This window comes from Mobula birostris, chromosome 2, assembly GCF_030028105.1.
Source record: "Mobula birostris isolate sMobBir1 chromosome 2, sMobBir1.hap1, whole genome shotgun sequence".
In the NCBI taxonomy this organism is placed as follows: Eukaryota; Metazoa; Chordata; class Chondrichthyes; order Myliobatiformes; family Myliobatidae; genus Mobula; species Mobula birostris.
Window position 1 is genome coordinate 5,339,389 of NC_092371.1, and position 108,224 is coordinate 5,447,612.

The window sequence follows — 108,224 nt, forward strand, 5'->3', positions numbered from 1 at the left end:
TGGGAGTGAATGGGGAGAGGCCAAGGGGGAGTGGATTAAATGGAGAAATGAGAGAAAGGTATTGGAAGGTGTTGGATGTAGGGAGAGGGATTAGAGGAAGGAAGGGAGGGAGCATTTCTGATCAGAAATTGGTGTGGACACATTGCTGACTGTAGTTCCCTCCCGGCGAGGAGTCTCCACCTGCACCCTCCAGCCCAGGACACAGGAGCCCACCTCTCCCCTGCCCAACCTGCCTCTCCTGAGGAGGTCTATTACCTGCCTGGTGTGGTGGGGCTGCGAGGTCTGATTCCTGGTCAGAGTACAAACCGAGGTCCTCCAACTGAGGGTAGGAAGAAACCCATCGCCCTGAGGGGTGAGGTGGGTTCGGATGAGGAGGGAGTGAATTCTCACCCACCTCCACCACTCCCCTTTCTTCCCCCCCCCCCCACTGGGTTGAAAAGTGGCCAGTCTGTGGTCGGGGGTGGGGGGGGGGGGGTGCTGTCATTGAAAATGGGATCTTGCTGTGCCCCTGCTGCCCTATGACCCCTGTGGAGCCAGCATTTCCCCATCTCTCCCAAAGGATTTGGAGTCGCAGGTTGAAAAGAACTGGGCAACGTTTAATGAGTTTTTAAGAAGGAGGGAGCGTGTAACAGTTGGACCCAGCTCCCCTCCTCCCCACTCCCCCTCACCCACCCTCCCAGCACCGCAGAGCGCCAGGCTGTGGACCTCTCCTGCTCTAGGCCGAGCACAAGCTCGGCAACGAGGCACCGGAGATGGGGGACGGAGAAGCCACAGGCGCCCTGGAGTCAGTGTGGGGTTCGGGGGGGGGGGATGTCCCCTGCAGGCCGCCTCTCCACTGTTCACTCCCTGGAAGACAGGTTGGATCGCCTTCGTCTGCGGCTGGCCCAGCGCCAGATGAGGAACTACTGTGATTTTGTTCTTGCAGAAACGTGGCTCCAGGAGACCTTCAGTCTTCAGGCCATGACACCCAGGGGCTTGTGTGATATCTTCTGACTGTATGTGAGTGACTCTGTACTGTGGCCCCAGGGGATCGCTGTTTCGCTCGGTTGTATACCTGTACACGTGTATGGCTGAATGACGATGAAACTTAAACTTGCGGCCTAGTTCGTAAAACACAAGCCTGACACACTTAACAGAAGCCTGGTCAAAATAACACCATCTGGAACGTGTAATACAGGACTGGTTCGTGCACCACAGGCGTAATGTACACCATAGGCTGGGAGCGCGTGCGGGTCTCGGGGCCACGTGTTCGAGGAACGGCCCAGTCCTCCTCGGTCTACACAGGATCCTCCCTCTCGGCCGCCTTCACCTTTGTGGGGGACAGGGTCTTCATGTGGTGAAGCTCGATCAGCAGCTCATAGATCAGTGTCCCCAGCAGCCCCCCCAACATGGGGGCCACCAGAGGGATCCACCACCAGCTATTCCCAGCCCTGGGGGGAGAGAAAGGTGCGGGACAGGGAGGCGGGCAGGGAGCAAGGAGGGGGAGACAGGGAGGGGAGAGTGAGAGGGTGAGGGAGAGAGAGAGGAGACAGGTGAAGAGAGGGAGATGGGGGGATGGGGAAAGAGAAGGCAAGACAAGGAAGAGAATGGACGGGAGAGCGATGGAAAAAGAGTGGGGGAGAGGAGAAAGTAGAGTGTGCAGCAGAGATGGGGAGGGAGAGGGAAGGAGAGAGGAGGAGAGGGATGAAAGCAGCAGAAGAGGGGAGAGGGGAGAGGATAGATGGACAGGGAGAGAGGGAAGAGATGAATGAGTGAGGGGAGAAGAGTGGGAGAGAGGAGGGGTGCAGAGGGAAGAGAGGGAGCAATGAGTATAGGGTGGCGAGAGAAGGGAAGTGAGCGAGGAGAGAGGGAGAAGAGGGCGGAAAGATGGAGAAACGAGGGAAAGGGGAGAGGCAGAGGGAGGGGGGCAAGGGAGAAGAAGGAACAGGTAGAGAGGAGGAATGGGGAGGAGAGGACAGGTTAGGGTTGGAGGTTCAGGGAGGAAGGTGGATGGGGTAGAGAGGGGTGGGGTGAAGGTTAGAGGGGAGGAGACGAGGGTTAGGAGTGGTGAGGAGGGATAGAGAGAAGAGAATGGAGATGAGGATGGGGAATGAGAGAGGGAAGAGTAGGGGAAGTAGAGGGGAGGAAAGGGGCAGAGGAGAGGGGGAGGGGAGAGGAGGGGAGGGGAGAGGAGGAGGGGTGGGGAGAGACAGTAGAGGGAGAGGAGAGGTAAGTGGAGGATAGGGGGAAGGGTAGGAGAGGAAGAGAGGGAAGGAGGTGAGGGGCAGGAGGGATGGGAGGGGAGGGAAGAGGTGATAAGGTGGAGAAGGGTAGGAGAGGAAGGGAGATGTATGGAGAGGAGGGGTAGGAGAGGAAGGAAGGGGTGATAAGGTGGAGAAGGGTAGGAGAGGAAGGGAGGGGTAATAAGGAGGAGAAATGGGGTGGGGTGAAGGGAAGTTTGGAGAGGTGGGGAGGCTTGAGAGGGCAGGAGTGCAATGGGTCGAGACAGGATGGAGGGAGTGGTATGGAGGATGATGAGGGTTTGAGGGAGTTGGGGAGGGAGGGTGGGGACCAGAGGAGAAGGAGGGGTGGGTAGGGAAATGGAGTAGGAAGGAGGGAGAGGTTTTGAAGAGTGGGGAGGAATGGTGGGAGTGAAGAGTGGAGGTTGGGACGAGGGGCAGGGAATGAAAGGATGGGAGGAGGATTTGGAGAGACAGTGGAGGATGGAGAAGAGGGAGCAGAGGAGAAGAGAGAAACATCAGTGAAGACACATCTGACATCCGGATCCAACTGTTGAGAAGGGTCCAGGAATCGGGTTCATGCCCTGAACGCAGACCTCCCTTCACCTTCCGGATTCGGAACATCGGCTCACCAGACAGAGTCCTGAGGGGGGGGTCAGGTGGGCACGGCCCAGCTCGACGGGGTTGTGGGAGGAGGGGCAGGCCAGAGATGGGGAGGATGTTCCTCATAGCTGGGGCGGCGGGGGGGGGGGGGGTGTCAGAATCCAGTGGTCACTGCCTTAGGGTACAGATGACCCAAGTTGGAAGCCATCTCTTCTAAGTGGAGGTCAACAAGTCCCTGATTAGTTAGGGTATAAAAGGTTTCGGGGAGAAGGCAGGAGGATGGGGTTGAGAGAGTAATTAATCAGCCACGGTGGAACGGCAGAGTAGACTGATGGGCTGAATGGCCTAATTCTGCTCCTATGCCTTGTGGTTTTATCTATTTTCTCATAAAATTCTATTGTGTTCATTTTTTTCTGTATATTCCTGCAAGAAAGGGTGGAACTTCCAACCGGTCGCTCCACCCTTTCACGAAGGAGGTGAATAAAAATTTCCCTGAGAGGGAGGTGGCGAGGATGGCAGTCAAAATTCAAAGTAAATTCATAATTCAAGTAGATATGTTACCATATACTATATTGAGATTTGTTTTCTTGCAGGCATTTACAGGGTAAAAGAAACTCAATAGGACTTTATGAGAACATATACTCAGTGTTCTTTGGACTGGTCAAAGAACACTGAGGCTGTCTACAAGAAGGGTCAGAGCCGTCTCTATTTCCTGAGGAGACTGAGGTCCTTTAACATCTGCCGGACGATGCTGAGGATGTTCTATGAGTCTGTGGTGGCCAGTGCTATTATGTTTGCTGCTGTGTGCTGGGGCAGCAGGCTGAGGGTAGCAGATACCAAAAGAATCAACAAACTCATTCGTAAGGCCAGTGATGTTGTGGGGATGGAACTGGACTCTCTCACGGTGGTGTCTGAAAAGAGGATGCTGTCCAAGTTGCATGCCATCTTGGACAATGTCTCCCATCCACTACATAATGTACTGGGTGGGCACAGGAGTACATTCAGCCAGAGACTCATTCCACCGAGATGCAACACTGAGCGTCACAGGAAGTCATTCCTGCCTGTGGCCATCAAACTTTACAACTCCTCCCTTGGAGGGTCAGACACCCTGAGCCGATAGGCTGGTCCTGGACTGATTTCCTGGCATAATTTACCAAGACTAAGACATAGAAACAGAATCAGGCCATTCGGCCTATCGAGTCTGCTCTGCCATTCCATCATGGCTGATTTATTTTTCCTCTCAACCCCATTCTCCTGCCTTCTCTTAGTAATGACCTTACTAATTTGATGCTTTTCCTCATAACCTTTAATGCCTTTACCTATCAACGTCCATTTTAAATTTACCCAATGACTTGGCCCCCTCTCCGTCTGTGACAATGAGTTCCACAGATGCACCACCCTCTGGCTAAACAAATTCCTCCTCATCTCTGTTCTAAAGGACAACCTGTACTTTCCCACAATAGGGAACATCCTCTACGCGCCCACTCTATCCTGGCTTTTCCATATTTGGTGGGTTTCAATGAGATTTCACCCCTTCCATTCCTCTAAACTCCAGTGTGTCCAGGCTCCGGGCCACCAAACGCTGTTAGACATTAACGCTTTCATTCCAGGATAATTCTTGTGAACCTCCTCAGGATCACAAGAATTGGCAAACAGCCACTGTGCAAAAGAATACAAACTGTGCTAATAAAAGTAACACTGATAGCCTGAGCTTAAAGAGCCCATGATAGCAAACCTGTAGGTCATAGAATCAGTACGGAGTGGGAGTAATTCACAGCAAGATCACTGAAACGTTCCCGCAACCCATAGACTCACTTTCAATGACTCTTCACCTCATGTTCTCAATGTTTATCTATTATTATTCTCTTTATTTTTGCATTCGCACAGTTTGTTGTGCTTTGACTTGTGGGCAGTTTTTCCATTGATTATGTTGTGTTTCATTGTGAATGTCCACTAGAAAATTAATCTTCGGGTTGATAATAATTTCACTTTGAACCTTGGTGGTTGAAGTTATCCACCTGGTTCAAGAGCCTGAGAAGGAGTGGGACTGGCAAAGGTTAACAAACAAGGTTATGCAAAGCAGAGACTGTATAGGTAGTCAAAAACACATCCCATTTACCAAAGTTTGGTCCGTATCCCTCTAAACCTTTCCTATCCGTGTACCCGTCCGTATCTCTCTAAACCTTTCCTATCCGTGTACCCGTCCGTATCTCTCTAAACCTTTCCTATCCGTGTACCCGTCCGTATCTCTCTAAACCTTTCCTATCCGTGTACCTGTCCGTATCCCTCTAAACCTTTCCTATCCATGTACCTGTCCGTATCCCTCTAAACCTTTCCTATCCGTGTACCTGTCCGTATCCCTCTAAACCTTTCCTATCCGTGTACCTGTCCGTATCCCTCTAAACCTTTCCTATCCGTGTACCTGTCCGTATCCCTCTAAACCTTTCCTATCCGTGTACCTGTCCGTATCCCTCTAAACCTTTCCTATCCGTGTACCTGTCCGTATCCCTCTAAACCTTTCCCATCCGTGTACCTGTCCGTATCCCTCTAAACCTTTCCCATCCGTGTACCTGTCCGTATCCCTCTAAACCTTTCCCATCCGTGTACCTGTCCGTATCCCTCTAAACCTTTCCTATCCGTGTACCCGTCTGTATCTCTCTAAACCTTTCCTATTCGTGTACCCGTCCGTATCTCTCTAAACCTTTCCTATCCGTGTACCTGTCCATATCCCTCTAAACCTTTCCTATCCGTGTACCTGCCCAAGGGTCTTTTAAACATTATTAATGTTCCTGCCTCAAACACTTCCTGTGGCACTTGTTCCATAGACTGACCACCCCCTGGTTGAAGAACCTGCCCCTCAGGGTCTGGTCAGGTCAGCCTGCATCTAGAGTATTGTGTTCAGTTTTGGTCTCCCCATCACTGGGGGGGGGGGTGTGCTGTTGGGGTGTGGACGTGTGTTGGCTTTGGAGAGGTTCACCAGGATGCTGCCTGGATTAGAGAGCGTGAGCTATAAGGAGAGGTTGGACAACATGGGCTGTTCTCTCTGGAGTGGCCGAGACTTCGGGGAGACCTGATCGAGGTTTATAAGATATTGAGAGGCAGAGATAGAGCAGACGTGCAGCATCTTCTCCCTGGGGTTGAAATGTCTAATACAGAGGCACGTATTTACGGTGAGACAGGGTAGGTTTAAAGGAGACTTGCGGGGAAAGTGTTTCACAGAGAGAGAGGTAGAGTCTGGAGTGTGTTGCCAGGGGTTGTGGTGGAGGCAGATACAGAGAGGTTTAAGAGGCTCTCAGAAATGCCCACGAATGTGCCAGGAATGGGGGGACATGGACATTGTGCAGGCAGAAGGGATGAATTTAGTTAGGCATAAAGTGACACGTTTAATTAGTCCGGCACAACATTTTGGGCCGAGGGGCCTGTCCTGTGCTGTAATGTTCCTTACGATGTGCGGGGCAAGTTATTTTACAGAGAGAGAGGTGGGTGTCTGGAGCGTGCTCCCGGGGGTGGTGGAGAGGTGGATACGATACAGGTGTGTCGAGGCTCTTAGACAGACGCATTCCGGAATGGAGGGATGCTGATTATTTTAGACAGAAGGGATATTGGTGTGAGACAGAAACACAGTGTGTTCTAGGTTCCGGAGGTCGTCAAGGGTGTGGAAATGACTCACGTGAACACCTCGGATCCCCAGCCAGCCGCGAGAGTGAACATGCGTGGCCCGAAGTCCCTCGCCGGGTTGATGGCGTAGCCGGTGTTGGCTCCCATCGCAATCCCGATCAGGAGCACGCAGACAGAGGTCATGAGCGGCTGGAGGAAGACGGGTATCATCGCGTTCTGCGAGTCGCCGATCGCCAGGATGCAGATCAATAACACGGCGGTGGCGATTACCTGCGGGGGTGAGGAGGGAGGGGAAATGTCGTCAAGGTTACAGGAACGTCAGAGGCCTGCGGTCCCTTTGAATCAGCCCCTCCGTTCGCTCAATATTCAGTCATTCTCAGCTCTCAGGTCACTTCCAGTTCTCCTGGAGAGAGAGTTCCAAGAATTTCACCGCCCTCCAGCTAAAGCACCCAAAGGACAGCTTCCACCTCGCGGTTATCAGGCTATTGAACAGTCCCCTAGTACGATGAGATGGACTCTCGACCTCACAATCTACCTTGTTATAATCCTGTATCTTATTGTTTACGGAACTGCAGTTTCTCTGGAGCTGTTACACTTTACTCTGCCTTCTGTTATTGTTCTACCTTGTTCTACATCTCATCTGATCTGTGTGAACAGCACACAAGACCAGCTTTTCACTGTGCCTCAGTACACGTGACAATAACAAACCAATTCGCCAATTTACCCGTTTCCGCCCTGATTTATTTTGAGACTGGGACCCAAACTCAGACCCCAGCACGGAGGAGATCTCAGGACCCTCCCAGGAAGTAGGAAGCCAAAGAGTTTATTGGCGGATTTGAGTACAGGGCTAGAAGCCACTGTCCCTAATTCTTGGATAAATTCTGATAATCCAGGCTCCTGTGGTGTCACACTGGCTGATTTTCCCATCAATGCCACAACCAACATGTAATCCTGTTCAGGAATATATACAGATTCCAGTGAACGGGGTGGGTTTAGGGAGCAGGAAATGGGGACGCGGGGGTTAAATGCAGCGGGAAAGGGGTTGCCTGATGTGTTTAAAAGGAGAGCAAAACGGGGTCCCAGTGGGATTAAAGGGAGCAGGACACGAGCTCGCAGTGGGTTTAAAGGGAGTGAGAAACGGGGTTCCAGTGGGTTTAAAGTGAGTGGGAAACAGGGTTCCGGTGGGTTTGGAAGGAACGGGAAATTGGTCCTAGTGGGTTTAAAGGGAGCAGGACACGAGTTCGCAGTGGGTTTAAAGGGAGTGGGAAACGGGGTCCCAGTGGGTTTAAAGGGAGTGGGAAACGGGGTTCAGGTGAATTTAAAGGGAGTGGGAAACGGGGGTCCCGGTGGGTTTAAAGTGAGTGGGAAACAGGGTTCAGGTGAATTTAAAGGGAGTGGGAAACGGGGTTCCAGTGGGTTTAAAGGGAGTGGGAAACGGGGTTCAGGTGAATTTAAAGGGAGTGGGAAACGGGGTCCCGGTGGGTTTAAAGTGAGTGGGAAACAGGGTTCAGGTGAATTTAAAGGGAGTGGGAAACGGGGTTCCAGTGGGTTTAAAGGGAGTGGGAAACGGGGTCCCGGTGGGTTTAAAGGGAGCGGGGAATGGGATCCCCAATGGGTTTAAAGGGAGCGGGAAACGGGATCCCCAATGGGTTTAAGGAGAGCGGGAAACGAGATCCCAGTGGGTTTAAAGGGAGTGGGAAATAGGGTGTGGTGGTTTTAACGTGGATGGGAAACGGGTTCCCAATGAGTTTGAAGGGAATGGGAAATGGGGGTCCTGGTGAGTCAAACACTGAACATCTGGGATTTTCACCTACCCGCCCCCCCCCCCCAGACTTGGCCCAATACAATCAAAGATCCCCACCGTCCGGGCCAGGCCGTCTTCTCACAGCTCCCATGGGGCAGGAGGTACAGAAGCCTGAAGTCTCACCCCACCAGGTTCAGGAACAGATACTTCCCTTCAACCATTCGGTTCCTGAACCGACTAGCTCAACCCCAATCACCATCTCAGTACAGAAACTCTGTGACCACTTTGCACTCCAATGGAACTTCTTAAAATTCTAGTTGTGCTTACTTATAAAAGCAACCCCTCATCCCAACACCGCGATCCCGCGTTTCGAGGCCTTCCCTGCCCTTCACTGCCATTCCTCAGGGAAGTGGGGGTCCCGGAGGAAGGATTGAGGATGGAGTTACCTCGGTGATGAAGCCATTGCTGTTGCTGATGCCCTCGGCGGGGTAGGTGGCGAAGATTCCGGCCGTCCCTCGGGGTCCCAGCACGGACAGGCTCCCGTTGGAAAACTGATGGATGGAATCTGTGTCGGGGAGAAGAGACCGAAGGGACAGAGGGGTTGAGGGTCCACACGTACCTTGGCCCGCTCCCTCCGAGTCCCAGACCCCGACGGGGAGGGGTGGTGAGGGATCTCTGTACTGTCAGAGAGATAGTGAAGGATCTCTGCACTCAGTGAAGTGGCGAAGGATCTCTGTAGAAGTGAAGGGGGGGGGGGCGCGGTATTAAAGGATCTCCATATTGTAGGATGGGTGGTGAAGGATGCCCACATTGTGGAAGTGGTGGTGAGAGATCTCCCCAATTTGGGGAGGGATCTCTGTGCCGTGGGAAGGGAATGAAGGATCTGCTCTGTGGGAGGGGCAGTGAAGGATCTCCACACAGGGGTGAGGAATCTCCATGGGACGGTAAGTGAGCGATCTCCCCACCGAGGGGCATCATTGGTGACATTGCCCGGTGTCACAAGCACCCCAGCAGCAGCTGAGTTGGTGGGGGTCGTACTGGAGTCTCGTGGGGGGGGGCGGTGGGATTGTAACTGGATCAGTGTGTGCCTCACAATGGGTCCACCTCTCAGCCCGAGGTGGGACACAAATCCCAGGTGGGTCTCTGGACCCTGTGGTGGGAGTGGGTAAGGGGACAGGGGCCCATTCAGTGCTCGGTAAATGTTCCCTGAAACAGGTAGACGGTGTGGTGAAGAAGGTGTTTGGAGTTGGGACGTTATGTTGCAGTAGTACAAGATGTTGGTGAGGCCACAATTGGAATATTGTGTTCAGTATTGGTCAGCATGTTGTGCGAAAGCTGCTGCTAAGCTGGAAACAGTGCAGTGCAGATTGATGAGGATGTTGTCAGAACTCGAGGGCCTGAGGTATGGATGACGTTGGGACCATTTTCTTTGGAGTGTAGGGGACTGAGGGGTGAACTAGGGAGGTGTATAAAATCAAGAGGGACATATTGTAGACAGGGTGAAGGCACACAGTCTTTTTCCCCAGGGGTGGGGGAATCATGAACTAGAGGGCACAGATTTAAGGTGAGAGGGGAAAGATTCAATAGGAACCTGAGGGGCAACTTCTTCACCCAGAGGGTGGTCGGTCCGTGGAACGAGCTGCAGAGGAAGTGGTTGAGGCAGTATACCCAATAACATTTAAAAGGTACATGGATAGGAAAGGTTTAGAGGGATACGGACAGGTACATGGATAGGAAAGGTTTAGAGGGATACGGACAGGTACACGGATAGGAAAGGTTTAGAGGGATACGGACAGGTACACGGATAGGAAAGGTTTAGAGGGATACAGACGGGTACACGGATAGGAAAGGTTTGGAGGGATACGGACGGGTACACGTATAGGAAAGGTTTAGAGGGATACGGACGGGTACACGGATAGGAAAGGTTTAGAGGGATACGGACGGGTACACGGATAGGAAAGGTTTAGAGGGATACGGACGGGTACACGGATAGGAAAAGTTTAGAGGGATACGGACGGGTACACGGATAGGAAAGGTTTAGAGGGATACGGACGGGTACACGGATAGGAAAGGTTTAGAGGGATACGGACGGGTACACGGATAGGAAAGGTTTAGAGGGATACGGACGGGTACACGGATAGGAAAAGTTTAGAGGGATACGGACGGGTAAACGGATAGGAAAGGTTTAGAGGGATACGGACGGGTACACGGATAGGAAAGGTTTAGAGGGATACGGACAGGGACACGGATAGGAAAGGTTTAGAGGGATACGGACGGGTACACGGATAGGAAAGGTTTAGAGGGATACGGACGGGTACACGGATAGGAAAGGTTTAGAGGGATACGGACGAGTACACGTATAGGAAAGGTTTAGAGGGATACGGACAGGTACACGGATAGGAAAGGTTTAGAGGGATACGGACAGGTACACGTATAGGAAAGGTTTAGAGGGATAGGGACAAGTACATAGATAGGAAAGGTTTAGAGGGATACGGATGGGTACACGGATAGGAAAGGTTTAGAGGGATAGGGACAGGTACATGGATGGGAAAGGTTTAGAGGGAGATGGACAGGTACACGGATGGGAAAGGTTTAGAGGGATATGGACAGGTACATGGATAGGAAAGGTTTAGAGGGATACGGACAAGTACACGGATAGGAAAATTTTAGAGGGACATGGACAGGTACACGGATAGGAAAGGTTTAGAGGGATATGGACGGGTAAACGGATAGGAAAGGTTTAGAGGGATACGGACAGGTACACAGATAGGAAAGGTTTAGAGGGATACGGACGGGTACACGGATGGGAAAGGTTTATGGGACAAACATGGGCAAATGGGACTGGCTTAGGAAGGCAACTGGGTCAGCATGGATGAGTTGGGCCGAAGGGCCAGTTTTGCTGCTGAGTAATCCTATGTAAATGTATAATGCTGCAGTGTCACCATCCCCACTGGCGACAGTGCTGTGGCCAATGGGTTTAACTCCTCCCCCTCGTCCCTTGATCTCCCTTCCCCAGGGCTCTTCAACCAACCCAGCGGCATGTCCGCTCACAACTCCCTCAACTCCGACCACCCCCACATCCCCACCGTCCCCTACCGACCACCTGCGCAGACCACATACCGTAGTACATCGTGTAGGTGGTGGCTGCCGCCGTGAAGGAACCGAGGCACTCCGCCAGCGTGTAGAACGGCATCTTCCACCACGGAAACCGGCCCAAGGTGCACAGGCTCAAGGTCACTGCCGGGTTCAAATGTGCCCCTGAAAACCACACGGGGTGGGGGGGGGGTGGGGGGTCAGTCATAGAGTGCTGCAGCACAGACGCCCTTTGGCCCATCTAGTCCATACCAAACCATTAACCTCCCTAGTCCTATTGACCTGCAGTCATCCGTAGCTCTCCCGTCCATGCACCTATCCAAATTTCTCTTTGATATTGAAATCGGACCTGCATCCATCACTGCTGAGTGAGGCTCCCCCTCATGTTCCCCTTAAACATTTCAGCTTTCAGTATTTGAACCTCAGTGGAAAAAGCCTGCTTGCATTTACCCTAGCTATGCCCTCTTAATGCTATATACAGTACCTCTAACAAATCTCCCTCATCCTCCTGCGCTCCAGGGCTGACGTCTAAATCTGTTCAACCTTTCCCTATGACTCAGGTCCTGAAGTCCCGACAACATTTTCTGTAATTTTTTTTCTGTACTCTTTCAATCTTATTGCTATTTCTTTTGTAGTCAGAAAGCATCTTGCATCAAGAAATTCAGAGGCAGGGTAATTGCTGAAACCCTCCACTGATTCCTTCTTCAAAATGAGAGAAAAGACACAAAATCATGAAGTGGGCAATCCCAGCGGCTCTACTTCCAGGGGTTAGAGGAGACGCGATGTGTCACCAAAAACTCTTGGAGATTTCTCCCGGTGAAGTCCGGTGTAGCAGATGCCTCCCGCACTATCTGGTCTGGCTTGGACCTGGAGTTTGCCAGCATTTCGGCTAACAGTCAGTAGAGGGCGCTGTCTAGCAGCTCTCTCCAGCTGTGCAGTGGTGAGCATTCTAACCGGTTGCATTACTGCCTGGTGTTAAGCTCCAGTGCAGAGGGTCGCAAGAGGCTGCACAAGGTTGTCGACTCAGCCAGTTCCATCGCAGGCGCGGCCCTCCCCTCCATCGAGGACATCTTCAAACGGCGGTGCCTCGAGAAGGCAGCATCCATCACTAAAGAACCTCACCATCTGCTACATACCCTCTTCTCACTACCACCAGGGAGGAGGTAGGGGAGTCTGACGACCCACTCTCAGCGACTCGGGAACAGGTTCTTCCGCTCCACCCATGAACACTGCCTCACTCTTTGCCCTGGTCTTGCACTAATTATTTATTCATTTATAGCAGTACAGTAGTGTAGTGGTTAATGCCTTATAGCAGCAAAATCAGAATCAGATTTAGGGTTAATATCACCAGCATGTGTTGTGAAATTTGTTAACTTTGCGGCAGCAGTACAATGCCATACATGAGAAATATAGAACAAAACTGAACTACAGTAAGTAGTTCATATTATGTTATTCATGTATATTAAATAGTTGAATTAAAAATGGTGATAAAACAGAAATAAATGAAATAACAGAAACCCTCTGGTGAAAGATGATGTTGTATCCGTTAAATAGGGGCCGTGGACAATTCTGATTTGATGGAGAATGGACGTGAAAGCACAGTGGAACATCTGGAGAAATTTCTGAAACGCCAGTTCACTGCTGTCGTTACTGCGCGGTTTGGAATCTTCCAGAGGGAAGGCCTCAAAATCCCCGGCTTTGCCTGCTGTTGGCGGCCAAGATTGAGGTCGAATCGTTCCGACAGAGATGGCGCTCAGTACCTGGTGTCGGAGAGCTGATCGGAGGCTCGAAGTTTTCGGATGACTCAGAGACGGATTGTGGTCGGGCATGGCAGGGAGAGTTTTTCTTCCTTCTCCCGTCTGCGTGAGATGTGGGACATTTGAGAAACTTTGAACTTTTACTGTGCTCATGGACTTCATCAAGTTATGGTATTGTTACACTGTTGTAACTATATGTTATAATTATATGGTTTTGTCAGTTTTTTCAGTCTTGGTCTGTCCTGTGTTTTGTGATATCACACCGGAGGAAATATTGTATCATTTCTTAATGCATTCATTACTAAATGACAATAAAAGAGGACTGCGTGTCTTCATTTAAAAAACAGAAAAAAGCGAGGTAGTGTCCAAAGATTCAATGTCCAATTAGGAATTGGATAGCAGAGGGGAAGAAGCTGTTCCTGAATCGCTGAGTGTGTGCCTTCAGGCTTCTGTACCTCCGACCTGATGGTAACAGTGAGAAAAGGGCATGCCCTCGGTGCTGTGGGTCCTTAGTAATGGACGTCGCCTTTCTGAGGCACCGCTCCCTGAAGATGTCTTGGATACTATGAGGCTAGTGCCGAAAATGGAGCTGACTAACTTTACAACTTTCTGTAGCTTCTTTTGGTCCTGTGTAGTAGCCCCCCACCTCCTGCCCCCTGTCACACAACCCCCTCCATACATCTGTAGGTATTTTTGAGTGTTTTAGTTGACAAACCAAATCTCCTCAAGTTCCTATGAAATATAGCCGTTGCCTTGCCTTTATAGCTGCATGATATGTTGGGACCAGGTTAGATCCTGAGAGATATTGACACCAGGGACTTGAAATTGCTCCCTGTCCCCGCTTCTGATCCCGCTGTGAGGATTGGATCAGCAGCCTGGGTTCAATTCCGCCACTGTCTGTAAGGAGTTTGTACGTTCTCCCTGTGACCCAGTTGGGTTTCCTCTGGGTGCTCTGGTTTCCTCCCAGAGTCCAAATACGGACGGGTTTGCAGGTTCATCGGTCACATGGGTGTAATTGGCAGCGTTGACTCATTGGTTTGCAACTCCTGTAATAAGTTGTATCTCTAAATAAAAGTAACAAATAAAACTTATTATTGTAGCTTATCATATATTTTTGTGTTTCACTGTACTGCTGCAGCAAAATAACAAATTTCACAACAGATGTCAATAAAAATAGCCCTGATTCTAATTCTGACCAACTCCACCGTCACAGGTCCACGTCAAGGCTGTGTGCTAAGCACCCACTCTACCCCCTATAGACAGGCGAGTGTGTGGCTACACACCATTCATAATTAGTTGTTGACTCCTCTGTTGATGAATCACAGACAGTAAATGAACCAGGGTCCAGGGGTGAGGTAGGACACCTGGAACAGGAGTGAGGTAGGACACCTGGAACAGGGGTGAGGTAGGTCACCTGGTAGAGGAGTGAGGTAGGTCACCTGGTAGAGGGGTGAGGTAGGTCACCTGGAATAGGTGAGGTAGGACACCTGATTGAGCGGTGCTACAACAACAGCCTCTGGCTCAATGGCAGTAAAACTAACGAGCCGATCGCTGACTTCAAGGAGGGGCAGGAGAATCTACGCTGGCGGATTGGTGGTGGAGAGAGTCGGCAACTTTAAATTCCTGGACGTTCACACCTGCCCTGGGCCCAGCTCACAGCTGCATCACAAGGCAGGCTCACTGATCTGATGCTGTGAGCCTGTAATGCAAGTTTTTCATCGCACCTGTGCACACACGGACTTGTGCAGCTGACAATCAACTTGACTTTCACATTGGTTAGATATAAATTAACATAAATGGTAGCTAATTTACACAATAAAATAATATTATTCTATATATAAACCATAGAACCTCTGGATCCCAGCCTGTAACCCACTCCCGGGGATCTGTTATTCTATATATAAACCCCCTGAATCCCTGGATTAGATCCCAGCCTGTAACCCACTCCTGGGGATCTGTTATTCTATATATAAACCCCCTAAACCCTTGGATTAGATCCCAGTCTGTAACCCACTCCCGGGATCTGTTATTATATATATAAACTCCCTAAACCCTTGGATTAGATCCCAGCCTGTAACCCACACTCGGGGATCTGTTATTCTATATATAAACCCCCTGAATCCCTGGATTAGATCCCAGCCTGTAACCCACTCCCGGGGATCTGTTATTCTATATATTATCCCCCTGAATCCCTGGATTAGATCCCAGCCTGTAACCCACTCCCGGGGATCTGTTATTCTATATATAAACCCCCTGAATCCCTGGATTAGATCCCAGCCTGTAAGGAGATCTGTTATTCTATATATAAACCCCCTGAATCCCTGGATTAGATCCCAGCCTGTAACCCACTCCCAGGATCTGTTATTCTATATATAAACCCCCTAAACCCTTGGATTAGATCCCAGTCTGTAACCCACTCCCGGGATCTGTTATTCTCTATATAAACCCCCTAAACCCCTGGATTAGATCCCAGTCTGTAACCCACTCCCGGGATCTGTTATTCTCTATATAAACCCCCTAAACCCCTGGATTAGATCCCAGTCTGTAACCCATTCCCGGGATCTGTTATTTTCTATATAAACCCCCTGAATTCCTGGATTAGATCCCAGCCTGTAACCCACTCCCGTGATCTGTTATTCTCTATACACTCCAAGGTCACTTTATTGGCTACGTCCTGTTGCTAATTAATATTATTTAGAGAGACAGCATGGAACAGGCCCTTCTGCATCGTCCAGAACCTCACACTCGCCTGACCATTCCACGGTCAAAGTCAGCTTATTCCCCATTCTGATGTTTGGTCTGAACAACAACTGAAGCTCTTGGCCGTGCCTGCGTGCTTTTACACGCTGTGTTGCTGCCACGTGATCTGACGAGCAGGTGTACGGTTGGCCACCGATAGTCTTGGCCCTCTGACCGTGTGTAGCTGCGAGCCTGGGCAGAGTTTGTGCGCTGAGATGGTACGCCCTACCTGAGACTCCACTGGACACATAGATGCCGAAGAGGACCCCAATGGCGTAGCCCATGCTGATGGACAGGTAAGATCCTTTCTGGTTGTGGTAGGTGATGACCTGCGCTACAGATGCCGATCCCATTAACTAGGGTGAGAAAGAAGTTAACATCAAAACGTAGAACATTACAGTGCAGTGCGAGCCAATTGGCCCATCACGTTGCGACAGACTTTTAACCCGCCTGAAGGAGCTAGCAGGAAGGCCACAACCATACACGTCATGAGGGTGCCATGGTAGGTCGCGACTAACACGGTTTGGGGTGTTGCGGACTTCAGAGCTCATTTCCAGTGCTGTCTGTAAGGAGTTTTCCGAAGAAGTTGCAGGGAAGTTGATGAAGACAAAGCAGAGAACGTTGGCTACATGGACTTCGGTCAGGCATTTCACAAGGTCCCACACAACAGGTCGGTTAAGAAGGTCCATTGTCTCGACACTCAAGATGAGGTAGTAAATTGGCTTTGTGGGAGAAGCCAGAGGGAGTGGTAGGTGGTTGCCTCCCCGACCTGAGGCCTGTGACTAGTGAAGTGTTGCAGGAATCAGTGCCGGGTCCCTTGTTGTTTGTATATCAATGGTCTGGATGATAATCTGGTTCACTGGACCAGCAGATTTACAGATGACACTAAGATTGGGGATGTATGGACAGTGAGGAAGGTTCTTATGGCTTATAACATTATCGGAACCAAATGGAAAAATAGGCAGAAAGATGGCAGTCGGAATTTAATGCAGGCAAGTGTGAGGTGCTGCACGTTAGTAGGACCAACCAGAGTTTGTCTTACACGGTGAATGGCAGGTCACTGAGGAGTGTAGAAGAACAAAGGGATCTGGGAAAACAGGTCCATAATTCAATGAAAGTGGCGTCACGGGTAGATAGGGTCATAAAAAAAGCCTTCTTAAATCAAAGAATTGAGTACAGGAGATGGGATGCTATGTTGAGGCTGTATAAGATGTTGGTGAGGCCTAATTTGGAGTATTGTGTGCAGTTTTGTTCACCTACCTACAGGAAATGTAAATAAGTTTCAAAGAGTACAGAGAAAATTTACAAGGACGTTGCTGGGTCTGGAGGGCCTGAGTTATAAGGAAAGATTGAATAGGTTAGGACTGTATTTCTTAGAGTGCATAAGATTGAGGGGAGCTTTGATAGTGGTGTATAAAATTATGAGGGGTATAGATAGAGTAAACGCAGGCGAGCTTTTTCCAATGAGGTTGGATGGGACTACAACCAGAGGCAATAGGTTAAGGGTGAAAGACGAAGCATCTAAGGGGAACATGAGGGGCAACATCTTCACTCAGTGAGAGTGTAGAACGAGCTGCCAACGCAAGCGGTGAATGGAAGCTTGATTTCTGTGTTTAAGAGAAGTGTGGATAGGGGTATGGTAGGCTATGGTCGCAATGCAAGTCAATGAGAGTAGGACATTTAAATGGTTCAGTACAGACTAGATGGGTTGAAGGGCCTGTTTCTATGCTGTACCTTTCTATAACTCTACTCCAAGATCAATAAAACACACCCTTTCCACGTAGCCCTGCATTTTTCCATCTGCTTGTCTGACAATCTCTTAAATGTCCCTGATGTATCTGCCTCTCCACCACTCCTGGTAGCACGTTCCATGTGCCCACCACCTCTGACGTTCCTCCAACCATCTTAAAATTATGCCCCCTTGTATTAGACATTTCTGCCCTTGGAAGAAGTCTCTGGCTGTCCACTCTGCCTGTGCCTCTTATCATCTTATACACCTCTATCACGTTAACTTTCACTGCGCCCACCCCCCGGCTCCGAAGGGAAAAGCCCTTGTCAAATGGTGCGAGAACAACAACCTGAGTCTCAGTGTGGACAAGACAAAAGAGATGATTGTGGACTTCAGGAAGGCGCTGTTCAACCTCTCTCCATTGCAGTTCAATGGCTCTGTCGTGGAGAGAGTGAAGACAACGTTCCCCGGTGTACGAACCTGGACCCACAACACCTCCGCGCCAGTCAGGAAGACACGACAGTGTCCACACAGACTGAGGTGTGCGAGGGTCCCCACCCCCATTCTAACAACTGGCAGTGGAAGCACCGACGGTGTCCTGTCTGGCTGTGAGGGACGGAAGCTGCAAGGCAATCGGAACACGAGACCCTACAGAGGACGGTAGAAACTGCCAAGAGGATCACCAGGGTCTCCCTCTCTCTCCACTACTTGTGACATTTACTGGGAGCATTGCAGAGAAGGGCCCAAAGCATTGTTGAGGGTCCCTCCCACCCATCCCATGATCTCTTTGACCCACCACCATCAGGAAGGAGGTACAGGAGCATCAGGACCAGGACTGTCAGACTGGGGAACAGCTTCTTCCCTTGGGCTGGGAGACTAATGAATACCCTGTCTCGTCACTCGGACAATGAACTGGGCCAGTAAACTGTTCACTATTTACTGTTTACCCGTGTTGCACACTCTGGGCACTTTGATTTACAGTACTTTAACATATGGTCATACTTTGGTTTAGGTGCTGTGTGTGATACGTGTTTTGTGGGTGCACTGTGTTCCAGAGGAATGTTGTTTCATCTAATTGTATATGTTTACTGTCAGATGACAATAAACTTGATAAGAGAGTTTGATAGAGCTGCGACATTACCTCGGGCCTCTTGAATTCCATTCCCCAACTAATGAATTCTTAACCAACCTACTGACTTGTGCTGCAATGTTGAGAGATCTCTTGATGTGGACCCCAAGGTCCATCGGTTCCTCCGCACTGCTGAGAACTTTGCTGTTAACCTTGTACTCTGCCTCCGGGATCCGACCTTCGAACTGAATCACGTCACATTTCTCTGGCTTGATCGCCACCTGCCACTTCTCAGCCCAGCTCTGTAACCTGTGACAATCTCCTACACCACCCACAACTCCGCCAGCCTTTCTGGCATCTACAAACTTACGAACCCACACTCCACCTCCTCATCTAAGCTCTTTATAGAGTAGGGTTCCCTTCTGGTCACTCCAATGATGGGGACACACTTGCCTCGCGCCGGGTCTGGTGGGGGTGGGGGGCAAGCATGCCCACTGGCCAGAGGCGAAGCAAACAGTTCGGCACCTGATCCGTGACTCCCAAGACCTCCGGCTGAGAAATGGGGACCAACTAGAAAATCGAACCGTGGCGACTCTCCCTCCTGCCACAGCTGGAGCACTGTGTGCACTTCAGGTCACCTCACTACGGGAGGGAGGTGACTGCACTGGAGAGGGTGCAGAGGAGATTCCCCAGGACGTTGTGTTTCAGTCACAAGATGAGAGCTCGGATCTGTTCTTTGTGGTACGACAGGTACAGGAAGGAGATTCCCCGGGACGTTGTGTTTCAGTCACAAGGAGAGATTGGAGATTTGCTCTTTATGGTATAACAGGTACAGGAAGGAGGCCATTTATTAATTTAGCAGAACAGCACAGAATAGGCCCTCGCAGCCCTTCGAGCCACGTTGCCCCAGCAACCCCCGACAAACCCGATTGACCCCTAACCTAATCATGGGACACTTTACAATGACCTAGCTGGTTCGCCTTTGGACGTTGGGAGGAAACCGGACCACCCGGGGGAAACCACGGGGAGGACGTATAGAGACTCCTTACAGAATGGCGTCAGAATCGAACTGTGAACTGCAGAACTCCCCAAGCTTGGATCGTGTCAGGCTAACCACTACATCTACTTGGTGCCCAAGCTGGAGAGAAGACTCCCGAGGATGAGGCTTTGAGTTTGAAGGAGAGACTGGACAGGCAGGGATCTTCACTCTGCATCTGACCTCGGTGGTGTGTGATAGGACAGTGCAAAGGGAGCCTTACCCTCGACCAGCCCCGGCAAGTTTGGACCCCACACTTACGATCAATATGTACTCTCCGAGGAATTCAGCTAAGCACTGCCTCAGTAGCTCATTCTTCACTCGTAGTCTGCTCCGGAAGGTCTTCAGCCCCGTCGAGGCCTTCTCCCGCACCTGCTGGGCTGGGGGCAAAGGTTGATCCTCTGTCGCCATGTCATCCAGCGATGGAGTTAGTGATGGGGCCTGCCAATGTCAGAGTTCGGTCAGGTACAGGCAGCTCACCCTTCCTGGGGGCCGAACCCACCTCTCGTCTCCCAGCTGCCTTTCCTGATCCCTCTGCAATGCCGTGAGCTCCCCCCAGCATCCATCTCCTCTCTCCCACCTCCCCCTGTCCCATGGAAACCCCTGCCACTCCTTCGTCGGGATACCTTTGTCTGTCTCCAGTCTCTTTCCTTTCAAACTTGGGGTGTGGCCCACCCCAGAGGCAATTTCTCCCCGTCACTCCCTCTCAACGCTGTGTCTTTCATGACCCCATCCTTTGGTAATACTCTACCATGGTGAAACCACCTCTCGCCGTCAAGCGGTAAGCCCTGGGGTTGATCAACCCAGCCATCACAGAGGTGGGAGGCCATCAGTCCGACTCCAAGACCCCTTGTGACCCCATGACATCCGTCTACCAGTGGCAAAATGGTTCCCTCTGCTGTTTGAGGGCAGCCAGTGGCTGCACAGCTCTTCAGCCCACACAGCTTGTACTAGCCCATTTACACTGCTCTCGGGGGGGCACGTGGTCACTGGGAGAACGTGCAAACTCCATGCACACACACACACACACACACACACACACACACACTCTCTCTCACACACACACATACACACATACTCACACAGACACATACAAACACACATATTCATAATCACACACACACACTCTCTCTCTGACACTCTCTCACACACTCACACTCACACACACTCTCTCTTACACACACACAAACACACTCTCTCTCACACACACACTCACACACTCACACTCACACACACAAACACACCCTCTCTCACACACACACACTCACACACTCACATTCACACACTCTCTCTCACACACACACACACACACTCTTACACACACACTGACACATACACTCTCTCTCTCAGACACTCACACTCTCATACATTCACGTTCACACACACACACACTCTCTCCCTCTCTCTCTCTCTCTCTCTCTCAGACAGACACACAAACACTCACACTCACACACACTCTCTCACACACTCACAGCGCTGGAGGTCAGAATCAAACCCAGATCTCTGGAGCAGGAATACATCGACTCCTCTCTCTGCACACAGCCATCACTCACTTCCTTCCACCTTCCCCTGCCCCATCCCTGAAGTTAATTGACCAACAGCTGGATGTGCACCCTGGAGAAGTTCTCCCTATCTCACCTGAGACATTTTTGAGATGTGTCACCCTTGATCTCAGCTGTTTATTGCCAAAGCCCGTCCTACCTCTGGCAATCATTAACTCATTTGATTCCTGATAAGACAAGGGAAGCAACCTCAGCAGAGAGAAAGAGAGAGGGAGAGACACGCCCTTCCCTGATTGGCTGCTGGGATCTGACTATTGACCACCTACCTCCCAGCCAATGAGAGCTGGTGGACAGTCTCCCTGCTTTAGCCCACCCTGCACTGATTGGCTGCCACACTCCAACCCGCTCCTAAACTCCATGGGGGGGTGGGATTGTTCACCCCCTTTGACAGCTCTTTAGATCAGCGGTTTGAATCCCAACATTCTAGAGGGTCGTTTAACAGTCAATCATTCAGGAGTTGAATTTCAACCCTTCTTGCCTCCACATTATGTTCCGGGTGCATAGGACATTGGTGAAACGGACCGCCGTTTAATAAATTGTTCAGTGAATTTTACCTTCTTCCTCCACAGAAAGTCACTAACTATTGGTTTGTCGTTAGCCATTGTATTTAAAATGTTAAATCGGAGAGGGGATGTTCACTATGAACGACAAGGTCCTGGGGAGTGCTGTAGAACAGAGGGAATCGAGATAAAGGTACGTGGTTCGCTGAAAGTGGAGTCACAGGTAACAGCTGGTGAAGAAGTCATTCGACACACTCGGTCAGGGCAGAGTCTAGAAGTCAGGATGTCATTTGCAGTTGCACAGGATGTTGGTTCAGGTTCAAGTTTAATTGTCATTCAACCATACAGCTGAACAAAACAGCGCTTCTCCAAGGCCAACGTGCAAAACACTGGGTTATACAGTCACACACACACATACAGTCACACACACAGCATATAGTCACACACAGCACATACAGTTACTCACCACATACAGTCACACACACACCACATATGGTCACACACAGTACTTACCGTCAGACATAACACATACAGTCACACACACCAGTTACAGTCACCCCACATACAGTCACACAGCACATGCCACCACACATAGCACAACTGGGAAGAGTGCAGAGGAGATTTAAGAGGATGTTACCAGAGTTCAAAGGACTGAGTTACAGAGAGAGCTTGAGCAGTTTGGGATGTTATTGTTTGGAGAAGAGGAAATTGAGGGGTGAACTTAAAGAGTTGTATAAAATCATGAGGGGCATTGATAAGATGAATGCCCACAGTTTTATCCCTGGTGTTGGGGAATCATGAACTAGAGGGTTCAGGTTTAAGGTGAGAGGGGAGAGATTTAATAGGAACCTGAGGAGCAACTTCTTCACTCAGATGGTGGTCAGTCTAAGGAACGAGCTGCCAGAGGAAGTGATTGCAGCAGGTAGATTAATGACATTTAAAAGATACTTGGACAGGTACACGGATAGGAAAGGTTTAGAGGGATACGGACGGGTACACGGATAGGAAAGGTTTAGAGGGATATGGACAGGTACACGAATAGGAAAGGTTTAGAGGGATACGGACGGGTACACGGATAGGAAAGGTTTAGAGGGATGTGGACAGGTACATGGATAGGAAAGGTTTAGAGGGATATGGACAGGTTCACGGATAGGAAAGGTTTAGAGGGATGTGGACAGGTACACGGATAGGAAAGGTTTAGAGGGATATGGACAGGTACACGGATAGGAAAGGTTTTGAGGGATATGGACAGGGACACAGATAGGAAAGGTTTAGAGGGATACGGACAGGTACACGGATAGGAAAGGTTTAGAGGGATATGGACGGGTACACAGATAGGAAAGGTTTAGAGGGATATGGACAGGTACGCGGATAGGAAAGGTTTAGAGGGATACGGACGGGTACACAGATAGGAAAGGTTTAGAGGGATATGGACGGGTACATAGATAGGAAAGGTTTACAGGTCCACGGATAGGAAAGGTTTAGAGGGATACGGATCAAACGTGGACAGATGGAACTACCTTAGATTGGGTATCTTGGTCAGCATAGACCATTTGGGCTGAATGTCCAGTTTCTGTGCTGTGTGACTCTATGAGTTGATAATGTCCCAAGAAAGTTCCTTTCGCTCATCACATCCCAGGGACCCCTCCTGAACGAACTGGCCTCTCCTGACCTGGTCTTGGGGGATTTCATGTCAATCAACAGGACTGTATGCCAATGGAGGGGTGCAGAGTCAAGAGGAAGGGTAACGAGGGCGATGGGGAGGGGCAGCCTCTCTGCTGTATGCCGCCTACCAGATTCAAACATCAGGGGTGTGGGATGAGGGCCCAAAGGCCCGAGGGAGTAAACTGTCCGAGGTGGAATGGAGGTCACTTGACTACAATGGGGCATGGGGGTTTGGGGGGTTCTGTGCATAGACTGGCCACATCGTTTTCTCCCCCATCCCATGTCGCCCATATGTTCTACCTTGCTCCCAGTGTAATGAGCTCTTCAAGCTTGTGTGGGGTGCCAGAGAACATTGAGCTCCATGATATTTGGACCACCAGAACTGGATAATTGCTGTTTAACGAGAGTCATTAATCATTTGGAATTCCTTGTGATTTTTGTCGAGCGACTTGCTCTTTGTAATGCAATCCCTAGTGATTTCTGTATAAGCTTGTTCAGTTTATTTTGATAGGCTCAGGGATGCTGGGTTGCTTGTACTATATAAGCATATGCCCGATTTGCGCTAATGGCAGGGTCATAGTTTTGAGAACGTCATGTCTCGCAGTGTCACTTGGCCAAGCCGCCAGTGTTCTGTTGGAATGAATATGTTTCTGCTCTGGTCGCCATCTCCACATCAGAATCAATCCTCCCTCAGCACTTGGGAGTCTGACATTTCCAGCACACGTCGCGACTCCTGGACACCCCAAGAGTGGTGGTTGTTGCTGGAGTGCGACAGAGGGATGTGAGGGGCGCTATTTGAATGAAGTGCCAACTTGGTGTTACAGGGCAGAGGGATGGAGAAGCTATCACATCGGGGTTGTCTCGAGCATATATAGACATCCACAACACAGCAAATTGCAAATTGTCCCATTCAGGCTCAAAGGTTTCATTGCTGTCGAAGATTTCTTAATCTTGTAGGATAAGAAGGGATGGGGATTGTGGTCGCTCTGCTTGACAGGTGAGAATATGGCTGTGAAACAACCTCGGGTTTGGAAGCCTCCTCCGTGGTGGCTGCAGGAGCTGACTTTGAGACTGTAGGAAGTGGTTCTGACAGTGGTGGCCACCCTTCTCCTTCCAGTTTTTTTCTTCTAGCTTGTGCATTTTGATCTTGGGAAAGTGCATTTAGTTCACTGGAGTTTTCTCTTATTAATCCTTCGATTACTGCCTTTACTACCTGATCTCTTGTCTTGGTTTCCTCGTCCACAACCTCATCTGACGAATTCTCTGTTTTCATATCTCCATCGACTCCTTTCCTTTTGGCCTTCCATTCACCCAGCGGAGCTTTGATCTTTGTACCTACATTTACAAGCAGCTTCTTAGAACACTACAGCACAGAAAACAGGCCATTCGGCCCTTCTAGTCTGTGCCGAAACTTTATTCCGCTAGTCCCATTGACCTGCTCCCAGTCCATAACCCTCCAGACCTCTCCCATCCATGTGTCTATCCAATTTATTCTTAAAACTTAAGAGTGAGCCCGTATTTACCACATCAGATGGCAGCTCGTCCCACACTCCCACCACTCTCTGAGTGAAGAAGTTCCCCCTAATGTTCCCCCTAAACCTTTCCCCTTTCACCCTAAAGCCATGCCCTCTCGTATTTATCTCTCCTAATCTAAGTGGAAAGAGCCTACTCGCATTTACTCCACCTATACCCCTCCCGTCTATACTTTACATATTACTATTTAATTATTTATGGTTTTATTACTATTTAATTGTTTATGGTGCAACTGTAATGAAAACCAATTTCCCCCGGGATCAATAAAGTATGACTATGACTATGACTCGTCTCCCACTTGAAGTTCATGCAATAACCTTAATGCACACAGAGTAGATTCTAGCTCTCTATACTTACAAAAGCCAAATGCCTGCAGCTTTCTTGATCTCTCTCCTGGCTTAAAAACAAGCCACATTTTGAAATTATTTGCCTGATTTACATATCAGAAGCTTTTTCAGATATGTTGCTTATGAAAACCAGTGTAGTCAGACCACTGCTTTTATCACTTTCATGCTTCCTCTGAGCAGCATGGTCCTTCCTTGGTCCAATATGCTTTCCAACCAGAGGCACAGAGGTTGTCACCAACACCTGTTTGCCCTCTGTTGGGCGATGGTTCATGGTGTTTGGCATGGAGACAGTCATGGCATCATCCAGTACCTTTCTTAATTCACTGTCAGTTGACTCTATCGCCGGGGACGTGGCATGCAAATGGTGGATGGAGCTCCAGTCAAGTTGTAGTTGTCTCAGCCACTCACATCTCCACAATGCTGGCCCTTCTCTTTTTACCACATACAAGCCCAATGTGGCTGGTCAGTTATTCACTGTTACAAATGTCATTCCCACTGGAGTTATCTTTTCTCCAAAGTTCTTAGTTGGATATCTACAGGCGTCAGTTCAGTATCTTTAAAATGCCCCTCAAACTCATTTTGTGGAATATCTGAAATAACTGAACCAGTGTCCAATTCCATTTTATTAATTTGCTGCTCACCTCTGGTGTAAGTCATGTTGCTTGCCTGTTGTTAATTTTCACATTGTAAATCTCATCAATAGCATGCAGATTAGTGCTCTTTTTGAAAATGGGACTTGATTTTTTAAAAATCTTTTTCTCTACCATGTGCGGTCCATTTATTTTTGTTTGCCCAACATGCTCTTTGTCTGTGACCTACTTTCTTGCATTTTCTACAAGTTTACCTTTAAATCTGCATTTCTTTGGTGAATGTGAGCCCCTGCCACAATGGTAACACAATTTATTTGGCTAGGCTGGTTTCTGTTTAGAACTGTAGTGTTTTTCAGACTCACTTTCATTCCTGACTGCAACTCAATTGCATCTCTGTCTACGGTTTCCATTGAAACAGCAATTTCAACTACTCATTAGAATGCAAGTTGAGCTTCAGTTAGGAGCCGTTTTTGAATACTTTAAGATTTCCCCGAACTAAGCAATCTCTCAGTGCATCATTAAACCCATTACCAGAGTGACAATGCTTAGACAATCTCGTCAATTCAACCATGTGGGCTGGCATGAACTCTCTTTCCTTTTGATTCTGCTTATGAAACCTAAAGCGTTCTGCTTTGGTTCTAAATGTTCCTGCGTTACTCTTTCTCATTTCAGGTGGTTTGGTTGGAGCAGTCAAACTTCAGAGTAAACTGTATGCTCTTAAATCCAATAAATTCAGCAAAATTGGCACTCATTTCTCATTGGCTATTTTTTATTTGCTTCAGAATACTGTTGAATTAGCTCAGTATGCATGAGCCAGTTTGCTGTTGTGTCATCAAACTCGTCAATCTTTCTGATGTAGCCAGCCATTTCTGCTTTTTTTTTTTGTGAGCATTGTCACCCAGTACTCACTCTTTATAAACTCAGGAATTCTTTTGTTTTTTTTTCCAACTCAATGTCTCTGCACGCATGGGCTGCATTTTTAAGTCGCTGTGTTTTTTTCAGTTTGAACATCTCGCTGCATTTGAACGAGTCGATAGCCATCTTGGGTTCATTTTAAAAATACCTCGTTGTCAATGTTATGTTTTGCAACTTCAAAACATTAAACAATTCAAAGGAAGACACAGGAGTCTGGAAAGAGGGCCCTACCTTATGGTTTTACTTTATCGAGACACGCACATATCACATGGTAGCGCGTATGCAGTTCACAGATTTAAACATATAACCCATAAAGAATTATTTAAATGAACAGGAACAGTTAACCAACTGGTGTATATACAAGGTTACTCAATTATTACTGAAATATTAAATACACAACTATTACGGTCTAGGTCGTTGCCCTGGCGATAAGAGACACTGAGGCCAAAGTTGGGGTCAGCTGGTGACCCCTCTGCAGGGCATGACAGACATGAGGAGTTGAGTGGAATCTTGCTGTGTGTGTTTATCAATATTCTGGTTATCATTAGCAGGGTGGGGAAGAGGCCTGATGAGGATCAACAATCACTCTGATCCTAGTTAGTCAGGGAGCAAAGGCCTTTTGAAGATAACCACCCAGCCCAAATAACCAGCAATTATCACAGTAATCACAACAATTACAAGTTTAGTATCAACAAAATACACCTCCAAATTATCCTGAACTGAGGCAGGCACAGAGTCCAGTCCGTGAGAAGACTTCCTTTCCACAGTTAGACTAGAGGACCTTTGGCATCGTTTCATGAGATTCAAACAAGGCTCACGCTTGTCGGCCATCGGTCACTGCCCCTCGATGGGGTTGGTGGCAAACGCTGTAGTCCACGAGAGGAAAGGTCTCCCGAGCTGCTGTTGCAGAGGGTTCGGACACAGTGAAGAGTGGCGAGCCTGAGGGTGGGGCTGCTTCCTTTGGTGTTAGAGGTGGGGGGCTCGGGAGGGGAGGTACACTTTGTAGACAGTGCTCGCCGCAGCCACCGAGGTGAGCAGGAAGAAGGGAGGGAGAGGAGGAGAGGAGGAGGAGAAGAGGAAATTGGGAAGCAACAATAGAAAAGGGAGGATGGGTGCAGGGAGAATGTGACAAAGAGAAAGAGAGAGATGAACAAAGGGAGAGGGTGAGAGCATTTTGTGCATGCAATTTGTTTTTCTTGCGTACATTATCAAATATATGATAAAAAATTATCAAATTTTATTTTTAAATATGAACAACACGAGGTAGTGGGAGCAATATCCAACACCCATCTTCTTTATTTTATTTCGAGATACTGTGTGGAGCAGGCCCTCCCAGACCAATGAACCATGCCGCCCAGCAACCCACCTATTTAACACCAGACTAACCATAGAACAATTTCCAACGGCCATTAAACCTACTAGCCGTTCCATCTTTGAAATGTGGGAGGAAACCAGAGCACCCAGAGAAAATTCACATGTTCATTGGGAGAACGTTCTTACAGGTGGTGTCAGAATTGAACTCCGAACTCTGACACTCTGTGTGTCATAGCGTTGTGCCAACTCCTACGTCACCATGGCGCCCAATTCCATAGCGGTGCAGAGCACAGAATCAGGCCCTTTGGCCCCACAGATCCATGCTGACCAAGATTCCCATCTAAGCCAGTCCCATTGGCTAACGTCTGACCCCTTTCCTATCTGTATACCTGTCCTTTCGTTCTTTTTCAATATTTTTATTAATTTCTTACATAAAAGAATACAGAGTACAGTATTTTTTGTGGAGTGGTATTTTAACATTTGTAACACTCCCACTGTATATTAGTTTGCAAGGTGCTGTATGATAATACTGTGTATATTGTAGATTTTATACATTTGTATTTTTTTGTGTGAATAGTTGTTAAAATTTTGCTCATAACAGACTAAAATTTTCTGTTTTTGGAAGGAGGTGTTACATACCTCGTGGGTACCTTGTGACTGTCTTATGACCATGATGTAATTGAGTATCTTGTGAGCCTGATGTAATGGTCTTCTGATGGTGGGGTGATGTAATTTTCCCGCCAGTGTGAGGTCACATGATGACATGCTCCCTACAGGTATATAAAAGGGGAAACGCCTGTTGTGTTGCAGTTGATTCGTTGTTTAGTTTGTCAGTTAGTCTGTTATGCTGCATATTCGTCTCATGGTGCAGTTTCATTTTAGAGTGGAGTTTTACTTTCCATTGTAAGGTAAAAATCGTTGTGCCGGCAGTTTCGCCAATCGCTGCCAGTTTTTTGTGTATTGCACCTTTAATTTACCTTTACAGTCTAGTATTGGAGAGTGAAGACCTTACTAAAGTATGGGAACCCAAAGGATTGAGTAAAGTTGGTGTCGTTCGGCGGTTTTATAAAGGATCGACCTTACTGAATCTTCTTTTGGGAATAGTGGCCTGCATCTGAGATAACCCGTGCAAGCTCAGGAAAGGTTTGTGCAGTGTTCACCATCCAGGCAAAAGGTCAGTTCCTTTAAGTCATTTTACTTCCTACGTCGTGAATCCTTTGGATGGGATCAGCAGTACTGTCACGTCTTCAAAGAAATCCATTTCCGGACAAGTCTCTCCTTACTGACTGTGTAAATCACTTGGACTTTCAAATTTACCACTTTAAAACTGTGTTCGAACTTACCACTTTAAGAACTGTTCCAGAGTTGCCGTATAGCAGTTAACTTCCAGTTAAGTTAGTCATTTGAATACTTTTCACTATTGCTGAGCAGAGTTTAATAAATGTTTATAAAACCTGATTCATTCTATACTCATTGTTGCTGGACATGTGACAGTAGGATATGTAATATATATCAATGACAATATATTGAAATCACAGATAAAGTGTAATTACCCCATATCTATATAAAATTAAATTTAAACATAATATTAAAAAGAGATAATTTTATTATACAAAAAATCTAAACCCACTACCAGAAAAAAAAACAGCTGTTAGATTAAAAGAAAAGGAAGAAATCCTTAACATATAGTAAAACATTATTAGCCAACATCTGTGCTTAATAGCAAATCAAAGATTTTGAAAATGATTCAAAAAAGGTCCCCACAATGTTAAAAAATCTTGTTTAGGTTCAGAAATTGAACAGTGAATCTTCTCTAAATTTAAGCAAGACATAACATCATGTAACCAATGAGTACGAGTAGGCAGAGTGGCATCCTTCCACCTAAGCAACAATGCCCCCCTGGCTATGAGAGAAATAAAGGCCAAAATATGCAGATCATGTGTCTCCAAATTTAAATCATTTCCTCCAACAATACCAAATAAGGTAGTCAAAGGATTAGGTTTAAAATTTACTTTAAAAAGCACCGAAAAAGTTTGAAATACTTCCTTCCAATATTTTTCAAGACTCAGACAAGTCCAAAACATATGGATTAGTGAAGCTTCTCCATTGTTACATCTATCACAAAAGGGAGATATATCCGAATAAAAACGAGACAGCTTATCTTTAGTCATGAGGGCCCTATGAACCACTTTAAATTGTAGAAGGGAATGACTGGCACATAACGATGAGGTACTAACCAATTTAAAAATTTCATTCCAAGTGTCCTCAGAAATTGGAATCTGTAAATCTTGTTCCCAAAGATTTTTAATTTTATCAAAATAAATATTTCTCTTTCCCAACAACATACCATAAATATTAGATATAGATGCATTATGGAAGGGTTTCAAATTAAAAATTATATCAAGTAAATTTTTATCTGGACTTTTAGGAATTGTATGTACTTGAGAATGCAAGAAGTATCTAATTTGTAAATATCGAAAAAAGTGAGTTCTCGGTAGGCTATACTTAACTGACAGTTGTTCAGATGAAGAGAGACTATCTCCAACAAACAAATCATGAAAACATTTAATACCCAATCTATTCCACTCCTTAAAAACTACATCAGACATAGACGGTTTAAAAAATAGAAAAAATGGGACTGGAAAGTGAAAAATTCAATAAACCAAAATATTTTCAAAATTTTACCCAAATATTCCAAGTGTGTTTAACTACAAAATTGTCAGTTAAATTACTTAAAAATAAAGGAATTGAGGATCCAAGAAGAGAAATGATGGACAATTTATTAACAGAGTTAGCTTCTAAAGAAACCCAGACCGGACAGTCCTCTCGGTTAATATAATATGACCAAAACGTAAGATTCCGTATATTGACTGCCCAGTAATAAAACCTAAAATTGAGTAAGGCTAAACCTCCATTCCTTTTAGCTTTTTGAAGATGAACTTTATTTAATTGAGAAATTTTATTTTTCCATATGTAAGAAGATATAATAGAATCCAACGAATCAAAAAAGGATTTAGGAATAAAAACAGGTACGGCCTGAAATAAATATAAAAATTTAGGCAAAATATTCATTTTAATGGAGTTGATTCGGCCAATCAACAATAAAGAGAGGGGTGACCAATTTGAAAGGCCTTCTTAACATAATTCAGAAGTGTAAAAAAAATTTCTTTCAAAGGAATTTATAATTCCTAGTAATTGTTATGCCCAAATAAGTAAATTGATTTCTTACAATTTTAAAAGGAAGGTTAGTATTAACTAATACCAAATTATTCAAAGGAAAAAGTTCACTTTTATGAAAGTTAAGTTTATATCCAGAAAACTGACTAAAGCAGGAAAGTAAAGAAAGTAGAGAAGGTAAAGAAGACTCCACATTAGAAATGTAGAGCAAAAGGTCATCAGCATAAAGCGACACTTTGTGAGTAATACCCCTCCTTAAAATACCAGTGATATCATTCGATTCCCGGAAAGCAATAGCAAAAGGTTCTAAGAGCAAATCAAAAAGCAAAGGATTCAAAGGACAATCTTGTCTAGTTCCACGATAAAGTTTAAATGGTTTGGAGTACTGAGAGTTAGTAAGAACCTGAGTGGAGGGAGATAAGTAAAGTAATTTAATCCATTGAATAAAATTGGGCCCAAAGTTAAATTTTTCTAAAGTTATAAATAAATAATTCCATTCAACCTGATCAAAGGCTTTCTCAGCATCTAAGGATATCACACATTCCAAAATCTCTTTAGAATGAGAATAAATAACATTCAATAAATGACAAATATTAAAGTGGGAGTACTGATTTTTGATAAATCCATCAGAGATAATAGATGGCAAAATATTTTCAATCCTACGAGCCAAAAGTTTAGATAAAATTTTAGTATCAACATTAAGTAAGGAAATTGGTCTATAAGAAGAGCATTCAATTGGGTCCTTATTCTTTTTAAGAATAAGTGAAATAGAGGCTTCATAAATAGATTGTGGCAACTTGCCTAATTTAAAAGAGTTGGAAAGAACTAAATATAAACGAGGTATAAGCAAAGAGGAAAAAGCCTTATAAAACTCTCTAGAAAATCCATCAGGACCCAGAGCCTTCCCTGAGTGCAAAGAGTGTACAACCTCGGCAATTTCCTCATAGGAAATAGGTTGATCCAACAATCTTCGAATATCATCAGAAAGTGTAGGAATGTTCAATCAATCTAAAAATTATTCATTAGAGTATTATCTTTAGGAGGATCAGAACTATAAAATTTAGAGTAGAATTCTCTAAAAGCATTGTTTATTTCTAAATGATCAGATGTTTTATCACTATTAGCCTTACAAATTTCTTTAATTTGATGTTTAACTATAAAGGTCTTTAGTTGGTTAGCTAATAGTTTACCCATTTTATCTCCATGAACATAAAACTGAGTTTTATCTTTAAAAGTTGCATTTCAATTGGATAAATCAAAAGCAGATTGTATTTAGTTTTAATTTCAACATGTCTTTTATATAAAACAGGATTTGGAGCCAAAGCGTATTTTTGGTCTAATTGTTTCAACTGATTGGCTAATTCAATTCTCTCCTTGTTAGCTTTTTTCTTAACACTTGCGGTAAAAGAAATAATTTGACCTCTAACATAAGCCTTAAAAGCATCCCCTAAAATAAGACTAGAAGTCTCTTCTAGCGTATTCTCTTCAAAAAAAAGAATAATTTGTCTCTCCAAAAATTTTTAAAAATCTTTATCTGATAACAAAGTTGGATTAAAACACCAGAATCTGTTTATTTGGGAGATACCCAGAAGTTTTAAAAATAAAAAAACACAGGAGCATGATCTGAAACAGCAATTCCTTTATATTCACAGGATCGAACTAATGGAATCAATTGGCTATCAACAAAAAAAATGATGAACATGAATATGTATGATGAACATGAGAAAAAAAATGAGTACTCTTTATCTGTTGGATGCAAAAACGCCAAACATCAACAATATCACATTTCATTGGAAAAGATTGGATAAAGGAGGCAGATCTACTACAAGACAATCATTTAGAAGAAGAACAATCTAGAACAGGATCTAAACAACAGTTGAAGTCTCCTCCTAAAACCAAAGAATATAAACTTAAATCTGGTAAAAGCAAAAAAAAACATTAAAAAAGGCCTGAATCATCTATATTCGGGGCATACAAATTAGCAAAAACCATTAATTTATTATCTAATTTCCCTGAGACTATAACAAAACACCCATTGGTATCAGACACTACAGTATGATGAACGAAAGAAACTGAATTGTCTGTAAGAATTAAAACTCCTCTTGCCTTAGCCTGAAAGGAGGAATGGAAAGATAAACCCTTCCAATGGCTGAAAAGATGTAAATTACCACATTTATGAACGTGTGTTTCTTGTAAAAAAATAATTGAGACATTCTATTTCTTAATATAATTAAATATCTTATTATGTTTCACAGGATGGTTTAATCCTTTCACATTAAAACTAAATAAATTAAAAATATGGTCCATTTTAAATATTGCTTAAAGGAGATGTTTGAATAAAAACTGCTGGATTATATATTAAATCTAAACAATGAGCTTTAAGAAAAAGTAACCAAGCAACAAATGAAGCTCAGAAAACCAAACAGCTGATAGAAAAAAAGAAAACCACCCCCACCCCCTGCCCAAAGAGAGAAAATCAACCAAAGGGCAGTCAACAGCTAAACCTACCATCCCTCCCAAAACAATCTACTGGCTGAGCTCCAAAAAACAAATTTCAAGGCAAAACTGCATTCCAGCAAGACACAACAAAAAACAGAGCAAAATTAAACATATTTTAAAAACTCATAAAAAATTATAGTATAAAAATATTAGAATGAAATATGAAAGTTCAAAACATATTAACTTAGAAAGTATTAACTCAAAGAAAACTTACTAATATTAAATCCTTAATTTTCTAAACAAGAAAATAAAAGTACAAAAAAATTAGATATGAAGGTATACGAAAAGTAAAAAAAAGCAATTGTTCATAAAAGAAAGTAATGAACAGTTAGACTGCTGATTCTAAAAAAAAGGATCCATCAGGCAGATGCAACATAAATTTGTGTAATGAGTTATTGAGCAGTTAAACTTCTGAAATTGATTCGGCACTCAAGAAATCCTGCAACTCTTCGGTCGAACAAAACCATCTCTGAGAGCTATTTTTCAAAATGATTCTAAGACGAGCAGGGTAACGAAGAGAGGGTTTGAAACCTTTATTATACAGCTCAGACATGACTTTTTTAAACTTGAAGCGTTCATTCAACACCTCGGGTGAAAAATCTTCCACAATTCTGAACTTCTGGTCTTTATAATCAATCATACCTTTCCGACGAGCTTCACAAATTAAAAGTTCCTTTGTTTAAAGTCGTGAAGACAAATTATCACCGAGCGGGGTCGTCCTCCCAGAGGAGGTCTTGGTACAGGGCGATCTGTGAGCTCGGACCATTTTAGGTGGAGATTTTAAAATATTCAGAAATAAATTAGCCAAAAGTTTTGCAAAAAATTCTGAAGGCTGACTGTCTTCCAATGACTCTTTAAAACCCAGAATAAGTAGATTATTTCTTCTGTTTCTATTTTCTACGTCGATAATATTCTGTCTTAATGTTTCATTAAACTTTAACTGCTTATCACAGATCTGTTCCAGGTTGCCAATCTTCGTGTCGAACATCGTCAAAGCGTCTTCATTCTCTTTTATCCGTTTATCGTGTTCACTTAAAGTTTTTTGAATAGAATCCAATTTCCACCCATCCGTTTAAATTCAGTGCCGAGTTGCTGGAACTCCTCCGAAAGTTCATCTTTATGCTTCCGAAGTGTCACCATAATAGGAGCACCTATAAAAGCACTGCTACTCCATCAACAGCCAGTAGGATCCGTGTCCCTGTCTAAGTGCCTTTTAAATGTTGTTAATGTACCAGCCTCAACCACTTCCTCTGGCAGCTCGTTCATATACTGGCCACCCTCTGAGTGAAGAAGTCGCTCCTCGGGCCCGCTTTTAAATCGCTCCTCTCTCACCTTAAACCTGTGACCTCTTGTTCTTCATTCCCTAACCCTGGGGATAAGACTGTGCATTCATCCCATCTGTGTCTCTCGTGATTTTATGCATTGCCAGTCAGTCTTGTACACTTTCAGAAATGAAGTCCCAACCTTTCCAGCCTCTCCCTGTAACTCAGGCCCTTGAGTCGAGGCAACATCGTCGTAAATATCCCCTGCACTCTTCCCTGTTTAATAGCACCTTTCCTGTCTCAAAACTGAACACAATACTCGTAATGCTGCCTCAACAGTACTTGTAAACAACCTGCAGTTTACCTCCTTCCTGGTTCAGGTAGCTGCCCTTCACTGTCTGAATGAACCTATCACATGGAGAGTTACAGCGCCTGTGACCACCCCCCCATACATTCATATGGGTTAGTGGGTTAATTGTTCACAATGGTGTACTGTAATTGGGTGGAGTTGGCTTGTTTGGCCTGTTACCGTGCCGAATCCCTAAATTTAAAAATTATTATTAATGTGAAGGCCGCCAGCATCGAAATGAGCTGGGGACCCTGCAAGCTAAATGTGCACAGCGAGATCCCAAATACAGTAACATGGCGCCATTGGTTCAAAGATCAAGGTAAATTTATTAGCAAAGTCACCATATAGCCTTCAGATTCACTTTCTTGCAGGCATTCACAGAAAAAATACAACAGAATTTCTGAAAAAATACATATATAGAAGACTGGGTTTGCAAGTAGTTTTAGCAGAATTACACATTCTAGCTGGAAAATCTATAGTATATATAATACAAATACACATTTGCCTATACTGGTTCTACAAAGTGCTTCAGGGTATTTTCTTAAACAGATTCTTGGCGAGAGGGCAGACGGGTTTGGGAGATGCTGTCAGAGTAGATGTGACACAATATCTGATTGTACTAGCTCTCGGTACACTGCCTCTTGTCCAGCCCAGTTAAGGTTAGTCAACCCGCCACCCCTCACCGTGTCTACCGATACAACCCACAGGAAACACTGTCACTGGGTACGGCTGTGGGACGGACAGATCGAGTCAAGGTCATCGAGTTTGTTTTCAGAAAGCAGAGAGAAAAAAAACTACTACAACAATTCTCCGCATTTACACGGCTTCCTTTGAGGGAAATAAGATGCCCCAGGGAGTCCCACGGGAGGGCTTTTGGATCATCTCATGCCTTTGGACACCTTGAGAGATGTTGGCAATCTTGGCTGGAGAGGGGAGAGGTGAAGCGAGGGTTGGTGGTGGGTGAATTCCGGAGCACGGCCGACACTGGTGGGGGGGTCGGGAATCGGGGTGCAGGAGCCGGAGGGAAGGAGAGCCACAGAGATGTGGAGGGGGTTACAGAGATGGGGAGGGGTGTAGGGGCTGGAGGGGGTTACAGAGACAGGGAGGGGTGTAGGGGCTGGAGGGGGTTACAGAGACAGGGAGGGGTGTAGGGGCTGGAGGGGGTTACAGAGACAGGGAGGGGTGTAGGGGCTGGAGGGGGTTACAGAGACAGGGAGGGGTGTAGGGGCTGGAGGGGGTTACAGAGACAGGGAGGGGTGTAGGGGCTGGAGGGGGTTACAGAGACAGGGAGGGGTGTAGGGGCTGGAGGGAGTTACAGAGACGGGGAGGGGTGTAGGGACTGGAGGGGTTTACAGATACAGGGAGGGGTGTAGGGGCTGGAGGGGGTCTAGAGACAGGAGGGGTGTGGGAACTGGAGGGTGAAAGGGGCCAGGTGTTGGGTGGGGACCGGTCTGAGTAGGGAAGTAGAGGGGCCAGTGCCGCTCTCACATATACCGCCCCTCGACCTCCGCCTTCTAGACCATGGCCTCCTGCTTCCGAGTCACCTCGCTCTCCATCCTCTTCAGCTTCGCTTCCTTCAGGTCAAACTCCGCCGCCCTCCTCTGCGCCTCCAGGTGATGGAACTCCATGAGAAGCTCGTAGATCAGCGAGCCCAGGACAGCCCCTACCATGGGGGCCACAATGGGGACCCACCACCAGCCCCCTCCGGCCCTGCAGACAGACACGATGGCAGCGTTATTGCCCAACCTCCCTATCCGCCCCAACATCCTTCGTGTACCCAGCACCACTCTGTCCCGATCGGAACTACTCGCATCTACAGAGGGGTCAGTACCGGAAGAATTCGCCATGGTGCTGTCGAGGAGCGGACCTCGGGACCTTGACAAGTAGGGAAACGCGAGCGTTGTTGGCTTAGCAAAACTTTAACTTTGTCACTACACGAAACATTGTCTCCCAGATACTACTATCTTATCTTGTTAATTTTGTCTCGCGCAAAATGAAGTGAATCAGTCGGTGACGTGCATTGTGGTATTTGAAAAACCGACTAACTAGTTAACAGAAACATTTAGCTAAAAGATTATTTTCAATATGTATAATTATTAATTACTACATTATTTTAGGTAACTAACTTTTTTGTGCGCACATTAATTTCCTTTGTGCGCTGGTTGAAAAACGTGAGTGCGCGCATACGTGCGCAGCTTAGAGGGAACATAACTGGTGACCCCGATGCTCTGGGACGATTCCAGACTTATTGAACGTGTCGACCAGCGCAGGCGCTTTGAAACCGCCCGAGTCTGGCAGCAAAACGCCGTCGCTTGTTTTGTACAAGCCGAGGCCCCATTCAGGCCGCGGGAAATCACTGCCGGTAACACCAAATAATTCCACGTGGTAGCGTCACTCAGCAACTCCACGGCTGTGAGAGTGGTGGGTTTGCTAGAATCCCACCTGGGCACGATAAATACCGATGGCTGAAAACTCACCTTTTACAGAGTTCTGGGCTATCGGAGGCTGATATCGCCAAACAGTTGCTCCCCTTGCCCGGTCTCGGCGATGCTGGGCCACTAGAGCTAATGGACCACGTGTGTACCTCCTGGGAAATCACCATCTTTGTTTTATTTTTAAAGAACTCTTCATTCGGCAAATGCCTGATCAAGTCTGCGTAGCACTCACCAATACACCGGTGAAGGACTATAGGAGGATAGTCTACACTCAGCCAGGCGGCGGTGCATCATTCCTGCCCCTTTCCCTGCCTCGACAAGCCAGGGTGGCCGCGGCTGCAACACACACGGGCTCTTTCCATCCCGACCGTGCTGGCGCACACAACACCCCCATAGACCGACGCGCTGGAATGGTCGGTCGGATGCGTGCGGCAGCCGCTCGCCTTCTCCAGCCGTCAGCTCCGTCCCGGCGAAAGGAAGTTCAACACCTTTGACCCCGAGCTTCTCGCTCTCCCCCATCATTATTTTCTACTCGAGGGTCGCCAGCTCACCGCGTTCATTGACCTCTGACCCTTTATGGCAGGAAAGCCAACTGCCCTACATGGCGTGTTCTCACCTGCCATCCAACGTACCGAGGGGGGAGATAATGCCGTGGCTGATTGTCTCTCATGGCCGGCCGCTGAGGCCGGACATATAGGGGTTGACTATGCCGGACGGGCAGCCGGAAGGCCTCACAGATACCGGCTGCGCTCAGGAAGGGCGTGCGTGATCGGGCAAAAATGAACAATCATGTTCGGGCTCCACCGACGCTGAGGTCCGTGTGCGACGGTTTGACCACGTCTATGTGGATCTTGTTGGTTCCCTTCCCCCCTCCCGGGGTTTCACACACCTCCTTACCACGGTGGACAGTAGCACCAGGTGACCAGGTGACCAGAGGTCATCCCTCTAGCATCGACAACGGCCAAAGACTTGGGTTGTGCGTTCATCAGCACCTGGCTTGTTCAGTTTGACATCCAAACTGATACTTCCTCTGACTGAGGTCCCCAATTCACATCAGACTCTGGGGTGCGATGACGCAAAACCTCGGCGTTAGGCTACATCGCACCACGGCGTACCACCCGCAGTCCAATGGCCATTGTGAGCGGGTTCACCGCTCCTTAAAGGCTGCTCTGAGGACTTCCCTGACGGATGAGTGTTGGCGTGATCGTCTCCCGTGGGTCCTGCTGGGGATCAGACCAGCTCCAAAAGGGACCTGCTGATGTCCGCGGCTGAGTTGGTAAACGGGGAGCCATTACGAGTGCCAGGTGACTTTATTCCTGACACCACGACCGCCTGATCGGCTTCTCAACAGCGTTCCGCCCTCCTCAGTAAATTCAGTTCCTTTTCACTATTCCTCCCTCCCATCATGGCGTACAGCACCCTTGGGTTCCTGTTGACCTACATTCTGCCTCATTTGTTTTTGTCCGCCTTTGGCCCCCTGACGATGACCCGTTCCCTGTTTTGGAACAGAGAGAAAAGACTTTTATTATGGATAAGAGGGGTAAACCGGAATGTATTTCGGTAGATCGCCGTAAACTGGCCCGCCGAGATCTGGAGGATTCCGCTAATATGCCCCCGCCGTCACAACGTGACCGACCGTGAACGTGTCAACGCACCTCGGACGAGCCAGAAGCCCCTGCTCTTCCTCCACCCATGGAACACAGGACCCGAGCCGGGCGGAGTGTCCGAGCTGCGGACAGGCTCACAATGCGGGTTTCGGTAAATTCTGGCGGTGGGAGAGCGTTCATAATTCACAACCACCGACGTGAGTTGGAGTTCACCTGTCTGCCGCGATGTGTTCCGTGTTTCAAGCCCAATACCTGAATTGTTATGGTTTCTCTTACACATAAAACGCCTCCGCGGTTTTTATTTGCGAAAACTTGCACTATCCCCATGCATTCGGAGACCGGTGCCCTCCCGAGCATCCACGATGGGGCTTTGTCCGGCTGCTCGACCCTCGGATCTGTCCGAATGGCCTGTCATTACACGCGTTTTGCGGGCTGCTCTATCGTGAGAATGGGCGGTGAGGAGCGAGCGCCGCCATGGGGGTGATGAAGAGGGAGCGCTGTGGGAATAGCGGTGAGGAAGGAGCGCTGCGGGGGGGAGGGGTGATGAGCTAAGGTACTGGTGACCCCTGTTTCCATCCAGGGAGTCAGTGTGGACATGGTGGAGGATTACAAATACCTGGGGATACGAATTGACAATAAACTGGACTGGTCAAAGAACACTGAGGCTGTCTACAAGAAGGGTCAGAGCCGTCTCTATTTCCTGAGGTCCTTTAACATCTGCCGGACGATGCTGAGGATGTTCTACGAGTCTGTGGTGGCCAGGGCTATCATGTTTGCTGTTGTGTGCTGGGGCAGCAGGCTGAGGGTAGCAGACACCAACAGAATCAACAAACTCATTCGTAAGGCCAGTGATGTTGTGGGGGATGGAACTGGACTCTCTCACGGTGGTGTCTGAAAAGACGATGCTGTCCAAGTTGCATGCCATCTTGGTCAATGTCTCCCATCCACTACATAATGGACTGGGTGGGCACAGGAGTACATTCAGCCAGAGACTCATTCCACCGAGATGCAGCACAGAGCGTCATAGGAAGTCATTCCTGCCTGTGGCCATCAAACTTTACAACTCCTCCCTTGGGGGGGTCAGACACCCTGAGCCAATAGGCTAGTCCTGGACTTATTTCATAATTTACTGGCGTAATTTACATATTACTATTTAACTATTTATGGTTCTATTACTATTTACTACTTATGGTGCAACTGTAGCGAAAACCAATTTCCCCCGGGATCAATAAAGTATGACTATGACTATGTTAATTTCTTTAACTAATGCTGTAAGTTTTCCATTGTACCAGTGTCTGTGACAATAAACTTGACTTTAACTCCGATCCGAGTGTCTATACCGGAAGTCCTGTCCCACACTCTGAGCTTCCAGATATCAACAGTAGGTTCCACTAGGGAAACATCCCTTCTTCACTCCCCCCACCCTCTCCTTACCAAGTCCACACCTTTAGTTTGTCGGCCCAAATCGTCTCTGCGCCCTTACCGCCCTTCCCCCTTACCGTGATGCACAATACGCGATAGCAGCACCAACGAACCCCCCGAGGGTCTGGGACAACATTCAAAATGGCAGCTTCTTCCACTGGAACCTCCCTAACAAACACAGGCTGAAGGAAACGGCCGGATTTAGATGGGCGCCTGAAAGTTAAGCACAAGAAAGTTCAGAAGTGATGCCGTCAGCCTTTTCCTGTACATGGCGCAGTGGGTGGAGCCACCATCTTGCAGCCCTAGCGACAGGGGTTCGATCCCGACCTCCTGTGTGTTGTGTGAACTACATATCAAAATCGGGTTGATATCAGTGATGTGTTTTTTTAGCGGCAGCAGTACCGCGCAAGACACAGAATGCTATAAATTACTATAACACTACCGTTTGAGTTCTGGGGCGGAAATGTTGGGTCGGAGGGGCTCGCTGGACCGGTCCACCCCGTGGCCAAGACGCGCACGGAAGTGAGTGAGATAGACGGGCTGAGGGGTGTCGCAACAACCACCTCGCACTCAGCATCGACAAGAACTAGGAATTGATTGTGGACTTCAGGAAGGGGAAGTCGGGAATACACACACCGGTCCTCACTGAGGGGTTGGTCACTGGTGGAAAGGGTGAACTGCTTCCAGTTCCTGGACGCCGTCATCTCAGAGGACCGATCCCGGGCCAACGCTTGTCTGGCGTTTTCAGAATCCCTCACGTTCCCCTTCTACCCCTCGACATTCCCTGAGATCACTAGAAAAGATTCCGGCTGTCGTACGTTATCTGATCGGTCTCACTCTTGAGGAGCTGAGTTCTGGGAAAAGGTTGAAGAGGTTCGGACGTTGTTCCCTCGCGTGTGGGAGACGGAGGAGATATTTGATAGCAGGATACAAAATTATGGGGGGTATAGATAGGGTAAATATCTAACTCCAGGTTGGATGAGACTTAAACCGGAGGTCATAGGTGAAAGCTGAAAGAGTTAAGGGAAACATAAAGGAGTTGATCTTCACTCAGCGGGTGGCGAGATTGCGGAATGAGGTGCCAGCGGAAACGGTGGATGCGGTTTGATTTCAATATTTAAGAGAAATTTGGATGGATATATGGAGGGTTGCGGTCCTGGTGCAGGTCGATGGGACGAGACAGAATAATAGCTCGGCACAGACTAGTCGGGCCGAATGGCCTGTTTTGTGCTGTAGTGTTCTATGACTCTGACTGTCGTGGATGCGATCACGGTAGCGATGTTATTTCAAGTCGGGAGGACTGACGCACTAACACTGGCGTGCAGCGGAGGCTAACATCGACAACATCGCTATCACGATAAAGCAACACCAACTCCGACAGAGAGGTCACGTCATGCCGAAGCCGAAACTCGCGTCTCCCCAAACAGAACTTTTATTCCCGGTTGGAAGAATATTACCAAGCCCCTGGTGGGCAAATAAACGCTTGAAAGGTACGATCAAAATCAGCCTGGAGAAATTCAACATTACATCTCAAATCTGGGAAGACATCCGGCTCGTAAACATAAGATATTTTGCAAATGCTGGAAAGCTAGAGTAAGACATACAATGAAGATCTGGGCCGGAAACGCGGTTGTTTATCCCCTCCGTAGACGCTGCCTGACATGTTGAGTTCCTCCGGCATTTTGCGTGTGCTGTTCAAGACATTGCACACAACAGACCCACCCCGAGGAAATCTGCTCAAGAGGGGGCTAACCTACACGAGAAGGCACTCCACTGTACCGCAGACCGAAAGGAGAGACGGAACGACCAAATCACCCAACCGCTAAGCACAGGCATCGCGTACTCGTGGATATGGATCCCGGGTCGGCCTCGACATCCACCTGAGGGCCCACCAACAGACAACCCCTCAGGCGAACATCTTACCAACCCGAGAGATCGCGCCGCTACTGCAGTAGTGTTGCACAAAGAACGTTTTATATTTGGTTCCCGAGAGCAACGTCCCTTCTCCACAACGGTCACAGGCACGGCAAGCCGAATCCACGGGAATGTAAACACGATGTTGGCAGGCGCCGCGTTTCCAATGCGATTTTAGACACCCCACTGCAGAGAGACAACACGAAGTTGGAAAGAGTGCAGAGGAGATTGACTAACTACCGGGGCTCGAGATCCTGCATTACACAGCAGACTGGGAGTTTATTTATTGGAGCGTAGGAGTCTGAGTGGTGACCTTATGGAGGTGTGTAAAATCACGAGTGCTGTAGATAGGGTGAATCACACAGCCTTTTTTCCCCTGGTTGTGGAATCAAGTACGACAGGGCACGGGTTTAACGTGAGCTGCGAGTTTGGGGAGGGGCGTTTCACGCAGAGCGGGGTCAGTATATGGAATGAGCTGCCAGAGGGAGTGGTTGCAACAGGTACATTATGAGCCTTCAGAAGATATTTGGACAGATAGGTGGACAGGAAAGGTTTAGAGGGATACGGACCAGTACACGGATAGGAAAGGTTTAGAGGGATATGGATGGGTACACGGATAGGAAAGGTTTAGAGGGATATGGATGGGTACACGGATAGGAAAGATTTAGAGGGATATGGACAGGTACACTGATAGGAAAGGTTTAGAGGGATATGGACAGGTACACGGATAGGAAAGGTTTAGAGGGATACGGACAGGTACACGGATAGGAAAGGTTTAGAGGGATACGGACAGGGACACGGATGGGAAAGGTTTAGAGGGATATGGACAGGTACACGGATAGGAAAGGTTTAGAGGGATATGGACAGGTACACGGATAGGAAAGGTTTACAGGGATATGGGCAGGTACACGGATAGGAAAGGTTTAGAGGGATACGGACGGGTACACTGATAGGAAAGGTTTAGAGGGATACGGACAGGTACACGGATATGAAAGGTTTAGAGGGATACGGACAGGTACACGGATAGGAAAGGTTTAGAGGGATATGGGCGAAATACAGGACTAGCTTAGATGGACGTCTTGGTCGACATGGACCGGAGAGCCTGTTCCCGTACTCCGTGGCTCTGTGAATCTATTCTCCCACCTCCCCACCACCATCTCAATCCCAGGGAACATGCCTGGACCTACACTGGCAGAGGTGTCCGGATCAACTTATCCGCCGCATTTGGACTCTTCTGAGCTGATCCCGGCTGTGAACAATCGTTCCGCCAATCTTCATTCCTGGACCTCCCGACATCTCCGTGTCCAAGGCTTGTAACAGCCTCTGAAAACCCTTCCAACCCATCACCTTCCAGAGGTCTCATAATCCTTCCACAGATCCCTCTCTCCGCCTTGAGCTGCTCTGCCTTCAGCTGCCCGGGCCCAGAGCGCCGGTATGCCGCCTTAAATCTCTCCGGATCGTTCTCTCTCTTTCTCTCCCCTCCCCAACGTTTTGGGTCGCCCGTCTCCAGGCCTCGTAATGGTCAAATTTTGTCAGGAAGTTGTTAAGAGATTCCGCTGCAAACTGTCCATGGTGCTGACGCACAGAAGGGTGTAAAAAAAAATTACCAGCTGATAACGAAACTCTTTCAGTATTTAATTTTATTTATTAAAGATCCCATCCTTTTACCCACTCCCAGGATCTGTAAACTACTCTTGAGGATCTGTTATTCTATATACAACAACCAACCCCCCCCCCGCCCCGCCCCGAAGCCTTGGATTAAATCACCGACCGTAGCCCTCCCCCAGGGTGTTATTACCCCCACCCCCTGAATCCCTGCATTAGATCCCAGCCTGTGACTCCCTGTCGGGAGGGGCAGTGTTCCTGCGTATGGACCACTTACCAGAGATTCCCCCCGCGACATAGATGCCGAAGGTGGCTCCGAGCCCGAATCCCAGGTTGATGGAGAGGAGCTCGCCGCGCCTGCCATTACCGGTCACCATCTGGGCCACCGCCCCGCAGCCGAACAGCTGATGTTGAGGGAATGGACAGGCGGTGTAAGGTCGACTGCAGAAATCGGTACAATCGCTGCTGCGATTTCCTCATAACTGGCGTCAGCGCCGCAGGGAGAACTTCCCGAGGGTTGCACAGGCTGAACCCTGCGTGCGTGTGTGTGTGTGTGTGTGTGTGAGAGAGAGAGAGAGAGAGAGTGTGTGTGTGTTTGTGTCTGTGTGTGTGTGAGTGTGTTTGTGTCTGTGTGTGTGAGTGTGTTTCTATGTGTGTCAGGCAGAAGATGCAAAAGCGGAGAACATGTACCCCTAGGCTCAAGGACAGGTTCTCTCCCTCTGTTATCAGACACGAACAGACTTCACCATGCGCTGAAAGATAGTCATAGTCATAGTCATACTTTATTGATCCCGGGAGAAATTGGTTTTCGTTACAGTTGCACCATAAATAATAAATAGTAATAAAACCATAAATAGTTAAATAATAATATGTAAATTATGCCAGTAAATTATGAAATAAATCCAGGACCAGCCTATTGGCTCAGGGTGTCTGACCCTCCAAGGGAGGAGTTGTAAAGTTTGATGGCCACAGGCAGGAATGACTTCCTATGATGCTTAGTGCTGCATCTCGGTGGAATGAGTCTCTGGCTGAATGTACTCCTGTGCCCACCCAGTACATTATGTAGTGGATGGGAGACATTGTCCAAGATGGCATGCAACTTGGACAGCATCCTCTTTTCAGACACCACCGTCAGAGAGTCCAGTTCCATTCCCACAACATCACTGGCCTTACGAATGAGTTTGTTGATTCTGTTGGTGTCTGCTACCCTCAGCCTGCTGCCCCAGCACACAACAGCAAACATGATCGCACTGGCTACCACAGACTCGTAGAACATCCTCAGCATTGTCCGGCAGATGTTAAATCAAGATGAGCTCTTGATCTCCCAGTCTGCTTCACTGGGGCCTGTCCTGCCGAGTCGCTCCAGCATTTTGTGTGTGTTGCACTTTCTCTGTCCGCCTGCTCAGCACTTGTGATTCTATTTTCCCTCGCACCCGTGTGTGGAATGATCTGTCTGGACAGCTTGTCCCCTTGTTGTGGATTTCCCTACCCTGGGGAAAAGACTGTTACCACCCACCTTATCTATGCCTCCCGTGATGTTAAACACTTTGATAAGGTCTCCCCGCATTCTCCTGAATTCCAAAGAATAAAGACCCAGCTTGGGTAACCTCTCCTTGTACACAGACCCTTGAGTCCAGGCAACATTTTGAAAATCTTTTCTGCACTCTTTCCAGTTTAACCACAGGGTGACCAGATCTGTACATAATACACCTCTCCTTTTCAGGACATCAGAGACGTCCCCCTTCATTGAAGAAAGGGGTTTCCTTTCCTCTACCACTGATGATGCCCTCACCTGCATCTTATTCATTTCCTGGACATTTGCACCCACTCCATCTTCCCACCTCAACAGGGATGGAGTTTCTCTTGTGCTACGTAGCACTCCATGAGCCTCCGCATCAGACACATCATCCTCTGCAACTCCTGCCATCTTCGAAAGGATCCCACATCAAACAGATCTGTACCTCCCCTTCCCCTATCCAGTTTCCGCCGGGATCGCTCCCTCTGTGATTCCTTTGTCCAATCGTCCCTCCCCACTACTCTCCCTCCTGCCAAATATCCCTGCAAGTGGTCAAAGTCCCTCACCTCCTCCCTCACCTCCTCCCACACCTCCTCCCACACCTCCTCCCTCACCTCCTCCCACACCTCCTCCCTCACCACCTCCCTCACCTCCTCCCACACCTCCTCCCACACCACCTCCCTCACCTCCTCCCACACCTCCTCCCTCACCTCCTCCCTCACCACCTCCCTCACCTCCTCCCACACCTTCTCCCTCACCACCTCCCTCACCTCCTCCCTCACCTCCTCCCTCACCTCCTCCCACACCTCCTCCCTCACCACCTCCCTCACCTCCTTCCACACCTCCTCCCTCACCTCCTCCCTCACCTCCCACACCTCCTCCCTCACCTCCTCCCTCCCTCCCTCACCTCCTCCCTCACCTCCTCCCACACCTCCTCCCTCCCTCCCTCACCTCCTCCCTCACCTCCTCCCTCACCTCCCTCACCTCCTCCCTCACCTGCTCCCTCACCTCCTCCCTCACCTCCTCCATCACCTCTATTCAGGGCCCCAAACAGTCCTTCCAGGTGAGGCAACACTTCGCCTGCAAATCTGCTGGGGTCATCTACTGTGTCTGGTGCTCCCGATGTGGTCCCCAATGTGAGATCCAATGTAAATTGGGGGAACACTTGGTTGAGCACCTCTGCTCCATCCACCAGAAGCGGAATGACCTGGTGACCAAAATATTCCTATCCTCATTCCCACTCCAACATGTCTTGTGCCATGATGAGGCCACTCTCAGAGCAGACGAGCAACACTTCATATTCTGTCTAGGTAGCTTCCAACCTGATGGCATGAGCATTGATTTCTCCTTCTGGTATTTTTCCTTCCCCCCTTCCCTCTTCTTCCATTCCCCATTTGGCCTCTTACCCTTGGTGCCCGTCCTTCTTCCCCTTCTCCTGTTGTCCACTCTCCTTTCCTATCAGATTCCTTCTTCTCCACCCACCTGGCTTCACCTGTCACCTTCCAGCTTGTCCTCCCTCCCCTCCCTCCACCTTCTTATTCTGGCATCTTCCCCCTTCCTTTCCAGTCCTGATGAAGGGTCTCAGTCTGAATCGTCGACTGTTTATTAATTTCCATGGATGCTGCCTGACCTGCTGAGTTCCTCCAGCATTTTGTGTGTGTGATTTCCAGCATCTGCAGAATTTTGTGTGTTTACCAAATGCAGCCTCACTTATGACTAATACAACTGCAACGTAATGTCCCAACTTTTGCCCCCAGTACCCTGACTGATACGGGCCTACCTGCTGAATGCCTTCTTCACCGTCCTGTCTATCTGCTGCTTTCAACGAACTCCCAGGTCCCTCTGTTCCATTACACTTCCTAGTGCCCTACCTTCCATCGTACAAGTCCCTCTCTGGTTGGACATTACAAAATGCACCACCTCAGTATTTAAATCCGTTTGCTACCCCCTTAATTGATCAACTTCCTCCTGTAATCTGCGATGAGCTTCTTCACTATTAACACCTCCTAATGTTTGCGTCATCTGCAGAACTGATCAAGCCTCGTGCATTCGCGTTCAGATCATTAAATATTGAATAACAAGGGTCCCAACAATGACTGCTGTGGTACTCCACTGGTCACCGAACTCCCCTCTGAGGAACAACCTTCAACCTTCACCCTCTGCTTCCCACAGCCAAGCTAACTTGCTGTCCCTGGATTCTATGTGAAGTAACCTGCCGGAGTAGCCTACCGTGCTGGTTGAAGACCTTGCTAAAGTCCAAGTAGACAACATCCACTACTCTAGCCTCGTCTATCTTTTTGGTTACCTCTTCAGGGAACTCTGAGTGACTTTCCACACACAAAGCCATGTTGACTCCTAATTAGATGCTGGCTATCCTAATGCTGGTAGATCCTGTCCCTTCCCCACCACTGATGTCAGGCTGACCGGCATGTAGTTTCCATGATTGTCCTTGCTGTTGTTTTTAAACAACACTGTCAGTACACTGGATGAACTCAGCAGGTCAGGCAGCATCAGTCAGAAATGATGAGTCGACGTTTCTGACTGATGCTGCCTGACCTGCTGAGTTCATCCAGTGTACTGAAAGTGTTGCTTTGGTCTTTTACAGCATCTGCAGATTATTTTGTGTTTACAATTGTTTTTAAACAACCAAGTGATATGAGCTACCTTTCAGTCTTGGAACTTCATCAGTTCTTCTATATATATGGAGTGTGGCGCTCCACTCTTCCACTGACCCTCCCGTGACGCTCCCTCCTCAGTGCACTCCCGCAGCGCGGCGCTCCCTCAGTGGCCCTCGGGACAACAGGGAGGAAGAACCTCTCTCCAATCGCAGCCTCAGGAGCCCGGAGGAAGTTTGGAAAAACTTACAATCAAAATGCAAACTCCAAAAAACTCGGCCAAGCATTCTCTGCAGAGGTGATCCTTCAGCTGCAGGGCTTCCCGTCTGCCTCTCCTGAGTGCCCTGACTCTGTCCATGCCTGCTCCCGGCTCTCGGCGGAGCTGACAGCACCACGGCAGGAACTTTGAGAAACAGTTTACTGCAGGGGACGGTCTTTTTCTCGGCTGCTCCAGCCCCGCGTGGTAGGTAGCAACTCTGGGCTGTGGGGGATCTCCGGGATGATGTGTGGAGCTGCTTCCTGATCAGGGCTTTTAACGCCTCGTCCAGCACCAGGTTGGGGCGAGGTGTGCTGGGTTGATGAGTTCGGCCTCCCACCCCGACTCGGCTCGCTGCGGGACGGAGCGTGAAGCCGGGAGGTGCGGGGCAGGGGGAAGCGAGTGAGGGCTGTGCTGACACACGTATACACACTGACACACATAACACACACAAAACACACACTGACTCACATAACACACACTGACACACACTGAATCATATGCACACTGACACATTCGCGAGGACTGGGTCATGGACCTTTGGTTTCCTCCTCCTGAGGTCAAAAATCAGCTTCTCGGTCTTGCTGACATTGAGTGAGAGGTTGTTGTTGTGGCATCACCTGCCGCTCCCAAAGTACAGAGTTCCCTCCTCACTACCCCCGTCACGTCAGGGCTCCCTCCCCACTACCCCCGTCCCGTCACAGCTCCCTCCTCACTACCCCCGTCCCGTCACAGCTCCCTCCTCACTACCCCCCGTAACGCCAAGGCTCCCTCCTCACTACCCCCGTCACGTCAGGGCTCCCTCCCCACTACCCCCGTCCCGTCACAGCTCCCTCCTCACTACCCCCGTCCCGTCACAGCTCCCTCCTCACTACTCCGTCCTGTCACAGCTCCCTCCTCACTACCCCCGGTAACGCCAAGGCTCCCTCCTCACTACCCCCGTCCCGTCACAGCTCCCTCCTCACTACCCCGTCCCGTCACAGCTCCCTCCTCACTACCTCCGTCCCGTCACAGCTCCCTCCTCACTACTCCGTCCTGTCACAGCTCCCTCCTCACTACCGTGACTCGTCACAGCTCCCTCCTCACTATCTCGTCTCGTCACAGCTCCCTCCTCACTACCCCCGTCACGTCAAGTCTCCCTCCTCACTACCCCCGTCCCATCACAGCTCCCTCCTCACTACCCCGTCTCCTCATAGCTCTCCCTCACTACCCCGTCTCGTCACAGCTCCCTCCTTGCTACCGTGACTCATCACAGCTCCCTCCTCACTACCCCGTCTCGTCACAGCTCCCTCCTCACTACCCTCGTCGCATCAAGGCTCTCTCCTCACTACCCCGTCCCGTCACAGCGCCCTCCTCACTACCCCGTCTCCTCATAGCTCTCCCTCACTACCCCGTCTCATCATAGCTCTCCCTCACTACCCCGTCTCGTCACAGCTCCCTCCTTGCTACCGTGACTCGTCACAGCTCCCTCCTCACTATCTCGTCTCGTCACAGCTCCCTCCTCACTACCCCTGTCCCGTCACAGCTCCCTCCTCACTACCCCTGTCCCGTCACAGCTCCCTCCTCACTACCCCCGTCGCGTCAAGGCTCCCTCCTCACTACCCCGTCTCGTCACAGCTCCCTCTTCACTACCCCGTCTCGTCACAGCTCCCTCCTCACTACCCCGTCCCATCACAGCTCCCTCCTCACTACCCTTGTCGCATCAAGGCTCTCTCCTCACTACCCCGTCCCGTCACAGCGCCCTCCGCACTACCCCGTCTCGTCACAGCTCCCTCCTCACTACCCCCGTCCCATCACAGCTCCCTCCTCACTACCCCATCTCGTCACAGCTCCCTCCTCACTACCCTCGTCGCATCAAGGCTCTCTCCTCACTACCCCGTCCCGTCACAGCGCCCTCCTCACTACCCCGTCTCGTCATAGCTCCCTCCTCACTACCCCTGTCCCGTCACAGCGCCCTCCTCACTACCCCGTCTCGTCACAGCTCTCCCTCTTCACTACCCCGTCTCATCATAGCTCTCCCTCACTACCCCATCTCGTCACAGCACCCTCCTCACTACCCCATCGCGTCACAGCTCCCTCCTCACTACCCCGTCTCATCACAGCTCCCTCCTCACTACCCCATCTCGTCACAGCTCCCTCCTCACTACCCCGTTGCATCAAGGCTCCCTCCTCACTACCCCTGTCCCGTCACAGCTGCCTCCTCACTACCCCGTCTCGTCACAGCTCCCTCCTCACTACCCCCATCGCGTCAGGGCTCCCTCCTCACTACCCCGTTGCGTCAAGGCTCCCTCCTCACTACCCCCGTCCCGTCACAGCTCCCCTCTCACTACCCCATCTTGTCACAGCTCTCCCTCTTCACTACCTCGTCTCGTCATAGCTCTCCCTCACTACCCCGTCTCGTCACAGCTCCCTCCTCACTACCCCGTCTCGTCACAGCTCCCTCCTTACTACCCCCGTTGCGTCACAGCTCCCTCCTCACTACCTCTGTCCCGTCACAGCTCCCTCCTCACTACCCCCATCGCGTCAAGGCTCCCTCCTCACTATCCCGTCCCGTCACAGCGCCCTCCTCACTACCCCGTCCCGTCACAGCGCCCTCCTCACTACCCCATCTCGTCACAGCTCCCTCCTCACTACCCCGTCTCGTCACAGCTCCCTCCTCACTACCCCCGTCGCGTCAAGGCTCCCTCCTTACTACCCCCGTCCCATCACTGCTCCCTCCTCACTACCGTGACTCGTCACAGCTCCCTCCTCACTACCCCGTCCCGTCACAGCTCCCTCCTGACTAACCCCGTCCCATCACAGCTCCCTCCTCACTACCCCTGTCTCGTCACAGCTCCCTCCTCACTACCCCCGTCCCGTCACAGCTCCCCTCTCACTACCCCATCTTGTCACAGCTCTCCCTCTTCACTACCTCGTCTCGTCATAGCTCTCCCTCACTACCCCGTCTCGTCATAGCTCTCCCTCACTACCCCGTCTCGTCACAGCTCCCTCCTCACTACCCCGTCTCGTCACAGCTCCCTCCTTACTACCCCCGTTGCGTCACAGCTCCCTCCTCACTACCTCTGTCCCGTCACAGCTCCCTCCTCACTACCCCCATCGCGTCAAGGCTCCCTCCTCACTATCCCGTCCCGTCACAGCGCCCTCCTCACTACCCCGTCCCGTCACAGCGCCCTCCTCACTACCCCATCTCGTCACAGCTCCCTCCTCACTACCCCGTCTCGTCACAGCTCCCTCCTCACTACCCCCGTCGCGTCAAGGCTCCCTCCTTACTACCCCCGTCCCATCACTGCTCCCTCCTCACTACCGTGACTCGTCACAGCTCCCTCCTCACTACCCCGTCCCGTCACAGCTCCCTCCTGACTACCCCCGTCCCATCACAGCTCCCTCCTCACTACCCCTGTCTCGTCACAGCTCCCTCCTCACTACCCCGTCCCGTCACAGCTCCCTCCTGACTACCCCCGTCCCGTCACAGCTCCCTCCTGACTACCCCTGTCTCGTCACAGCTCCCTCCTCACTACCCCTGTCTTGAAACAGCTCCCTCTTCACAGCCCCTCCCTGGTGCCTGGTGCTCCTTCCTCATTGTTCCTCCCACAACAGGGTGCTCCCTTCCCACTGTCTCTCCCACATCAGGGTGCTCCCTCCTCACTGCCAGTGCATAATTCTCTTTCCTGCCCCTCTGCTCTGTCGTTGGGTATCAGTCTCTCCACCCCACTTCATGTCACTTAGCTGAAGGTCAAAAGGTTTTGATTTTGTTTCATAGGCTTCTTCAAAGTTTGATGTCCATTCAGTATCAAAGTACGTATACCTTGCACAAACTCGAGATTCACTTCCTTGAAGGTTTCTAGGGGTTTTCGAGCCATTAACTGGTGAGCATTTATTGCCCATCCCTCACTGCCCCTCCAGAGGGCAGGATTGGTTTGGGGAGGTGGGTGGGGGGGTAGTTGGGCTGCCATGTTGAATGCCAGCAGTCCATTTAGGAAGAGGGTTCCCACAAATGGAGAAGAATTGTGATCTATGTAGATGATTGTTGGTGCCAGATGGGGTGGTTTGAGTATTTTTATACACCCCACCCTCTACAGTTTACAGAGAATAGTGTGAAAAACAAAAAAAAATCCAGTGAGTGGCAGTTCTGTGGGTGAAAACACCTTGTTAATTAGAGAGGTCAGAGGAGAATGGCCAGACTGGTTCAAGCCGACAGGAACTCAAAATAACCACACGTTATAACAGTGATGTGTCGAAGAGCATCTCTGAATGCACAACATGTTGAAACTTGAAGTGGATGGGCTACAGCAGCTGAAGACTACAAACATACAGAAATACCTCCTGTACCTAATAAAGTGGCCACTGAGTGTATTTCCCGGGTTGGGGTGGTGGAGGGGGAATCCTGTGGGAGGTGGTGTTCCTCTCAGAGATGGAAACCTGTCATAAAGGGGGCGTTGGGAATGGACCCAAATGCAAGGCTCAGACACTGAAGTACTGGGAACTGGACTGGACTAGAGTTAGGGACAGGACAGGACACAGACTGGGAGCTGCGACAGGAACACAGACCTGGGCTAGGACCTTGGCTTGGAAAGCGGGATCAGGACGAGGAACTGGGAACTAGTAGCCTGGGCTTGGACTCCGAGCCAGAGACTGGACAAGGACCCAGAACCTGGGTCTTGTCTCGGGCTCAGACCCCAGAACTAGGCGAGGACATTACCGTATGTTTCCTTGTACGTATGATAAATAAAACTAATCTTTAATCTTTAAAAAAAAATCAGTTCTTGAACCCTCTGTGCAATTCTAATCACTACCTTAGTAGAGCAACTTGGCACCACAATGGACTTTTTTTTTGGTTTAATTGTTCTTTCTTGTGTAAATGAAGATGGCAATGAGGAGGCTTAGAGGAGTGAGATATGTCAGCAACAACAACCTTGCACTTAACACCAAGAAGATCAACTAACTGATTGTGGACTTCATGGAGGAGATGTGACACAGAAACGCAGAAAACCTACAGCACAGTTTCAGCCCTTGGGAGAACACACACAGTGACAAGCTGAGCCGTTTCAAATTACTGGACACCAACATCGCAGAAGATCTATTTTGGGCTCAACAATATGATGCAATCACGAAGAAGGCACACCAGTGGCTCTATCTCATTAGGAGTTGGTATGTTACTAAAAACTCTCATCACAATTTTTTTGAGATGTACGATGGAGAGCATTCTGACTGGTTACATCACAATCTGGTGTGGAGGCTCCAATGCTCAGGATCAGAAGAGGCTGTGGAGGGTTGTAGACTCTTCCAGCTCCATGGAAGACACCTTCAAGACGCGGTGCTTCAAGGAAACAGCATCCACCATCCCCTTCCCCACCCGGTGGAATGTAGCTCCTCCCACTTTCTCCAAACTCAAGGGGTAGCCACGGGCACCTGCACAGGCCCCAGCTATGCCGGCTGTTTCACTGTTTTTAGAACAGAGGTAAGGAGGAATTTTTTTTAGCCAGAGGGTAGTGAATCTGTGGAATGCTCTGCCACTGACTGCAGTTGAGGCCAGGTCCGTGGATATACTTAAGGCAGAAGTTCATTGTTTCCTGATTGGTCATGGCATCAAAGGATATAGTGAGAAGGCAGGTATATCAGGTTGAATAGAATCCCGGATCAGCCCTGATGGAATGGCAGAGAGACTCGATGGGCTGAATGGCCTAATTCTGCTCCTATGTCTTATGGACTGCTTTGGTGCTGCTTCCTGCACCCATGCTGAGCTTGCTAATTTCATCAACTTTGCCTCAAACTTCCACCCTACCTAAAATTCACTTGGTCCATTTCAGGCTCCTCCCTCTCCTTTCTGGAACTCTCTGTTGCCACCTCTGGAGACAAACTGTCCACTGGTATCTTTTATTTAACTATACCTCTTCCCATCCTGTCTCCTAGAAAAATGCTATTTCCTTTTCTCTGTTCTTTCGTATTTGCTGCATCTGTTTTCAGAATGAGGGTTTCCTTTCCAGGACATCAGGGAAGTCCTCCTTCTTCAAAGGATGGGATTTCCCTTCCCGCACCATTGTTGCTGCCCTCACCCACACCTCCTCCATTTCCTGGACATCTGTGTGCTCCCCATCTTCCTGTTGCCTTAACAGTGATAGAGTTCCTCTTGACCTTACCTGGCACCCCATGAGCCTCTGCACCCAGCACATCATCCTCCACAACTTCTGCCATCTCCTACTACTAAACATATCATTACCTCCAGTTTCCACAGGGATCGCTCCCTCTGTGATTCCCTTGTCCATTCATCTTTCCCCACTAATTTCCCTCCCGGCATGTACCCCTGAAAGTGACAGAAATGCTACACCTGCCCATTCATCCCCTCCCTCACCTCGGTTCAGGGCCCCAAATAGTCCTTCCAGATGAGGCAACACTTCACCTGTGAATCTGTTGGGGTTGTCTCGAGTACTTGAATGCTCCCAATATGGGCCCCTCTACATTGGTGAGACCTGACGTAAGTTGTGAGATCAATTTGTCGAGCACCTCCACTCCATCCGCAAAAAGCATGATTTCCCAGTGGCCAACATTAATTCCTATCCCCGTTCCTGTTCTGACATGTTAGTCCGTAGCCTCCTCTTCTGCCTCAATGAGTGTGGAGGGCCAACACCTCATATTTCAACTTTGTGGCATGAATATTCATTCCTCCTTCTAGAAATATTTTCCCTCCCTCTTTCCTCTTCTTATATTCCCCACGCTGGCCTCTTACTGCTTCTCCTTGCTTGCAAGTTGCTCCCCCTGGGTGCCCCTCTTTCTCCCACAGTCCACTCTGCCCTCCTATCAGATTCCTTCATCTTCGGCCCTTTACCACTTCGACCTATCATCTCGCAGCTTCTTAGTTCATCTCCCCTCCCCCACCCCCAGCTTCTCGCTTGTACTTCCTCCCATCCCCTACCCCCTCCCAATCTTCTTATTCGTGTTTCTGCCCCTTCCTTTCCTGTCCTGATGAAGGGTCTCTGCCTGAATCGTCAGCTGTATACTCATTTCCATAGCTGCTGAGCTCTTTCAGCACTTTGTGTGTGCTGATCCATCATTAAGGACTGTCAGCATCCAGGATGTGACCTCTTCTCATTACTACCACTAGAGAGAAGGTACACACTTGACGTTTCAGGAACAGCTTCTTCCCCTCTGCCATCAGATTTCTGAATGTACCCTCGTACATTTGCTCACTGATTTTGTTCTCTTTTGGTGCTACTTACTTATTTTTTAAAATGTATTTCATATTGTAATGTAAACAACAGGAATTCTGCAGATGCTGGAAATTCAAGCAACACACATCAAAGTTGCTGGTGAACACAGCAGGCCAGGCAGCATCTCTAGGAAGAGATTTCTCTTACTAACTCTTCCTTCAGTTAGTCCTGACGAAGGGTCTCGGCCTGAAACGTCGACTGTACCTCTTCCTAGAGATGCTGCCTGGTCTGCTGCGTTCACCAGCAACTTTGATGTGTGTTGCTCATATTGTAATGTGTAGATATTTACAATGTCTTGCAATGTACTGCTTCCTAAAATCAGCACATTTCAGGAAATTGATAATATATTATTATTATTATAATTCAGGATATATATAAATGTCAATGATATTAAACCTGATCCTGTTTCAATATTTATGATTGTAATGCCTCGGATGCTGCTGCAAACTAGTTTTTCATTGCATTCGCGCAAACTTGTGCATGTGACTGTGAACTTGTCCATGAACTCGGATGCCATCGATGCTCTCGGCTCTCGATTGTCGGTTCGATCAGAGTCCGCTCGCCGCTCGACGGATCGCGCCTGCCCGTTGTCAAGGAGGGTCGAACGCATCGAGCAGGGAAGGATGAGCCTGGCGGAGAACAGGCCGTCGCGCAAAAATGCCGGCAACCGCATGTCGCGGCTGTTGGAGGCAGAGGAAGAGGACGATTTCTACAAGACGACTTACGGCGGCTTCCACGAGGTAGGCGGCGGCGGTAGGGACAGTGGCCCCCGCTCCCGGGCCAAGGCGGTCGGCCGGACGGCCTAATGGCGAGTATGGCGGTTGAAGGGAGGGCGGGACCAACTGTGTTTCTTCGCCCTCCGATTGGCTGAATTGGTGCCTGCTGTCTGGGGAAACCCTCGTGTCCTATTGGACGCCACCGCAGTCAGTTACGACGCAGTCTCCGCGCCTGTCTCCTAGAGTATGAAGTGTGCGTCCCGGGTTTCTCGGAAAGATAACCCCCGGGGTTTGCAGCTGTCTCGGAGATGGAGTGGAGCGAATGGAAGGAAGGAGGGTTTGCATATTCACATCCCCACTGCAATGCATTGTGAGAATTGAAATGCACCCGTCCTCATTCCCCACTACGACCGTAGTCATACTTTATTGATCCCGGGGGAAATTGGTTTTCGTTACAGTTGCACCATAAATAATTAAATAGTAATAAAACCATAAATAGTTAAATAGTAATATGTAAATTATTCCAGGAAATAAGTCCAGGACCAGCCTATTGGCTCAGGGTGTCTGACCCTCCAAGGGAGGAGTTGTAAAGTTTGATGGCCACAGGCAGGAATGACTTCCTATGACGCTCTGTGCTGCATCTCGGTGGAATGAGTCTCTGGCTGAATGTACTCCTGTGCCCACCCAGTCCATCATGTAATGGATGGGAGACATTGACCAAGATGGCATGCAACTTACACAGCATCCTCTTTTCAGACACCACCATCAGAGAGTCCAGTTCCATCCCCACAACATCACTGGCCTTACGAATGAGTTTGTTGATTCTGTTGGTGTCTGCTACCCTCAGCCTGCTGCCCCAGCACACAACAGCAAATATGATAGCACTGGCCACCACAGACTCGTAGAACATCCTCAGCATCGTCCGGCAGATGTTAAAGGACCTCAGTCTCCTCAGGAAATAAAGACGGCTCTGACCCTTCTTGTAGACAGTGTTCTTTGACCAGTCCAGTTTATTGTCAATTCGTATCCCCAGGTATTTGTAATCCTCCACCATGTCCACACTGACCCCCTGGATGGAAACAGGGGTCACCGGTACCTTAGCTCTCCTCAGGTCTACCACCAGCTCCTTAGTCTTTTTCACATTAAGCTGCAGATAATTCTGCTCACACCATGTGACAAAGTTTCCTACCGTAGCCCTGTACTCAGCCTCATCTCCCTTGCTGATGCATCCAACTATGGCAGAGTCATCCGAAAACTTCTGAAGATGACAAGACTCTGTGCAGTAGTTGAAGTCCGAGGTGTAAATGGTGAAGAGAAAGGGAGACAAGACAGTCCCCTGTGGAGCCCCAGTGCTGCTGATCACTCTGTCAGACACACAGTGTTGCAAGCACACGTACTGTGGTCTGCCAGTCAGGTAATCAAGAATCCATGACACCAGGGAAGCATCCACCTGCATCGCTGTCAGCTTCTCCCCCAGCAGAGCAGGGCGGATGGTGTTGAACGCACTGGAGAAGTCAAAAAACATGACCCTCACAGTGCTCGCTGGCTTGTCCAGGTGAGCATAGACACGGTTCAGCAGGTAGACGATGGCATCCTCAACTCCTAGTCGGGGCTGGTAGGTGAACTGGAGGGGATCTAAGTGTGGCCTGACCATCGGCCGGAGCAGCTCCAGAACAAGTCTCTCCAGGGTCTTCATGATGTGGGAGGTCAATGCCACCGGTCTGTAGTCATTGAGGCCGCTGGGGCGCGGCGTCTTCGGCACAGGGACGAGGCAGGACGTCTTCCACGGCACAGGAACCCTCCGGAGCCTCAGGCTCAGGTTGAATACATGGCAAAGTACTCCACATAGCTGAGGAGCACAGGCTTGCAGAAGCGATTTACCAGAATGCTCCTGGGTCCGAGGAATTTTAGTTGTGTGGAGATGTTGGAGTTCAGGGGTTAGGCGTTGGTCTAATTGGAACATTCAAAATTTATGCAGGACCACAAACATATCACTGAATCAGCAAGTCAAGTTTATTGTCATTTAACTATATACATGTATACCGTCAAATGAGACAACGCTTCTCTGGACCAGGGTGTAAAGAACAGTGGTACACTTAGGAGATAAATTATGTATAAATAAATTAAATATTGTAAGCAACGGAACAGATTAACCAGTGATACTTTGAATACGAAGCTGCTGGGAGTTCAGACGCCTAATGAACTGGGGGAAGAAACTGTTTCTATGCTGACTATTCTTGTTTTTATACATCGTAGTTTCCTGCCTGGTGGTAGCAAGTAAAAGATCCATGTTATTTCGAAGGGGCCTGTGTACGCAGCACTCCTAATCAGTGGCCCTGGTGGATGGTAGGGAGACCCCTACAATCCTCTCAGCTGTTCTCACAGTTCTTTGTCGGGACTTCTGGTCCGTGGCTCTGCTGCTCCCATACCAGATGGATCTGAGATGCAGCTTGTCATGACGCTCCCAATAGTGTTCCTGTAAAACGCAGTTAAGAAGGGGGTGGGGGAGCCTCGCTTCTTGTTCAGGGAGATGATGTTGAGGGATCAAATGAGGTCATCTGTGATGTGAACTCCCAGGAACTTGGTGCACCTTACTTTCTCTTTGGAGCAACCATGTATTCGCAGAGGGGGATGGTACATTTGCGCCTTCCTAAAGTCAACAGTTATTTCCTGGTCTTCTCCATTTTCAGACTTAGGTTCTTCTTCTCACAACTGTCCACCAGTTATTCCAGGCCTTCAGGCCAACTCATCCATACCATCCACATTGCCTGTCTATGCCAGTCCATTTGCCTGCATTTCGCACATACCACTCTAAACTTTCCTAATCAGTGTACCTGTCCATATCCCTCCAAACCTTTCCTATCCGTGTACTTGTCCATATCCTTCCAAACCTTTCCTATTCGTGTACGTCCATATCCCTCCAAACCTTTCCTATCTATGTACCTGTCCATATCCCTCTAAACCTTTCCTATCCGTCTCCCTGTCCGTATCCCTCTAAACTTTTCCTATCCGTGTACCTGTCCGTATCCCTCCAAGTCTTTCCTATCCGTGTACCTGTCCGTCCCCTCCAAACTTTTCCTATCCGTGTACCCGTCCGTATCCCTCTAAACCTTTCCTATCCGTGTACCTGTCCATATCCCTCCAAACCTTTCCTATCCGTGTACCTGTCCATATCCTTCCAAACCTTTCCTATTCGTGTACGTCCATATCCCTCCAAACCTTTCCTATCCATGTACCTGTCCATATCCCTCTAAACCTTTCCTATCCGTCTCCCTGTCCGTATCCCTCTAAACTTTTCCTATCCGTGTACCTGTCCGTATCCCTCCAAGTCTTTCCTATCCGTGTACCTGTCCGTCCCCTCCAAACTTTTCCTATCCGTGTACCTGTCTGTATCCCTCTAAACCTTTCCTATCCGTGTACCTGTCCGTAGCCCTCTAAACCTTTCCTATCCGTATACCTGTCCGTATCCCTCTAAACCTTTCCTATCCGTGTACCTGTCCGTATCCCTCTAAACCTTTCCCATCCGTGTACCTGTCCGTATCCCTCTAAACCTTTCCCATCCGTGTACCTGTCCGTATCCCTCTAAACCTTTCCTATCCGTGTACCTGTCCGTATCCCTCTCAACCTTTCCCATCCGTGTACCTGTCCGTATCCCTCTAAACCTTTCCTATCCGTGTACCTGTCCGTATTCCTCTGAACCTTTCCCATCCATGTACCTGTCCGTATCCCTCTCAACCTTTCCCATCTGTGTACCTGTCCATATCCCTCTAAACCTTTCCTATCCGTGTACCTGTCCGTATCCCTCTCAACCTTTCCCATCCGTGTACCTGTCCGTATCCCTCCAAGTCTTTCCTATCCGTGTACCTGTCCGTCCCCTCCAAACTTTTCCTATCCGTGTACCTGTCTGTATCCCTCTAAACCTTTCCTATCCGTGTACCTGTCCGTAGCCCTCTAAACCTTTCCTATCCGTATACCTGTCCGTATCCCTCTAAACCTTTCCTATCCGTGTACCTGTCCGTATCCCTCTAAACCTTTCCCATCCGTGTACCTGTCCGTATCCCTCTAAACCTTTCCCATCCGTGTACCTGTCCGTATCCCTCTAAACCTTTCCTATCCGTGTACCTGTCCGTATCCCTCTCAACCTTTCCCATCCGTGTACCTGTCCGTATCCCTCTAAACCTTTCCCATCCATGTACCTGTCCGTATCCCTCTCAACCTTTCCCATCTGTGTACCTGTCCATATCCCTCTAAACCTTTCCTATCCGTGTACCTGTCCGTATCCCTCTCAACCTTTCCCATCCGTGTACCTGTCCGTATCCCTCTCAACCTTTCCCGTCTGTGTACCTGTCCGTATCCCTCTAAACCTTTCCTATCCGTGTACCCGTCCGTATCCCTCTGAACCTTTCCTATCCGTGTACCTGTCCGTATCCCTCTGAACCTTTCCTATCCGTGTACCTGTCCGTATCCCTCTGAACCTTTCCTATCCGTGTACCTGTCCGTATCCCTCTGAACCTTTCCTATCCGTGTACCTGTTGAACTTTTTTTTACACCTTGTAATTGTTGCTGCCTCAAGCACTTCCACTGGCAGCTCATTGCATATTTCCACAACCCGTTGTGTAGAAGAAGTTGTCCCCAGGCCCCCTTTAAATCTCTCCCCTCTCACCTTAAACTTGTACCCTCTAGTCTTTTTCCCAGGGTCCCTAGAGTCTGGTCTCCCAAGCCAGGGAAAAATGTCTGTGCATTCACTGTCTTTTCCCCTCATTATTTTACACACCTCTGTAACATCACCCCTCAGTCTCCTACAGTTCCGTAAGGTTGTCATAGCCGTGGGTGGTAATGGAGATAAGCTCCCACTACTTTTAAATGCTCCCAGTGGCGTGCGCCTCAAGTAGCCTCTGACAACCAAGTCCAGCTCCTGGCCTTCATGTGTAGCTAATACTAAGCTCGGCATAACCGTTTCTGCTAACAGGAGGAGGGGCAAAGGTAGGTTACTGGCACTTTAAAACCAGTTGCATTACGCAGACGAGGCTTGTCAACCGTGGCCGGCAACTCCTCTAGGAGAAGGATGACTCTGATCTCAAACCTCCACTGCCTTGCACTGTACCTACTCATGGGGAAGGCTTTGACAGTAAACCCCGAGGGAGAAGTTGGGGTCTCTAAGGCAGTCCTATGTTGAGTTCAATGCTGACTAGCAACTCCTGTGATGCTGCTGGTGTCAAACTGTATTGGCCTCTGCATTTCCTTTGGGTTCATCAGCTTTGTGGAGAGGGGGAGCTTGCTATATGGGCAACAGCTTGCTTTCAATATCATACTACCCTGGCTTTTGTATCACCTAGACAGCTGGGACACAACATCCATGGTTGACCCCAACTAATGGGACCTTAGCAGTCTCTTATGTTTCAGTGATTAAATTCCCAGCATGCCAAACCTCTTCCTGTAACTCAGGCTCTTAACTCTTGCCAATACCTGGTAAAAGGCAAGTTGGGCTGTATCTGGAAGGACCAGTTAGCGTTTCAGAGTGTTTGTATGTGGCTTGCCAGGGTATACAGTGGTGCTAGAAAGTTTGTGAACCCTGTAGAATTTTCAACATTTCTGAATAAATATGACCTAAAATATGATCAGATTTTCACCTGTCCTAAAACTAGATAAAGAGAACCCAATTAAATAAATAACACAAAAACATTATACTTGTTCATTTATTTATTGAGAAAAATGATCCAATATTATATGTATTTGTTGGAAAAAGTATGGGGGAATTTTAGGCCATTCCTCCTTACAAAACTGCTTCAACTCTGGGATGTTACTGGGCTTCCTTGCATGAACTGCCTGCTTCAGGCCCTCCACAACATTTTTATAGGATTAAGGTCAGCACTTTGACTCGACCATTCCAAAACACAAATTTTCTTCTTTTTAATCCACTTTGTCGTTGATTTACTCTTGTCTTTCGGATCATTGTCTTGTTGCATTCTCCAACTTCTATTAAGCTTCAGGGTGACTGTCTGCTACCCTGACATTCTCCTGTAAAATGTCTTGATACAATTTTGAATTCATTGTTCCCTCAACAATTGCAAGCTGTCCAGGCAGCAGAGCAGCCCCAAACTGTGATGCTTCTTCCACCATGCTTCACAGTTGGGATGGGGTTTTGGTGTTGGTGTACAGTGCCCTTTTTTCCTCCAAACATAACTCTGCATTTCTGCCAAAAAGTTCAACTTTTGTCTCATCCCTCCACAGAACATTGTCCCAGAAGCATTGTGGAACGTCCAGGTGGTCTTTTGCAAACTTTGAGACGTGCAGCAATGTTTTTGTTTAAGAGCAGTGGTTTCCTCCGTGGTGTCCTTCCATGAACACCTTTCTTGTTCAGTGTTTTTCTTATAGTGGACACATGAACAGAGACTTTAGCAAGTCTACAGATTTCTGTAGGTCTTTTGCTGTTACCCTTGGGTTCTTTTTCACCTCCTTTAGCATGGTACATTGTGCTGTTGGTGTGAACTTTGCAGGATGCCCACACCTAGGGAAACAGTACTGGGTTTCCTCCATTTTTAGAGGTTTTTTCTTACTGTGGACTGGTGAACACTCAGTAAAGCTTTTATATCCTTTTCCAGTTTCATGCATCTCTACAATTCTTCTTCCAAGGTCTTCTAAAAGTTGTTTTGATCAAGACATGGTGCACCATAAACAGATTTTTTTTGAGAAGAGCAGGTTCTGTCAATAATCTGACTTTGTGTGTCCTTTTTATAGGGCAGGGCACCTCTACAACCCAATTCATCTCATTGATTGGAACACCTGACTCCAAATAGCTTTTGTAGAAAGCTTTACTCCAGAGGGTCACATACTTTTCCCAACAAATACAAGTAATAGATAATTTTTCACAATAAATAAGTGAACAAGTATAATGTTTTTGTGTTATTTATTTAATTGGGTTCTCTTTATCTAGTTTTAAGACAGGTGAAGATCTGATCACATTTTAGGTCATACTTATGCAGAAAGTGAGAAAGTTCTACAGGTTTCACAAGCTTTTATAGCACCACTGTATGTGGAGAGGATTTTACTGCCTGGGGTGTCCAGAGTCAGGGGATGTCCTGCCTGGCAGTGACACAAGAGGTTCTGCAGATGATGGAAATCTTGAAGTACACACACAAAACACTGGAGGGTCAGGGAGCATCGAGGTAGGGGAATAGCAATTGACATTCTGGGCTGAGACCCTTTGTCGGGTCTGAAAAGAAAGGGGAAAACGTCAGAATAAGAAGGGGCAGGAGCAGAGTACAAGCTGGCAGGTGATAGGCGAGACCAGGTGCACCCCCTCCCTCTAGTTCTCTACCTCCTTCCTTTCATCCATGGTTTACTTTCCTCTCGCTATCAAATTCCTCCTTAGTCAGCTTCTCACATCAACCTACCCACCATTTCCCTCACCTGGTTTCACTGCCCCTCCCGCCATGCAGCTCTCCCTCCTCACTACTTCTCCTGTGGTGGGGTGATCCCTCCTCACAAACTACACCCAGTGTTTACTGTGATTGAAAATGTGATTCATAGAACTTGTTCGCAAGTCCCTACAAAGGATTGGAGATATTTATCAGGAGCTCTGGGTATGCAGGGCCCTTAGCATTGTAAATCAGCCCTTCCATCTGTCCAAAAATCACTTTGACCCTTACTATGAGGCTGGAGGCACTGTAGAATTAGACAAGGGCTGTTAGGATGGGAAACAGATTTTCCCCCAGGCTGTAAGACAACTGAACTCATTGACACCATCCAGGTCTCACCACATATGAAGTGCCAGTAGTATTAGACTGTTTTAACTTGTGCTGTAAATGCACCTTATTACTTGTTCATTTATTTGTGGTAATATTACTTCATATGTCATGTGTGTGAGTAATATGTATTGTGATGTGCACCCTGGTCAGGAGGAACGTTGTTTTATTTGATGGTATACATGTGTACGATTGAGTGACAATAAACTGAACTCCAGCTTGCTGCGTACATTGGGTTACTGTGTTTACTAGCAGGTAAGGGCTGTTTGGGACTGGGGAGAATTTTGCTGGGCGACCGGCAGGACATGGTGTTGGCTGTCCCTGATGACACTCTCCGCCCCACTCTCTCTCTTTTGCCTCCCTCACTGCTCTCCCCTCCCCTTCAAACTTTCCCTCACATATCTTTCTCTCCATATCTCCTCCCTCCCCCTTTGTTACCTCCTATCCATTTCCCTCTGTCCTTTCTCTTTTTTCCCCTCCCTCCTCCTCCCCCACTTCCCCTTCCACCATCCTCCTTCTCCCTTTTCACTTTCTCCCACTCTCATTCTCTACGACATCTCTCTACATTCCCACTCCCCCCTCTCCCCCTCGCCTTCTCTCTCTCCCCCTCCCCTACATTTCCCCTTCACCCTTCCCCCTCCCCCTCCCCTGCCCCTCCTCCCCTCACGCCACCCCTCTCCTCTCGCTCCCCCCTCCCCCTCACACCTCTCACCCCTTCTCCCTCTCCCTTCTTCCCTCACTCTGAGTCCTCCTCCTCTCACGCCACCCTCCCCCTCTCCTCCCACCATCCCTATACCCTACCCCTCTCTGTTCCCCTCCTTTCCCTCTTTCCTCCCTTCCCTCCCTCTTTTTGCTTCCTCCTCATCCTCCCCTTCTCTCTTCCCTCCTCCACCCTTTTCCTTCCCCCTTTCCCTCTTCCTCCCTACTCCCTGTTTCTCTCTCCTCCTACCTCTCCTCCCTCCTCCCTCGGCAGGAGTCTGGAGATGACGAGTACAATACGGACCAGTCAGAGAGCGAGGACGAGGTGGACTCGGACTTCGACATTGACGAGGGGGACGAGCCAGCCAGTGACCAGGAGGATGACGAGCCGCGCAGGAAACGCCGTGTCATCACCAAAGTCTACAAGGTGAGGTGTGGGTGGCCATGAGGGCGGGGGAGGGGGGGGGTGCAGAAACTCTCCTGTGGGCTCTTCTCCATCCTCTTTTATATCTGACTGCCAGCTCCTTGACTGCAGGGCACAGCGCAGATCAGATGATGGGAATTGGCCTCCCATTCCTCCCCTGCCATAACAGTTACACCTGCACTGACACAGAACCTGTTCACAAGGTTCAACTGGGTGGAGTTAGTCCATGCACTCAACATCCGCCACATTACCTCTCCCCTGTCTACAAGGCACAGGTCAGGAGTGTGACAGGACACTCTGTATGGCCACTCTTCCACAGAACAGCATCTTAATCATCCTTACGACCCTCAATGCTGCTGACTGGCACTCGATCACTTTCTTAAAACAATTGCTAATTCTCTCTTTTGCTTTCACATTGCAACCAGCTTCCTCTCATGGACTCCATCTACACTTCTCACTGCTTCAGTAAAGCAGCCAGTATGATCAAAGACCCGACCCTAGACATTTTCTCTTCTCTCTCTTCCCACTGGGTAGAAGGTATAAAAGCCCAGAAGCACAAACTGGAGAATGGTTCCCTAGTATGATAAAATGAAGTCTTGACCTCACCTTGAGCCTCATTATGACCTTATACCTTATTGTCGACCTGCCCTCGTTTTCTTTGTAACTGGAACACTAGTCTGCATTCTGATGTCGTTTAACCTCATTCTTAATGATTTGAATACATCAGATTCTACAGATGCAGGAAATCTGGAGCAACGCTGGAAGAACTCAGCAGGTCAGGCACCATCTATCTATGGAAGGAAATATAAACAGTCAGTGTTTCATCCTGATGAAGGCTTTGGTCCAAAACGTTGACTGTTTATTCCTCGCCGTAGAGGCTGCCTTGATTCTCCAGCATTTTCTGGGTGTAATGATCTGATCTGTATGAACAGTGTGCAAGACAAGCTTTTCACTGTATCTTGGTACATGTGACAAGAACAAACCAGTTCCAATAACAAGCTGACACCATTTTAGCATATTATCATCATTTTGTGTTACACAATTTTGCGCATGCTAAGGAGGAATCAAATATGACTTCTGGCAAATTTAACTCTTTCCTTACACATTCAATGGTATTTCCATCACTGAATCCTCCACTGTCAATATCTATGCGACTATCTTTGACCAGAAACTGAACTGGAGTAGCCCTTGACATGCAATTTGACTACAAGAGCTGATGGAAGGAATCACCTCAAAACTCCCCAAAGCCTGTTCACCTGTCTACAAGGCTCAACTCTCCAGTTCCCTGGGTGGAGTTAGTCCATGCACTCAACATCCGCCACATTACCTCTCCCCTGTCTACAAGGCACAGGTCAGGAGTGTGATGGGGCACTCTCCAATTCCCGGGTGGAGTTAATCTATGTATTGAACATACGCCACATCACCTGTTCAACGTCTACAAAGCACAGGTCAAGAGTGTGAGTGGACACTCTCCACTTCCCTGGGTACGTACAGCTCCAACAACTCTCGGGAAGCTTGGCACAACCTGAGACAAAGCCGCCCACTCAGTTGTGGCACCTCATCCACAGCCACTCACTCACTTCATTACTGATGCACGGTAGCAGCAGTCTGTACAGGATGCACTGCAGCAATGTAGCAAAGCTCCTTAGACATAAACCTTCCAAATCCACAACCTCTACCAGATAGAAGGACAAGAGCCACAAAAACACGAGGAACACCACCCCCGGAAGTTGCTCTCCGAGCCACACATCATCCCACTTGGAAATATATCACCGTTCCTTCACCGTCGCTCAGTCAAAATGTTAGAAGTGCTTCCCTGACAGCTTACTCACACCTCAAGGACTGCAGTGGTTGTAGAAGGCAGCTCATCACCGCTGCCTTCTCAGAGCAACTAGGGACGGATAATTAAATGCTGGTTCAGCCTAGCATGGACAAAACACTGGGTGGGCAGAAGATCCTGTTTCTGTGCTGGATCTCTCTGTGTTCCTCCCCCCACACCAGAGTTAATGCCTGTTGTCATCCTGCAGGAGCCAGTGAAGTCGAGTCGGCCAAAAGCCAAGCCCAGGAAGTCTTTGGGCACCCCTGGCACGTCAGAGAAAGCATATCCTGACAAGGGGGACACCACTGATCTCCCGGACGAATTTGGAGAATGTAAGTGTCCATTGTCACACGTTGTTCACTCACTAACAAAAGCAGGTGGACTCAGATATGCACAGTCAAAGGTGCTGCCTGACAGAGGCAGACTGTGGTAATCCAGACCTTGGTGCTGTGTGTGTGCATGTAATCTACACATTCTCTCTGTGATGGTTTGGTGCTCAATTCTCTCTCACATTCCAACTACGTGGGTTAGATGGGTTAATCAGCTGATGTGGCCGAGAAGTAGAACCTCTGCCTTTGGTGTGCTCTTAGGATCCAGTCTTTATTCCTTATAAAGACGTCTGGGACTGGGGTAGGTCTTTTAGCAAAGTGAGTCTTACTAACCACCAACCACCCATTTACGCCCATCACATTTCATTCTCCTGCATTTTTCTATCAAGTCCCCCCAGATCCTACCCCTCATCAACATACTGGGGGGGGGGGCGGTGGTTAAGAGTTACTGTGGGCAATTAACCCCCCAACCTAACACATCATGGGCGGGGTGTCGAAACTGGAGCACCCGAGGGAAACCCATGTGCGTGAATGCGCGCACACACACCCCACTGGAGGTCAGGATTGAACCTGGAGTGGATGTACTGCTGTCAGAGGAGGTATCTGGTCGGGGGAGGTTGGGGTGTTATATTGCTGATGGTGGGATCTTGCTGTGTCAGTGACAGGATCGGGGGTTTGGGGATGGTGGTTCTGAGTTTTCGAGTCAGGAGCCACAACTGACCATGACCGTGATCTATTCTCTTCCTCCTGGCCCCATCCATTCCTCTCAACTCCTTCCTTCCCTGTACTTCCTCCCTTCCACTCTCCCTGCAGGTGGCCGCAAGTCAGTGCGGCAGTCGACCACAGAGCACACGCGGCTGACTTACCTGCGGGTGCAGGAGCGCCAGGTGCAGCCCCGCCGCCTTCGCAAGGCGCCGCACGCAGAGACCCACCAGCTCAGCCAGGAGGAGCTGCTGGCGGAGGCCAAGCTCACTGAGGAGATCAACCTGCGCTCCCTGGGTAGGTTCAGAAACACGGGGCTGCTCGCTCATCCTGCCCGACTGGTAGAGCTGCTGCCCTGTGGCCCCGGTCATGGATTCGATCCCCACTTCCAGTGTGTGTGTGTGTGTGCATATCTTTGTTTGGCTGCATGTGTCCTTGTGTGTGTGGTTTGCATCTTCTCCCTGTGATTGTGTGAGTGTCCCCCTCAGGTGTTCCAGTTCCCTTCCACATCCCAAAGGTGTGACTCACCTAATTTTCCAATGTCTCTTGCCCATGTCAGGACACTCCACTTCCACGGGTGAGTGCATCTCCCACAACAGTCAAGGTGCTTGACAGCACCTGGGACAAGGCAGCATCGACAAGCACTAGTTCACCACCTGCCGGGGGGAGAGAGGAAAGAGAATGTCCAGGGTGGGTGGCGGCTGCCTTCTCAAGGCAGAGTGAAGGCTGGATTCCCTGAGATACTGAGTTGTGCCCAGAGTTCTCTTGTGGTCCGAATGTGTTCTCTGTGGTGCATTGTAAAAAAATCCGTGAGGACATGCTGAACTCCTTATCCTCCTGAGGAGGTGGAAGCAACAGCGGATTTTCCCATCCAGCACAGCGAAGTAGTGTAGTGGATCAGCCCGATCATGTAGAGACTTGAATGAACTTCCATAGGTGCACAGTGGAGAGTGTGGGTTGGTATGGAAACACCTATGCCCAGGAACAGAACAGTCTACAGAAAGTGATGGACACAGCCCAGTCCATCACAGGCAAAGCCCTCCCCACCATTGACATGGAGCACGGCAACAAGCAAAGCAGCGTCCATCCAGGCCAGGCTCCCTTTTTGCTGCTACCATCAGGCAGAGGCACATGAGTCCCACACCACCAGGCTCAGGAACAGTTGTTACCCTACAATCATCAGGCTCCTGAACCAGTGAGGATAACTTCACTCACCCCAACTCTGATTGATCCCACGACTCACTTTCAAGGCTCTTTACAACTCACATACCCAGTACTGTTTTTATTTGCACAGTTTGTCTTCTTTTGCACATTGGTTGTTTGTCAGTCTTTGTTTATGTATGCTTTTTTCATAAAGGTCTATGGTATTTCCCTTTTCCTGTAAATGCCTGTAAAAAATGAATCTCATGGTAGTGTATGGTAACATACGTACTTTGATAATGAACTCACTTTGAACTATGAGTGATGGGATAGTCTAGAGGGCCTGAAGGTTCTCCAAGTGTCCTTGCTGTAAATGCTTAACTGTGCTGCCCAAGTGCACAGTCCTTTCTCTGATCTTTCTCCCCCCGCCACACAGAACTTTTCAGACTCGATGGTGTGGTTAGCGTAACACTTTACAGTGCCAGCGATCATAGTTCAGTTCCTCCTGCTGCCTGTGACCATAAAGTACGATGACCCTTGCACCTAGCGCAGTCTTCGACAGTGTTGGTTGCTGACACAGATTTCACTGTGTGTTTTGATGTACGTATGACGTGTGATATACATCTTTGACTCTTTAATCCCACCCCTGCAGAGAACTACGAGCGGCTGGAGGCGGACAAGAAGAAGCAGGTGCTGAAGAAGCGGCGGTGCGTGGGACCTACGATCCGTTTCCATTCTGTCACCATGCCGCTGGTCACTGAGATCAACGTAAAGGAGGAGAATGTGGATGTAGAAGGGTGAGTGAGGGGCCATGTGGGGAGTGGCGGGGGAGGGATAACGGCTGCCCTGCTTTCCATGAAGTGCAGGATTGGTAAATTGGTTTATTATTGTCACACATGCAAAACTTTGTTTTGAATGCCATCCATTTTGTTGCATTAGTACATCGAGATCATAGTCATAGTCATACTTTATTGATCCCGGGGGAAATTGGTTTTCGTTACAGTTGCACCATAAATAATAAATAGTGTTAGAACCATAAATAGTTAAATAGTAATATGTAAATTATGCCAGTAAATTATGAAATAAGTCCAGGACCAGCCTATTGGCTCAGGGTGTCTGACCCTCCAAGAGAGGAGTTGTAAAGTTTGATGGCCACAGGCAGAAATGACTTCCTATGACGCTCTGTGCTGCATCTCGGTGGAATGAGTCTCTGGCTGAATGTACTCCTGTGCCCACCCAGTACATTATGTAGTGGATGAGAGACATTGACCAAGATGGCATGCAACTTGGACAGCATCCTCTTTTCAGACACCACCGTCAGAGAGTCCAGTTCCATCCCCACAACATCACTGGCCTTACAAATGAATTTGTTGATTCTGTTGGTGTCTGCTACCCTCAGCCTGCTGCCTCAGCACACAACAGCAAACATGATCGCACTGGCCACCACAGACTCGTAGAACATCCTCAGCATCGTCCGGCAGATGTTAAAGGACCTCAGTCTCCTCAGGAAATAGAGACAGCTCTGACCCTTCTTGTAGACAGCCTCAGTGTTCTTTGACCAGTCCAGTTTATTGTCAATTCGTATCCCCAGGTATTTGTAATCCTCCACCATGTCCACACTGACCCCCTGGATGGAAACAGGGGTCACCAGTACCTTAGCTCTCCTAACCCCAGTGAAAACAACAGCAGAATGCAGAATAAGTGTTATTGTTGCAAAGAAAGTGCAGTGCAGACAGGCATTAAGGTACAAGGGCCATAACAAGTTAGATTGTGCTGTTAAGAGCCCATCGTATTGTACTAGAGGTAGAAGCTGTCCTTCAGCCTTGTGGTACATGCTTTCAGGGTTTTTATCTTGTACAGTAACAAAGAACTTTTGACCTCACAGTCTACCTCATCGGACCCTACTATTATCAGCTCCTACCTCCTGCTGCATTCTATGAAAGCACATAGCACCAGGCTCAAGGACTGCTTCTATCCCACTTTTATGAGAGTATTGAATGGTTCCCCAGCACAGTAAGATTGTCTCTTGGCCTCACAATCTTCCTCATCTTGGCCCGTGCACATTATTGTCTGCCTGTGCTGCACTTTCTCTGTAATTGTGACACTTCATTCTGCATTCTGTTATTGCTTTCCCTTGGACTACCTCAATCTATCGAGGTGCTGAAATGCTCTGTACGGATGGCATGCAAAACAATCTTCTTAATGAGTTATTGTCACGTGTACTGATGTACAGTGAGAAACTTAAGTTCATCCATTTTGTCATACAAGGGGTCCGTTAAGTAGTGTTTTAACAGCAGAGTAGTAGCTGTCCTTGAATGTGGTGGTACATCACTTTAGGCTTTTTTATTTACTGCCCTATGGGAGGGAGAAGAAGAGAGATTGTTCAGTGTTGGAGGGGTCTTTGATTATGTTGGCTGCTATACCGGGGCAGTGAGAAGTGTAGACAGTTCATTGAGGGGAGGCTGCTTTTAAGGCGTTTATACGTTGTCAAGCTTCCAGAGGGTTACTGGAACCACACTCACGCAGGCAAGTGGAGAGCATCCTGGCTCACTCTGACCTATGCCTTGTAGAGCTCTGGACAAGGTCAAGATGGATTTTAGTAGCCATTTGGAAAGGTCCTTCATGGAAGACTTATCCAGAATAATGTGCATGGGATCTCTGACCAATAGGCTATTTGCATTCAGACAGGGGGTAGTGGTTGATGGGCCTTATTCTGGCTGGAGGTCTATGTCTAGTGATGTTCTGCAGGGATCTACTTTGGCACATCTGCTGTTTGTAATCGATATAAATGACATGGATGAAAATGTAGATGGGTAGGTTAATGAGTTTTCAGGTGATACAAAAATTGGTGGTGTTGTGGACAGTGTAGAAGGTTGTAAAAAGATACAGCAGGGATACACTGTAGATTAGGTGCAGATATAGGCAGAGAAATGGCAAACGGAGTTAAACCCAGCTAAATATGAAGTGTTGTACTTTGGGAGATTGAATGGAAAGAGACAGTACACTGTTAAGGGCAAGTCCCCTAACAATTGTGGAGAGCAGAGGGATTGTGAGGTCTAAGTTCATAGCTCCCAGAAAGTGGCCACATAGGTTGATATGATGGCAAAGAAGGCGTATGGCATGCTTGCCTTCATTAGTCGCGGGAAGTTATGTTGCAGCTTTATAAAACTCTGGTTAGGCTGCATCTGGAGTTTTGCATTCGTTTCTGATCAAACCATGACAGGGGTTCACCAGGATGTTTCCTGGATTGGAGGAGATGAGCTATAAGGAGAGGTCAGAGAAACTAGGATTGTTTTCTGTAGAGGAGTCAAGGCTGAGGAGAGACCTGATAGAGGTCTATAGGATTATGAGAGGCAATGATAGAATAGACAGTCGGTATCCTCTTCCCAGGATTGAAGTACTTAATACTAGAGGAGGACAGGCACTTCAAAATTCAAAGTAAAATTCATTATCAGAGCACATACATGTCACCACATACAACCCTGAGATACTTTTTCTTTGCAGGCATACTTAGCAAATCTATAGAACAGTAACAGTAAACAGGATCTGTAAACTGTAAACATCAGGAACTGTAAACTATAAACAAACTGTGTAAATGCAGGTAAGGTGAGAGGGAGAAAGTTCAAAGGAGGTGTGTTGGGCAAGTTTTTTTTACATAGAGTGCTGGGAGTGAGCCCCTGAGCATCCACATCTGACCTCTCTCTATCTTTCTTCCTCCCTCTGCAGGCTGGACCACGACCCACAGCCGACATCGGAGCAATCCCAGATACCAGCGCTGGCTCCTGTGGGGAGGTGCTTGCGCAACTTCATCACTTTCAGTGATGACGCCACCTTTGAACGTGCCTTCCCCAAGGCCAAGCCGCCCAGGGTCCCGGCCCGCGAGCTCTGCCCCGTCACCCATAAGCCAGCCCTGTACCGTGACCCCATCACCGACATCCCCTACGCCAACACCCGGGCTTTCAAGATCATCCGTGAAGCCTACAAGAAGTACATCACGGCGCACGGGCTGCCTAGCTCCCAGGGTAGCTCGCAGCCTGAGCAGGCTGGCCGCAACCGCCAGAGGATCATCATCAAACAGGCCGCACCTCCTACCTGAAGGGAGAGGGGAGTACTTTATGGCCCCCTCCCACTCCCCCTCTGATCCAAAGAGAGATGTATCATCTCTTCCTGGGACGGTGTAGGGGGAGCTTCATTCGTTATCTGAACACATGAGTGTGTGATGGGACTGGATGGAGGGAGCTTCACTCTGTACCTGGGGTCCTGCGAGTGTGCAATAGGACTTGTAGAGGTCCCAGAACTCTAGGCTCCCAATTACTTTATGACTGACCCCAAGAGTATGAGATGGGACAGTGTCGAGGGAGCTTCACTCTGTGTCTGGTTGAGTTTGTCACATCCACCTGCCAGGGGCAATGTGTTGCAAAAATAACAATCTTTTGTGTATTCACAGCCTACCTTTATGCCCCTAAAAGTGTCATTTTTAAATAATAAATCTACAAAATGATTACAAGTTGTTCCTCCGTGTAAAAGCTTGTAGGTTCTATCGCTGAAGATATTTTGGAACTTTTTGAGGTTGCAGTGAATGATGGTGGAAACTTTGCAAAATCCTCCTAGAACAGTGTGAAGGAGAGAGGTTCAAAGTCTAGCCCTGGGACAGATATTCCCCTTTTATTCAAGTCATCTTTCAAAGACCAGGAACCCTTCTGTTCCCAGTTTCCTGCTTAGATCTGGATGCAGTGTGTATTTGGAGTAGCAAGGGGCCATGGCTGCCTTACACTGATAGTTCTCCCAGTTTACAGTCTCCCATTTCCCACGGGAACCCTCCCACCATTGTAACTGCCCATAGGTTTGTGCCATGATCTGTGAATGGTGGAGGCTTCCATTTTCCTTAACCTTTTCATCCGTTCCATTCCATAGAAAGATGCAGGACAAAAACAGACCCCACAGGGTCCACGTCGTCTGAGCTGATTTGATTTTAATCTTTCCATGTTCCACGATGGGGGGTTGCACACAGCCGCCTGTTAACCCACCAACTTTGGATGTCATTATGTTCTGGCAGGGAAAGGTAAACTCAGAGTTTCAAACGCTAGACACGTGTGTGCGCACATATGCACACACACAGACATACGTAGCAGCAGAGATCAGGATTGAACCTGGTACCCTACAGCTGTGAGGCAGCGACTCTACCTACTGTGCCAAGTTGGGGTACAGATGGCAGTGGAGAAGTAAATTGTTGGGTTACAAATCAGACTGGATTCAGAAGGGTTAAACTGTAATTGCCTCACACTTGTTCACCAACCTTGGATTACTGAATGAATGTGTTTTTTTAAAGAGCACCACTGTCATCCCCAAGTTAGTGTAACAAAATCTCAACTTGTAAAAGAACACTACCTGTGAATACTGTACCTCAGGTATCATTCCAAGAAATCTAGTTGTGCACCTACAAGATTAAGATACATGTTTTGTTAGTTTGGATTCAGAATTGGTTTGCCCAGAGAAGACAGAGGGCAGTAGTGGAGGGGTGTTTGCTGACCAGAGGTGAGCCACAGGGATCGGTGTTGGGACCTCTGATGTATTTTGAAATCTTTAAATGACATGGATCTAGATGTAGATGATGTGTTAGTAACTTTGCAGGTAACACAAAGGTTAGTGGTGGTGTGGACAGTGAAGGTTGTCAAAGGATACAGCAGGATATAGATTGATTATTGACATGAGAGATGGAGTTTAATCCACACAAGTGTGAGGTGTTGCACTTTGGCAGGTCAGTTAATAGCAGGACATTTAACACCATTGGTGTACAGAGCAATATTAGGGTTCAAGACCAAGTCTGGAAGGCAAGGCCTATTGGCTGAAGCAAAGTCTGTGAATCTCTGTCTGTCTGCTGGGGAGATCAAGGCCTGGTGTCTGCAGGCCGAAGTCTGTGTCTGCTGGAGGCCTGTCCTGGGTTTAAAGGGCCGTGTATGTGCTTGGGAGGGAGGGAGGAACAGGGCTTGTTTTTTGTTGTTGGTTGCTTGCCGATGTACACACAGAAGCTGAAACAAGAGGCAGCCATAGTTAAAACTGTCCACCTTGGGCCCGACCATTCGGCCTCCATGCTGCAGGACTGCTTCGATGACTTCACCTGGAATGTCTTCCATGATGAGGATGTCTCCAAGTTCACTCATGGAGTCACGTGCTTCATCCAGAAATGCATCGACGATGTTGCCCCCCAGGTCAGTCAGAATCTTCCTGAACCAGAAACCCTGGATCTATAGTTCCGTGTGAACAGCACAGACAGCGCGACATCAAGCTTACATCACTGGCGATCGACTAGAGCTGAAGAAAAGCAGCTATGGTCTGCACAAAGCTATTAAGGCTATGAAACAACAATATAGAGAGAAGATTGAGTCAAGATTCACAACAAATAGCACACGTGACTTGTGACTTGTGGTGAGGGCTTCATACCATTGCAAGCTTCAAAGCCAAATGTGATGCCGCCAACATAGCGGCCTCTTTGCCAACACGAGGAATTCTGCAGAAGCTGGAAATTCAAGCAACACACATCAAAGTTGCTGGTGAACGCAGCAGGCCAGGCAGCATCTCTAGGAAGAGGTACAGTCGACGTTTCAGGCCGAGACCCTTCGTCAGGACTCATCCTGATGAAGGGTCTCGGCCCGAAACGTCGACTGTACCTCTTCCTAGAGATGCTGCCTGGCCTGCTGCGTTCACCAGCAACTTTGATGTGTGGCCTCTTTGCCAGATGAGCTCAATCACTTTTATGTTCAGTTTGATGTCACTAACTCTGAGCCTCCGAGGAAAGCCACCGCTACAACCTGCAACCTGGTCATCTCTGAGGCTGAGGTACGTAGATGTTTCCAACGAGTGGACAGTCGCAAGGCTGTGGGACCAGATGGCATCCCAGGGCACGTACTCAGGATGTGCGCAGCACAACTGGCAAGTGTGTTTACAGATATTTTTAATCTCTCCCTCTCCCAATGTAGAGTGCCCTACTGCTTCAAATTATCCACCATTGTCCCTGTACCAAAAAAGACCAAGGTAACGTGCCTGAACGACTGGCGTCCTGTAGCACTCACCTCAATAATAAGCAAATGCTTTGAGAGGCTGGTCAAGGATTACATCTGCAGCTTGCTACCACCCACACTGGATCCCCTACAATACGTCTACTGACACAACTGATCAACAGATGATGCAATAGCCACAGCTCTACATAACGTCCTCACACATCTGGAGAAAAAGGATGTTTATGTGAGAATGCTGTTCTTGGACTACAGTTCAGCATTCAACACCATAGTTCCATCCAGGCTCAACAAGAAGCTCAGAGACCCTGGCCTTTGACCTTGCCTTGTGCAGCTGGATCCTGGACTTCCTGTCAGATCGCCAGCAGGTTGTAAGAGTGGGCTCCCTCACCTCCAACCGTCTGAGACTCTCAACACAGGAGCCCCTCAGGGCTGCGTACTGAGTCCCCTCCTTCACTCCCTGTATACCCATGACTGTATCGCCACCCACAGCTCCAATCTGCTTATTAAATTTGCCAATGGCACTACATTTATTGGCCTTATCTCAAACAAGGTGGCCCACAGGGAGGAAGTCATCTCTCTGACACAGTGTCAAGAAAACAGCCTCTCCCTCAATGTCACAAAACAAAGGAGCTGGTTGTGGACTACAGGAGGAATGGAGATGGGCTAATCCCTATTGACATCAATAGATCTGGGGTTAAGAGGGTGATCAGCTTCAAGCTCCTCGGCATCAACATCACCGAGGACCTCACGTCATCTGTACACACCAGCTGTGTGGTGAAAAAGACACAACAGCGCCTCTTTCACCTCAGACGGTTGAGGGAGTTTGGTATGGGCCCCCAAATCCTAAGAACTTTCTACAGGGGTACAATTGAGAGCATCCTGACTGGCTGCATCACTGCCTGGTATGGGAACTGTACTTCCCTCAATCACAGGACTCTGCAGAGAGTGGTGTGGACAACCCAGTGCATCTGTAGATGTGAACTTCCCATGATTTGGGATATTTACAAAGACAGGTGTGTAAAAAGGGCCCGTAGGATCATTGGGGACCTGAGTCACTCCAAACACAATCTATTCCAGCTCCTACGGTCCGGGAAACAATACCGCTGCATTAAAGCCAGGACCAACAGGCTCCGGGGCAGCTTCTTCCACCAGGCCATCAGACTGACCTGAACTCATGCTGATTTGCATGTACTTTATATTACATTGACTGTTCTATTTATTACAAATTACTATGATTGCACATGGCACATTTAGTTGGAGATGTAACGTAAAGGTTTTTTACTCCTCATATATGATGTAAGAAACAGAGTCAATTCAATTCACTTTCTGTTCTGTGTTGTTCTGCCGAACAACACAGCACACCCTCGGGTGGTTAATGCAAACAATGTGTTTCACTGTTCTGAGGAATTTTGAATCATAGTTCTCTGAAAGTGGCTGCGCAGGTAAAGAAGGCATATGGCATGCTTGCCCTCATTGGTCAGGGCATTAAGTGTGGCACTTGCTCCACGTGCAAGGATAAATGCCAGGTGGGATATTGGTAGGGAGAAACAAGTGGTCGAGGGAGTTGTCTAGGGTGTGATCCATGTGGAAATTGCCCGGGGGGCGTATACTTGGTGGTGGGATCCCATTGGAAGTTACAGAGACTTATGTGCTGGAAGTGGAGGCTGGTGGGGTGGTAGGTGAGGACAAGAGGAACACTATCCCTGGTGGAGTGGTGGGAGGATGGGGTGAGAGCAGATATGTGCAAAATGGAAGAGTTTCTGGTGTGGGCAGAGTTGATGGCGGATGGAGGGAATCCCTTTTCTTTGTAGAGGGAGAACACCTCCTTCGTTCTGGAATGAAAAGCCTCGTCTTGAGAGCAGATGCGGCTGAGATGGGGGTCTTGAGAGAAAGGAATGGCTATAGTCCAGATAGCTGTGAGGGTTTGTGATTGGGCAAACTTGGGTTGTTTCCTCTGGAGCGCCGGAGGCTGAGGTGAGTCGTGGTACATGCTTTCATGTTTCTGTGTCTTCTACCCTACTGGAGGAGCGGTGAGGAGAGTGGGGAAATGTTCTGCTCTCGAGGGGTCTTGTCAGAAAGAATATTTAATAGGAAAGGTTTTCTGGAATATAGTTCAAATACAGATGAGTGGGTCTGGCTTAGATGGAATCTTGCTCGGCGCAAATAAACTGGGCCACATGACTCTCGACAACCGTCCCGAATCAAGACGAGCTCTCCTTTGGGACGCGGTGCAGGGAACGGGTTTACCTCAGCCGCCAGACGGCGCTTCCTCACCACAGCCAGCACGGGTCACCTCTCCTGCTGAATAGACCAGCCTCTGCTGAGTAGACAGTTCTGCCGCCGGCCGGACTTGTCGACCAGACCTTTCCTCTCCCACCGGCACCGGCGGGTAAGCCCTTTCAAATTACTTCTGCTAACTTTAAACCCAAACTTTCTTTCTTGCAATCGGCTGCCTTCCTCCCCGGTTGCACTTACCATCACGCTTTCTGCAGCTACGAGCCTGACGGCTTATTTTAAATTGCAAACAGGTATTTCCACGCGATCTCGGGTGTGGAATTAAAGAGGCGGACCCTAACTCCCGGGCTCGATGCAATTAATTTTAGAGTTTGCAAAAGCAAGTTTTATAATATTTCGGTTTGAAGTTGTTTATCAGGATGTGTGTTACTATAGCATCAGCAAATCGAAAACGTGTAGTAGGGGGATTTGCCATTTCGCCTCTCTTCGTGCTGTGCTGTTATAGCCCCCACCCGTCTCCAATCCCTCCTCAGTTAGGTCATTGTGTAATGCCGCTCTCCTCCTCAGTTAGTAATGTGCTAACTGCCCTGCAAGGCTTATTCAACAGACGTGTATACAGAGATGGAGGATAAAGTTAGAACACAGAACAGAAACCGGCCCTTCGGCCCACCATGTCTGTGTCCGACACCACACCGAATTAAACTAATCTCTCCCTTCCCTGCGTGTGTCTAACAGACTCATGAATACCTCTACGGTATCTGCCTTCACTGCCACACCATTCCAGGCACCACCACTCCATGTGCAAAAAAAATGTGCCCTGTATACTTCCCCCTTTCAGCTATGCCCTCAAACAGTTGACATTTCACCCTGGGGAGAAAGATTCTGACTGCCTACTCGATTTCTGCTTCTCATAAGTGTATAAACTTCTATCACATTTCCTCTCAGCCTCAGACACCCCAGAGAAAACTAGTTTTTTTTAACAAAATATACTTTATTCAAAAATAAAATTAAGTACAATAAACCATTCGATGCTTCTCAATCCTTTACAGATGTTTCCACTGCGTTGTATACCTTTCCACACCTTCAGCCACTCACGTGGCACTCTGTTGTTTCACCTTGCCACACCATTGTTGAGGGGTATACTCCCCGCCACCCGACCCCTCCCACTCCCGCGGGAGGAGAACCCTAAACCGCGGTCCTTCTCCACCGGGCTCTTGCGGTGGCCGCACCAAGTTTCAGTGCGTCCCTCAGCACGTACTCCTGCGTGTCCAACCTCTCCTTATAGCACATACCCTCTAATCCAGGCAGGGTGAATCTCTTCTGCACCCTCTCCAAAGCCTCCACATCTTTCTTGTAGTGGGGATGACCAGAACTGCAGGCAATCTTCCCAAAAATGGTCTCTTCATGACATCCCATTTTCTGCACTCAAAGGGGAGCATGTCAGACCTCATCACCTTGTCAACCTGTCACTCCAATTTCAAGCCAGTGCCCCTTCACCACTCTGTCTCCCTGCAACACAAGAATTGTGCACTTGTACCACCGGGTTCCTCCATTCTACAAGACCCTCCAGGGCCCTACCATTGTGCAAGTTCCCCCTCCCTGCTCCTGCTTTAATTTATTAAAATGTAATACCTCACACTTTTCCTAGTCAAATTTCATCTGCTATTCCTTGGCCCACTTCCCTAGTTGATCCGAATCCTGTTGTAACCTTAGACAACCTTCTTCACAATCCACCGTACTGCCAGTGTTGGCATCATTTGCTCATTTACCAACCACACCAAAAACAAGCTCGTCCAAATTGTTCATACAAAATGCAAGCTAGAGGCGTGCCTGTCAGGGACAGAGGTGTGTGGATGTCTCAAAAGGTCAGAAGAGGGATTTGAATTGGAAGAGTTTTAACCTTAGGTTAATATTCTTTCAAATCCAGGCCCTGACCTCCTCCCAAAGTGTAACCCAATTAAAGCTTTTAAAGCTTTCGTGGACCACACAGCAGCATAGCGAGTAAAGAGCTGTTGCCTCACAATAGCAGGAACATGGGTTCCTGATGTTCGGCACTGTGTGTATGTCTGGGTGTGTGTATATATATACAAATGTGCAGGTGTATGTTTGTATGCATTTTGTATGCATCCGTGCAGCCCAGTGTGTGGGTGAGTGGAGTTTAGCGGAAAAATGTGCAGATAATAAGAGGATGAGTGTAAGTAGGTGGTTAATGGTTGGAATGGATTGGGTGGGCCAAAAGGGCCTGCTTTTGTGTTGCATCTCTCTAACTAGAAAGGCGTAGAGATCTCGGAAGATTTGAGGATGCATTGCCCTGGCTCCTAGGCTCACAGAGGCACACAGCAGAGAAACAGGCCCTTTGGCCCAACTGGTCCATGCTGACCAAGATTCCCATTTTTACCCAGTCCCATTTGCCCATCTTTGGCCCATATCCCTCTAAACCTTTCCTATCCGTGTACCTGTCCATATCCCTCTGAACCTTTCCTTCCTGTGTACCTGTCCATATCCTCAGCCACTTCCTCTGGCAACTTATTCCATATACTGACAACCCTCTGGGTGAAACAGTTGCCCCTCAGGTTCCTATTAAATCTCACCCCTCTCACCTTAAGTCTGTGCCCTCTAGTTCTGATTCCCCCACCCTGGGGAAAAGACTGTGTGCATTCACCCTGTCTATGCTCCTCACGATTTTACGCACCTCTGTAAGGTCAGTCTACTATGCTCCGAGAAACAATATCCCAGCCTGTCCAATTTCTCCCTGTAACTCAGTCCCTTGAGCCCAGGCAACACCCTTGTAATTGTTAGTCCCAACGTGGCACGTTGACTCGAGGTGAGGGGTAGTCCTTCACAAGCCCTTTCTTGGAGGAGCTCAGACCAAGACAGAAGGAATGAAATGTCCCTAAAACAAAAATAAATCCAGTTAGCAACAGAGTCTATTTTAAGGTTGAATCCGTTCGGTGTCTCTGGATTGGAGGTACACCCAGCTCCCGCCTCTCCCTCACCCACCCATTGGACAACCAGTGCACCAATCCATTCATTGGTCTGTCCATTTGGAAGGAGGCAGAAGCCTCATTGTGACTGGATGATTTTCCTTACAACTCTTATTCTAGTCTTTAGTTTTGCAGCCAAGTATTATCAAAATCTGTAATTAATATGTGCTATCAAAATTTGTTATTAATACTTAATCCCAGTTATTGTTCAAAGAGGTCTAGGTACGGCCTTGCTGCACAGAAACAGGCCCTTTGGCCCTCTGAGTCAATGCTGACCCATTCACACTGATCCTTTCATTCTCCCCATATTTACCTCCAGCTTGCCCCAAATTCTGCTGCTCAGAGTCCAGACCCCACACTAATGTTGATTACCCCATTGACTGCACGTCCTTGGTGGAAACCGCAGCATTCCAAGGGGATCCCACATGGTCACAGGGAGAATCTGCAAACCACGCACAACACCGGAGGCCGCGATTGAACCTGGGTGTCTGTGGCGGCTTTATGCACTGCATCACTGTGCTGTGATAACTGTAATACCTCCTCGTCATTCCAACTGTATCCACAGATTCAATCCCACATTTTCCAATACAGGATTTTGCTGCTTCCTGCCCGAGTTTTTCACTTCCCTCAACTGATTTTCCAAAGGAATTGTTAATTTCCAAAATAGACCATCTTGGACGGTCCATCTGCTTGTTCCCTTCGGAATGTTTCTAGAAAGAGAGACCACAGGGAAGTAAACTCTGGGTGCCTGATCTCACTGCAAGTCCAACCTGCCTCAGTGGTTAACTGAAGGCTGGATTTAAAATTGTTTATGTCTCTCTTACATATAGTGTCATCCATACAGATTCAGGCCCTTCGGCCCAATTCATCCATGCCACCTCATCCAAGCTGGTCCTGTAACCCCTCTGTGCTCTTTCCAGCTTAATTTCATCTTTCATAGCAGGGTGGCCACCGATGAACACTCTATCCCAAGAGCAGCCTCACCAACGTCTGCACAGCTGCAGCATAACCTCCCAACATCTGCACTCAGTGCCCTGACAGTGAAGGCCAGAGTGTTGAAAGCCTTCTCCACCACTCTGTCTACCGTCCATGCCATTGTCACGTACGGCGTCTGCCCGTAACCCTAGGTCCATCTGCTTTGCGTTGCGGGGAGCAGGTTGGGGCCAGGGTTGGGTTACACACTGGTAAGTGAGGCCAAGTAACCCGGTTAGCCATTATGTGGCTATCAGTGGTAGACAGCTCGCCCATGGTTATCCAGGAAACACCCCTCGGTCTTATCAGCGACATGCATGGGTGTGGGGCCTTCACAGCCAACCCATGAACCCGTGACGTGCGCTAACCCCCTGGCCGTGCCTTGGGAGTGGGTGTTGTATTGTGTACAGTAATATCCACTTAATTTTAGTAATACAAAAGCTGCACAGTCACGTCCCCTGGAAACAGGCCCTTTGGCCCAACTGGTCCACATCAATCAAGGTTCACTTCCAGGCAGCCTGCGTTTGGCTCATCAGCCTTCCTGTGCATATCCCTCTAAACCTTTCCTATCCGTGTACCTGTCCGTATCCCTCGAAACCTTTCCTATCCGTGTACCTGTCCGTATCCCTCTAAACCTTTCCTATCCGTGTACCCGTCCGTATCCCTCTAAACCTTTCCTATCCGTGTGCCTGTCCGTATCCCTCTAAACCTTTCCTATCCGTGTACCCGTCCGTATCCCTCTAAACCTTTCCTATCCGTGTACCCGTCCGTATCCCTCTAAACCTTTCCTATCCGTGTACCTGTCCGTATCCCTCTAAACCTTTCCTATCCGTGTATCTGTCCGTATCCCTCTAAACCTTTCCTATCCGTGTACCCGTCCGTATCCCTCTAAACCTTTCCTATCCGTGTACCCGTCCATATCCCTCTAAACCTTTCCTATCCGTGTACCTGTCCGTATCCCTCGAAACCTTTCCTATCCGTGTACCTGTCCGTATCCCTCTAAACCTTTCCTATCCGTGTACCCGTCCGTATCCCTCTAAACCTTTCCTATCCGTGTGCCTGTCCGTATCCCTCTAAACCTTTCCTATCCGTGTACCCGTCCGTATCCCTCTAAACCTTTCCTATCCGTGTACCCGTCCGTATCCCTCTAAACCTTTCCTATCCGTGTACCTGTCCGTATCCCTCTAAACCTTTCCTATCCGTGTATCTGTCCGTATCCCTCTAAACCTTTCCTATCCGTGTACCTGTCCGTATCCCTCTAAACCTTTCCTATCCGTGTACCTGTCCGTATCCCTCAAAACCTTTCCTATCTGTGTACCTGTCCATATCCCTCTAAACCTTTCCTATCCGTGTACCTGTCCGTATCCCTCTAAACCTTTCCTATCCGTGTACCTGTCCGTATCCCTCTAAACCTTTCCTATCCGTGTATCTGTCCGTATCCCTCTAAACCTTTCCTATCCGTGTACCTGTCCATATCCCTCTAAACCTTTCCTATCCGTGTACCTGTCCATATCCCTCTAAACCTTTCCTATCCGTGTACCCGTCCGTATCCCTCTAAACCTTTCCTATCCGTGTACCTGTCCGTATCCCTCTAAACCTTTCCTATCCGTGTATCTGTCCGTATCCCTCTAAACCTTTCCTATCCGTGTACCTATCCATATCCCTCTAAACCTTTCCTATCCGTGTACCCGTCCGTATCCCTCTAAACCTTTCCTATCCGTGTACCTGTCCATATCCCTCTAAACCTTTCCTATCCGTGTACCTGTCCATATCCCTCTAAACCTTTCCTATCCGTGTACCTGTCCAAGTGCCTTTTAGATGTTGTTAATGTACCTGCCTCAACCACTTCCTCCGGGAGCTCGTTCCATGTAAATCTCTCCCCTTTCTAATTAAGTCTGTTTCTTCTGGTTCTTGATTCCCAACACAGGGTGAATGCACACATGATTTTTCTCTATCTCTGCCTCTCATGATTTTATACACCTCCATAAGGTCACCCTTCAGTCCCTTACACTTCAAGGATCCAAGTCCTTCCCTGTCTAACTTCTCCCCATAACTCAGGCCTTCGATTCTTGGCAACATCCTCATAAATGAGTTCTGTACCCTCTGAGCTGAATCTCATCCCTCCTCTAGCTGGGTGACCAGAAGTACACACAATGCTCCAAGTGTGGTTTCGCCAGCCTCTTGTTGAACTGTAACATGATATTCCGACTCCGACACTCAGTGCCCTGACTGATGGTGAATGCCCTCTTCACCATGCTGTCTACCTGAGGCTCCACTTGTCAGGGAACCATGTACCTGTGTAATTGTTGCATAACACTCCCCAGGGTCCTGCCATTCACCGAGGGGAGAGTGGTGGATTTCTTTTCAAACTTTCCCTCTTCATTCACTTTTGAAATTGAGGGTTAACTGTTCCAGGTATCTACTGGCATTGTCCTGGCTGCGTCGGAAGGTGGTCACTCCTTCCCCTCCAGCATTCCTAAATCATCCATGAACGGAGGCCCTCCTGCTGGTCGGGGGTCACAAAGTTCCGAGTGCAGCCTCACCAGCGTCTTGTTCAATTGCAACATAACGTCCCACAACCGGTACCCGGTGTCCTGACTGATGGAAGCCATCGTGCCAAACACCTTCTTCACCACACCGTCTGCCTGTGATGCCGTGTTCCGGTACTCCGAGGTCCCTCTGCTCCACAACACTTGGGGTTGGATGATGTCCCAGATCCAGGGGATGAACTGGTGGGGTGTGGGTGGGGAATGGGGGCAGATGCTGGAGAAATGGCCCTTCATATAGATTCTGGGATATGGTTTTGGAAAGGGAGTTGGGATGCATTATGTTCTGAATCAGATGTATTAAAACTTACGTACGTGATGAAATTTGTTGTTTTGTGGCAGCAATGCAGAGCAAGGACCAAGAATTTCTATAAATCACAAATAACCAAACAGATCAAAGCAAAAAGAGTAATGAGGTCATGTTCATCGCCCATTCAGAAATGTGCTGGTGCAGGGAAAGAAGCTGTTCCTGAATCATTTTTAGGCTCCGATATCTCCTCCCTGACGGTAATTATGAGAAGAGGCCCTGTCCCAGATGGTGAGGGTCTGAGGGTTTGTAATGATGCCACCTTCTGGAGATACTGCCAGTTGAAGATGTCCTGAACGGTGGAGAAGGTTGAAAATGGCTGAATCTACAACCTTTTGCAACCTCTTGCGATGCTATGCATTGGAGTCTCCAACTCAGGCTGTGATAATTAGTCAGAATTCTCTCCACCATAACCTATAGGGATTTCTAAGGGTTTCACCAAAGACTCTTCTCAAATGTCTATTAAGGTGGAGTCCCTGACGTGTGATTCCATCCTGTTGGGCCCAGGATAGATCTTCTGAGATGTTAATGCCCAAGAATTTGAAGCTGCTGGCCCCTCGATGAAGACGGGTGTGTGTTCTGCTGACTTCCCCTTCCTGAAGTCCACAGTCAATTCCTCGGCCTTACTGATGCTGCGTGCAAGCTTGTTGTTACAACACCACTCATCAGCCAATCTGTCTCACTCCCAAACATCTCCTTGTCATCGTCTGAGATTTTGCCGAGAACGGGGGTGAATCTGAGTTGTGCCTAGACACACAGTCAAGGGCGTAGAGTAGAGCAGTGGGCTAAGCACGTGTCTCTGAGGTGCACCAGTGTTGATTATCAGCGAAGAGGAGATGTAACTAATAGGAAGGGAGAAAGGAGAGGGGTAAAGAGAGGAGGAGGATGGGAGGGAATGGAGGGTGTGAGAGGAGAGAGGGAGGGAACTCAACAGACCCTGCAGAGTGGTAGCATAGGAATTAGTGTGATGCTATTACGGGTCAGAGCGTCAGAGTTTTGAGCTTTATCCCAGTATCCTCTGTAAGGAGTCTCTGTACATCCTCCACGTGGAACGTGTGGGTTTTCTCTGAGTGCGCCGGTTTCCTCCCACGGCCCAAAGACGTCCTGGGTAGCAGGTTAATTGGTCGTTGGTTAGGATTAAATTGGAGTTGTCGGGGGTTTCTGGGTGGCGTGGCTCGAATGTCCGGAATGGATATTCCACATTGAATCTCTAAATGAATAATCATACTCATCAGAAAGTGGGAGGGAACTGGAGCACCAGGGAGAAAGCCCACATATTTCACGTGGCGGACGTAGAGAGACTCCATGCTATCGCTGTGTGTGTGTGTACACACATACACGCACACACACACATGCACACAACTACACAGACACACAGAGACACATGCATGGGCACATACACACACAATTAATTTATATCACTATAATTACTAATTTATAGCAATAAACCCCCACACATCGTTGGGACGTGGGAGGGAACCCAGAGGAAACCCACGCGGTCACAGGGAGAACATGTAATCTCCACACACTTGCACACGCACTCTGTATACGTATAGACAGGAGTAAGTTGTGTTAGTATCAGGAATAGTTTATGCCAGTGTAAGTTTCTGGCCGCTTGTACTGTGCTAACTTTCTGTGGCATTCATGCACTGCCTACAACAATGAAATTGAACGTGGACGCACCCACTGAGGCTGACCAGACACGGCCACTGACTGACCTCTCCTGTCCTACTCCAGATTGCGGGAACAGGAAGCCTCTCCCACACAGGGCGCGGGACAGAAGTCAGCCTGTGCTGCTCTCTCGCTCTCTCTCTGACTGCTCTGAGAAGGATTAAACATGCAGCGTCAAGACCGGGACAAGTATCTGAACATCGACGAGGACCAGATCCTCCGTCAGCTGTCGGAGAATGAGCTGGAACAGCTGGATTACGAGCTAACGGAGATGGATCCCGAGGTAGGGAGGGGAGTGAGGGTGGTGAAGGAGGGACGTGGGACCCTTTCAGAAGACAGTGAGCAGCAGAACACCTTGTGGAGAGGGAGTTTAGTTTTCCTAAAGGAAAGGCAGCGGAAGGGGTTTATTCTGAAATGCACACCTGAGCTCTCAGCAGAGGGAGTGAGGAGGGAGCAGGGGGGTGCGGTGGATGGAATCTACACAAGGCGAGGCTGGCAGGTCAGTTAGATGGGCCGATTTCGAACACTCGATGCTGTAATGAATGAGAGTAGGGTGGGGAGACTGGCGCTGTGGGTGGGAGTGTGGCGAGTGGGAGTAAGGGGCAAGAGGAGGGAGAGGTGGATGAAAAGGAGATGTGCCTGGACACCCAGCCAGCGTCGGTATAGACAAAGTGCTCATACTCCATCCATCCTGTCTCCATGTGAATGGAGGGGATGTGAGAACTTCAGAAGGATCTGGGGGAGGTTCTACATTCATTGGGGTATAAGCTGTGGGGGGCGGTGTCAAAACAAGATCAGTGAACTCTGCTGTAGCCTGTATCTCCTTCTCTCCCCTCCTCTTTCCCCCACCACATGTTCAACCCCCTTCCTCCACCCCTCTTCTACATCTCTCTTTCCATCCACTCTTTCCCTTCCTGGCCCCTCTTTCCCTTCCTGCCTCCTCTCTGCCTTCCTGCCTCCTCTTTCCTTACCTCCTCTTTCCCTTCCTGCCTCCCCTCTTCACCTATTTCCTCCTCTTCTCCCGCTCCATTTCTTAACCCTTTCTCCTCCTCCCCACCACTCTTTCTCCTCCACCTCCTCTTCACCCCCTCCCTCCTCTTCCCCTTCCCACTTTTCCAATGACTCTCTTTCTCTCACTACCCCTTGCCCCACTCTCTGACAGAACGCCCTGCTGCCCGCCGGTCTCAGGCAGAAGGACCAGACCAAGAAGACCCCCACAGGTCCCTACGACCGGGATCAGCTACTCGAGTACCTGGAGAAGGAGGCGCTGGAAGTGGAGGAGAGGGAGGACCTGATCCCCTTCACCGGAGAGAAACGAGGTGCACACTCATCTCAGTCTCTCTAAGATGCTCCCTTCCCATCCCCTCTCTCTCGTTCCTTCCATCGCTCTCTCTCGTTCCTTCCATCCCTCTCTCTCTCAATTTCTCTAACACCCATTTACCAACATCCAACTTTCCCTATCTCCCCCTCCTCTGCCTCCATCCCCTCTCCCTTTGCTCCTCACCTTTTCTTCATCCTCTTTGCCCTCCCTTCTCCCCAGCCCCTACCTCTCTTCCCCCAACCCCACCCCATACCCATCTTCCCCCTCCACCACTCCGTTTCCCTCTTCCCCTGCCCCTCCCACTCACCCCTCGCCCTATCCCCTTCCCTTCCCCAATTTTCTTCCCTCTCCTCCGCCAATCCCTCCCTCCCCCCTCCTCCGCCAATCCCTCCCTCCCCCCTCCTCCCCCCACCTGTTACATCTTCTCTCTCCCTCCCTCTCACTCTTTCACCCCTCCCTCTGCCTATCTGTCTCTCCTCCTCCTCCTTCTGTACTGCTCTCATCCCCTTTATCCCCCTCTCCCACCCTCATACCGCCCCTGCCCTCTCCCCCCTCCTCCTCTCCTGCCTTCCTCTGCCCCCTACCCCTCTCGCCAGCCCTCTGCACACCCCCCACCGCTCTAACTCTGGCGCTGTGTCCTGGGACAGGGAAACCCTTTGTGCCGAAGGAGAGGGAGCTGACGCAGTTTGAGAAGGACGCGGCTGTCATCCTGGAGCCTGAGTTGGAGGAGGCACTGGCCAACGCCAGCGACGCTGAGATGTGCGATATCGCTGGTGAGTGGAGACAGTGTGCCGGGGAGTGAAGGGGTGTGCAGGTCGGCAGACGGTTAAACTGGAGAGGTACGGGAGCAGACGGTGGCAGATTCTCTTGGGGACACTGGGAGGCAACATGACAGGTGGGAATCTTGTCCTCGTATCCACCCCCACGCCCCCACATCGCATCCCACGCGTGATGTTCCATAGGCACAGGGTATTTACCCACTTATCCACAACAAGATCCTACTGTCAGCTGAGACCACGGTTGTAATGACAGATAAATCCGACAGGAATAGCAGGCCACAGCGCTCCACCCTCGACCCCCCCCAATCCTGTGGCACTCCACCCTCTCCCCCTCCCACAGCGTTCCCCCCTCGCCCCCTCCCACAGCGTTCCCCCCTCGCCCCCTCCCACAGCGTTCCCCCCTCGCCCCCTCCCACAGCATTCCCCCCTCGCCCCCTCCCACAGCGTTCCCTCCTCACCCCCTCCCAGTGTTCCCCGCTTGCCCCCTCCCACAGCGTTCCCCCCTCACCCCATCACACAGCATTCCCTCCTCACCCTCTCCCACAGCGTTCCCCCCTCACCCACAGTGTTCCCTCCTCACCCTCTCCCACAGCGTTCCCCCCTCACCCCCTCCCAGTGTTCCCCCCTCACCCCCTCCCAGTGTTCCCCCCTCACCCCCTCCCACAGTGTTCCCCCCTCACCCCCTCCCACAGTGTTCCCCCCTCACCCCCTCCCACAGTGTTCCCCCCTCGCCCCCTCCCACAGCGTTCCCTCCTCATCCCCTCTCAACTCTGCCCACTACACCTTGCTCCCACTCTCTCCCCAGGGTCCTCACTGTGAGACACAGTCGGAAGGTAAGGGAGAGGGAACAGAGATGGGGAGGGGTAAAGAGAGAGGGTGAGGGCGGCAAGATGGAGGGGCAGGAGGAGTGGGCAGGGATGAAGAGAGGAGGGGGGAGAGAGGGCTGGAGGGATGGGAGGAGATCTGGGAGGGGCGGGATGAAGAGGGGAAGGACTGTGAGCATGTAAAGAGAGGGTGGGGAGGTGTAAGCGTGGAGGGGGTGGAAGGGAGGAGAGAGCAGGAGGGGGTCAGAGAGAGGAAGGGAGGGTATGGGACAACAGTGGGAAGTGGGAAGACGGCAGCTGAGATGGGGAGGAGGAGGGATGAATGAGGGAAAATTCCTGAGGGACGGGCAGGGATGGTGGAGAACGTGTGAACAGGGCAGAATTATGCTGAGATCCACAGACAAGGATCTGCTGCAACTTGACGGGGCAGCCAGCATGAATTTGCTAATTGAACATGTGAGTGCAGATTGGATTCCTCCTGGTACATGGGTTACATGTTGCTGATGGGGTTGTAGCTGACATCCGAGGAGGGAGACGGGTCCCTGCTGTCCTACCAATTGTGCTTTCAAAGGGCAATTTTGAGCCTTTGGAGACTCTGAGCTTCTGGGCAGATTAACGGCCAGGTCTCTGTGTGTTACACCCGCAATTCTCCCCCCCCCACACCCCGCCTCCCCGTCTCCCCGTACATGTCACCCATGTAACCAGCCTGAGATTTCTTCTCTTGTGGGCATTCAGTAAATACAAGAAACACAATAGAAGCAATGAGAAACTACACCCAATATTTGGGACAAACAACCAATATACAAAAAAACCTGCAAACTGTGCAAATAGAGACAGAAAGAAAAAAAAAGCAATAAATATTGAGAACTTAAGATGAAGAATCCTCGAAAGTGATTCCAGTTGAGTGATGGGGCGAGTGAAATTGAGTAAAGTTAGCCCCTCTCCGGTTCAAGAATCCATGGTTGACGGGTAATAACTATTCACGAACCTGGTAGTGCGAGTCCTCAGGTTCCTGTACCTCCTTCCTGATGCCAGCAGTGAGAAGAGAGCTTGTCGTGGGTGGTGGTGATGATCAGATGCTGCTTTCCTGCAACAGTGCTTCATGTAGATGTGCTGAATGGTGGGGAAGGTTTTGCCCATGATTGACCATGGGTCACACCGTCAGACAGCATGGAAAGGCCCTTCTGCCCAGCTGCTCCATGGTGCTCAGTATGCACATCTAAGCCAGTCCCATGTGTCAGTATCCCTCTAAACCTTTCCAATCCACATACCTGCAAATGTCCCTCTAAACCTTTCCTATCCGTGTACCTGTCCATATCCCTCTAATCCTTTCCTATCCGTGTACCTGTCCATATCCCTCTAATCCTTTCCTATCCGTGTACCTGTCCATATCCCTCTAAACCTTTCCAATCCACATACCTGCAAATGTCCCTCTAAACCTTTCCTATCTGTGTACCTGTCCATATCCCTCTAAACCTTTCCTATCCGTGTACCTGTCCATATCCCTCTAAACTTTTCCTATCCTGTCCATATCCCTCTAAACCTTTCCTATCCTATCCATATCCCTCTAAACTTTTCACCTGTACTGTAAAGCATTGTGATAAGCACTATGCCATTGTGCTGCCAGGAAGATGTTTGTATGTTCTCCCGATGTGAATACATTGTTTTCCTCCAGGTGCTCCAGTTTCCTCCCACAGTCCAAAGATGTACCAGTTAGTGGGTTAATTTGTTATTATCAATTGTCCTGTGGCTAGGCTAGTGTTAAACAGGTGGGTTGCTGGTGGTGTGGCTTGTTGGATTTGAAGGGTCTGATCCCTGCTGAACCTCTAAATAAAATTTTAAGGAACTATCATAAAAATTCTATGCCTAAGAGTATAAGGTGATAAGAGGCATGGTTAGTGTGGCAGCCATGTGTTAGAGTGGAGTAAAGGGAATTACAGGGTCATGAGAGAGGACACAACACAAGTAAACAATGTCAGGCAGTCAAAAGAACTGATAGGCACAATGGCAAAAATAAAATGTTTTGACTAGATGGCATCGGCGTTCAGCAGGCCGTCGGTTTATTAACAATAAACTACCAACTTCCATTCTGTGTTTATTGTTACAATTTATAACTGTTGTAACTTGAAACATTGACGATGTAAATATGTTAAAACTCTAAAATATTTCAAACTAAAGGTTGTGATACATTTATTATTTAGAAAATTTATAAATTAATTGCAGGGTATTTCACAATTATATTAACATAGATTTCAAAATTAGATTAACATTATATACAAGAAAACTCCAGCTGTGCAGCAGCAAAGGCTAAGTGCGTGGTAGCATTTCTGTCACTGTGGGGCAATGCCCCTGCACAGCTTAGAGGGGACAGTGGTGGTAAAGAAGGTGCCTGGCACTCTTGCCTTAATTGGTTAGAGAGTTGGGTGCAACAGTCTGGAAGTCACTTTGCAGTTGTTGTAAAACTTTTGTCAGAATACTGTGCAAAGTTCTGGTTGCCCCATTACAGGGAGGGTGTAGTGGTGTTGGAGAGGATGCAGAAGAGGTTCTCCAGGATACTGCGGGCGTAAGGAGAGGTTGGACAAACTTGGGTTGTTTACTCAGGAGCGGTGGAAGCTGAGCGGAGAACTGATTTGGTTATGAGAGACAGAGATAGGATGGCCTCCGATAGGTTAGAAATGTCACATTAATTTAAGGTGAGAAAGGGAAAATTCAAAGGAGATGTGCAAGGCATGTTTTATAAAATTATGAGGCACAGAAGGGGCAGACAGTTAGAATCTTTTTTCCTGGGATAAGAATGTCAGAATCCAGAGGACTTGCATTGAAAGTGAGAGGGTGAAACTTCAAAGGAGCTGTGTGGGTCAGGTTTTATTTTACAGAGGGTGTTGGGTGCCTGGAATGTGCTGCCTGGGCTGATGGAGGCGGGTACAATAGAGGAGTTTAAGAGGCAACACACACAAAATGCTGGTGAACGCAGCAGGCCAGGCAGCATCTCTAGGAAGAGGTACAGTCGACGTTTCGGGCTGAGACCCTTCGTCAGGACTAACTGAAGGAAGAGCTAGTAAGAGATTTGAAAGTGGGAGGGGGAGGGGGAGATCCAAAATGATAGCGGGGGAGGGATGGAGCCAAGAGCTGGAGAAGGGAGAGGATCATGGGATGGGAAGCCTGGGGAGAAAGAGAAGGGGGGAGGGGAGCCAGGAGGGTGGAGAGCAGGCAAGGAGTTATAGTGAGAGGGTCAGCGGAAGAAAAAAGAGAGAGGAAAAAAAAGGAGAGGGGGAATAAAAAATATAGAAAATAAATAACGGATGGGGTACGAGGGGGATGTGGGGCATTAGCGGAAGTTAGAGAAGTCGATGTTCATGCCATCAGGTTGGAGGCTACCCAGACGGAATATAAGGTGTTGTTCCTCCAACCTGAGTGTGGCTTCATCTTTACAGTAGAGGAGGCCGTGGATAGACATGTCAGAACGGGAATGGAATGTGGAATTAAAATGTGTGGCCACTGGGAGATCCTGCTTTCTCTGGCGGACAGAGCGTGAGACACATGAATGTTCAGGCAGGAGGGATTTTGTTTGTAATTTCCCATGGTGGTCAGCAGGGATATGATGGACTGAAGGGTCTGTTGCTCTGCTGTACTTTTCTACATTGTGAATCACTTTCTCACCTAGTCAGCGTGATGCATGTACTGTACCGCAGGAGTGAGGTTACCGGTGGGTATGTCCCTGGGAGTTAGGGGCGGACTGATAAGATGTGCTGACAGGGAGACTGGAAGGAGTGTGATGGGGGGCGGGGGGAGGTAAGAAATCAGGAGGCAGAGCTTCAGGGGAAGGCTGTGACGTATCTCCTTGTCAGAGAAGTCTCCAATTCCCATGGGTCAGCACTGGGCTGCGTGCCAAGGCAGGTGGCTGAGACCCAATATAGATCACAGATGGGTAATCCATCTCCCACTGCCAGGTCACCCGGGGTTGCTCGACTCCCTGGAGCGATGGAGGGGGCAGGGTGGGAGCCACTTTCTAGATGGCTTCCCAGGAGAAAGGGGGATTGGAGCTCCCTTCTCCCAAAGGTTCCAAACCCATGTCCCTCCATATCGGTGGTACCCCACTCATACTGCAGCACCTTCATTCTGTCCACCACAAAAGGCAGGATTTCCCAGTGGCCACCCATTCCCATTCCCGTTCTGACACGTGAGTCCATGGTCACCTCTACTGCCATGATGAGGCCAAATTGGGTCAGAAGAGCAACAACTTGTATTCCATCTAGGTAGCCTCTAACCTGAAGATGTGAACATCTAACTGCTGGTAAATAGTAAACCCACTCTCCATTCTCTTTGTTTCTATTCCCCGTTATGGTTTCCTTCTCACCCATTCTCTCTGTCCTTCTCATCACCTCTCCCTTCTCTCTCTCCCCTATGGTTCACTGTCCTCTCCTATCGGATTCCTTTTTCAGCCCTTTACCTCTTCCACCTATCACCTCCCACCTTCTTACTTCATGCCCCCTTCCCTCTCCCACCCACTGACCTTCCCCTTCATCTGGTCTCATGTATCACCTGCCAAATGGGACTCCTTTACCCCCCTCCCCAACCTTATCTGGCTTCTTCCCCCTCCCTTTCCACTCTAGATGAAGGGGCTCGCTCTAATCGACTGTCTGTTTCCTTTCCATAGATGCTGCCTGACCTGCTGAGTTCAATCAGCATTTTTCTGGTGTAGCCTAAAGTTCCATGGCCCTCGGGGAGTCTGTGTCTACCCTGTGTCCCGGGAGTGTGTGATGGGATGGTGTATAGAATTACAGAACAGTATTGTGTAGGTTCAGCCCAACCAGTTCATGCTAACCCGGCTAGTCCCAGTCTCCTGCATTTGTCCCAAACCTGCATGTACCTGTTCTTGCAGTTGAGCTGTTGTTGATTCATGGAAAGTCTAGTTGTCCACAGGGTTTTTCTGGCAAGATACTGAAGTAGGTTGCCAGGCCTTTCGAACTGCTGCTGCCCAGGTTGCTAGCCACCCGGATTCGAAGTCCGCTAGTGATGCAACTACCCCACCGGCGGGCCCAACCCCCCAAGTGCTTTGTAAATGATACTGTCACAACCACTACCTCTGGCAGCTGGTCCACACTCTGAGTGAAGAAGCCGCTCCTCAGGTTTCTATTAAATCTTTCTTATCCCACTGGAAATCCCTGCCCCCCCCACTTTGTTTTGGACTTGTCTACCAAATGCTGATAGATTCTGTTCCTCAGAATTCCCTGCAGTGACTTCCCCAAACTACTGTGTCAATCCTCTATGCTCCAATCTGTGTCTGACCCCGGGAGTGTGTGATGGGACAGTGTGGAGGGAGCTTCACTCTGTGTCTGACCCCGGGAGTGTGTGATGGGACAGTGTGGAGGGAGTTTCACTCTGTGTCTGACCCCGGGAGTGTGTGATGGGACAGTGTAGAGGGAGCTTCACTCTGTGTCTGACCCCGGGAGTGTGTGATGGGATGGTGCAGAGGGAGTTTCACTCTGTGTCTGACCCCGGGAGTGTGTGATGGGATGGTATAGAGGGAGCACTCTGTGTCTGACCCCGGGTTTGTGTGATGGGACAGTGTAGAGGGAGTTTCACTCTGTGTCTGACCCCGGGAGTGTGTGATGGGACGGTGTGGAGGGAGCTTCACTCTGTGTCTGACCCCGGGAGTGTGTGATGGGACGGTGTAGAGGGAGCTTCACTCTGTGTCTGACCCCGGGAGTGTGTGATGGGACAGTGTAGAGGGAGCTTCACTCTGTGTCTGACCCCGGGAGTGTGTGATGGGACGGTGTAGAGGGAGCTTCACTCTGTGTCTGACCCCGGGAGTGTGTGATGGGACGGTGTAGAGGGATCTAAACTCTGTGTCTGACCCCGGGAGTGTGTGATGGGACAGTGTAGAGGGAGTTTCACTCTGCTTGACCCTGGGGTGTGTGTTGGGATGGTGGAGAGGGAGTTTCACTCTGCCTGACCCTGGGGTGTGTGTTGGGATGGTGTAGAGGGAGTTTCACTCTGCTTGACCCTGGGGTATGTGTTGGGATGGTGTGGGGAGGGTCTAACAACTGCACAAAATCCTGATTGCTGCTCTGTTTTTCAGCAATTCTGGGGATGTACAAACTGATGAGCAACAAACAATACTACGATGCGCTGGGAAGTGGAACAATCATTAACAAGGAGGGCATAAACAGTGAGTGACAACATTATTCCGACAGTCTCCTGTCCCCGGGAACTCTGCCCTGATCCCTCACCACCCAAGAACTGCTTGTTTCTCTAGTGCAGTCCCAGGAGGTGCAATCACTCCTGCTACCAATGAACGTGGACTAAATGTTCTTTTGAACCACTTGTCCATTGAACTGAACCAATGGGTCACATTTCTCATGTTTCTTCCATCTTTCCCTTCAGTTTGGACTCTACACTGTTCCTGCATCTACAGGTCAGGAGTGTTATGGGATAGTCTCCACTTTCCTGGGTGGAGTTAGTCCATGTATTCAACATCTGCCACATTACCTCTACAAGGTACAGATCAGCAGTGTGACAGGACCCGCTCCACACCCGAGTTAAACACTTGGGAACCTCGACACCACCCATGACAAAGTGGCCCACTTGAACAGCATACCATTTACCCCACCCCCAGCAAACACCACCCCTCTCCACCACAGTAGCTCCGGTGTATACCGTTGACAAAACACACTGTGGTCACTTACCCAGGTTATCTGGACAGCCAATTTCAAACTGACTGCCTCTCCCACCTTGGGGAACTCCCATCATCTGTGGGTTCCCTTTCCGCCATCCTGAACTGGGAAATACATCAGCCACACACTCAACATCTCCGGGTATGAATCCCGGACCTTCCTCCCCAATGGCTCTTCCTCACACGGACTGTGCCAGTTTGAAACGGCAGTTCATAAGAACACTGAAGAGTCACAGGGCAGAGAAACAGACCCAATGGCCCAACTGGTCCATGCTGACCAAAATTCCCATCTAACCAAGCTTGCCCATTTTCTCACTTCTGTCCCACCTTTCCTATCCATGTACCTGTCCATATCCCTCTAAACCTTTCCTATCCATGTACCTGTCCATATCCCTCTAAACCTTTCCTATCCGTGTACCAGTCCGTATCCCTCTAAACCTTTCCTATCCGTGTACCTGTCCGTATCCCTCTAAACCTTTCCTATCCGTGTACCTGTCCGTATCCCTCTAAACCTTTCCTATCCATGTACCTGTCCATATCCCTCTAAACCTTTCCTATCCGTGTTCCTGTCTGTATCCCTCTCAACCTTTCCTATCCGTGTACCTGTCCGTATCCCTCTAAACCTTTCCTATCCGTGTACCTGTCCGTATCCCTCTAAACCTTTCCTATCCGTGTACCAGTCCGTATCCCTCTAAACCTTTCCTATCCGTGTACCCGTCCGTATCCCTCTAAACCTTTCCTATCCGTGTACCTGTCCGTATCCCTCTAAACCTTTCCTATCCGTGTACCTGTCCATAGCCCTCTAAACCTTTCCTATCCATGTAACTGTCCGTATCCCTCTAAACCTTTCCTATCTGTGTACCCGTCCGTATCTCTCTAAATCTTTCCTATCCGTGTACCCGTCCGTATCCCTCTAAACCTTTCCTATCCGTGTACCCGTCCGTATCCCTCTAAACCTTTCCTATCCGTGTACCTGTCCGTATCCCTCTAAACCTTTCCTATCACTGTACCTGTCCGTATCCCTCTAAACCTTTCCTATCCGTGTACCTGTCCGTATCCCTCTAAACCTTTCCTATCTGTGTACCTGTCCGTATCCCTCTAAACTTTTCCTATCCGTGTACCTGTCCGTATCCCTCTAAACCTTTCCTATCCGTGTACCTGTCCGTATCCCTCTAAACCTTTCCTATCCGTGTACCTGTCCGTATCCCTCTAAACCTTTCCTATCCATGTACCTGTCCATATCCCTCTAAACCTTTCCTATCCGTGTTCCTGTCTGTATCCCTCTCAACCTTTCCTATCCGTGTACCTGTCCGTATCCCTCTAAACCTTTCCTATCCGTGTACCTGTCCGTATCCCTCTAAACCTTTCCTATCCGTGTACCCGTCCGTATCCCTCTAAACCTTTCCTATCCGTGCCCCTGTCCGTATCCCTCTAAACCTTTCCTATCCGTGTACCTGTCCGTATCCCTCTAAACCTTTCCTATCCGTGTACCTGTCCGTATCCCTCTAAACCTTTCCTATCCGTGTATGAGTCCGTATCCCTCTAAACCTTTCCTATCCGTGTACCCGTCCGTATCCCTCTAAACCTTTCCTATCCGTGTACCTGTCCGTATCCCTCTAAACCTTTCCTATCCGTGTACCCGTCCGTATCCCTCTAAACCTTTCCTATCCGTGCCCCTGTCCGTATCCCTCTAAACCTTTCCCATCCGTGTACCCGTCCGTATCCCTCTAAACCTTTCCCATCCGTGTACCTGTCCATATCCCTCTAAGCCTTTCCTATCCGTGTATGAGTCCAAGTGTCTTTTAAATGTTGTTAATGTACCTGCCTCAGCCACTTCCTCTGGCAGCTCGTTCCATAGACCAACCACCCTCTGGGTGAAGAAGTTGCCCCTCAAGTTTCTATTAAATCTCTCCCCTCTCACCTTAAACCTGTGCCCTCTAGTTCCTGATTCCCCAACCCTGGGGAAATGACTGTGTGCATTCACCCTATCTACATCCCTCATGATTTTATACATCTCTATAAGGTCACCTGTCAGACTTCTACACTCCAAGAAATAAATTCCCAACCTGCTCAGTCTCCCTCCATAATTCAGTCCCTAATCCCCACAACATCCTCATTAAACTCCTCTGCACTCTTTCCAGGTGAATGACGTGTTTCCTATAAGAGGGTGACCAAAGCTGTAGACGATACTCCAAATGCACCAGCATTTTGTAGAACTGCCACGTTGTGTCCCAACTCCTGTACTCAATGTCCTGCCTGATGAAAGCCAGCGTGCCAGATGCCTTCTTCACCGCCCTGTCTACCTGTACCCCTCGATCCCTCTGTTCTACAACATTCCACAGGGCACCGGCATTCACTGTGAAAGTCCTGTCTTGGTTTGTCTTCTCAAAATTCAACACTGATAGCAGCTGATAACGTGCCCTGACAAAGGTCATTCAGTCCCTAGAACCTCTTCCTTCATTCACTGATCTGCCATCTCATCGTCACTTCATTGCACTCATCACCGACCCTTCAATTCCCCCGGTAGGCTTCCACCTTGAAATTCCTCGGGATCCGAGGCACGTCGAGAAAGAAATCCAAATCTTCCACAGCCTCTTTGGTGACGAAATCATTCCCATGTCCATTCAGAATGATTGACCCCTTGTCCTCAGTTGGTGAGCCCTCTCAAGTCCTCTGAGAGTTTCGTCCATTTCACTGAGATCTCCCCTTGTCCTGCTTCAGAGAGGTCATGCAGCAAAGAAACAGGCCCTTTGGGCCATCATGACTGTACTAACCCAACTTGCCTGTTTCTCCCTCCTGCGCCTCCTCTGGAAGCTCATTCCGAGTACCAACTACTCTGAGAACACTTCTACCCTGCAGGTCTCTGTTAGACTGTTAGATGTAGGAGCCCCAGTTAAGGCATTCAACCATTGGTTCTGCTCTGCCCTTTCATTATGACTAGTTTCTAATCCCTCAACCCCATTCTCCCACCTTCTTCCTGTAACCTTCAACACCCTTACTAATCAAGAACTCATCAACCTTTGCTTTAAATATACCCAACGACCTGGCCTCCACGGCCATCTATGGCAATGGATTCCACAGATTCATCGCCCTCTTGCTGAAGAAATGTCTCCTCCTCTCTGTACCATCCAGATCATCATCTTTCAAACCTCCTCCCTCTCCAGTTTAACCTGTCTCCTCTAGTTTTAGACCCCTCTGTCACAGGGGCGGAGAAGATTGGGACCCTATCTACGCCACGTTTGTCCAAGCTGACCCTGCTGCCCAGCGAGCTCGTCCCATTTAGCCTATAGCTCTCTAAGCCTCTCCCACCCATGTATCTTCAGTGTTACCGATGTGCCAGCTTCAATCACTATTTCCAAATACTGTATGCACCAACCTCCATGTGAAGAAGCAGCCCATGATGTCCTTTGTAAATCTGATCTTAAATCCGTGTCCTTGTGTTTTTAATGCCGGCTCCCTGGGAAAACGACTGTGCGCTTTCACCCAGTTAATGCCCCTCGTGATCTTGTATGCCTCTAGCAGGTCACCACTGAATCACCCACGTTCCAGTCTACACAACCCCTCCGTGTAACTCAGGCCCCCAAGTCCAGGCAATCATCAACATACTGGTAAATCTTTTCTGCATTAGTTCTGGTTTAGCAACATCATTCCTAAAACCCGATGAGCAAGACTGTACAAAATACTCACCAATGGGATCCCCCTGCTCCGCAACACTCCTCGTACCACCTCTCGGCTCCTTCCCTCAAGAGGTATTAGAACCAGCCTATCAGAATTCAGATTCAGATTTCCACTCAGTGGCCACTTTATTAGGTACACCTGCTCGTTAATGCAAATATCCAATCAGCCAATTAGGTGGCAGCATGTCAACGCATAAAAGCACGCAGACATGGTCAAGAGGTTCAGTTGTTGTTCACACCAAACATCAGGATGGAGAAGAAATGTGATCTAAGTGACTTTGAACATGGAATGATTGTTGGTGCCAGAAGGGGCGGTTTGAGTACCTTTGCTGATCTCCTGGGATTTTCATGCACAACAGTATCTAGAGTTTACAGAGAATGGTGTGAAAAACAAAAAAAAATCCAGTTCTGTGGGTGAAAACACATTGTTAGGAAGAGAGGCCGGAGGAGAATGGTCAGACTGGTTTAAGCTGATAAGAAGGCAACAGTAAATCAAACAACAGGCAATATAACAGTGGTTTGCAGAAGAGCATCTCTGAATGTACAACACATTGAACCTGGACATGGATGGAACACAGCAGCAGAAGACCACGGCGTGTTCCACTCCCGTACCTAATAAAGTGGCCACTCCCTGTATTTGTCACGTGTTTGGTACAACGAAACATATGGTGTCATTTGCGTGAGCAACCAACATGCCCAAGAATGCGGTGGGGGCATCTCGCAAGTTGGGGCCGCTCTGCCTCCCAAAGCCTACTCGAAGGGCAGATGGCGTGGGTAATAGATAATGGCACAGCCCAGATAACTTTGGGGTCTTTTTCTGTTTTGGCTGGTAGGTGTTGTGAAACCGGATTCTTATGAATATAAACCAGTGCCTGATGAGCCACCCAACGAAACGGACGTAGAGGACACCATGAAGAGGATAAAAGGCAACGATAAGGACCTCGTAGAGGTCAACCTCAACAACATTCAGGTGATCCCTCGCTCTGTTACCTGCTGTGTTCATTGATGAGGAGAGGCCCCAGTCTCTTGTCGTTCATTGGTACTCTGCCTCTCTCCAGCAGTATAAGATGAATTGCTGATGAACTCTGACCATGATTAAATGAAAACTTAATTTAAAAAAATAATCCTTTGGACACAGAGAGCAGCTGTTTCGGCACCGTCTCATCCCACACTCTCCCGGGGTCAGACACAGAGTGAAGCTCCCTCTACACCGTCCCATCACACACTCCCGGGGTCAGACACAGAGTGAAACTCCCTCTACACCGTCCCATCACACACTCCTGGGGTCAGACACAGAGTGAAACTCCCTGCACACCGTCCCATCACACACTCCCGGGGTCAGACACAGAGTGAAGCTCCCTCTACACTGTCCCATCACACACTCCTGGGGTCAGACACAGAGTGAAACTCCCTCTACACCGTCCCATCACACACTCCCGGGGTCAGACACAGAGTGAAACTCCCTCTACACCGTCCCATCACACACTCCCGGGGTCAGACACAGAGTGAAACTCCCTCTACACCGTCCCATCACACACTCCTGGGGTCAGACACAGAGTGAAACTCCCTCTACACCGTCCCATCACACACTCCCGGGGTCAGACACAGAGTGAAACTCCCTCTACACCGTCCCATCACACACTCCCAGGGTCAGGCACAGAGTGAAACTCCCTCTACACCGTCCCATCACACACTCCCGGGGTCAGACACAGAGTGAATCTCCCTCTTCAGGACTACCTCTGACAATGTTGATTGAGTTCTTCGAACTTGTCCAGAAGGAGATGTGTCTGTGCTGAAAGCTCTGTGGTTTCTCTCACCCCCCCCAGGACATCCCCATCCCAACGCTGAAGGAACTGGCCGATGCCATGAAGCACAACAGCCACGTGAGGAGCCTGAGTCTGGTGGCAACCCGGAGCAATGACCCCGTGGCCCATGTAGGTGGACCCATGACTGCAGGGGAGGCACAATCCCCTGATTGGATGGGAGGGAGCTGGGATCACCTGATTGGATGGGAGGGAGGTGCGATCACCTGATTGGATGGGAGGGAAGTGGGGTACCCTGATTGGATGGGAGCGAGGTGGGGGGGGGGTCACCTGATTGGATGGAAGGGAGGTGGGGGGGGTCACCTGATTGGATGGGAGGGAGGTGGGGGTGGGGTCACCTGATTGGATGGGAGGTTGCGACCACGATTGGCTGAGATGAAGATGGGATTTCCTGATTGGAAATCAGGGTTGCTGGTTGCAAGGTGAAGTGGAGCTTCCTTGATTGCAAGGGAGATGGTGTCCGCTGATTGGAGGGGAGATGGTGCTCCTAACTGGGGATGGATGGGGGAGCCTCCTGATTGGCAGGAATGGGAGGTGGTGGGTCCTTATTGGTGTGAAGAAAGGTGAGGCCCCTAATTGGTGGAGAGGGATGGTTGGGGCCTATGAATGGAGGTGAAGGGGAGGTGTAAGTCCCTGATTGGAGGGGAGGGGAGGAGAGATTAGGTGGGATTTATGATTGGTGGAGAGGGACAGTTAGTGCCCCTGATTGGAAGGGAGGTAGGGGTTCCCAATTGGTGAGTAGGAGTGATGGGGACCCTGTTTGGCATGGTGCGATGGTGAGGAGCCATGAATGGAACTGAGTTGGGTGCCCATGATTAGAGGAGGGAGGAGGTGGGGTTCATGATTGGAGGGGATGGGCTGCTGGGAACCCATCACTGGAGGAGAGATTAATCGGGTAAAAATCAGGTTCCCCCTCAAATGTGGCCTGTGAAGGCCAAGATCGGTGGAAAGCGAACGGACAAAGTCCTAAAGGTCCAGCGTCCAACCACTGGCAAATGCTGCGGATATGGCATCCAGATCACACCGGGCCCGGGTCGCTCCGAGAGCAGGAGCTGGGATGAGGATTGGGGGGAAGGAGTGTAGATTGGAGGAGGGGAGATACAGTTGAAGGGTGGGGGAGATAGACTGAGGGATGGGGTGTTGCTGGGGGGAGGAAATGTGTTGGAAGGGGGGAAGTGGAGAAGAAGGGGGTAGAGTGGGGGAAGATGAATGGGGAGGGGGATAAGGTGGCAGTGAGCAGAGAGAGGAGGTGTGTGTGTGACCTTCAGTCTTGTTCCACAGGCACTGGCAGAGATGCTGAAGGTGAACACCTCGCTGAAGAGCCTGAACATCGAGTCGAATTTTATCAGTGGAGTGGGGATGGTAGCCATAGTGAGAGCAATGAAAAACAACAACTCCGTGACCGAGCTGAAGATCGACAACCAGGTAACGGTTTGACACGGACCCGGACACGCACACACTGACCATCACTGAGGATGGGTCTCTCTCTCTCTCAAACACACTCACACTCACAAACTCTCTCTCTTACACACACTCACCATCACTGAGGATGTGTGTGTCTCTCTCATACACTCACACTCTCTCTCTCTCTCTCTCACTCTCTCTCTCACTCACTCACTCACTCACACACACACACCATCACTGAGGATGTGTGTCTCTCTCTCTCACACACACACACACACTGACCATCACTGAGGATGTGTGTGTCTCTCTCTCTCTCTCTCTCTCTCTCTCACACACACACACACACACACACACACAGACCATCACTGAGGATGTGTCTCTCTCTCTGTGACACACACACACACACACACACACACACACACACACACACACACACAGACCATCACTGAGGATGTGTGTCTCTCTCTCTCTCATACACACGCACACTCACAAACTCTCTCTCACACACACACTGACCATCACTGAGGATGTGTGTGTCTCTCTCATACACACTCACAAACTCAGACACACTCTCACATTCTCTCTCTCTCTCTCTCTCTCAGACACACACACACACATACACACACACACTCACTCACTCACTCGCGGGGAAATGATGGCTAATTTTGGATGCCTATGGCTGACAGATTGAGTATTTCTCTTTCCTCCTCACTTGCATCCCTTCCTAGCGCCATCAGCTGGGTGACGCCACTGAGATGGAGATCGCCAGTATGCTGGAACAAAACACAAACATCATCCGGTTCGGGTACCACTTCACGCAACAAGGCCCAAGGGCGCGTGCAGCAATTGCCATTACCAAAAACAACGATCTGTGTGAGTACTAAATTGTGCACACCCTCCTCTGACTGTCTTTGGTTTTCCCAGCTCCCTCCCAGCCTTTCTATTCCTGTTGCAACAGTCATCACAGGCTCCAACTCCATCACAAACAGTAGTGGTAGGTTATCTGAAATGTGCCAATGTGGGAGATGAGGTGTAGGAGGCAGGGTATGGTGGAGGGAGTACAGGACAGAGAAGAGGGGGTGGGCTTGGCTCTTGCCTAACATGGGAGTGAGTGATCCATCACTGAATCAGGCCCTTTGGTCCAACAGGTCTGTGCTGATCACAATCACCCATTCACACTGACCCCAATCACCCATTCACACTGACCCCATTTTGTTCTCCCTCCTGTTTTCCCATCAACAACCCCCTGAATCCTAGCCCTTACCCATGCACGGGGGTGGGGGGGGGTGATTTACAGCGACCCATTAACCCACCAACCCCACCTGTCCTTGGGATGTGGGAGGAAACCAGAGTGGCAGTGGGGAAACACAGACACAAACACAGTGTGCCAGAGGATAGGATCGAACCAGGGCCTCTAGGACTATGAGGCAGTGTCTCTCCCCACTGTGCCCCCTTTTTTGGGAAGGGTTGTTAGTTGAGGAAGGAATCTTGGGGCCCAAGTCCACAGATCCCGGAAAGTGGCCGCACAAGTGGACGGGGTGTTGAAGAAGGTGCAAGACACACTTGTCATTTTGGTCAGGGCACTGTGTATAACAGTCAGGGAGACTTGATACACCTGTACAAAATTTTAGTTAGGAATATTGTGTCCAGTTATGGGAGGCTGTGGACAGGGCTCAGGAGGTTCACCGGGGTGCTGCCTGGATTAGAGGGAATGAGCTGTAGGGGGAGGTCAGGCAAACCTGGGTTGTTTTCTCTGGAGTGGTGCAGGCTGAGGGGGGACTGTTGGAAATTTATAAAACAGAGGCAGAGACAGTCACTCCCCCAGTGTAGGAATGCCAACACTAGGGTGTACAGTTTTAAGGTGAGAGGGGTATATTTTGAAGGATGAAAAGTCCTGATGAAATCTATCTCCATAGATGCTGACTGACCTGCTGAATCCTCCAGCATTTTGTGTGTGTGTTGCTCAAGATTTCTGGCATCGGCAGAATCTCTTGAGTTTATGAAAGTTCAAGAGCGAGGTGCAGGGCAAGTTTTTTTTAACCCAGAGAGCGATGGCGCCTGGAGTGTGCAGCCGGGGGAGGTGGTGGAGGCAGATACGATAGACGGGGAGACGGACCACATGCATGTAGCGATGGGAGTAGTTTAATTTGGAACCGTGGTCGGCCCTTTGTCTCAGTTGAGATGCTGTACTGTTGGGTGTTCTGTGAACATTGGCCGCAGGGTCATGGGGAGAACTCTCCTGTTCTTTAGGAGCAGTGATGCGGTCTTACAGGTCAATGCTGGAGGATCCTCCTGGTTTCATGTCCCGGGAAGCGATCCCTCAGTGCTACACTCAGAGATGGGGCAAACATCCACAGGGTCAGTACAGGACGCCTGGCTGCTCATACACTCCTGCGTTTCCACAGACAGGGGTGCTCTGTGAGCAGAGGCCATGGCTGTGCAGTGATGGGCTGTCTTCACAGGTGGACAGGGCAGCGATGAAGGCATTGGCACATCAGTCAGTGTTCTGAGCACACCAGTTGGACTGTTACATTGCTGTCGTATAAGTTGGTGAATTTGCCATTTGGAATGTTGTGTTTGGGTTTGGTCACCGTGCTGTGGGACAGATGCCATTAGCTGGCAGAGGAGATTCACACATTGCTGGAGCTTGAGATCCTGAGTTACAGGGAGAGGTTGGCCAGGCTGGGACTGTTCCTTGGAGTGTAGGAAACTGAGGGGTGAATTTATAGAGGTGTATAAAACCATGAGGGGCAGAGACATGGTGAATGCCCACAGTCTTTTCCCCAGGAATGGGGAATCAAGAACTAGAGGTCAGGAGGTTTAAGGTGAGAGGGGACAGACTTAATAGGAACCTGAGGGGCAACTTCTTCACCCAGAGGAACTGGTTTAACTGCATTTAAAATGCACTTGGACAGGTACACAGATAGGAAAGGTTTAGAGGGATATGGACAGGTACACAGATAGGAAAGGTTTAGAGGGATACGGACAGGTACACGGATAGGAAAGGTTTAGAGGGATATGGACAGGTACATGGATAGGAAAGCTTTAGAGGGATATGGACAGGTACACGGATAGGAAAGGTTTAGAGGGGTATGGACAGGTACACGGATAGGAAAGGTTTAGAGGGATACGGACAGGTACACGGATAAGAAAGGTTTAGAGGGATACGGACAGGTACATGGATAGGAAAGGTTTAGAGGGATATGGACAGGTACACGGATAGGAAAGGTTTAGAGGGATATGGACAGGTACACGGATAGGAAAGGTTTAGAGGGATGTGGACAGGTACACTGATAGGAAAGGTTTTGAGGGATACGGACAGGGACACGGATAGGAAAGGTTTAGAGGGATATGGACAGGTACACAGATAGGAAAGGTTTAGAGGGACATTTGCAGGTATGTGGATTGGAAAGGTTTAGAGGGATACGGACAGGTACACGGATAGGAAAGGTTTAGAGGGATATGGACAGGTACACGGATAGGAAAGGTTTAGAGGGATACGGACAGGTACACGGATAGGAAAGGTTTAGAGGGATACGGACAGGTACACGGATAGGAAAGGTTTAGAGGGATGTGGGCCAAATGTGGGCAAATGGGATTGGTTTAGATGAGTATTTTGGTCAGCATGAACCAGTTGGGACAAAGGGCCTGATTCCATTACACAGGACTGTAGTGATGGTCAATCTCCTGAGTCCCTGGTGCTGATCATTGTGTTCTGCATTGCTGCCTGCACTGCGGATACAGCAAGATCCCACAGACAGCAGCCCCTCCTGTTGGTGTCGAGTTTTGTGGTGGGGAGGGACATCGGGCAAACATATGGTTGAGTGGCAGGGGAACCATTATGGGGCTGGGTTTCTTCTATCAGGGAGGGGTGTTTTGGGCCTGGATTCCAGGGTCCAATTCTGGGGGAGGGGCTCTGGAATTGGTAGGCAGTGGGGCTGAGACTAATGGGGTGATCTCCCTCGTCTCCCTCCCACAGTACGTCAGCAACGGAGGCGGTGAGAAAGGACTTGGGACAGAAGCTGAAACGTCTCCAGGTCTTTGCTGCTGATTGGATCTTCGCCCGGCGTCTACGGATAAACACGTGGCTGCTTTGTGGAAACGCCAGTGTCCTGGCGGGAAGCCTTGCCCTTTTGCCTTAGCTTGAGAGGATGAGGGTGAGGGGCTTTAGGGAATTTAAACAGACAATGATTACGAATAAAGTGAGTCCCAAATTTACAACTTTGAACTTATTGTCTTTGTTGCTAAGTTACAAAGAAAGGCCTGTATCCTGGGATAGAGACACCGGGATGGTATGTTCCCTCCTGGTGGTGGGATCCTGGATGTCTCGGATCATGTCCACGGCATTATCAAGGTTGAGGGTAGGCAGAAGTCTTGGAACATACTGACACAGGTAGACACGATGAGGAGGTCTTGAAGAGAGATTTTAGGGAGTTAGGAAGAAAGCTGAGCAACAGGATCTCCAGGGTTGTAATCTCTAGATTGCTGCCTGTGCCACATGCCAGTGAGGATAGGAATAG

General features: G+C 49.0%; 3 protein-coding genes and 1 pseudogene across 4 annotated transcripts; 2 read left to right on the top strand and 2 right to left on the bottom strand.

The window, feature by feature from the left end:
• Positions 1 to 680: 680 nt before the first annotated feature.
• On the bottom strand, positions 681 to 20,018 carry LOC140194186 (aquaporin-10-like). Its single transcript, XM_072251693.1, has 6 exons — positions 19,869 to 20,018; positions 16,003 to 16,129; positions 11,305 to 11,442; positions 8,631 to 8,749; positions 6,493 to 6,710; positions 681 to 1,430 (listed from the first exon to the last, which is right to left on the bottom strand). The coding sequence occupies exons 1-6, from the start codon at positions 20,016 to 20,018 to the stop codon at positions 1,277 to 1,279; spliced, it is 906 nt and encodes a 301-aa protein (XP_072107794.1). The 3' UTR covers positions 681 to 1,276.
• Positions 20,019 to 36,834: 16,816 nt separating this feature from the next.
• On the bottom strand, positions 36,835 to 48,792 carry LOC140194187 (aquaporin-9-like; annotated as a pseudogene).
• A 7,703-nt stretch (positions 48,793 to 56,495) lies between these two features.
• On the top strand, positions 56,496 to 73,962 carry vps72b (vacuolar protein sorting 72 homolog b). Its single transcript, XM_072276101.1, has 6 exons — positions 56,496 to 56,635; positions 65,330 to 65,482; positions 67,507 to 67,630; positions 68,441 to 68,626; positions 70,122 to 70,266; positions 73,196 to 73,962. The coding sequence occupies exons 1-6, from the start codon at positions 56,519 to 56,521 to the stop codon at positions 73,563 to 73,565; spliced, it is 1,095 nt and encodes a 364-aa protein (XP_072132202.1). The 5' UTR covers positions 56,496 to 56,518; the 3' UTR covers positions 73,566 to 73,962.
• A 4,810-nt stretch (positions 73,963 to 78,772) lies between these two features.
• tmod4 (tropomodulin 4 (muscle)) lies at positions 78,773 to 107,910 on the top strand. 2 transcript variants are annotated; one of them, XM_072281462.1, is made up of 10 exons: positions 78,773 to 78,874; positions 87,267 to 87,483; positions 88,363 to 88,519; positions 89,169 to 89,294; positions 96,207 to 96,296; positions 101,311 to 101,447; positions 102,304 to 102,411; positions 103,582 to 103,725; positions 104,433 to 104,577; positions 107,684 to 107,910. In XM_072281462.1, exons 2-10 carry the CDS (start codon positions 87,367 to 87,369, stop codon positions 107,704 to 107,706), a joined length of 1,047 nt encoding a protein of 348 aa, XP_072137563.1. In that variant the 5' UTR covers positions 78,773 to 78,874; positions 87,267 to 87,366; the 3' UTR covers positions 107,707 to 107,910. The 2 variants fall into 2 exon arrangements, with proteins under 2 accessions (XP_072137563.1, XP_072137569.1); XM_072281468.1 differs by lacking the exon at positions 78,773 to 78,874 and adding an exon at positions 78,934 to 79,013.
• Positions 107,911 to 108,224: the final 314 nt, after the last annotated feature.

What these genes read in the sequence shown, in the direction of transcription:
- vps72b (XM_072276101.1), top strand. Translation starts at nt 56,519, where the DNA reads ATGAGCCTGGCGGAGAACAGGCCGTCGCGCAAAAATGCCGGCAACCGC. An exon ending in GATCAACCTGCGCTCCCTGG is followed by an intron (nt 68,627 to 70,121) that starts GTAGGTTCAGAA and finishes CCACCCCTGCAG; the next exon opens with AGAACTACGAGCGGCTGGAG. An exon ending in GAGAATGTGGATGTAGAAGG is followed by an intron (nt 70,267 to 73,195) that starts GTGAGTGAGGGG and finishes CTCCCTCTGCAG; the next exon opens with GCTGGACCACGACCCACAGC.
- LOC140194186 (XM_072251693.1), bottom strand. Translation starts at nt 20,018, where the DNA reads ATGGCGACAGAGGATCAACCTTTGCCCCCAGCCCAGCAGGTGCGGGAG. An exon ending in TCGGAGAGTACATATTGATC is followed by an intron (nt 16,130 to 19,868) that starts GTAAGTGTGGGG and finishes TTCTCACCCTAG; the next exon opens with TTAATGGGATCGGCATCTGT. An exon ending in GCAATGGCTTCATCACCGAG is followed by an intron (nt 6,711 to 8,630) that starts GTAACTCCATCC and finishes TCACCCCCGCAG; the next exon opens with GTAATCGCCACCGCCGTGTT.
- tmod4 (XM_072281462.1), top strand. Translation starts at nt 87,367, where the DNA reads ATGCAGCGTCAAGACCGGGACAAGTATCTGAACATCGACGAGGACCAG. An exon ending in TGAGATGTGCGATATCGCTG is followed by an intron (nt 89,295 to 96,206) that starts GTGAGTGGAGAC and finishes TCTGTTTTTCAG; the next exon opens with CAATTCTGGGGATGTACAAA. An exon ending in TAACAAGGAGGGCATAAACA is followed by an intron (nt 96,297 to 101,310) that starts GTGAGTGACAAC and finishes TTTGGCTGGTAG; the next exon opens with GTGTTGTGAAACCGGATTCT.